Source organism: Centruroides sculpturatus, unplaced genomic scaffold (assembly GCF_000671375.1).
Source record: "Centruroides sculpturatus isolate CEXI.00-Female unplaced genomic scaffold, Cexi_2.0 scaffold532, whole genome shotgun sequence".
NCBI classification, from domain to species: domain Eukaryota; kingdom Metazoa; phylum Arthropoda; class Arachnida; order Scorpiones; family Buthidae; genus Centruroides; species Centruroides sculpturatus.
In genome coordinates this window covers 60,535-204,713 of record NW_019384733.1, presented here as the reverse complement: position 1 = coordinate 204,713, position 144,179 = coordinate 60,535, and the positions used below count along the sequence as shown (strand labels likewise).

General features: G+C 29.7%; 6 protein-coding genes across 8 annotated transcripts in view; 4 read left to right on the top strand and 2 right to left on the bottom strand.

The window, feature by feature from the left end:
- LOC111628235 (sodium- and chloride-dependent GABA transporter 1-like) overlaps window positions 1-29,492 on the top strand; it is a 110,009-nt gene extending 80,517 nt beyond the window's left edge. For 2 of the 3 annotated variants that reach the window (XM_023371982.1, XM_023371980.1), the window contains exon 14: window positions 28,872-28,983. Coding sequence is in view for 1 of the 3 variants with exons in the window: in XM_023371978.1 (XP_023227746.1) it covers window positions 28,872-29,009 (138 nt within the window). In the remaining 2 variants the exon portion in view is untranslated. Of the gene's footprint in view, window positions 1-28,871 lie in introns of all 3 variants that reach the window. The other variant, XM_023371978.1, reaches the window with a different exon arrangement.
- A 14,374-nt stretch (window positions 29,493-43,866) lies between these two features.
- Window positions 43,867-48,009, bottom strand: LOC111628240 (transmembrane protein 256-like). The gene is made up of 3 exons (XM_023371990.1): window positions 47,670-48,009; window positions 46,450-46,571; window positions 43,867-44,810 (listed from the first exon to the last, which is right to left on the bottom strand). The coding sequence occupies exons 1-3, from the start codon at window positions 47,827-47,829 to the stop codon at window positions 44,667-44,669; spliced, it is 426 nt and encodes a 141-aa protein (XP_023227758.1). The 5' UTR covers window positions 47,830-48,009; the 3' UTR covers window positions 43,867-44,666.
- A 1,649-nt stretch (window positions 48,010-49,658) lies between these two features.
- On the bottom strand, window positions 49,659-53,270 carry LOC111628239. Its single transcript, XM_023371989.1, has 4 exons — window positions 53,058-53,270; window positions 52,587-52,779; window positions 52,328-52,471; window positions 49,659-51,382 (listed from the first exon to the last, which is right to left on the bottom strand). The coding sequence occupies exons 1-4, from the start codon at window positions 53,105-53,107 to the stop codon at window positions 49,742-49,744; spliced, it is 2,028 nt and encodes a 675-aa protein (XP_023227757.1). The 5' UTR covers window positions 53,108-53,270; the 3' UTR covers window positions 49,659-49,741.
- A 2,703-nt stretch (window positions 53,271-55,973) lies between these two features.
- On the top strand, window positions 55,974-114,628 carry LOC111628234 (carnitine O-palmitoyltransferase 2, mitochondrial-like). The gene is made up of 12 exons (XM_023371977.1): window positions 55,974-56,139; window positions 63,265-63,302; window positions 67,648-67,856; window positions 71,442-71,501; window positions 76,226-76,329; window positions 79,462-79,595; window positions 80,613-80,815; window positions 84,950-85,220; window positions 93,972-94,168; window positions 95,563-95,732; window positions 112,700-112,928; window positions 113,889-114,628. Exons 1-12 carry the CDS (start codon window positions 56,089-56,091, stop codon window positions 114,224-114,226), a joined length of 2,004 nt encoding a protein of 667 aa, XP_023227745.1. The 5' UTR covers window positions 55,974-56,088; the 3' UTR covers window positions 114,227-114,628.
- A 14,297-nt stretch (window positions 114,629-128,925) lies between these two features.
- On the top strand, window positions 128,926-131,531 carry LOC111628232 (carnitine O-palmitoyltransferase 2, mitochondrial-like; the record flags this gene model as incomplete). Its single annotated transcript, XM_023371976.1, has 2 exons — window positions 128,926-129,160; window positions 130,121-131,531. Coding segments are annotated over 2 exons (573 nt in total), but the record flags the coding sequence as incomplete, so codon positions are not given.
- An 8,116-nt stretch (window positions 131,532-139,647) lies between these two features.
- Window positions 139,648-144,179, top strand: part of LOC111628241 (dentin sialophosphoprotein-like) — a 19,207-nt gene continuing 14,675 nt past the window's right edge. The window contains exons 1-2 of the mRNA XM_023371991.1: window positions 139,648-139,789; window positions 140,194-140,347. Coding sequence (XP_023227759.1) covers window positions 139,738-139,789; window positions 140,194-140,347 — 206 coding nt within the window. The 5' untranslated portion in view covers window positions 139,648-139,737. The remainder of the gene's footprint in view (window positions 139,790-140,193; window positions 140,348-144,179) is intronic.

Here is a 144,179-nt window from a genome sequence, read left to right as displayed (position 1 = left end):
AAAAAGGATAGAATGGTAGAAATATTGCTGGATAATAATTTTGTTCCCATATGAAATGATATCAAATTATTAAATTCAATCACATATCCAAAAATAATTCACAGATTCTTTATTTTAGAAACACTATTAATCTTAAAACATAAACCAGTTAATCAACCAATACTTAATGATTTCAGAACATTTGTTTTATTTACAAAGCACACTCAAAGATTAATTATACTAATTATCCAGCTTATTACCATATATTCATTCCATAAAAATTAAGTAACTCATTTTTGACACTGTTGCAACCTAATTCCATCCATTATCATAGAAATTGTTGTTGCTTAATTATTTTTATATTCTTTACTTTTAACTTTTGTTTTACTCTGTATTTGTAATTTTCAAACTGTAAAAAACAAATATTATTATAACTTTGAATGTATAGGTTTCTGAAAAAAAAACTGACAGAACAGAAACTTATACAGTATTTATTTTAGAAAAATAAGTATAGCCATATGGTTTACCCCAATTAGTGAGAAAATTCAAAAAGATTTCTTATTTTTAAGAAATCTCAAATCACCATGTATTACTTACTCTCAAAATATAGAGACGATATTCAATCTCTCTTCAGGTGTTATGTAACATGTCTTGAGTGACAGTTCTGAATGCATTTATTATGCAACCTTTTAATGTTACAATATCTGTAACCAGTGCCATTTTAACCATTAGGCAAATGAGGCATGTGCGTAAGGCATTCAAAGATATAAAAAAAAACAAAAAAATAAGATTATTATATTGTTAAATTAAAGGACATATAATAGGAAAAAAATAGGACGATTGTTTTACAAAAATTGATAAAATCTTTTTATAAATGGTAAGTAAAACGTGCCAATTTGGCATACTGTACATTTTAATTACATTTAGATTAATAATACATCAGCCTGTCAGCTGGCCCAGCAAGGAAACTACATTTAATATCTCCATGCTTTTACATTCCTGAAAATTATCCATGTGCTAACCCTTTTGTGTGATCAGAGTTTTGTATAATGATTTAAAAAATGATTTGGAAGAGTGATTTCAAAACAAACTTTTATAATTTGTGAAGTTTGTTTTGAGGAAAAGTAACTAATCCATTCAAATTGTACAAACAGATAAAAAGCCATGAATTAAAGGATAGAATCTACATTCCCAAACATTTTTTTCTTGCTTCTTATTTACCTTACACTCAACTCAAGTAACACTAGTAGAAAAAGGCTGTTTTCAGTTTTAGACTCACTCATATTAATTTGCAATGTTGTCTATTGAAAAAAAATTAACAGGATTGTTTCTTTTGATGAATCAATAAGAGATTTTACCCATAGAAAAATACAAGAACACATTTTCAGATCTGTTTAGGCTGTTGTTTTGTAGTTTAATTTGCAAATGTAAATAAAAATTAATAAGCTAAAACTGATAGTAAGTTGAAATTGCTTCACTTAAAATTATTAAGTATGTGGGAGAGGTCTGAATTTACCTTTGTGTCTTAGACACTGTTAAAACATCTCTATTTGTAACAGCTGCTTGATAAATAAGGTTCTTCATATAACCTCACAAAAGAACATCCAAAGAGGTTTTGTTCAGAGCAAAGTGGAAACTGAATTCATTCATCTTACTTCATCCATTGGTTAGGAAAAAACATCATTAAAAAGTTCTACCTGAAGCAATAGTAGTATTCTCTTGTTTTGTAATGTGAGGAGAAAGTTTTACTGATGATTATGATACTGAAAACAATATGTGTTGATTTGTTTTCCTAGAAATACATAACACTTTTCATAATCCATTTGTTCTTTTACACACATCTTGTATATGCCAATCTTCATTTTTGCACATGCTTTGTATTCTATTTAGAAAGTTGTCCTTATGTTTTAAGTATTAAATTTTTGAAAATTTGATATATAACCAATAGGATTATGTTAAATAAATTTATTTATCTCACATTTGAAATTTTGTAATGAAACTAAATAAAAAATAACTTAGTGTATTATAACATTGTATTTCGAAAAAATATGGATTTAATTTTTTTTCCAAGAGAATCCTTATTAAAATATATTTATTGATTAAAATTTATATTATCTGAATATTTTATATAATTCTTAAATGCTATATATATATATATATAAAGTATTGATTTCTTATCAATAATCAATTATAACATTGTTTAACAGGAAATATAAATAGTATATAAATTTTATTGTTTTTATATATAATGAATAGATTCTGCAAAAATTAAAAATTAATTTNTAATTAGTTATTCATTTTATCATTTTTCTAATTTTTTATTCCTTGTTAGTTTAAAGTAGTATTATTTTTATTAAGAATTTTTTGTAGACAGATACCTAAACATTCTAGCAAATTACTATTCAATTTAAATCAATTTTAAAAATTTTTGAATACAGTGGGTGATTGGTTAACAAACGTAATCCGTTCCAAACCATGTTCCCTATCCAAATTGTTTGTTAACCAATTATCGATTTACCGTAGATTTTGTGGGAACTTGATTAATTTGTTCTGGAGACCCACAAAAATAAAAAAAATTATATACTTTCTTACTTTGTTTATTTACATGTAATAACAAACTAAAAGCAATCTCTCCATTTTTTCATGGATGGCACATCTTTGTTTCTCAGATGCGATTTTTGTTACTCCTTTATCAGCTCAATTCTTTTTTATTATATCTTTCTTAGCTAAGATTGTGCTTACTGTAGATCTGTTTAAGTCATCTACATACAATATCAGACATCTTCTGCCAACTCTCTATCTTGGCTATTATCTTTTGCTTAGTTTCTATACTGAACACAGTTCTTGACACTTACTTTTTTTAGCCCTATAATAATATCAATGTTTTAAATAAAAAGTTCAGAAAAGCACTTACAAAAATTCAGAGAACAGAAATTAACTAGTGCAAAAAAGATTATGTATACAACTGTGAAAGTCTCATTCCATAAACCATTTATAAATGCCATTAAAATACAGTTTTACAAATCTTAAATGCAGTGTTGCTTCTTGTGTTTGTTCTGCCAGGTGTTTGTTATCTGAACAAGTGTTTGTTATCCAAACATAAAAATCTTTTGTGAAGTGTTCATTGTCTGATTTGTTTGCAGTCCGAACTGTTCGTTAACCGATCACCCACTGTATAGTGAAATGTTTGTTACAATGAAATTATTTTCTGGATGAGATATTTTATTATAGATCTTGATGTAAAAATTTGTTAATGAATATCAGAACCGAATTATCAATTATCCTAGAAAAAATAAAATTCATTATGATGATTATTATAAAATTAAAATTATTAATTCTGACAGACTCCATGAAAAATGTACTGCTCTTTCCTTTCAAGAATCATTTTCTTTTGATCATCTGCTATCATGCTATCATATCATCTCATCATTTTTATTTGATAAAAATAAGTTTTTTTAAATAGATAAATTTATTAAATGTTTCTTGATAATAAAATCTTATGAAGTTTAATTTTCATATGGGGAATATATCACTATTTTTTATTTTGAATGCTTATTGTTTTAAAATATAATAGAAACATATACAAACATATACACTGATCAGCCAAAACATTACAACCACCCTTTGTTAAGGCAAGAACAATTCCTCCAGACACAGTGACAAGTGTCAAGGTCATCATACAGGTATATAACAGCTTACAGAAGATTATGCAAGTAGTAGTAGTTACAGTGTGCAAGTGAGTAAAGCAACAGATTCATCTAACTTCAACAAATGCTAAATTGTAATGGCCAGATGCCTTGGTGTTATCATATCTGAAACAGCAAAGCTTATGGGCTGTTTGCATTTATCACAGGTAAGTATCTATCAAAGGTGGTCCAAAAATGGCAAAACAATGAACTTAGACAAGGTATAGGCTGGCCACACATGTTCATGAAAGAGGTCAGTGCATATTATCTCATGTTCTTTGAAGAAATAGGAACATCACTGTGACATAAATCTCTCTCAATTTCAACCATGCCATCAATCTTAATGATGGCATGAGTGTGAAAACGTGTGTTTGTTGTTAATGTTCATCACTGGGCACATCAGAATCAAAATTGAACTTTTGAGGAATGAAAGAAGTTTGCCTGGTCTGAAGAATGTTTTGATTCATAAATAAGTCCGTTGACACAAATCTAATTGAGCACTTACGTGAGTTGAAGAAACAGATTCATGATGCATCACTCAACCATTTAATTTTCTGGAACTGAAGGCTCTTCTGGTGACATTGTGGAATTCTACAAGATTTGGTAGGTTCTACCAATCAACCTATCAAATCTTATAGAATCCATGTCTGGCCAGGTGCAGGCTGTTTTGGCAGTGTTATGTTTGGTTAAAAATGTAAGAAGGCAAATTTTAAAATTGTCGATCTGTATATTCCCACTATCATCCATCTGACTGTTCTTCATTAATCTCAAGAATGGAGTTATATAAATGAAAATTGAGACCATATATGGAAAATTTAAAGGTCAGAGGTCTTCATTCACTATATATGAACTTCTGGTCTGGACTGGAAGTCACATGATTTCAATTCAAAATTTTATCAAGAACAAATAACTGGCATGAGTTGATTGTTATCAGAAGTATGATTTACAGGGGCAAGACACCACAAAAATCCAGACCATACATGGAAAGCTTAGGAGCCAGAGATCCCAATTAACTATACATAAACTAAACTGTGATCATGTAACTTCCAGTCTGGACTGGAAGTTACATGATTTTTTTTTAATTAAAAGATAATTAAAACTGCAGCCTGGCATTGTGACAATGTCACAATAAATAATTGCTCATTGTTTTTAGGTCAATTCAAACTCCATCTTCAATGAGGTTTATGCTCTGTCAGTCATTGAGGATTTTACATTAAATAATACACTGTATAACATCCTTCCCATTGAGTAAGTTAACAAATTTAAGATAAAATGTCACAATTTTGATTTTTTAGAACTATTTAACTGATACATATAAGAGAGAATTATTAGTTTAAGTTCACTATCTTTTAGCTTCTTACTATTTGGAGCAGTTTCTCAACTGGAGCCACAGATCATTTCAAAAGAGCCACAGATAAAAAATCAATTTTTGGGGAGCCATAACAAACACTGGAGGCCACAGTCAAAATAAAATATTAAAAGTATATGAAAACAATTAAACTTCAATAAGTAAGTTATTAAAACATTATGTTTAAATAAAATACAAAAGTAAATTTGATAAAATTTTGAACCTAAAATATTTTATCTATCTCAATATATTTACATACATTTACATCATTTAATATGCTATAAGGTGTTAATATTATGCAATTTCATAAGTAGTGTATAGTGTAGTTTTGAATTAAAAATATAATGTGGTTTAAAGATTGTATTAAGTGCTTATATGTTTCAAAAATAAACTATTACATATTAAATTAAAAATTATAAATAAACTTTTTGAGAGGAAAAGGGGTGAAGAATTATGTGCTTTGGGCTAGGGTGTAGAAATGTGTAAATCTGGCTCTGCGTATAGATGTATAAAGTGCATACACTGTGAAGCTCAAGTTAGATAAGAACAAAATAAAGAAAATTTTTGAATAAGTAGTAAAATAGCAAATACATTTTTACAGCTTTGGAAGAGGCCAATTTATATTTTATTGCATTTCCACATCTTCTTGAATCTGGATTTAGTCAGGTTATTCATTTGCTCTCTAAAGCTTGTCTTGTTGTGAATGGAGGTAATCTTCATTTGTTGCTGACAACATTGCAACCAGACATTAAAAAACTTGCTAGTTTGAATCAGCCATGAGGATCACACTGAATAAAGTAAATGTCAAATTATTACATGTTTTATTTTAAAAAATGAATGTGCTATGTAAGTAGGCCTACTTGTATACATAATTCATAAGAAATATGCTATAATTATTAAAAATCCATTTTGTAATATTTAAAAAAAATGCAGTGGATTCAATTTTTTATGTTTATTTTTAATTTTTCCTTGAGCTACTTAATGTGAATACCACAGAAAAATATTAAGCTGAAAAGAGGCCAAAGGTCAAAAAAAGGTGAAGAAATACTGATTTAGAGTACTTTCTGTTTTAGCTTGATGTGATGACCACTTCTTGTTATGTAGTTTCCTAGTCCATCCACAAATTGGTTTTCTGGAGTGCCTCTAGGGTTTAGTGATTCAGCATATTCTGGATCAACTAACTGTTGAGGATTTTCATCACTCTTTTCTGCATGTGGACTGCAAGGGAACTTCATAGGCTTCCAGTGGGCTACATATATCTTTTCTTATAGAGTTGCAGGCTTTAAGCCTGCTGAATTCAACATACTCAATAGCCACCAGTACACTTCATTCTAAAATAATATATGCTGATGATATATAAACTAGTAATAGACCGCTATAGTTTATTCTTATCTTTTCACTAGTCAAGTTTAGTTTGAATGTTCCTCATTGCAAATATCATTTTAATTAGGATTGCATAATGGCGCAAGGCAAAAAACAAGAAAATAAAATTTTACTGCCAAGGTTCCAAGGCCCATATATTAGCACCTCATGAGCTGCAGGTTGCTCACGACCACTCTACATCATCACATTTACATTTATGCAACCACAGATGTACTCTATTGCACCAGTAGCATTTACCTTTATCAATAATGTCATATCATCTTGATTTTGAGCAATTTCAGATGACTTTGCTAGAAGACCAGTCTTCAGACTTAGTTTCTTTTAAACCTAATAATATAATTCTTTTAATGAATATGGCTGCATATTTAAAAGGTTTTCTTGAGTGTGTTTAGCTTTTAAACCTAATTTATTATTCTGTTTTAGAGATGAATAATTGTTTATACATTTGGTATTGTGAAATCTTTTCTTTATCTTGTTTTTATTTCTGCAAAATTTAACTTGTTAGCATTGACATTGCATTGTAAGCTAATTTTGGTTTTAGCTGATTAAAATGAGTCGGTATTGATGTTATAAGTAATCTAGCTTTAATAGTTGTGCAGGCAAGCTTAAGTTATTTCTGGGGATGTTTTGTAATTTCAAGAGTGCATAATACAGATTGCTCTAGAGACTTGGGTTTTCTTTAGTATATTTTTTATTGTTTTGACTGCTGATTCACTCATATTGTTTGCTATGGATAATGTAGGCTGGAAGTTATGTGACTTATGCCCTGTTCAGAAAAGTGAAACACTTAAACTCATCAGATGTAGGTTATAAGATGGTTTATAACAGGGTTGTCCAACCTTTTTTCTTAATGGGCCAAATTAGAAATTTACATATATTCAGAGGGCCACAAAAATACCTTATATAAATATATTCTTTTATAAAGTTTCAAATGCGAATATCAAATTTTAATAACAAATACAGTGTTTTTTGTAATTATATATATTATTTATTGACAGTAATAAAAGAAATTACACTCACACAAAATAAAAATAAATTTAATGTGATTTTTGACATTGCCTTTCTTTTATAATATTGTCAATGTCTGCTTTTATGGTATTAGTCTTTATTCTAAGAATGTTAGTTAAATGGGAATCACTTGACATATTTCTTTTAGCAGTTTTGATGTTTTTCATGCATAAAAAGAATTGTTCACACAGTATTTACTACCCCACATGCATAACAGTTTTCTAGATAAAACAATTTTCTAGCACCAATTATATCATTACATCAAAGTATATCTAGTGAAACAAAAATAATTTTTACAACGTACTTTACCAAAATAAATGAAAATGTACCTAAAAAATTTAGGATGCAGTGGGCCTCATAAAAATATTAAGTGGGCCATGGCTTTATAAAGCAACTCCTTCCCTGCCCCACCTAATGGCATTACAGGGTTAAAGAGACTATGCCTTAATCATAAGCTGGTCAGATACCTGACAAGGTAGACAGGGACAACATAGCTGGGCCATATGATACATCTTCTGGGCTCCCATCTGTACCCCGGTCCAGCTCATTAACTTGGCATAACTTTTATAATGTGCAGCCTGTACTGCACTATGTCCACAAAACTTGGCTCATATATATACATAACGTTAAATAGAATGGGCAAACGGGCCCCTTAGGGAGAGGGACCCTAGAGATCCAAAAGATCTATAACTTTTCCCATCAAATCCTTTAGTTTCTTTAAGTTTCTTTTACTAGCTACATACACTTAATATTCTGTTGTAAAAATTCCATGTCTAACGTCGCCACAACAGCTCAGCAAAAAAAGTCACCAACCCGCTTCCTTTACTAGCTGCTAGCGTTCTAAGTACTTGTTCAGGGGGCTTACTCCAATCAACTTGGTCGGCCCCTAAGCGGAAGTCCTCAGTTAGAGGACAGTCAAGTACATAGTGTCTCGCGTCGCTGCGAGGACACCCACAGGAGCAACTACTATCTCCTTGTCCGAATTTGGACTTTAAGTGGGGAAACCTCCTGTGAGTGGTAAATATTTGCATCAATCTGTAATTACAACTTACTGGAGTTCGGCCAACTTCAAGCACAAAGGCATAGGTTGACCTACCTACCATACTATGAGTCCAGCGCTCTTGTCAGTGTGTCATTGATTGTTGCAGTAGAGTATCTTTTATGTATGTAGTCAAGGGTTCTACCATCCTCGTAGTGGGCCATTGGTTGGACCTCTCTGGTTTATAAGCATTGTCTGTGAAAAGCTTAATAAAAATACTATACCTAGAGAAAAATGACTAACTTGTTTATGACAGTAGTCTTGCTAGGTTGATGTAAGTTCAATAAAATTTGAGAAATTATTCACTGCTATAACTTAGTATCTCTTTTGTAGCTCAAAAAACATCACTAGTAATTTCTTGTCATGGAAGTTTGGGAACGTCCTGTAGGATAAGAGGGAAAGGGTCTTGATTGGATTGGAGACTACAACAAACTGTACATGAGCTTTCAAATGTTTCAACATCCTTTGACATGAGGGACCAAAACAGAATTGATCTAATTCTTGACTTGCATCTACTACTAACATGATATCCTGCAAGTACTTTTTTAAGCATCATTACTCACTAATACTACCAGTGCAATTGTTTTTAAAAATTATACCATTAACATGATCAGACTTTATATCAAAGAAAATTTGAATGTCCTTGTTTACATTTTTTATATTTGGACCATTCTTCAGTTATATAATGCTTTAAACTCACCATTATGGGATCTTTCATTGTTCTCAAATAATAAGTTTTGTTTGGTAATTGGGAGATTATCAATTAGTAGAATCATTTGTGACTTTATTTCTTTGTCAAAGGAGTCAGAGTCTTTAGATTGCAGATTATGTTCTGTTGACAATGCTTCAGCAGTGAATAAACATTTTCTTGGTTTGTAGGTAACTATTAAGTGATATGACTGTAGATTAAGTAGCATATTTTGTAATCTTGTTGAGGTAGAGCATTAGCAAAGCTTTTTTTCTATGAGGCTTACAGAATTGTGTTTGTTCTCAAAATCTATTTGATTGATTTTGATTAAACTTTGCCGTTATTCATTAATTGCAATGAGGAATCCATTGCAATTAATCAGAAATGGGGGTCTATGACTTTGTTTTTGAAATATAAGGTTGTTTCACTAGTGTGTGAGACAAAGTGATATTGCATAAATAGTGCAACAAAGTCACATGATATCCCAAGGTTCTAGCACATCTATATGACATGTAGAATTGAGTTTGTTCTCAAAATCTGATGGCCAATTTTGATAAAACTTTGCAATTTTCTATTGATTGTGATGAACAATCCAGAAATATGATAAACGTAATGTAGAAAATAGGAATCCATGATTTCGTTTTTGATGTAAAGTGGGGTCAAAATGACAATGTCTGTGTTCCTTTAGCATGCCTAACAGAATTTGGGTGTGAAATAAATAAAAGCAGCATTGCATGCGCCTAATAGAAAATAGACACAAAAACAGAGCACAACAACAAAGCAATTGGCATTGATTGCTTTTAGTTTTGATTTCATTTGTATACAGTAATGGGACACATAGGTGATCTGCCAAACATGAATACTTCTCAGGAGGTCTTTTATGGAAAATTGGACCCTATTTTGATGTTTCTAATGTGAAGAAAATCTGGAAAACTCCATGTAGCTAGCCCATTGGCCAAACATGAACTCACAACCAACTACCAGTATTCAGTGGTATTATTCACTTAGCCACTGGTGGACATTGGCATTAGCTGCTTTGTTCTTGGATCACATCTCTGTGTTAGTAACTGTAAGGATCGTCTCTGTGTGGCCTGCCAATGCAAGGATTGCCTCTCCCATGGTCAACAGGAGCAAAGACAGCCTCCTTTATGGTAGCAAGTGCAAAGTTTGCCTATCTGCAACTTTCAGGTATAAGGATTGCCTTTTCTGTGTCTAACAAATGCAAGGATTGCTTGTTTCTTTCTGGCTCTGCCTAAATCCTATCATGATACAACAAAGTCACGTAATGTCCTAGTAGTAATTTTATGTGTTATTAACAGTCTGTAATCTGTCTTAACAATTATTCTCAGATAACTATATATGAATTGTCTAAATCAGTGTTCTTCAATCTTGGGTCCGCAGGCTGGTACTGGTCCAAGGAAATTTCCTTCCTGTCTATAAAAAATCTCGTAAAATGGCAGGACATTTTGTATTTAAAAAATAATATTTTAAACTTATAATTAATATAAACAGTTTTCATTTACTTTTTATTATTGAAATTGTTTAAACAATGTTCGTTATAAATCAGAAATTTTATTAAAATTATTAGATAATATTATAATTATTATATAATAATTAAAAGAATTTATAAAATAACTGTCATGCATAAATATAATTATCAAATGAGCATCAATCTTGTGATAATTCCTCCATCTCTTACACCACTGTTGTTACACTTAGTAAGCATTACATTATCAGCTTGCATCAGCTTGCTTATTGGTGACATGTAGCAAAAATTTTTATTTTATTGCAATTGTGCATATTATCTTTCATTTATTGCTTATTATTTTGTATTGTTGTGGTATTTCTTTTTTTTCTTTAAATTTTAAATCCCACAAAATGGAGACAAAAACGTCAAACAAGAAAACCTTTTAATCTTCTTAAAAAGAGTCAATACTCAGGTGAAAAGTAGTGATGATACTGAAAGTATGTCAAGTACTAAGTACTAGTGCTTCAAGTTTAGAAGAAATGAAGAAAAAGAATTATGTTGATACTTTGGAATGTGCAATACAAGCCACATGTGAAGGAAAAGCAATGCCATTGCAATACACAGTAACCAGTGTCTTGTTATGGCCGGTTATGACAGTTGCACACGTCACCCACATCTAAGCAGTTTAAGTTTAAGAAAATTTATCTTTACTCTTTTTCTGGCCCATGAAATATTATTCTTATTTTTTCCAGTCTGCAAGTGTGAAAAGGTTGAAGAATGCTGGTCTAAACCATTTACAACCAAATACAATACTGAGAATTTCTTTTTCAATTTGGAATATCTGGTTTGAACATCATTCTGTGCTCTGGATGCATATGACAAGGGTTTGTCTTCTTGTTACAGGACTGCTCCTAATCCAGTGGAAGCAGCTTCCACAAAGAGAACTATTGGCTTTTTGGGGTTATAGTAATATAACACTGGTGATTTTGTTGTTATTGATTTTAACCTATCAAAAGTCTTCTGATTTTTATCCTTCAACATCAAGTGAAGAGACCTTGTTAGGTCAGAATAATTTGAAATGAATTTTGTTAAACAATTGAATATTTTGAAGACTCTCTCTTTAGGGATTTCTTATCTTTGAGAGGTTGGATTTATGTGATAGCTTTGATCTTGTTTCTCTCAATGCTTTTGTCTTCCTTACTGAAACAATGTCCAAGAAATGTTTTTAGTTTTATTAAATTCATACTTTTGTCTGCTGAATTTGATGCCATTCTTTCTTGTTTTCTTATACCAAGTCAACTCTCTGTAGTTCTTGAACTGAATTTGCAAATATCAGAATATCATCTATTTAGATTATTGTACCAGGTAAGCTTTGAAAAATCTGCAGCATAACCTTATAAAATATCTAAGTTTAAGGTTTAAATGAGAGCAGTTTAAACCAAATGATAGTCTTTTGCAAACATATCTGCCAAAAGGTGTGTGAAAAGTACATAATTTGAACTTGCCTCATCTAGAAGAAGCATCCAGAATCCTGAGCTGGCATCAAGCTTTGCAAAGTATTTTGCATTTGACAATTTGGCTATAATTTCAACATGAGTAAGAAATTTAAATGTGATCATTTAATTGCACTATTCAGATATATAGGATCATTCTCCTATTGATATATTCTCAAATTTCCATTCTTCTCTTTTGTATAACTGTTTGATTGACCCAATCAGTGAATTATTCTATTGGCTCAATATAGTGTTGCCACCTTTTCAAAATCACTGACCTGGACAGCAGGTGAGGTTTGTTCGAACAGAAGTTCCTGATGCATGCACAGTGTCATTTTGCAATGCGAAGAGTAATGTACAGTACATGCCAGTTGTAAATCAGTTACAGTTACTAGGGGTTAGGGAGACTTGGATAGGAGTAACGTAAGTAACCTAAATTAAGAAAATCAACTACAGATGATTTAGCTCTATTGGATATTGGAGACATGTACAAATATGAATCGTACAAGCAAGGAAAAAAAAATAAATAAATAAGGTCGACAGGTTGGGCACGATATTCCCGGACAAAATTAATAGTTCACCCGGACATTGAGTCGATTCCCAGACTGTCCGGGTGAAAACTAAACAGGTGGTAACACTAGCTCAATAACATCTAATTTAGTCATACTATCTGGCTCCAATATTTTTAGTATGAAGGGCTATTGTATCTTCCTAGAGGGATAGAATGCAGAATGAATTCTCTTTCTATTCTAAGTGAATCTTAATTGGTATCTCACCTACACATGCTGTGAATAGATCATGAAATCTGTCAATCATATGGTTTGTTTTTTCATAAATTTCATGGATGCATTTGATCAGAGTCATTTCACAACATTAATTCTAAGATGTTTATACAATTGAAATTCACAGTATGAAATATAACTGAATATATTTTATTTTTGAACTGACACTCCAGCAGCTCACAACATCCTATAATTAGGACATTATCTATAGTAAATGAAGCAATTCAAGCATTAGTTGATTTGATGTTTCTGTTTAGTTTCAATTTGTTGAAAGTTATTATTGATAAAATGTTTGCTTGAGCCCAATGTAAACTTTGAGATTTAATTTCTGTCCAGTTATAATAACTATTTCAATACATAAGTCATAATAGTTACTTGTTTTAACAATTATTACTAAAAAATTATTACTTGTTATTACATGTTCCAACTACACTAAATGATCTTTACACATTCTGGCAAAGTGATTATATTTGCCACAGTTATTACATACTTAAAAAACAATCAAAAGAATTGGATGAACAAGTAAGAAGTCACCATAATAAAGTTGATGGTTGTAAAGCTAATCAAAAATATTAGTTTTATTTTTGCTGAATTTTTGGTTATTGTGGTGATTTCTTATTACATACTTTTTCCTATATTCTTTTGAAGAATGTACAGGTACATATTCACATTCATTACATTCTGCTGGTTGTTCACTGTATCAGTTCAGTGAACAAGCAGTAGTTTAGACTGAGAACAAAATTTTTTGAATGTAAGTCAATTTTTGCAGTTACTTATACCAATGGCTATAACAGGACAGGCAATAACTTTTCTGCCACTGGTAGTCACTGCTGTTTTCTGATGTGGTTTAAATAAGTACCCATTCCTTATCTCTGGTGACAGCATAATCTAGTCATGGTAAACATATGAAATCATAATGAGTCATATAGAAGTGCACTTATTGTGTTTATATATCCAAGCATCTAACTTACAATTTAGTGTGATTTTCTGTAGTATTATGAACACATTCAACTTTATTTATCAGAGCAGTGCATTAGATCTTTTTTGATTAGTTCTTTTAATATTCTAAATCCAATTTCACTGTCTGCTGAATTTGGATTGATGTAGGATTGATGCTACAATGAAAAGCCTCTGTTACAAAATCATTCAAATCATCATTATGCTTATCTTAGATATCAGACATTATTCTGTTTATCATATATATTTCATGTACTTAATACGGTTTCAGCAGAATTAATTGATATTTATAAATCAAGCAATGCTTTATGTGATCTTTGTCATTTTTCATAAAATATAATTATAAGGCAACAATTTTAATCAAATCCATTCAACAAACAAAGCGATAATTACAGATACATCATACTTACCTTGTATAGCTTTGCAGTTACTACTTAAAAACGTAACTGTAAAGCTATAAAAGGTTAGTACGACGTATCTGTAACAATTTTATATTGTTTGAGAGACAGACATATACAGTCAAGTCCACATAAGTTGACAACCCAAGGGGAAGTGGAAATGTGTCGAGTTATCTGATATGACAAATAAATGAAATTGTTTTTTCAATTTCATTTATATGTCATATCACAAAACCACACCAAAACCAAAAAACCACAAAACTATAATTAGGTAAATGCAGTAGTGCTTTATACAGTGCAACGCAATGTATCTCTCTGACTATCTATCATTGGCACTAAAGTTGGTTTCTACTCCAAGTACCTCAGTGATTTCCAATGCTTTTTGTTTCAGTTTTGGCCCCAAAACAGGAAGATTAATGAACAAATTTGCTTTAGCCAAATACCGAGCATCTTCGACATCTTTGTACGATCAGTGACTTTCTCTGGCATTTTCGAGACAGCTGCTACGAAGACCCAAGAAAAAGTTTCTTAATTTCCTCTTTTTTCTTCAGAATTCCCACTAATGTTGTTCTTGGAAGATTTTTTTTGTTTTGAAAATTTGGCTTGTGAAGTTTTATCACATTCAAATTCAGATACAAGTTCATATTTTTCCTTCAGTGTAAGCATTGTTAGATTTCAAATACTCGTTTCTAACAGAAATGTGAAACACTTGCTGCAAGAATGAAAGGTGAGAAAATGCAAAATCGGATTCTGCTGTGATGTTAAGCTGTGTGGTGTGAACTTGTTTTTTTCAGGAGGGGAGTTGACTTATTGGACATCTAAATGAGTATGGGCCCAGGAAAAGTATGTTGATTTATCCAGTGGTGTCGAGTAAACCAGAGTTTTTTAACATTAATGCCTATGTAAGTCGGCCAAGACCAGAGAAAACTGACTACTTAACCAACTGTCTAGTTATATCTATGATGACTTATATATATATATTTATATATGTCAATTGCCAATAGAGAGCATTTCTAGTGTTGGTACTCTTGTATAAACTATTTGTAAACAACTTTAAAATACATTTACAGAACTTTATTGCATTCTGATTATTACTTATTTTTTTCTTCTTTTGAACATTTTTGACTGCTCATTTTGCTGTTTGAGGTAGTTGCCTCATAGCCTTAACCATTGAACAGGTCTTGCTTACACCTTGAAGCCAGTGTTGAATCCAGCAACCTTGATTATATTAAATGTATTAAGTTAATTTTATTATCTTTATTTATAACTGTAACATTATTAGCTTTGTACTATGGAGTACATATGGCGTATCATAGTATTCCATGCAGTGTCTGTTCGAAAAAATGTGTACAATATATATATTGTACACATTATATATATATAGAACAGTCATATCAGTCCTGGATCTATTTAGACTTTCAAAAAGACAAAAAATTACCTTATTTTTTTAGCAAATTTGATAAAATATTTTTCAAGATTTTCTTCAAGTTTTTATGATATTAATATTCTTCTCAATAAAAAAAAACCAGCCAAGCTTACTGTGTTGTTGTGTTCTCAAGTCCCACATTTATTTGAGTATTGACATAATCAAAGATCTTTGAAGTTGCTTTTTTTCCAGTTTTAAATCTTCTAACATAGTAGAATGTCCTTTTTTTTTTTTTTTTTCAAAATTCATTTAACTCAGTGTGATTTGAATGGATTGATGGTAGGGTCTTTTCCACTTCTACCTTTCATATCTCTGGCTCTGCAGAAACAGAATTATCCTGAGGATAGCTTCCTCTTATCAAGCTCATGGGTGTTGAAAATTTTTAAATTTTGTAAAAGTACAAGTTTGATTTCACACAAACTACAAAGTTGATTTATAAGTATGTAATCATCATTTGTGACATCTAAATTGCACACATTTTTTCCAACAGACACTGCATGGAATACTATAGTACAGTAATACCCCAAACTTACGCGATAGGTGGGACCGAGCGATAACAGCATAAGTCGAATTCGCGTATGTCGAGTTATAATTTCACAATTTGTGTAAATCCAAGTCAGATGTATGTAAGCTAATAATAATAATAAATCTTATTTCATCTTTTGATTCGTTCACGGTTACAAGAAATCACCACATAGTCTCTCAAGTCTCCGTAGATATAACAAACACAGAAAAAAATAACACAAAATAAATTGTAGCTGTGTGTCGATTCCACACGACACATCCAAACATTAAGCTGAACAATGGTGTGGGGGGAGTGAGTAATCGAGAGTTGCGTGGTGCTCAAACAAAAGACGAATCGACGAGATTTGAAAATCGCGTAACTCCGGGTTCGCGTAAGTCGAGGTATTACTGTATTTCATATGTACTCCATGTAACAAAGCTAATAATGTTACAGTTATAAATAAAGATGATTATATTAAATGTATTAAGTTAATTTTATTAAGTTCAAGGTGTAAACAAGACCTGCTCAATGGTTAACACCAGGAGACAAATGCCTCAAATAGCAAAATGAGCAGTCAAAAATGTTCAAAATAAATAAATAAATAACAATTAGAATGTAATAAAGTTCTGTAAATGTATTTTAAAGTTGTTTATAAATAGTTTATACAAGAGTGCCAACACTAGAAATGCTCTATTGGCAAATGCTTTGGAAGCAGGGGCAGCAAAAATCAAATTTGTCTCAGGTGGAAGTTACCATAAACTGGCACTGGGTATAAAAAAATATCCAATATTGAGCCTTGTGTATACAAGGCTCAATATTGGATATTTTTAGGCTTTATACTTAATTATAATTAAGTACAAAAATTATCAAATCACACAAAACAGTTTATAAACAAACTTGCTACAATGAGACTAACAGCAAATGATATAAACTATATACAGTAAAAGCTGTGAAAACAGAAATACAAACCATACGAAATTTTCCTTTGTTATGGCAGGTTTTCATTTTGAATAGGCTTTAGTACTTTTTTTATCTTTAAATTATACTGGATACATGTCACACAGTTACATATATTTTAAACTAAAATCACTTTTATGACATACATAAGAAACATTTTATTATTAGATTTAAATCTAATTGTAATAAGTACATCAAACAAACTTTTACCATACAGTAAATAATTTTAATATAAATTTGACAAATGTTTTTGATCTTATGCAAGATCTGTTTCAGGTCAACAACATTTAGAATTTTAATTTATTCTAAAATTATTTACTGGATTGTAAAGGTTTTGTTTGATGTACTGTACTTAGTCATCAATCCAGTTATCAGGAAGAAGATAATTTCATTTATCTAACTGTAAATTAATTCAACTATCTGAAGTGATTATTTTATTTGGATTTGGATTATAAACATATTCTATCATTTTTTTTTTCTTCTAATCAATAAAATGATTTTGATACAAATCGTCTCTTCCAAATGTCAATTGTCTAGAACTGGAGCAAACCAACCAACAACACTAGTATCAACACAGTTTTTATTTATTATTTTTTCTCTAAAATCTATGCATTTTGAATCGCACTGTCTCTTCAATATAACATAATTACTTGTGAAATTAATGTATTCTCAAGTGATGTTCAAATAAGTTTACATTTAAGTATTAGTGGGATATGCCTGATGACTACAGTAGGAATTTCAGTGTAAAAAACTTGCTAGTAAAACTTTTGGAAATTCAATTTATAAGAACGATAGGACATATACTATACTGTTCAACTTTTTACTAACACTGGAAGTTTACTACACTTACAATCAAAAATCGAACCTGTTACTGGCATGTAGCCTATAAAAGATTGTTCCACACCAAAAAGAAGAGCTCAACCTATCACCAGCCTGGCAACTCCTCTTAGACACATATCGATAATAATTGACACCCGTACACAATGGCGCATGTCTGTCAGAGCGGAATTCGGTGAATTTTGTTTATATGGAATACTCGAGAAAAATAGAATCTCCTGTTCTATTTTTCTCAAGTATTCCATTTCCACCTGAAGAAGAACTTCATAAAGTTTGAAAATGTTACAGGTTCGATTTTTGATTGTAAGTGGATATATACTAACTTACACATAGTATTGTAATCATCACCGGTGGTTAAATGTCAATACTGTCAGAAAATTTTCTGGATATGTTAGATATGTTTTATTACATATATTATATAAGCACTAAAGTCATCAGAAATATTTCACCAGTAGTTAATCTTCAAAGCCTTTGAATATCACTTGATAGATGCTTTAGTTACGTTTATAACTACATAAATACTGTAATCATCAGAAGTATCCCACCAATAGTTAAAATGTAATCTTTGAATATTATTTGACAGATACACTGATTACAAGTATAAACATACTGCAGTCAGGCATATCCCACTAATAGTTAAATGTAAACTCATTTGAACATCATTTGAGAATACAGTCGACTCCCCTATAATGTGGTAGATACATTTGTGTGGTAGTGTGGTAGTCACTTTATAAGAATTTCATGTTGTAGGAATCCTTAAATACATGAGCCAATCACAGCCCAGCACATGTGCAGTTTACGGACTATGGCTGTTTGAAAGGTTTTCTTCCATAAAATTAATCAATTCTAGACTAATTTGACTCAACATTTCCAAAACATGTATAATTTTTTGGGAATAATCCGTATAAACTATGCTATAAACAAAAAATTGTAGGATTACTTACCGAGTGTGCACCGTTCGACGACACCATTACTTAAGCTTGTTTTCGTCGCGGAGCAGCGCACCAAACGGCAGGCACATTTTCTGATAAGTTATTTTTCTGTGAAAAATTTGTTGAACTTTGGAGATATCATTAATAGAAATAATTTTTATGGCCGTTGAATAAGAAATGTTTTTTTCACAAGAAATGTATAAAATTACAGTACTGTATTAGACTTACAGTACCTAATTTATATACTGTACAGATGATAGTAAACTCAACTTACCGCCTAAACTTTCCATAGCATGTAATTAGTTCGGCTGCTCGTCCACTATTGGTCCAGATTTGACCAATCCTGTCGCGACATGAGTCAGCGATGACGTTTTACCGCATTTTACGAGTCTCTTTTAGCATCTTTATATGAATATGGTCGCAATTTTTTGCCGCGATATACAAATCTGCATTATATGAACCTGTGTTACAGGGGGGTTGACTGTACATTGGTTTCATGAGTAATTATGTAATATTGAATAAAAATCAAACTTATTCTTAAACTACAGTAACTACAGTTTGTCATGCTCTATTGTGACTATATATACCTGGAGGCAATTTTACTTATTTGACCATAACAAGTGAAATCTTAATATCTGTATTATTCAGATTAAATTGCATTCTTTATACCCAAAAAATCAGGTTATTTTTAAAATTGTTAAACCATGAAATAAAGTCTGTGACAATGATGGTGGGCTTTCCTGTGCTATATGTATGCTATGCAGGGCAGCAAAGAAACTTCAGAAATTTTTATATTGATTATATTGACTCTCTCTACCACCCATTTCATTTTGTAACCCTAATGCTTTAATACCCTGTATATGATTGGTATTTGTCATCAGTTAATCAAATGTTTGTCTTAGTATATAGTATATAAACTGAAATGCCAAAAATTAGACACACCTACATAATAATATGTAGCTCTTTCCTGAGCCTGTATAACATTGGCTACATGACAGCATATATTCTACAAAGAATCTGAGTTGTCTGTTGCACAGATATTTCAATCCAGACATATTCAATGGTTATCCATAATTCAGTTGCATTAGTTGGATAGTTCTTCAAGGCATTGAGTAATGTTTATGCAGTGTCCCATAAATGTTCTATGGATTCAAGTCTGGCAACTGAGGTGGCCAAGGGAGTAGCTGAAAATCTGTCAAGTGTTCTCAAACTATTGTTGTGCCACCCATGCTCTATGGGGAGTAGCATTATCCTACTAGTACAAACCATTACCATCAGAAACAATAGCATGCATAAAGGAGTGCAAAAAGTCTGTCAAAAGATTAGTATTCATAATAATAATATTTTATTTACAAAGACCTCGGCCCTACAGAGCACTACAGAGTACACAAGATTAGTATATGTCACATCTGTCAAGGTCGACTGCAGTCTCATCATTAGTCCCTGTTCATGCCAATAGAACACACTTCAAACCAGGACAGAGCTGCCACCAGCTTGCACAACTCTTTTCTGACACAATGTAATCATGGCTTTATATCATACCACACATGAACATGACAATCATCTCAAAAGAGCTGAAAACAAGATTTATTTGATCACATAACATTGCACTAGTCATCCAGTGACCAATTGTGATGTTCTTTGTCCCAGGTGAGGTGCATTGCTTGATACCAGATGTTGGTAGTGACACTAAAGTGAGTTGTGACTACCAAACCCAAGCAATACAGTGTACATTACACAGTGTGTTGACTGATGGGTTCAGCAGTGCCCCTGTTGGAGTCTGTTGTGATTTGGTGCTGAGTTGCCCTTTGTTGCATAGTTATTAATCTGGTTAGCCCAATGGCAGTCATGTTATTGTATCAGCCATGGTTGTCCACACTGTGTGCGTACTTCTGATGTCTATTTGGAATTTAAGTATTCCTGGTAAACCCTTGAAACTGTTCATTGCACAAGAAAATCCAAAAGCATTGGCCAACTTATTGATGGTGACTCATTCTTCTTGCTCTAACAATCTGTCCACAATCAAACCAAAAAATAAATCCTTTACATGGCTCATTGCTACTCTAACCAAGGTCACACATAACTGATAAGTATCATGCCTATGGTGTCAAATGCAAATATTCCAGCTCAAAGTATTTCCCCTATGGGTAGAAGGTAACAACATTGCATGTGCTGTTGTCTCTAATTTTTTTGCACTTCAGTTTATTTTAACTTTCTATGCATATAAAACACTTATAAACTACTTCCAAATACACTAAAACATCTTAAACACAATATTAGAATTGTTAGAGTTAATGTATTATTATCTGTGTTTAAAGTTAGATAAAAGAAATTACGGTTAATCATATTCATTCAAAAAACTTGTCTAATCTTTTTCTTGCTATTCATGGCAGCAAATTATGAACAGTGGCAGACCTACATTTTTGGTACCTTGAAGCTTGAATTATTGGTGCCTTCATAACCAGTAACAATAGGCCAACATCCAACAAGGTCCAGAGATTTCCTATTCTTGCAAGGACTTTGAGACCCAAATGGTGGAGATATGGGATGACAGAACTGAAGCACTAGTTGCTGGCTAATGAAATCAGCAGAAATATAAACACAAAATATCATCCACAATAACTATGAACCAAGTTTAGAAGGACATCTTGATCTATACGTCTTTAACACTAAACACTAGCAAAGATATAATCAAAAACTTACTAAAAATGAAAAGAAAGAAAATTTGGAGGAGCAAAATTCACAGCAGTCAACCTCAATGCACAGAAAAAGTTTTGGTTTATTCTCTACTAGAGAGATAGAAAGTTATTAGAAGGAGAACATTAGAATAAAGAAGTGGAAAAAAATCTGATTTTTGGTGTAAAAATAAATACAGAAGTGAGACAAGTGCAGCTTGAATTGAGAATCCAGATATATTTTAATGGTTCTGATTGACTATAGCCTTAGGGCTGAGATATATATCTCTTAAGCTGTGCACCAACGAAAGACTCAAGGATCAAGCTGCCAAAATGTAGGTTCTGAAAATACTCTGGTGAGCTCAGTAATCCCATAAAGCTGGAGGTTTGGGCATTCTAAGATTGATGCTAATTAATTCAACCCATTGGCTTATGATTCTATCACCAAAGGAGCCTTAATTTATAACAAACAGTTAAAAAAACCTTCATCAATTTTAAAAAATTCACTCATTAAAAAAAAGTTTTTTAAACTTTATTACTTTCATTGTATATCTGCCACTTGTGAGAAAATACTTTTGTAATAAAAAGAATCAATTCTATAAGTTTTAAGAAGCATAATTCCAAAGTTGTATTGAATTTTGGTTGTTTATTGGCATAATTGATTTTTAATATGAATAGAGATACTTTAATTATAATCTCTCTGTATTTATTATTGATAAATACTTATTATTTTATTATATATCATTAATATTTTTGCAATTGAATTTGATATAGATAAAATAAATAATATTTTTTAAATACTTGATACAAATAATTTTCCTTTAAAAAAATATATAATATTTCTTTATTTTACTATTTTTAAGTAGTTTCAGATAAATTAAATAGAACACATGTTATGAATTACATTAACATTATGATATATGTTCTATTTAATTTATCTGAAACTATTTAAAAATTTTATTGATATTTGTACATTGAGTGAGAGAATTATTTCTAAAACTCTTCAACAAGTAGGAACAGAAAGTAAAAAGCAGAGTATATACTCCTTGATCGAAAATATTCCTTTTTCTATTTAGTTGTCAAATTTAAATTTTTAAGAATTATATCTGAATCATTATATGTCTAGTTCGTCCATATTTTTGTAATACAGTGGTACCTCATACTTTAAATGACTCTAACTTCAAATGCTTTAGAGTTTGAATACGAAATTTGCCTTGTAGTTCAAATTGTGCACACAGTGAAAAAATGCCCTCAAAGCGTAATCTGTTATGTTTCCAAATTGACTATTGCTCTTGCATTATGCTTGTATGTTTTCAGTGCTTTTTTCTCACTTTATTTTCGGTGTGTTTAGTTATATATACTATATTGTGTGTTATTCGTTGATTTTTAACAATTTCTTCCTGTACTTTTTCTATGTAGACAGCTTTTGGGTACCCTGTATGTTTTGTATCCTTTAGTTCAAAATTTTTCAATGGAACTTTTTAAACCACATTTGACACATGTATGGAGAAGACACAAGTTTAGCAGTGTCTTTTCCATACATATTACAAATTTTTTTTTTTACTGTTTGCATGACATTATATCCTTTTTGAAAATCAGAGCGTAATATGCATATGCCCAATATGCTTTTTATCCAAAGACATTACTACTTGATTTTATTCAAACAAGATATGAAGTAAATAGCTTAAAATAAGATGCTAAACAAAAAATAAAATCTCACAATATCTATAATATGTTAAATTTCACAACTGTTATAATTAAATCACACATCTATGAAGATGCCAAAGTCCAAGATCTGTTACCAACAAATGCAATTTTCATTTTATTATACAGTATTTATGTAGTTTATTTATTGCTTTCGCATTTTAATATATTATTGGGGCATTTAATTCTGTTATTGTTACCTTAACTTGTGTTTGCTGTTTTAAGTTTATCGAAGTATATATTGTTTGGGGTTTGAGAATGGATTGATTCACTTTCTATTATTTCTAATGTGAAAAACTGATTTGGACATCAAATGACCTGCTGGAATGAATTAAATTTGAAGTACGGTATATAGTTAATTGAGGTTTCCAGCCTCTAAGCTTTCCATATCTGGTCTGAATTTTCATCTATTTAACTCCATTCTCGAGATTAGCAAACGATAAACAGACAGATGACAGTGGAAAAGTATAGGTCTGCAATTTGAAAATTGCAGCCCAATAAATATTTACGATAAATTAAGCAATTGAATAATACAGAAAGAATATAAGGAAAAAAGTCTCTAATTTGTGTTTCATTTAATTATTAGCTGTATTCTGTTGTTAATAATGAAGCTGCTATTTCTTATAATTCAGTTATTTTTGTCCATTTTAATGACTAAAAATAAACAAATAAAATGATTATTAAAAAATAAAAATTTGATCTTAGTACTAAAATTATATGAAGAAAAAATAAGAAGAAACCAAAAACTGAAATATGTTGTTTTAGGTATTTATAAATTTCAGTGATCAAGGCTGCTTGCTTTAATTCGTAATCCATTGCCATGAATATTGGATAATTCAATGTTTTTAATGAATTATACTGTTTATGCTTGTAGAAGTTATTTGTTTCTGCTTCAGGAAATCTGTAACTATCTCCTGTACCTATGAATCAAAGGAATAGGTACAAAAGGTCCATACTGTAGGATGAAACCCCTACAGCAATCAAGAATAAGTGTAGAGGTTTCTTGTCAGATTGGATGATCCTCTTGCATGAGAATGCAAGACTATACATTGTAATGAGACTTATGACAAGCTTGAGAACTTCAAATGAGAAATTCTGCAGCATCTACTCTACAGTCTGGACTATTGCTATACTGATAACTGATATATCAAACCAAAATATATTTGCAACCTAATATATGATAATAAAATTGATATTCTAGATATCAGCATATCAATATCTGTAAACATGTATTAATTTTGGCATGATATATCAGTTATCAACACAACACTAATCGTGAAAACTGCAACATCCCCTCCAGAATTTTAACACTCTAGTGCAATTTTTTGACAGTTGGGTTTATGTTATAATAATCATCAACTCTACTTTTTTTAAGTAACAATTACTAACTTACCAATATTTTATTGGTTTTGATTCAATATATTGGTTATTGGCATAGCACTATCAACTTCAGTACTTACCAAAATTTTTTGATTATCAATATACCAAAAGAATCTTGATATCAAGCCTGATATCAATATCAAAATTTTGGTTGCACAGCCTTAGTTTGCACCTTTTGCTGTGTGACTAATGTGTTTGCAACTGAAGCAAACCTGCAACCCTTCAGGTGCTTCACTTCCTCTGGCAAATTGTTCATAGACTTCCTGAAGCAGAAACCATAGGACTTCTGCAAGCAAGAAATCACCAACTTCATTTATACAATAGGAAAAATGCCTCAATGCTGGTGGTCATTGCAAATTTATTATCTATAAATTAAAAATAAATAAATTACATTGGCTGATTTTCATTTGACTTATTCTAATATATAATTATTAAAGTGATAATAAGCTGCAAAATTATTACACATTATTAGAAATATTTAGATTGTAATAATGATTTAAAAAAAAAAAAATTAAGTTGCAGATGCTAATGATAGCATTTGTAAAATTATATTGGTTTCACAATTGATCTATTTGGTATTAATATGATTGATGCAGAATCTGCAGGTTTCACATGTAGAAAACCGTTTAGATTTATGCCTTAGTTTCTTATTCTAGATATTAACATTGGTTTACCTTTTTGATTTTAGATCATATTAAGTTTAAAAGAATTGGATTCTCAATCATACAAAAATATGGTTGAGAATCGAATATTGAAAATAGTAAATAAGCATGATTCAGCATCAATTACCTAGCTGATAAAAATTTGAAAAATGAAAAATTACAGTATTTAATTTTGTGTATTTAAATTCATTTATACAGTTAAGAATAATTTTGTTCAAATTTTTAGTTGTTTATTAATTAATATAATTTGATGTAATATTATTAATTAATCCTGATTGAGTAATTTAAGATGTAAGTGCAGTCAAGAAATTTTGTTTTCAACAGTTTTTCTATTGGTATCTTTGTTTATATTTACTGTTTTCCTTCATTACAAGAACAAATCAGTCCTTATCTGCCATTATTCATATTTATGTTCTTGTGTGTAAACATGAAATATTTACCTACATATAGTACTTATTTTGTTTATGTAGGTCTAATTTAATGATTAGTTTCTATATGACCATTATCGATGTCTCTGTAGAACTCAAAGCATTCAGCTGTTTTGCAGAACATGCATTCAAGCATTTCAAGTTTTATCTTTTGAATAGCTACAGTAACATGATTTCAATGAATCTTCAGGCAAAAAATTCCAAAGGTGTTAAATTAGGTGAACATGTTATCTATGATTATGCTTCCAAGTCCAAGCTAGCAACCAGGAAAGCAGATGTTGAGCTAATTCTGAAAAATTATTGCATAATGGTATGGTGTTCCATATTGTCAAGAATACCATCCTGAAGAAGTTGAAGTTTGAAGAATTGTTTCACCATATCAATGTTCCTGAATTGTAGTTTCCAAAAAACAGAAGGGTCCATAAACTTTTGACTAAGTCAAAACCATTATGCTGGTATAAAAATTTTTAAAAATATCTTTAATTTCAACATAATAGATAATTTTTACTATATACAAGGTGTTTCAAAAGTGCCTATCTAAGCATATGTAGCATAGTGAAAACTATGTTACACATGTTTTTCTTCAGAAATATTTGATTTTTTTAAGATTATATTTAGTAGTTCCATTAAGAACATTCATTGATTTATTAGAACCATAAACATTAAAATTAAGTATTTTGTCTGTTAAAATTGTTTCAGTTATATATAAATAGATAAAAATTAAAAAAACAATGAAAGAATTTTTTTATATACAAATTTTTTAGCGTACCCTGTATGTTTTGTATCCTTTAGTCCAAAATTTCCAAATGGAACTTTNTTTTTATATACAAATTTTTTAGCTATATATTTTGTTTTTATATTATGTAATATTAATAAATTTATATATATTTTATATATAATTTAAATATTTACATATAAATATAACACAGTAAATGAGAAGTTTGGATAATGGGTGATAATGTTTAATAAGTTATTATGAATGCATAATGCATAATTGTATATAATGTATATATATTGTAAAATTTTACAAAACTTTCATATGAACAGTTCCTTTCATGAATCTTGAACAGGCTGTAAAATTGTACATTAGTAGGAACCAGTCTATTTACTTTGCATGCATTAGATTAGAAGAGATTAGATTGTTAATAAAACTTTTGAGAGCCTCTTTTTCATAATGCACAGTGACCTTGTCAAACTTTTTAAAACTTTCAGAGTCCCAACCAAGTACCACATATTGCCTGGTCAAGATATATGAAATAATCTGCACCTTTTATTAATATAAACATAACATAAAACTATCCATCTACCAAAAACATTTAAACACCAGTAACATAAATTTAATGAAAACTTTGAACATTTTCGACCTTATCTGAGGCCTGCCTCAGGTTTTAATGAAACAAATTTCAAAATGGAATGCTTGGAACAAAAATATTTGAAAAATTATTTTAAAAAAATTTTTGAACAAAACTTAATGTACACAAAAATTTTATATGGTAGATAAAATAAAAATCAAAAATGCATAACCATCTCATATGTAAGCATTTTTTTAAGATGTAACCAGTGTCTGAGATGAATTAATACATGTTAACTTTGCCTGATCATTCGTAAATGTACTTCCATGCATACGATACTGTGTTACAGTCTATAAAGTTAATACACTTGCTGGTCAGGCCAGCCTTATATATTTCTAAGGCCTCCAGGTTATGAATATGCTCCATTCGAAAGGCCTGCCTAATTAACTTGGTATTTTGGAGGTTAGCATGCACATCAGGGTCAGTAGCATAAATGGACAGGGCAGTGATAGGCCTGTTGTTCGTAATGTTGTACTGATGCTCCTGTACTCTCAAGTATCATATGCATGGAGGTACATTTACGAATGATCGGGCAAAGTTAACATATATTAATTCATCTCAGACACTGGGTACATCTTAATAAATGTTTATATATATGATAGTTATGCATTTTTGATTTTTATTTTATCTACTGTATAAAATTTTTGTGTACGTTGTGCTCAAAAATTTTTCAAATATTTTTGTTCCAAACATTCCATTTTGAAATTTGTTTCATTAAAACCTGAGGCAGGTCTTGGATAAGGCCAAAAGCATTTGAAGTTTCATTAAATTTATGTTACTGGTATTTAAAGGTTGTTGATTTGTTTGATTGCTCCAGTAATTCGAGAAGATAGTTTTAGCACATAACATAAAGTTAATAATAAATTTGATATTAAAGTGCCCATTAATTATTAATTAAATTTGATATGTAAGATATTGTAGATTGAATTTAGTTAAATTAGTTGTCAGTAAATTCAACAGATACATATAAATATCTGTTGTGTGTAAGAAATGCTTTAACTTCAAAAGAAACTCTTGAACTACTCTAAAAAGATGTTTTGCTTTGAACATTTGATGGCATATCTTTTTATATGGAGATTATATTGTTTTTTTATAATGTGCTAATTTTTTTTTATCTAATTGTACTTAAAACAAAAGGTGATAATGAAAAACGTCAATGTTGAATGTTGTTTTTTTAGCCAATATAATAATTGCTNGATAGAAGTAATTTTGATTATTTTATTTTGTAAATTATTGTGATTTGAATTCTGACGAAAGGAGATGCAAAAATGTGTATATTTTTTAAAGTATGTAAAAAAATTGTTAGAGTAATGGATAATGATATTTTAACTATATAGCCTATCTTCAAAGTTAAATATTTTTAAATTTTTGTGTAATATAGATTGTATGAATATAACTAAATTGACTAAATTTAATTAAATATTTTAAGCTCATGTCTCATATATCAATGACATTGAAGATAGGAGTATTTGATTGTGATATCTTTTAATAAAATATATTGAGGACAGTTAAACAGATTGTCCTAGAAATAGACTATATTTTAAGAACAGTTGAAAAAATATTTTAAGTAACTGAAGATATGTATATGAATTTTTAAAAATAAATCACACTACAATTTTTTTTTTTATTAATAAAAAATTTTCCTAATCAAAAATTCAACTTCTAAATGTGCATAAGTTTTTATCATATTAAATCATTAACGTTTATTAAAAGTATTATGATTTCTAATTTATTCTAAACTTCATACACTTGTTAAAAACAAAATTTTGTTATTATTTCTGTAGCGTTTTATAATAGGAATAACACCAGCAGTACAACCATATAAAGTTGATAGAAGTCCAAGTACTGAAGAAGGAACACCTCTTGATCTTGCTGCTCTTCCAATGCCTATAGTCAATATATCTATGAATGATAAATTTTAAATGTACATGATGTAAGTACGCACTTGAGACTAAATTGGAAGGGAAAACATTTATAAACAGAAGTTATTTGGAATTAAGAAAATATTCCAATAGGCACAACATTGCTAGTGTGTCCAGTGTTAATTTTACACTGATATGTTAAATTATCATTCCTTCATATCCGGAAAAAAATAAAAAGCATAAATAGAGATCCATAAACCTAATTTATATATACATGTATAAGATTTTGCATATGTAACAGTAGTAAGATAAAAATTAGAAAGTAAAATATAAAATTAGATAATCATTAAAGTCATATTACATATGATTTGTCTGTCTGCAAAATTGTCTTAAAAGTCAGTCAATTGAAAATGTCAACTTTGAGTCTGAAATGGTAAAAATTTAAACCGAATATTAAGATACTAATCAAATTATTAAATGAATGCAATTATAATTAAAATAATTAAAGACAACAATCATTTTAATTACATTTATCATTGATATCACCAAATATTAACATAAATTGTGAATGTTTTCATGAGAAATATTTAATTAATAAAAGTTTAAAAATTATAAAATTAAAATATATTTTATTTTCTATTTAAGGAATCGCAAAAATGTAAAAGATGAATAGTAAATTCTTAATTTGCTAAATTTTCTTTTATTCCTTAATCCTTTTTTTTTTTTTCTAAAGAATTCAACTATTTATTAATAAAATCATTTTCTTCAGTATAGTTGGTGTTCTCATTTGTTGTTTCTGTATGTTTATCATCTAAATTAGCTTATCTTATTATCTATTTTTTCTTTTGTATGTAAAATAAATTATCTTAAAAAATCTTTTGTTTAATATTTTTATTCTGAAATATATTATAGAACACTGATGATAAATTTATAAATTTATCACTTTTGCAATTAAATTCATAAATAATTGTTTTTTAAACTTCATATTCTATTTTAATTAATGTTAAATATTAATATGCAGTATTTAATTCTTTATTATGGAAAATTATATCATTTTTTAAATGATTTTAATGATGATTTAAGTGAAATAAAATTCAAAATTGACATTTTCTTTTAACTGATATACAGTGTTTATCATCTTGATCTTCACTATAAGACAATAATGAATAGTTTTTCTAGTTATAATAATTTATTGAATTTTAATTCATATTATTGAACTGTTATAGAGTTATCTGTGCCTATTAATGTGTTTTGCCAAGTTAAGTATGTTTTCTGAATTTGATATTTTAGTATTTACAGATATTCATAAATTTATACCTAATTAAATCAGTGTTATATAAATTTTTATAGCAAAAATATTAATGTTAGAACTTTTAAATATTGTGTTTTGTCTTTTATTTTAATAATATATCAGAGCTTAGCAGAAAAATGACCAAAACTCAAATAACTGGAGTAAAATATTCATATATGTAAGTAATTTATTATCATTCCTATTGTTTGCTTAAAATAAGGAAATAATTAAGCAGTGAGGTATATTGTCTCTCAAAAAAATTAAATAAATAATAATAATACAAGGACAGGCTGAAAAGTAATGCATACATGCTTGTAGAGCACAAATGAAATGATTTTAAGAAGCGTGCCAGGTGGCATATGGAAGTAACATTCCCCCTCTATGTGCATGTGCAGTTTGAGGTTGTTGTGTTCATTCAGTATATTTTGAGAAGTGGAAATATGGAGACATGTTCTGGTGCTATGACAACACGAGTTAAACAGCGTGCTGTTATTGAACTTTTAACTGCTGAAAAAATTATGTTTAAAGGCTGTTTATGCTGACGATGCTGTTGATAGGTCTATTGTAAATTGATGGATAATAAAATTTCATGGTTGTGAGCCTGGAAAAGCCATAATTGTTGATGAAACACGCAGCAGAAGTCCGATCACTGCCACAGACAATTACCATTGCACCTTGTTGCAATGTTTAATTCTTCTCAGTACATACAGACTCTAAAACACCTCTGACGTTGAGTTTGACATGTTAGAGGCAGCCTGGCACCAATAATCTTGCAACATGACAACACTCATCCACACACCTCGCACGCAACTGGAGAGGCTCTGCGAAACCTGAAGTTTGAACCAATTCCACACCCTCCTTATTCCCCCAATCTTGCGCCTTGTGATTTTTATTTCCTCCCTCTACTTAAGAGAGACCTCAAGAGTAATCATTACACCTCAGATGATGGGGTGAAGGCAGCTGTCAAGTCCTGGATTCAAGAAAAGTTGGAAGAATTTTTCAGTGACGGAATGAAAAAACTTGTTACACGTTGGGAGAAATTTGTTAGCCTTAACGGTGACTATGTTGAAAAATAAATATATGATTTTGAAGCTTAAGAATTGTACTTTAATGCACTTTTTGCCCGATCTTGCTATTTGTTTTTGTTCGTGTTCTACAAGCATGTGTGCATTACTTTTCAGCCTGCCCTCGTAATATAGCATATTTGCATTTTCTTTGATCACCAAAATAAATTGTAAATAATTGTTTTTGCTGTACTAAATTTAAATTCAGATAGAAGTAATTTTGATTATTTTATTTTGTAAATTATTGTGATTTGAATTCTGACGAAAGGAGATGCAAAAATGTGTATATTTTTTAAAGTATGTAAAAAAATTGTTAGAGTAATGGATAATGATATTTTAACTATATAGCCTATCTTCAAAGTTAAATATTTTTAAATTTTTGTGTAATATAGATTGTATGAATATAACTAAATTGACTAAATTTAATTAAATATTTTAAGCTCATGTCTCATATATCAATGACATTGAAGATAGGAGTATTTGATTGTGATATCTTTTAATAAAATATATTGAGGACAGTTAAACAGATTGTCCTAGAAATAGACTATATTTTAAGAACAGTTGAAAAAATATTTTAAGTAACTGAAGATATGTATATGAATTTTTAAAAATCANAAATCACGAAAGTTATCTTTATTGTTAAAATGTTTTTGAGAATCCTTTTCCTCCCTCAGTATTTTGTGTAACTAAATTCAAAACATTTCAATGAAAACTGTGATTTAGAATCTAAAGACAATTTAAGAATTTGAATTGAAACATTTTGAATATGTATGTTTTGTACTCTATTTAAAAATGGATAGGTGCTCTGTAAATATTTTAATAATACAAGTGATTAAAAAAAAAGACATTATTTTTATAAATAATTTTCTGACTTCACTAATTACAATTATTCAATAATTTTAAGTATAGTCTACATTCAAAATGTATTGAATTACCCAAGATGATGATAAATTCTGAAAAAATGTACTAACATTTAACTTCAGTTGAATGATAATACTGTTAGACTGATGGTAAAGGTTAGTACAGTACATTTTTACTGTTTACAACTTCAGTTTGGAAGAGAGCTAAAATAAAATCTTAAACATTAAATTTTAAATTTATTCTACATTCTAAATAGTTATCAATTATTTTATGAAAATAACATAATTTTAAAATAGCATTATATTTATTTTGAAGGAAGAAACTTACAGGATGATTTTTATTTAATTTTTATATATTTCCTGTAGTTAATCAACACTTTTTTAAGTGTGAGTTTTGGTGTGAATTTGCTTTTTATGAAATATTATTTCATCACGTTATTCATCATTTGATGTAATTTTCATCTTTGGGAAATACTTAATACTTAAACTGCACATTCTCAATTTCAACTTGTGTTGTAGTCAGAGTTGACATAGAATGTAAATAAAGATCATAAAGAATACATTTTATTTTATTGAAAATATATTGAATTCACATATATTTGTTTGTACAGTACGTACAGAATATATAGATCTTTGTTGAGTTCTTAATGCCTGAATTTTTAATAACTTGTTGATGTAAGGTAAAAGTGATGTTTTCAAAACAATTTAAACAAACTTGCAAGAAAATCAGCATTTCCTTTAACCACTGTTATTAATTATTTATATTATAAGTTCTACTAAATGTCTAACTTTCATTAGTCCATTTGTTGCTCATTTGGAAAATGAGCCTTCAATAAATGCCAATGAAGCTAATATACTTAAAATGTATAAAATTTTATTTTGCTTTTGCTTTATATTATTAGTTTAGTGGTAATAAATTCAAACAATTGTATAGATTGCATATTTACATTTTCAATGATTTTAGGTACTAATTTCCAAAATAGGACATGTGATGATCATTGTTGTAATGTTCAAGATGTGAGGTTTAAGAAATAAATCTTTTTAAAAAAAATTTTATATTTATTTTTTATTGTTTACTTAAAGATAAAAGATTTTCTCTTCAGAATAGTAGTTAATTTATTAATAGTGTTTATTTATTTATTAATGTGAAAATTGAAACAAAGATTTTTCCAATAATTATTTTTACAGAATAAATGAATAGATTAATTAGAGAAAAATAGATATTTGTTATTAATTCTATTGCACTCTAATGTTCAGAGAATAGTTGCAGCATTTAGTTTGGTTAAGTAAAAATCTCACATTATGCATTTAATAAATTAATAAATTCAAATTTAAATAATTGCTTTAATCATACAAACAGTTTTAATAAAAATAAATATGTTGATGTTTGCTTAAATCCATTGTGTAGTCATAATTATTCTTTTACATTTAGAAAAAATAATGGTAAAGTAAAATAATTATTCTTGCAAAAATTATTTTAATGATAATACATATGCAATTTTCATTTTAAAAGATAGATATCTAATTTTAAATTAAACAGTGATAGATTTTCTATAAATTCATTAAAAGTTATGAGTAAAAATGTGTTATTTTCATTTTCAACCATTACTGACTTTTTTGTCTGCATTTTTAGACTTGTTTTATAATACAAAATTATATCCTTGGATTCAATGATAGTCTTTTTATATTTATAAACAACATTTTTCAAAAATAAAACATGTTGCATAAAATACTTAAGATTTGATATACTGTACACATAATTTTCAGATTTTAATGTTTCTAATTTACTATCAAATTGAAATTATTTTTTATTCTTTTAAAACAAGGTATCAGATTGTACTGTATCTTTTGCTTTTATATTAATAGTTTATATGAAATTTTATTGTTGATTTGAAGTGCAATAAGTACATTTGTATGAAGCAGAGAATAAAAATATGACTCCAGCAATTATGCATTAAATATTTCATAATTAAATCTGTTTTCAGAAAATAGTAGATATTATATGTCATTCCATTGTTTTTACAAAATTGTTAATTTTTATGAGAGACCTCAAGAGTAATCATTACACCTCAGATATTTTAAAAGTTAGTGTAAGTCAAGTTAAGCATTAAAATTCGTATAATTTTTTGACTTAAACTTTATATTTCTTACTAATGGAATGCAAATGTTGTTTATTATTTTGATTTTAAAATAATTTTACAAATTAAATTTAAATTTTATGAAAAATAAAAATCTTTTCACTAATTATGAATAAATTTATGCATGGAAGATTGCATGAAAATATATTTAGAAAATAATTAAATAAAATGAAAGATAACTTTCGTGTATTTAATTCAACCCGGGTTGAATTAAAATCACGAAAGTTATCTTTATTGTTAAAATGTTTTTGAGAATCCTTTTCCTCCCTCAGTATTTTGTGTAACTAAATTCAAAACATTTCAATGAAAACTGTGATTTAGAATCTAAAGACAATTTAAGAATTTGAATTGAAACATTTTGAATATGTATGTTTTGTACTCTATTTAAAAATGGATAGGTGCTCTGTAAATATTTTAATAATACAAGTGATTAAAAAAAAAGACATTATTTTTATAAATAATTTTCTGACTTCACTAATTACAATTATTCAATAATTTTAAGTATAGTCTACATTCAAAATGTATTGAATTACCCAAGATGATGATAAATTCTGAAAAAATGTACTAACATTTAACTTCAGTTGAATGATAATACTGTTAGACTGATGGTAAAGGTTAGTACAGTACATTTTTACTGTTTACAACTTCAGTTTGGAAGAGAGCTAAAATAAAATCTTAAACATTAAATTTTAAATTTATTCTACATTCTAAATAGTTATCAATTATTTTATGAAAATAACATAATTTTAAAATAGCATTATATTTATTTTGAAGGAAGAAACTTACAGGATGATTTTTATTTAATTTTTATATATTTCCTGTAGTTAATCAACACTTTTTTAAGTGTGAGTTTTGGTGTGAATTTGCTTTTTATGAAATATTATTTCATCACGTTATTCATCATTTGATGTAATTTTCATCTTTGGGAAATACTTATTATTGTATATAAAATATTTTTAGCCTAAATAGTTTCATTTTATGATTTATGTTATATTTGCATGTTGGAAAATTTTTGTATAAGTTTTGATGAGTGCCTTTGGGTACAGTTATAATGTACAATTAATCAAAAATCAAAGTTCACGAGAAATTGAAAATAATTTTGATGGCTACGTATATCCATATGTATGAAAAATACATATGGATGCAAACCATTTCATCACATTTTATAAATAACTCATTGTCAAACTCTTCATTGTATACAAATGTATCATAATGTGTATATTATAAATAAATAACTCAATACCAATTCTTTTCTTTTGTGTATTTATTCTTGCATAAAAAATTGTGTGATTTTATTTAAGTTTTTCTAATTTTCTTCACTTTACGGACATCATATTTAAATTTTAATTTCAAAATAGAAGAACTAGAAGTGAATCTTCAACTAATTTAATCATAATAAAATCTTATATTGTTTACACTTTTTTTTTTATTATAAAATTCAGATGCAAATAATATTTCAGTTCTTTTTCATTATCATATATTAAGTTGATAAAATTTTTATTTTAATCTATTAAATTTTTATAAAAGTGGTAAAGTTAAGATAATTTGGTTTATTTTTTAACCAAATTTTGTACTATTAGTTTAATAAAAGTTATATTAAAGACATTTATAGAAGACTACCTTCAGAATAAGCACCTTCTGCAAATATATATTTATATTCTTGTTCAACAAGTTTAAATCATTTTCTTATAATTGAAGTTTATCATACAAGACAGTTTTACAATGCGTATTAATTATGTAAAATTAAATCAGAACAAATCTTTTTTTTTCATAGATATGATATGATATAAACCAATATTTCCAACATTTCATAAATATTCTAATTAGAGTATGAAATAAAGTGTCAGTTAATTGATATGAAAACAATGAAGTAAAATTGCTACATCAAAGCAGAGGTTTCATTAGTTTATAGTTTTAAGACAAGGAAGATATGTTGAGATAAGATTTCTGTTTCTTTATTAATATTAGCAATCAGTATAAAAGAGTTTTAAAAATTTATAATAGTAGATTTTCTGCTATAACTAAAAGCACGAAATGAAAAACCTTATGTTTAGAGTATAAAATATTGTTTCATATGAAGAAATTTGCTACCAAATTTCTAATGTCTCTTTTTTTACTTTCCTGGCTGTTATATATTTTGTATAACAGAGAAAAAACATGGCAATCAGGCAAAAATTGACTGCCCAAGATTTTTACATTTTTGGACTTAGGACACACTGAACGTCCAGAAATGAAACAGAAATTACCTATCAAATTTTTTATGTATGGATGTGTGTGGGGGGCACGATTTTGTTCACCCTGTTTGAAGCTTAATAACTCATTGTAAAAAATTTCTGAAATTTTGCAGGAAGGTTTGTTTATTAGAATTGATGCTATTAAATTTTGGTGGTTAATGGTCAAGAGAGTAGGGTTGGACTTAATAACGATTTTACTCATTANAGCAGAGGTTTCATTAGTTTATAGTTTTAAGACAAGGAAGATATGTTGAGATAAGATTTCTGTTTCTTTATTAATATTAGCAATCAGTATAAAAGAGTTTTAAAAATTTATAATAGTAGATTTTCTGCTATAACTAAAAGCACGAAATGAAAAACCTTATGTTTAGAGTATAAAATATTGTTTCATATGAAGAAATTTGCTACCAAATTTCTAATGTCTCTTTTTTTACTTTCCTGGCTGTTATATATTTTGTATAACAGAGAAAAAACATGGCAATCAGGCAAAAATTGACTGCCCAAGATTTTTACATTTTTGGACTTAGGACACACTGAACGTCCAGAAATGAAACAGAAATTACCTATCAAATTTTTTATGTATGGATGTGTGTGGGGGGCACGATTTTGTTCACCCTGTTTGAAGCTTAATAACTCATTGTAAAAAATTTCTGAAATTTTGCAGGAAGGTTTGTTTATTAGAATTGATGCTATTAAATTTTGGTGGTTAATGGTCAAGAGAGTAGGGTTGGACTTAATAACGATTTTACTCATTATTAGCATTACAATTTTTTATAAAACTTATTGCTATCCTCAAAATTAAGTTTTTTGCCATTTTATAATAATTAAAAATATAAAGTATGATAATAGATGGCACCACCAAAATTTTAAATGTTGCTGGAAAATTGAGCAACTTATTACTGGTTTGTTTTCTTAGTTTTCAAATAAAATATATTATCATCACAAAATGAATGTAATCATTTGTTATACAAGTAAAACTTACATTCAAAGTTTTCATTTCAGTTGAACTATCAAACCAGTTTTTTTTTATAAATCTTTAATCTGATAACAATCCATTATAACCCAGCTTCTATTTTCAATTAAATACAAACAACACCTTAACACTGGGGTAGTTAAATCATTTTACTGAACATTTTTCGGCTCTATTGCTGGGCCCTCATCATTAAGTATAGTCTACATTCAAAATGTATTGAATTACCCAAGATGATGATAAATTCTGAAAAAGTGTACTAACATTTAACTTCAGTTGAATGATAATACTGTTAGACTGATGGTAAAGGTTAGTACAGTACATTTTTACTGTTTACAACTTCAGTTTGGNTTTTTTTTTATAAATCTTTAATCTGATAACAATCCATTATAACCCAGCTTCTATTTTCAATTAAATACAAACAACACCTTAACACTGGGGTAGTTAAATCATTTTACTGAACATTTTTCGGCTCTATTGCTGGGCCCTCATCAGGTAAATAGTGTTTGAATTTGGAACAACTTAATGTCAAACATTTCTTCAAAAATTTTTAAAATGGAATTAACAAGAAAAATAAAAAGAACATAGTTAACAATTTTTTACAATAAATTAAAAATTCCAATTATGACAATAATAAACTATCCCAAAAAGATACAACAACAAATACTGTATATAATATTTAAGACTGCCAACTGCCCAGTATTACTGTGAATACTACCCAGTGTTGAGGTGTTTGTATTTATCTCACTTATGATGCCAAATATAAGGAATAGATGGGACAATTTCTTCCTTATAACCAGTTTTTTTTTTTTTTTTACTGGAGACATGGTTAAGGTGACCATACATACTGATTTACCCAGGATAGTCAGAATTTCTTCTATTTTTATCCTCAAAAATAGAATAAAATTTTAAATAGAATCATTTTACAGTTCATTAATAAATTATTTATAATCTATTTTTCACCTAAAATATAGACATGATTTTCAAATTTATTTAATAAAGATATATGTTAGTTTTTAGATTCTTTGTGAAATCATTTCAAGCAAAAGAAATCAGGTTATGTAAAGAAATTGGTTTAGTTTGATGGTATAAACAAAGAGCAAAATGAGTACAATGCCTTCCAGGATGGCTTTCTATGAGAAACTAGTCATTTAAGTTTTACACACAAAACACCTGGAAACTCCATAAAGCAACCCATTGATTGAGTGTAAACCAACAAACTACCAGTAATAGGTGATTTTAGTCACTCAGTTACTAGTGGGCCAAAAAGAAATTGAAGAAACAAAAATATTTAATATGTAATGTAATGGAATGTAATGTAATAATATAATTGAGAAACAAAACAGACTTTGTAATTGAATTATAATAAAAAGTTTTTGTATTGATTTAGAAATTTTAAACCAGGACATTGCACAACTTTGTTGTATATTATCATGATTTGAGGCAGAACTGGAAAGAAAGAAGCATCCTTGCACTTAATATATACAGAAGAGGGCAATCCTTGTACGTGATGGTCACAGACAAGCAAACTGCATTTGCTGCCACAAAAGAGGCTATGCTTATACCTGCTAAGCCACAGGAGAGGCTACCCTCATACCTGCCAACACAAAGAAAGCAATCCAAGAACAAAGTAATCTCCATTGATTGCTTAGTTCTTGTGTTTCATTCATTTTTTTGCACCTGTTTTTCATTAGGCGTTCACAATGTTGTTTTACTTTACCCCTAGGCTTAAATTCTGCTTGGCACACTCAGTTGCATCAGAGAGCTTGGACATTGTCAGTTTAACCTTCTGTGTATCAAAAACAAAGTCATGGACCCATTTTTTACATTTAAATGGACTCTCATTACATTTTTGGATTCCTCATCTCAATTAATAGTAGATGGCAAAGTTTTATAAAATTAGCCCATTAAATTTTGAGAATGAACTCAATTCTTTAGAAGTCCATAGAAGACATGCTAGTTACTATGGAACATTGCTAAACAAAGTTGTGCAATTCATGCAATATCACTTTGTCATGTGTGCTCATGCTACAACCTTATATCTTGAAAAGGAAGTCATGGATTCCTCATTTTTTATTACACTTTTAGATTCCTTGTTGCAACCAATGGTAAAATGGTAAAGTTTAATCAAAATTGATTAAATAGATTTTGAGAATGAATACAATTCTGTAAGCCACATAGAAGAGGCTTCACTAACAATCTGCCTCAAAGAAAATACTTGTGTCAATTCTGTATAGATTATTTCAAATTGATAAAATAGTTAAATTTAATGCTTTAAAAATGTTTTGCTGTAGGTTTCAAATATACTAATAATTAAAAATATGTATTTCCAAAAACCTAAATAATTCAATTGTACATTTTTCTTATTAATTACAATATAATACAATAAGAAATTTTATTGCACAAAAGCAAGTACAATATGGCTGAACTATTGGTAAAAACTATTTTTTAAATTCTCCAAAACAAAAATTATAATTAAAAAGTTTATAACAAATAATTTATAAAAACAAAATACACATATACAAAAGAAAAAAAGAGAAAAGAATGAGCAATTGTAATTTTTTTACGTTTGCTCTCCACTTAGTGCCATTGTCTGATAATTCATAGAGTGTCAATTGCATTGCTGTATGTGTCTAATACTTCACAAAATGGAAGGCAATTTGCAATAAATTATGGAAATTTTTAAAATGGCAGCAAAGCTTTCAACTTTAAACTGAAAAATATAAAACTTCATTTTATTTTGTATTTAATTTTTTAACATTTAATACTAATGTCTTACTTAACCTGCCATTATTAAAAGCCATTTGTTTCCATACTTCTGTTTTTATATTCTCAATTTTATAATTTGAGTCTTTTTCTCATAAAGAATAGGATGTTATATGATACTCTCCAACAGTTTTTCAACAGCAATATCAGATCATTCAATATACATATACAAACATCCCAAAACCTGATATATTTGTAATAAGCCAAACAAGTACTACTTCCAGAATATTCTAAATTGTTTAATTTATTTTATTTTATTATAATTATTAAATTTAATAAGAGAGGGCACCTAACACCTCCTACTAGTGACAAATTATTTGGAGATTAATTAAAATAATTGGAAAAGTAGCCCAATGTAATCTGGCAGTTGTTTAGACCATCTAATATTTGCTATTTATTATGGGTGCTGCATACTAATTGGTTATAACAAAATCACCTCATGAAAATATACATTGTCCTAGTACTCTGTCACCAAAATACTTGAAGGCAATTTTACCAAGCATGAACAATAACAAAGATGATAGTCACCTCAAAATTGCATTAAGTGGAGAGCCAGCATTAATGTTGCAATATAATTTTATCTACCATATATTATAAATATACTTTAAATAGATATCAAAAAACATTTATTTATATTAATATTATGGTACTAAGAAATAATAAACATATTTACCAGGAATATTTACTGACTAGCATTCCTGCTATTAGATATTGCATTTTAAGGAATTCACTTAATCCAGTATATTGATAAGTTAAAATTTTTGGCATTTTATGTCAAAATTGAGTTTGGTAAGTACAGGAGCTCCTCTAGTTAAGAATGTTCAACTTATGAATTTTCAGACTTGTGAACAATTTGACTGTATTTTTAGCATACTGTATTCTTGCTGGTCATGGGGTGGTGTTAATCTCAGTCTTAACCAGTAATAAATAATTAATGTGGATTTATTTCTATCACATAAAACCAATTTTTGTTTATGATGTCAAAGTTGATAATGTGGAGTAGCAGTGTTTTTTGCAATTTTTATAAACTTTTATGATTAATGCTTCAGAAATGCATTCAAAACGTAATAATAAAGCTAGTAGTGGAGATAAATGTGTCACTCTATTACCATGGAAACTAAACCAATCCTTATAAAAGTAAGCACGTTAGGTAAAAAAAAAATCCATGAGAGTAAGCAATCACTCACCACACCAAGATATAGTTACTGATATATACTGAACCAATTACAGTGTGAAGATGACAAAAACAAACAAAAACAAATGTTTTTGAACTCCTTCTGAGTCCTTTATCAGGTTTATTTTTGTTTGTTTTTGTTATCTACACACTAATTGGTTCAGTATACATCAGTAAAAAAATCCGTGTTTGAATAACCCTACTAAGCAGTAACAAGCAGATAAACAAGCTTAATATGTTCTACTAAGTACATTGAAGGATCAAACACTAATAATACATGGTTATTCTGTGTACAAATGTACTTTCTAGGTTAGTTTTTGATTTATGACCACACCTTGGTAACCTAACCTGATCATAAGTAGAGGAGCACCGGTAGTTTGAGTTTGGGTTCTCAATCAAAACAGATTTGCCAAATAAGTTTGTTAACCAAACAGTTATTCAAACTTTTTATTAATTTTTAAACTTTTAAATTATGTAATACAATTCCAAGCCTGGAGCCAAACCTTCAAAATCCAGAGAAGTGGTGACCCTACTTAGATATGCTACTAAACTAATTATATTATAACAATATAGAAACACATTTCTGTGTAACATTTTTATAGTAATAATATGGAAATACTAATACATTTGTGAGGACCCAAACGGGGTCCGAAAGCAGGCCATTAACGACTTTTTAAATGAGTCAAGTTTCGTAGTGCGAAAGAGCGAACTTAAAGATCGGATTTAAACAATGAACCTTTTGTCTTGTTAAAAGATTTTAAACAATAGATAGAGTAAAGTCGAGGAAAACGAGGTTGGAGAGGAGTCGTGTTCCGACGCGACGTTGACCTCTCCCGCGCCCTTCCTGGGGTTTCGAATTGTCACCATGTGATGAGGAGAGACCAATGGAGAGACGACCGTGGGGGAAAAATCGATAAAACCGCATTTTTGGGAACTTTACGGGGTCTTGGGTTTTGGTGTGTAGTGCTCACCTGTCGGGATTTGGTGCTCCCGACCGAGACGCAACGAAGGCTCTTCCGATGACCTAGGAACTGGTTTTGCCAACCCGTCCACTCTAGGATCGCCGAGGCCCGACTTGTCAACCGAGGACCTCACTACAAAGGCTGGTGCGTGCCCAGGGGCCATCGTTCTCTGCGTCCACAGTGCCGAAAGCTCCCTAGGGACCAATCGAACATTCGAACTGTCCGATTTTTAGGAACTGTGACAGAAACCCATCGTGGGATAGGCTCTTGCCCGCATTAGGTTGTTGTAAGAACGATTTATGTATATTATTAAATGGTTTTATATGGTAAACCTGTCTCGTTGAGTCATTCCGCGCCCACACGACAGAATTGACCGCTCGGCTGTCGAAAACACCTCACCCCTAATCGGCTGGCCTCACACATTGATGGTAAATCAAATATACTACAATAGTACTTCCAATGTAAATAAATTATACTTTTAAGTCTATTCCACTATTCTAGTCTATTCCTATTCAATGAGAAATAATTTCAAAAATATGTTTAGCAAAGGAGTGCAGAATGTTTCTCAAAAACTTTTCAGATGTAAAACAAGCTATTATTTATTGTGACATTGTTACAATGCTCTCAATTTTAGCAGTATTGCCCCTGTACAGCATACTTTTCCTGTTAAAAATAGTCATGCCAGTCATTTATATAACTCCATTCAAGAGAACATATTTGAATTGAAATAATGTGATTTCCAGTCCAAACCAGAAGTTTGTATATAGTTAATCAGGACCTTCTGCCCCTAAGCTTTCCATATCTGGTCTTAACTATCTATCTAACTCCATTCTTGAGATTAAGGAAGAAAGGGGACATGCAGATAGATGCCAGTGGGAATTTACAGATCTGCAATTTTTGAAAATTGCAACACAATATCTTTTAAATTTCAAACTTCATTTACTATTTTCACTTCTTCAAATAGATTATAAAGACTTGGAGAGGCTAATTTTTAGGGTAGAAACAGATAGCATTTTCCATTGATTCAACCATGGACTTGACTGTCATTTTGATTATAATCCTACGTAATCTAATGGGACAAAATGCCACGTCATTGCTATTCATTTACAGTTGACACAAGTTTAAAATACAAGTTTTTCTAATGTAAGGGGTACAATTCAGGAAAATGGGCTGCCAAGATATATGCAAGTCAAAGAGGTTGTGAACTGCGGGTATAAATTATTAAAACAATTGCTACAATACCTTATTTAATATCTTGGAAGATATTTATAACATTTGAATTTTTAAGAACAGATTAATTTCTAAAATATGTTGTAAAATTAATTACAAACCAAACCATAATTTAACTTCTACAAAAAAATATATTTTATTTATTTCATTTATTTATTTATTTTACATTTAATACATTTTAATAATATAAATTTCAAATATATATAGTATATATGGAATGATGTGGATTCCATAAACAATTTCATTTTAAACATAATAATAATAAATTGTTGAATTATAATTATTAATTACATATTGATAATATATTTGAAGTATACAAAATGAAACTAAAGTATTACAACTTTCATTAGCTGTAAAACCTGCTCCCATATATATTAATACTTTGATTTGGATTATGCCATTATAAAGCAAAAATGAAGTTTCTTACTATTCTCATTGTATCTACTGTATATTATGATTACAAAACACAATCAAAAATTATGTTTGATTTACAGGCAATGAGTTATACTTTGAATAAATAAACAGACATTTTAACAAAATAATTTATTATTTTCTTAATATCACACAGATACTTGAGATTGTTTTAACAACTATTTCTCAGGTTGAGTTTATCACAACTACATTGCTGCTTTATTCTTCAGATTAAACTCATTGCACATTGTTACATTTTGTAAAAGAAAAAGTGTCTAATCCACTTTGCCATTGAATAACACAGTAAGATCAGGATTAGGAATGTCATTGTAAAAAACACTATATTCCAATATACAGCATTTAGAAAGAAATTCAGTTTGAATGAAATATGTATTATGCATGGTAGGAATATATATATACAACTTAACTCTTAATAAAACTTCACAAATCTAGCACCATTATAATAAAATGTAGTTTTCAATAATTCAATAAATTTCTAGTGCTTTTAAAAGTTGTAAGGTAACTTTAAGTTCATTTTGTATTATTCTAATAATTTTATTGTTATAAACTTTATAAATGTAATATCAAAGTCTACAAATATATTAACAAATTACATTTTACAGTAGCATGCATAGCCAACCCAGTATAAATGCAATGCCTCCATATGGTGTAATTTTTGCTATTCCTTCATTTCCAGTAATACCAGTAATATAGCATGATCCACAAAATATTGAAATTCCAGTGAGAAAAAACAGTCCTACCTAAAAAAGTTATTGATACTTAACAACAAAAGAAAATCAAACATTTTATTCAACTATAAACTATTACTGTTATTGTTTCGTGTAAAATTAGAAATTCTGCAGAATATAGAAAATTTCTTTAACTACATGCTTAATCTGTAAGTGGTTTCAGTCTTGCTCATCTTCAGTCAAAACAAAACTTTTGATGAAATTCCACTGAATGCTACTTCTATTTCAAACATCTTGTCTACCTTAAATTCAAATCAGAACCTCTAGTTCTTGAGGTTTGAATGTGGATTAAATGTCAGGAAGCCATTAGAGAATTAAGAATTTGAAAGTTCTCATTTGAATTTAAAAAGATAGACAAAGCATTGAAAATCAGTGTTTTATCTAGGACACCTTGGGGAGTAGTTTTACCCTCTGAACATTAGAAATCCCACCAATGCAGTATAAGCAAGTATTCAAAATATATGCCCCATAAAATTAAACAAATTCATGTTCACAAGTACAGAAAAGTACACTTTTAGTAAGACACATAAGCAGTAAAAAGTTTATTGAAAACACACATATAGTTGCTTGCCAAACAATTCATATTTAAAGACATCTCGTAACAGGTCACATAGATAGGACTGAATGAATTTCAAGGTGGGTGAATAAGTGGAAAAGGAGATTTTAGGGCAAGCACTAGCCCACTTTTGCACAGTCCATGTTGTGGAATCTAGATAAAACAGTGGTTTGAAATAGCAGCAGCATTTGATGGAATTTGGAACATTGACAGTTTTGTTTTGATTCTGAATATGGATAAGATGCTCTTACAGTAGGTTATAAAATGTACAAAATTATGACTTCAGAAAAAGCAGATAGTTATTGTAATATATTATATTATTTTAAGAACTATAAAAAAAATTATCATTATAAAAATATGCTTAACCTGACATATTTTTATAATGATAATTTTATTTAATAGTTGTTAAAACAATCTCAAGTATCTGTGTGATATTAAGAAAACATATATTTATAATGATATTTTTATTTGCAATCCTGCTTATTCCAGACATTTAATTACAATGTCTTTGCCAATAACCATTCTTGGTTACTTTTAGCAAATTACTAATATATCAGGTTTTGGGATGTTTTTTATGAAGAGACCTTATGAAATACTTTTTATTAAATGATATAGTATAAAAAAAGTTTATAAAATGTTATTAAATATTATGTTATAATGTAATGTGTACAGGACTTATAAGTACTGTAGTTTAAAATTCTTATGACAAAATTTAAGTAAAACTAAAGATGCAGAAGTTTCTAGATATAAGAAATGAGTTTTAAAAATTGTTTACAAAACAAAAATTATAAATGAGAAAATGGAAAAATAGTTTAGCATATAAAATGCATTTTTCAATACAACTGCTCCATTTCAAAAATAGTTTGTTTAAGTAGCTCAAGACATTACAATAGAAATAAAAATTTGCTTCCTTAGTTAATAGTTTGTTTTTGTGTGATTAATATACAAAATTAAAATAATTTTTAAAATATAATAAAAGTATAACAAGCAATTTATCAAAAATTTTCATTCTCATAAATATTTTTTTATCCAGATAAGTAATTTTATTCAATTTAAATAAAATGTTCAATAATAACCTCTATATTTATTACTTACTACAGTAGGTTTATTTGTTAAAGGTATTCCTAATAATGCCAAAGCATGAACAAAATGATAAAAATTTCCAATTGCAAATACTTTTTTTCTTTCGTCTGAGATTTCTTTATTTGGATCAAGAACTGAAAAAGATAATTAATTTTACTAAAACTATGAAAAAGACAATTTAATTTAAGTTAAAATTTTAACAATAAATTTTTTGATTTATTTCTATATTTTAATAAAAAAAATAATACAGATTGATAAATAACAGTTTTAAAAACAATTACTTTTATTAATAAATGAAAATTGTCTCTAAGTAATCAAAATTTATTTCAATATTAATTTCTATTGGCTATAACTTGTACTGTTCTCAGAGGTACCTAAGGATGGGACACCGTCAACTGGGCAATGCCCAAGTGGGCTACCATTAACTGGGCACCAGACATCTTGGGCAACAAAATAAGAGATGAATAATAAATAAATTACAAAATTTTTTGTCTTTTTTATAAAAATCATCATTCTTTCTGTTGATCTACTATCTGGTAAATTTAAATAATATTTTTTAAGAAACGAGTTAAAAGAACATTTTGTAATTAACAAACATATTATTTATAGGCCTACATATTACATACTTTTATTTATTTATTTCCACATAAATAGAAAAGTCTTGAAGGATAGTACTTGATATTTACCTCCAAAATTAACAAATATAGGTAAAAACAAAGACAACAATTATGTACATTACATTAAACATTAAATACAATAAACAAAAATATAAAAATTGTCTATTGGCATTACTGGTAAATATGTTTAATTAAAGAGTACCAGCACTTTCAAAGGTATACAACCGTCTTTTTCAGGTAATATGACAGATGGAACATTATAAATCTAGGGCTATATAGCTAACACTACATCTGGAGCAAAATAGTGATATGCAGGTACATTTTTTGGATCTCACCATAAAACGTAATGAAAATAATAACATAAGAACATAATTTAAATCTATATACTAAATATTCATCAAAAGGATAGTAATACAGCAACTATAAATAAAATTTCACTCTAAACTTGATTTTGTTTAAATATTGAAACAAACTACATTCAATGAGATTTAGAAATCTAACAATACTCAGAAATCAGATTTCAAATATAGCCTACACTATATTACAATGTTTGATATATAACTATTAACTTTCTTTAAAATCCAATGTGCACGGACAAATTAAACATTTAGTTACCGTGATTTCCAAACGCGCCAAATACCACAGCCAAAGCACCTATTATTCCAGCTATCCGAACAAAATCATTTGAACGAATACGAAACTTATTTGATTGCTCATTATCATCTACAGAATAAGCTTTCATTTCGTCTTCTGTCAATCTTTTAAAGGAAACCATCTTTATTTTTAATCAGATTAAATTCTCAGCTTATACTGTACGTTACGTAAGTCTGTTTGCTGTTGAAATAGTGTACTTGTTTACACGCTGTTTCAAAAGCCAACGAACTGTTATCGTAACATAGGAAGCAGAAACCTATGACACGTGTGTTGCATTATGTTGTCAATAATATTTTTTACGACGTACGCGATCTTTCCATCACCGAACGGACAAAGTTTACATTTCACACCACACGACCACGTTGCCAACCTTACGGGATAAAATTATCGTAAATCCATCTCCACCCCTTACACTTAGGCCTACGCCCTTTATCCGTAGAAATATTAACTAGGTTCCCCTTATATTAGAATTTCTTAAACTTTTTATCTGCCATCCCTTCTTAAAACAAAAATTTTTAGACCCCATTTTACAATGTTTTTATATAGTGTAAAAAACCTCTGAATGGGTATAATATAACATCTACGTTTCTTCATACAGTTTCAACATATCAAGCATTAACAAATATGTAACACATTTTCGTATACCGTACTTATTTCATGTACATAAGCAGACGCGAATTTAGAGCGAGCGATATAGTTCTCGCAAAGGAAAACCATGCACAAGCGAGAAGCGAGAAATCTCGCTGGCGTGAGCGATTTTCTGGTTCTCGCACATATCTGACAGGGTTTGATATTTATCGCATCTCTCCTCTTCTCGCCACATATTCTCGCTCGCTCGCTCGCGTCTGCGTAGTCGCACCCTTACTTTTTCCAAATTTTTGTGACCCTCTAAAATTTTTAGTCTACTCTTCGAATGCTCTTGATCCCTAGTTTAGGAAAGTGTATCATAGAGTAAGTACATAGGGTAGTTTAGGAAATTTTTCCCTGAAAGATGTTATATAGATAATTGGCATGACTCTTTTCCTAACAGGAAAAGCATGATGTACAGGGGCAAGCCACTAATATTTTGAGGTGGAGAGCATATATTTTTAAAATTAAATAAATTAAAAATATGATCAAAAATTGCATCCCGGCATTGTGACCATGTCACAATAAATAATTGCTCGTTTTGATTTTTTTGAGAATTTATACAACGTATAAATTTGCAAAAAACAATCAAACCATTTTATTTATTACTGCATTAATTTATACGCTGTATAAATTGCAAAATACAGTATAAAAAATTATGTATAGATTTATCACGAATAATAGCAACATGTCATATTAATATACGTGGTAAATCTATTAAACATACATGTATATAGTATGTGTGCTATATATTGTCTCTCTCTGTTCTAAACTTTTTTGATCGCTCTGCACCAAATTTTTTATTTATGTTCTGGGACCTGAGGAAAAAAGACTTCCAAGAAATCTGGACACCGCTGTTCTCCCCTAACTTCATCCCTCTTATTAATTCCTAAACCTTTGCTCGATCTGCACCAAATTTTTTGTACTTATTCTCTGAAATCCCGAGGAAAATAGACGTCCACAAAATCTGGACATCCCACTCTTTTCCTCATTTATTTATTTTTTATTATTAACGTCATTAGCAAAACTAAAAAGCTATAATCAATAAAAAATCAACGAGTCCTTAAAGAGTCGACAGTCAAAAAGGTTTTGAGACTCTGTACCAACCCATTGGTTACGCGGAACTCGAGATTAACTTATGGTATTTAATGGTTTTACCCATTGATGAGCAATTTGCACAGATAAAAAATAAATTTTAACTTTTTGTTATGATAATTCACCATTACAAAGAAACTAAAAGATCTGTTTAATAGAGTCCAAAGCGGTTAAATAGTTAATTTATAACAATAATCATTTTGAAACCGTTCGAAAACTATGAAATGCAAATTTATTGTTTTATAGTATAAATTTTGTATAATCATATATAATTTTAAATACAGAAATGTGTGCAAATCGATGTCTTTCAATCATTTTGAAGAATCTTTTTCGTTTTCATTTTCTTCATCGTTTTCGATCGTTTCGGAAGATGATTTACACAAAGTATCTTGAACATTTTTAAAAATTTCATTAATCTCAGTCGAAACGGAAGTATTAGATACAGCAAAATCTTCAAATTCTGAAGAAGGAGATAAAATTCCAGGCATATATTCGCATTTGTTCAATATTGAGTGTCGCGAAGATTTATCATAATGTTCAAATACTTCTTGTACTGGTTTTTTATTGAAGGTCTGAAAGTGCCATTGGAGTCGTCTGTCAGCTCGAAGTTTCCAGTATTCTTCAATCTCATTCAGGTAATTCATCATTTCGAAAGCAAAACTTCTCGCTAAATCATTTCGTTTTAATTTCTCCATCAGTAAATTACTTTCTGTAATCTCTAGATCAGACCACTTTTCGATATTCTGGTCGATTCTTTTTGTATCTGTGCCATCTCCGAACCCGCCTTTAGGTTTTACAGATGGAGGTCGAGAGATCATGCATTTATGGTACCCAATAGGAAGCGACTTTGTGAGTTTCTGTTTGCAAAATTCTTTCTTCACGTTAATATCGAACCATTCCGACATTTCTGAAACGAATTCCTTCGAAATGTATTCGTCCAGTTTTTCAATTTTCTCACTATTTGTCTGATTATGAGAACCTTCCAAATCTGTCATATTATTATAGGGAAAGAGGGGTCTAGATGTGGTCACACTTGGTTTAAATTCTGTTTTTCTTTCCAAAATGGCATTCTGTTCTTTCTTCAAATCGACAGAAACTTTACGTGAAGACTTAAAATTGTAGAAACTACATAAACTGAAAAATTCAGAACTGTTAGCACTTTCAACCATTTCTGTCCATCGATCCGTTTTTACTTTTTCATCTTTCATTTTATCTGAAAATGCTGATTTGTTAATCAAGTACGAAAAGACATTTTTATTGTCCATTTTATTTAAAGCATTGATCGAAAATTTGGATTTATGATAATTATATTTTTTACGTTTGTTATGTTTTTTGAGTTTTTCTTTCAGTACTTGACTCTTAATCCCCATTCCTTGAATTCTTTTTTGCTCATCAGTCGTATGTATTAACTTTTTCTTTAGCGACAATAAGAAAATGTCTAACCATAAAGAATTGGATTTCCTTTTCTTCAAATTGGGATTAACATTTTCTTGATTATGATCCTTTGCTAAATTTTCTGAATTGTATTTTGATGTTCTAATAATAATTTGGACATCATCCTCAGTATCAGAGTCAGATTGATCCGATCGAATATCTTCACTTTCGAACCAGCTCATTCCGGAATTTCTCCTAATTTCGTGTCGATCGTCGCATTCTTTGAGAAGTTTGAAGATTTCTAATTGTTCTCGAAAAAATGGCAATTCGATATTATCCTCAACCTTGACATCATCTTTACTTCCGTTACTTTCCGTATATGCGCTTTCTGATTCTTTATCACTTTCATTTATCTTTTCATTAGTCACATCAGCAAAAGCGCTGATGGAAACTTCATCATCGCCAACATTTTTTTCATTCCGAGATCTACCCCTGTTTGTTCTCCGATTAAAATATCCGTTCTCTTCCAGTTCTTCTTGTTCTGAATATTCTCTCTTGACTACTTGTTCCTCAGAAGTCTGTAATGAAATTAGTATTTTAAACTTTACTTTTATATAAAAAAAAAGGATTAAATTAGTTGAAGTACAGTATTTACGAAAAAACTTGGAAAAGATCAAATATCTACTTCTATTTGTAGTGAAATAAGAGACACGGTTTCTTGTGAGCTGTTTATCAATTTAAACAATACCTATGTTAAATCGATGTTACTAACTTAAGAAAAAGGATTAGATTAATGATCCAAATTTCCTTGTTTCTCTTCCCGATTGGGTCTCTCTCCTGTCCAAGTGAAAACTGAGATCAGTTCGGGTCGCGAGAAAGGTTTGCTTTGGATGGTCTACTCGACATCATCCCTTTGACTCTGACCGGGAGATGTTGATAAAACCAAGAAACCTGCACTCGTATTTTAGCCCGCTGTTTCCTTTCTTCTCACACTTTAGAATTTTAACGATTTCGCGTGATGTCTCCTTGGCTGTCAAACGTTCCCCTTTTCCGATTCGATATTCTAACTTCGATTTAGCACATGTGCGAGTCACCTCAGGACTCCTCGTCGCGTTTGTTTGGATAACTACAGATTTTTTTCTCTCCTTACATAACTTTCGTTTCGTTTTTGCTTTAACAATTTCTGTATAATTAACGCAATTAACACGATTTCAAACTACGCATGAAACTTCATATATAGTTGCTTGAAATCCGATGATTCATTTGTAATAAACCTGTATATTGATTTTTTTTTACTTCTAACCATAAAGACAAGGACCACAAGAACAGAAATCTTGCTAAAATATGCTTTGGCTCATCAATATAATCAACTGGATTGTTGATTATATTGATGATGACAGTTAATTCTTATATTTTGTCACAAATAGATTGACATTATAAAAATATTTGCTTAGCATACATTTAATTAAGTAGCTTATGATTCTTTTACTAATAAAGTGTCGGATCCTACGGACAGAATTTACCTGAGTTTTATCTATACTCTTTTGACGCCAGAAAATTCTGGTTCGGTTACATCTGGGAGTCTTTTGTCTTCTATAATTCATTCTTTGCATATTTCTGAACCTAGGAGGACGGTTTATCCAAGATGAACAAGTGGGACCATTCATCTATTAAAAAAAGTATATTTACATCCATATAAAATTAAATAGGTATATAAAGTTTAATATTTTCAACAGTTGATGGTAAAGATGAAGAAATAAAATTGTGTTGATTCTTGCTTACCAAGTCTCGTGTTGAAACGGCAAATTCTGCATGTTGAAAAGTATAAGAACTAGGAGGAAAGAAGGGTGGTACAAAGTAAGCCATATAATTATCCATAAATGAAATATAGTTATAAGTTGGATCTGTGGCAACGAATCCAGATATATAGTCATCCGCGGATTGAAAATTAACAGGATTAGGCCTACGTTGTCTCCTGGTATCATTGAAAGAAAGTATTTATTTTGTATGTAAGATTATAAAATGATGAAATTTGAAAACTTATTGTAATTTAAAAGACTAAACTGTTAAATTCAGAAACCAAAATTTTACTTTACTTATGGACCAAAGAAAAAAAATTGAATAATGAATTATTTTGGTTTTTTGGAATTAAGCACAAATTTGCTACGGAGAATAATTTTGGTTTATTATACGTAGCTATATGTCTTTCTTAAAAAACTATAAGATCATAATTTAACATATTTCTATTGTTACCTGTATACTGAACCACGTTTATAAAATTGCCGATTACGACGCAATTCCATGATTTCTTTTTATAATAAAACGGTAAAATATATGTAAATTTTTACGTGAATTATCAGAAAATGTGTAAAATAACAATACGATGAAATCTAATAATTCGTAAGAAATCGTTTTGTTTCGAACTCTTTGCTAATTTTAAATTTAAAAAATAATCTTGTGCATTTTGGTTCTATTCGCGAGATTCGAGAAGCGATTTACTTAATTATTTTTCGATTATAAAATTTTAGTTTTAATAAATTTATTTTTTTAAATTTTAATAGTTTTAGACATAAAAGTTATTACAAATGATTCCGTCCACCAGTAGCGCAGTGGATAAAATCTTTCCTATCAATCCAAAACCATTAATTTAAAATATTTTCATTTTTTGTAAAGAAATTAGCGCACCAACCACCGCGTGATTTAGTTGTCACTCTTAAAAAGTTATATGCCAATCATTCAACATTTTTTTCTTCAAACCTAAATAACCCTTTGAAATAACTGATTTGAGAAAAAGAACGAAGTTTTTAATACTTAACCTTCCTTAGGTTAACTACTTCAACCATAGTTAAACATTAACAGAAAATAAACCTACATAAAAAGCAACAACAAACCACACTTCTGTTGAGTTTACATCTAATTAGATGCATGTATTTTGAAAGATTTACTTATAATTCAAAGAAATTCTTACTTTTATTCATATGGAAGACTTATTACTAAAGCAAAACCTTCTTTCAAAGGCATTTGCTTCATACAAGTACTGTACAGTCAAATATATCTATAACGGAATATGTAATATAACGAGAAAACCTGTTATTAACGGAAAATTTCTTCGGTCTCTTGAATTCTTTTGCAAAATTAATGTAAATAAAAATAAAAATATTTATTAATCGAAACTTTGTTCTAGCGGGTGGTGATTGTTCGGTCGAGTACCGAGGTACCGCTATATTTGATTAATTAACGCCATTATAATATACGAGATACACACATCGAGAAATTTATTAATCGCATTAATCAAGTATACCTGTAGCAGGTAACGTGTATATAGCGGAAACTTGTCTACTACGGAAGAGAGTTGTTCGGTCCCTTGGAGTTCCGTTATAGACATGTTTGACTATATAAGGTATTTCGCTTCTGTTTTTATTCATACGCCTAAATTTTCTTTAAATTTTGCAAGAACAAGGCAAATGCTTGTTTTTATTCGTATGGCTCAATATCTCTATCCGACTGGTTGGGCAGTTTAATATGCTTAAGGAACTAGCACGCAAACTTCACTTGTCTTACAATTAACACATTTCCCATTTTTCTTATTGCTTTCTTTATTCGGTTTATTAAATTTTACTCAAGTCAATCTCCCGCAACCAAATTAAAAAAAATTATCACATTTAGATCATTTAATTGACTCTTGAGAATGAGACATTTTCAAAGAGCCGAACTCACAAACGGGTGACGCCATCATAGATCAGCCCTTGTAATCCGAAATATTTTCATTCTCGCTACTTCGCGTTTTTTTCCCCTCTTTCATTCTGTCTATGAGTACTAATAGACTTATTTCGAACCCACTGAGCGCTAGGACAGAATGTATATAACAGAATGGTTGGGGACAGGTATCCCATACATCCGGAAAGGACCGCCAATGAAAAATTCCTTGTGTGCATATACATTTGGACAACTGATCCAAATCCTGTATACAAACGAACTATAGCAATCTGATCAATCTCTTTCCGCTTATACAAACGCTATCTAGGATCAACTGAATCGCGATCAAACTAATCCGAGCGGATGGTAGGATCGTTTGAATCGGATAAAACAGACTAAAGATGGCGACCTCCGTGGTTAAAGTTAAGCTGAAAGTTGGCAGCAAAGAAATATGTTTAACTGTCGACAATGAAAAGTATTTAAAACTTAAAATAAATGGTAGTAAAAACATTGTTAAAATATCCGATAAACTGAGATTAAAAAAAAGAGTAGTAAGAGACAGTTTTGCGAAATTGTACGTTAAGTATGAATGGCTGCATTCTCCCATCTTGCCATTATGTAAGCAGTTTTATTCCCGGAGTAAATGCGATTCGATTCTACTTGTATACTTTTCGCCAACTAACACACGATAGAAGCGACCTATTTCACGCGACAAAGATTGATCCGATCTGTAAGATCGATCCGTCTGAAACTAAAAGTGCATCCCTGGAGTTGTTTCTTCCCGGATTTGATCCTGGTCCCCAAAGCGGTAAGCTGAACAGTAACCAGATCAGCCATCTAGCTGTCTCATCATCATCATCAAGAGAAATAAATAATATTCCCAAGTTTTGTCATACTTTTATTTTCATTTGGTGTATTTTCATACGGTGTTTGGAATTTGTTACTCCGAAAGTTGGCAACCTATTGGGGACCTGGAATCGAATCCCAGCGGTCGACAAACCCGAAGAATTTTTCATGAGCGATTTGTTTTAGATACGGCATCAATATCCGTTATAACCCCCTTGACAAAGTTTGATCCTTATTACAGTCCACCCGAGAGCATAAACCTTCCGATAAGTCTTCCCATTAGCATAAAATCCTCCATTTAGCCGAAGTTACGCGCAACACTTGCATTTCAAAACTTTTTAAAAGTTCAATATTTTAAGTGCTTATATTATTTTATATTTATTATCGTTTATAATTCTGTCAATTTAATTATAAATAACAAGTTAATCGAGTAACTTTTAAAACAAATATAGTGTAATTCATTCAACATAAATAAGTAATAACAAGAGAAAATATTTGCAATTTCGACGATTCAATAAAATATTTCGTAAAATATTTTATGATAATGTATTTCGTAGGAAATATTTCCTAAAAATTATTAAAAATTAAATTTAATACCATGTAGAGGCAGAGGATAAGAATTAAAAATCAGGACCACGCCTCTAGATGGCAGATAAATAACATCGAATCACACTGTGCTTATCATGTAGTATTGTGTGATGCTTTGTACTGACCCTTTAATACTTTAATTTTTTTTACAGAAATGAATCGACTACTCAATTATAATAGATGGAATGTGAAAAATCTTATAGAAGTACGCTTATATTTGCTAATTATTTTGTAGTACTAATTATGTGTATTAATTTTATTTTGTGGTATAGATTTTATCTCTGCCATAGGCCATTATATACAGTAAACATTTTTAAATCATCCTAATATGAGCAAAAACCAAAGGAATCAAAAGGGTGATGATGATTCTATGCCAATGCTATTGGGTTTGTCCCTTCTAGTTAGACTAGGGGTCCCCAAACTTTTTATCTCGTCGACCCCTTTATAGAATATTTGCCTTCTTATCGACCCCCAGATTAAGTATTTGACAAAAACTTTAAATCATTTTTGCATTTCTAATGTTAAGCGATAAGGAGACCTGCATAACAACCCTACAAAAGAATTTATAGTTCCCATATTTTATAAAATCTACCCAATAACATTAACAGAAAAAGATATTTTTCACTGATTTATAATCTTAAAAAATAATAGCAAAATTATGGATAGATGGAAATTTGCCTATAGTTCTTAAACCGTACATGTCATAATATGTAAAATACACACTTATTTTTGAAAACATAACATTAGTTATATTGGATGAAAAAACCTCTTACTGTCATTTTTTGTGACTAGTACTGATTGCCTTAAAAATATGTAGACATACCTTTTTATTAAAATAGTTGATATTAGTGGGATGGATGTCTCTGAAGAGAAGCAGCAAGATTATTGATATTCGGTTGAAAATTGGTAAGTTTTAGTCGCAAATCGCCACGGTTTTCCAAGTTCAATCTGTTCCTCTGTCTTGTCAAAATTGTGTTAGCTTGGCTAAAACCAACTTCAACCACGTATGAAGTTGGGAATGCAAGTAAGAAAGGTTCGGCTTCTGCTCTGAGCTTGGGATATTTAGTGGCAATATTGTTATTGCTCCAAAATTCACTGGTGTTTTTATTTTTAAACAACGCTTTAGCTTCGAGATCTACACCTATTTCACTCAATTCCTCTTCTAAGCCAGTTTCACTACCTTCATTATCTATTTTTACATCAAATGGATTAGCAAACCATTCGGGAACATGCATATTCTCCAAGTCTTCGAAACGTGCTTTAAAGTCATCTCTTAATTTAACAAGATGTTTAATATATAATCTCCAAATCACGGTTGGAAATCTTTTCATTTTCTTTTAGTACTCGCAAGTTTGAAAAATATTTAAAATCGGATCGTGCCAGTGAAGATTTAAATAGCTCCATTTTTACTTGAAAGGCCATTTTTTCTTGCAAATGCTTCTGCACTATATTAATGATTTTTGATATATTACGATATTTTCTCTGTAAAGGACAAAATATCTACATTTAGATATAAAATACTTAGAGTGACAACCCTACTAGAGTGTAACAGTGCAACGTATGTCTGTGTATAATGAACTACCAGCGTTCATAACATGTTTGCAACACTAGTACAGTTGCCAGATGCGCTAAAACAGTAACATATGCTTAAAGCGCGTAGGCTAAGGCAAAACTCAAGTTATAACTAGGGTAGTCAGTAATGTTGTTTATCATATTTGTGTTTTGAATTTTTATTGGAATATTCTATTTTTTTCCTAGACAATTTAATTGATCTTCTTTGGTATTAATCAACTCCCTTTCGACCCTCGTGTAATCAACCCCTGGAGAACTCTTATTGACCACTTTGGGGATCCCTAAGTTAGACAGACCAACCCAATAGTAATTTTGAGAATGTTTAGAGAAATTTTATTATTCTGTGTGTTATAAATAATCTAGCTTTGTTAGTGTATATGTACTATATTTTGGTAATACACTTTATATTGTGTAAGTATTTAGGTCTGTGTTTACTCTACATTCTTGGGTATTAAGAGCAGTGGCACACTCTGGATTTAATCTTGGGGGAACGGAGTTAAACGGATAAAAAAAACTTTTTGATGTGAATTTGATTAAATTCCTACCTTACGTGATCATTTATGCATAAGTAGTATAAAAGTAGATGATGCGACTCAATATAAATAAATAAATAAAAAATATATTAATTAGAAAAAGAATTTTGCAAAAATTTTTAGTGCTTCTTTCCGTTTTTCTTTGGAGGGTGCCTTGGCCCCTCGAAAGAAATTTGCGTGTGGATGACAAATCCCCCTGTTAAGAACCAAGTGTGCATCTGAGAATGTGAGGACCCTAAATGACTAGAAATGAGCCGTGTTCCTGGCAACTAATTTGCATAAAATTTCCAGGAACCAACACCCTTAGAATCTGCGCATGTCTGTGGGTGTCCAAACTCTACTAAAATCTGCCTAAGTTACCTCAAAGGTCAAAGGTTGATCGTAGAATACTAGGGAGGAAAAGCCATGTTTTCCAACACCTAATTTGCATAATTTTACAGGGGACAAACTCCTTTATGATGCACATGTGTCCCTAACTGTCTAAATTCTATCGAAACACCCAAAATCATATTGGGTCAAAGGTCAATTGCCTATATTATATCGAGAATGAGTTATCTTCTAATTTGCATAATATCACGCTATACCACATGTGGACCCTCTGGGTGTGCCACTGATTTAAGGCCTTTTAATCAAGCTGATCATGGGTTTGGCAGGCCTACAATGGAAAAGCTGAATGTGAAGGATGGGTCTAATACATTTGGGACATACTATCCTCTTGAAAAATTTTTGGGATTTTTCAATCTCTAATTCAATTGTGTCTTCACAGTGGTAAGCTGATACCTTTAACCATGTTGACCTTCCAATCATATATAGTATTCTAGCTTGTAAAGAGGAAAAGATAAAATTTTAAATGTCTTCTGATAGTCTTTAAATTTTTTTTCTTTGAATTTCTGATTTTACAATCATTTAGTATTGCAAGAGGTAAGTTTTGGAAGGTAATCATATTATATGAAGGATTGCTCTGATTTGTGATTTCTTTTGGTTTTTCTACCTGTATAAAAATGATATGTAATCTTTCCAATGCACTGATATTCTCTGGTAGTGCAAAATCTTATCACATATATATAAAATTTTTTTGACAAAATTATAATTGTTAGTATTACATAAAATAGTGTATATTGAACAATGTATGAGTGAAAGTTTTAACTTTATCTTTGTGTTGTATGATTTATATTAATGTAACCTAGTTAATCATGTTAATAAATACCTTAAACTAGGATTGATTGAATTTCTGTTAAGCTTCTAATAAATTATGAAATATTTTTTCTAATTGATGGTATAGAAATATTGTGCATTCACTATGATTTGTTTGTTGTTTATAGTAAATTCTACAATTTTTTCTACTTATTCCTGTTAGTAATCAGTATATAAAAGGAAGGACAAATGGAAAAAAATTATAAAAAGTGTCAACTAAAATGTGATCATATGCATAGTGTCTTGTCATTTAACTGAAAGGAAAATGGCATGACTTGATAATTTTGAATTGTAATTTAATATATCACTATTTAATATGAATTTTTAATTCATAACAAAACTAAATTTTGTTATATAAAATCTAGCGAGTCTTCAATTTTTTTTTAACCCAGTGTTACTTTTAAATGAAAAGTTAAAAATTTTGCAGATAGAATTGTTTCAGATGTGATGCTATTTTTCATAATTTTTCAAATTATCTGTTCTAAAGTTTCTTATTCTCCTTCCGTATATTTCAAATAAGTATGATATAATTCCTTATGGTATTTTTTATACTTTAATTTTTATATTGATTTTTTAATTATTAATAAATTTTATTTCTTGAACCGCACAAATAGAAGCAAATTGCACTGATATATATATATTTTTTTTAAATTTAAAATTAGCAAAGAGTTTGATACAAAATGACCTTTTATGAATTATTAGACTTCATATTATTGTTGTTACTCTTTAGTTTCAAGTCAAATATTTATAATTCATAAGTGAAAGGAATAAATCAATATAAAGTAAATATGTAGAATTTTAAATTCTTGTTAGATGCCAGAGGAAAATTGCTTAAAAAATGAAAGAAAAAAAATGTTGGAAGTGAGCTTACTGAACCTTCAATTGATGATCAGAAGTTTAAAAACTACATGAACCTAGACATAAAATTTGAAAATCAAATTAAATCATTAATATAGAAAAATATACAAAAACAATTATGTAAAATTATTATTTCAGAATTTTAGGTGAAAATTCTAGAACTATTGGACCAAATTTTGATATGAAAAATATAATCTTAAACTGTCTAAAAAAATTAAAAAATAAGAAATAAAAAATAGCTTGAAATTTGTATAAAACTTATTGTGTTTTATTTATTTACAAATATTTAGAAATATATATTTGATGAAAGATGCACATGCATAAACTGTTGAAATATACATGATGTGGCCAGAAAATAATGAGACTGTGATTGCCTGTACTCAATGTCTGCACATGGGCCTAAGTGAGTGGGTAACAACCTTGAACAAATTAGAACAAGCACCGCGACTCTCAACTTGTTACTGCTATTAGATTGCTGCGAGTGACTGTGTTGTTAGCAAGTGTTGGAAAAATGGCCAGCTTGAAAGAGGAGCAGCGTATCAACCTGAAATTTTTGGTGAAATTGAAAAAACTGCCACTGAATCTTTGCACCTGCTATGTGAAGCATACAGAGATGCATGTTTTTGTCTTGCATGAGTTCAAATGGCACAGAAGATTTTGAGGGCCAAGAGGATGTGAAAGACGATGAATGTTGTGGACAGCCTAGCATATCAAAAACTGAGGAAAACGTACGAAAAGCATAACAAATTGTGAACCAATACTATTACAAAGAAGTTCTGGAATCTTTGTGGGAATGGATCAGAAGAAAGTGACAACACTTGTGGCAAAATGGTTTTATCCTTTATCATCCAGCCCATTCTGCTCTGTTAGTGAAGCAGTTTTTGGCCAAGAAGGGAGTCACACTACTTGAACACTCACCATACTTGCTTGACCATCCATGTGACTTTTACTTTTTCCCTAAAGTCAAGTCTGCTCTGAAGGGACACCATTTTGATTTGGTTTCTGCTGTCAAGGAAAAACATCAGAGCTTCTGCATAGCCTTACAAATGATAACCTGCAGCATTGTTATGATTAGTGGAAGTTGCAAATGCTGTGCTGTGTGGAAGCAGAAGCATCATATATTGAAGGGGAACACAACTAAAGTGAGTATAATACTCAAGATTTAAAGTTTCAGCTTCAGTCTTGTCATTTTCTAGCCACACCTCATACATTTAGTTGAAAATATAACTTTGCTAAAAATTTTTGCTTGTTTTAGCACGTTTTAAAAGTAAGAATTATACAAATTTTTAAGTGCTGACAAAGTAATAAAGCATGATAATTTTTCAAACTTTATTTCTTTACTAGCTTACCCGTCGCGCATTGCTGCGATCTCAGAAGAAAGGAAATTCAAGCAAACTCGTTATGATAAAATTCAATTTACATTTTATCATTTTTATTGAAACTTATTATTATTATTCATTTTCATCGGGAAAACATTTCAAAGTGTCGTTTCAATTCTATTTATTTATTGGAGTGTTTGTGGATACACGATATTTTTTGTTTTTCCGTCTGGTGCGTACACGAATAAATCGGAAGGTTTTCCGACGCGTGAGCCGGCCACATACAGTTGTCCATGCGAGAAGCACGGATTCTCCAAATTTAGCCCATACACTCGCAGCGATTGTCAGAAGTGCGATATTCCCCATTTTTATATATATATTTTTTAATCCTTTATAATTTTAATTATTTAATTGCTCCTTCCTCTCTTCCTTGGCATGTTGTGAAATTTCTGATAGTTGGATAATAAACCGTTTTATTGTAATTTGTCTTTTTAAATTATTTTGAGTCGATATTAAAATTTGGAAAAGGGGGGATACCTAGATCGGTAAAATACGCGAATTTCTTCCTACAACTTCGGTTGTTGTTCGGGGTACAGTTAAGGTTTTAACGAAGTTCGAGCGAATACATAATTAGCAAAAAAAAGTTGAAATAAAGTGATTAAACAAAAATTATTATAAATATCGTAAATAACAGTTCACAAATGCATATATAGAGATATTTTTAGAAGGGGGAAATGGTCTTCGCAATTTGAAATTGATCGAACACACTGTGCGCGAATGCTCGTGTAAATGCGCGCCATCTATCGTAGGATAAATGTACTTCGCGGGAGTGTATTAAAAAATTAAAAAAACTTTCCAAAGCTTTATGGCAATCGTACTATGCCACAAACCTTCCCTGGAGTATATTAAACAACTTCCCAAAGTTTCACGGCAATCGGATAAACGGTGTGGTAATGCATGAAGGACGTAGGACAGACACACAGACATACATTCATTTTTATATATATAGAAAACATTTTAAATGTGTCAAAATATGTTATTCAACTTTAAACTTTGTATATATCAAATTCACGTGGCTGATTGACTTCATTCAAATTTCTCGAACAGGATTTCCACGCATGTGCCACTGTCTCGCAGTCTTTAAAGTTAATACAGTTGCCTTTCAAGTTAGCTTTATAAATTTCCAAGGCTTCCAGGTGACGAATATGGTCTGTTTGAAAGGCCTGCCTAATTAATCTGGTGTTCTGGAGGTCCGCATGTACTTCTGGGTTGGTGGCGTATGTGGACAAGGCAGTGGTACGCCTGTTGTTCGCAAGTTCTAATTAGATGTTCACATATCCTTTTGCAAATTAAACGTATAGTTGAGCTGATATAAACTAGGTCCCTTTGGAATCTTTCATCCCTAAGAGGAATAGAGCATACTCATGGGGCTCTGCTTTGATCTAATTTATCTTTTGCATTGCATAGCAGCTTGTATATAAATATTTTAATAGTAATATTAAGCAATATTACATTGCTTAATATTAATGTAAGAATAATGCCATTGTTATCTTAGAGATTTTTAACTTCTGTTTTTACAACAGAACATGGGTGCTCTTGAAGATGAATATTAGATATCAAAAATATTGGAGCATCCAAATTTTTGTTCAATTTTATTATTATTTTTTGTTTTTTTGATATTCTGTTAGTGTAAACATTTCTGTTGAAATCAGACAGTAACAAAATAGACAAATACTTAGTACTGTAATTCATTGTAACATTGTAATATTAAGAATTTTTACAAAGATTACTTAGATATCTATTTTTATATGAACTATATATCTAGCTGTACTTATTCTTTTTCTTGTTTTGCAGAGCTATACACCATGTATGTTTACCAATTACAAGAAATTGTAAGTCATGGTTTTATTATTTTGAAAAAATTATTTGGTATATTATGATAATTAAGTCAACAATATTAAAAAATAATGGTAGTTAATGAATTATAACTATGTATAATTATTAATTTTAATTAATAAATACATTAGTATAAAAAACATATATACTAGATGTAGATATAAATTGAAATACAAATTCAATTTATAACAATCAGTTCTTTGATAAAAATCTAGGTTGTTTAAATTATAGGTTTATAAATAGTTTATGAAAAGAATATGAAAAGAATTTTTAAATGAGATCTAATGAAAATCTACAACATTTAGCTTTATAACTTGTTTATCAAATTTTATAAACAGCTTAAGTTTAGTTGGAGGAAACTTGATTACCCTAATTTTTTAGACTAATCAAATTTTCCCAGCTATGTTAAGTTGTTTACAAAATTTGGTAATTAAGTTCTAGGATGATATGAATTGAAAAGAATCTACCTACATATTTAAATATAAAAAACTTAAGAATAAGAATGTCTTTGACAATTTAGCTGGCAAAAGAGACAGAAAATTGTCGATTCTTTCATATTTGAAGCAATTTGGAAATCAAAGTGGAATAGAATTTAACATTAGTAAATAATATAAAAATAAATATTGAAAATTATAACAAGATAGTTACGGCTAATAGATATATTTAAATTAATAGATGTTATATATTATATCAAAGCAAGAATCGGCATTTAGAGGGCATAGGGAATCTGTTGAATCTAATAACGGAGGTAATTATATTGAAATTTATTAATAACTATTTATTAATTACGTCAGATAAATAATCTATTAAAAATACATTTAAAGAATTAACTTATTGCCCCTGGAAGTAGGCTTCTTACAGAAACACAGCTTCCCTATAATCAAATGTCATGGCACGCCACTGCTGGAGCGGGATTCTGGAAGTGGGAGCCTGTTCTTCCAGACTGTTCCAAATTATTTAATAAATTATTAAATTATTATAATTATTAATTTAAATAAGAGATGATGCCTAACATCTACCTCTAATACCAAATTATGTAATTGTTAATAATAGTAAAATAATAACCAGATTAATTATGCTGATCATTTGGTTTAGTATCAATGCATCAGGCTTTGGGATGTTTATTATATTTAGAAGTCTTTATATATAACAATGCTTGAATCATGTAATGAGCCTACACTTTACTCTGAATTAAGAGTGCCACTTTTTAAAATGTTAAAATCATAATTTATATATTTAACAACTTTGTGTATTCTGCAGTTAAAAGCAATTGGCTGTAATTTTTATATGGTTACTATTAGCAACCATCTGAGCATAGTGTTTTATGTTGCTTTTTATGTATTTAAACATAATTTACTTGTTTATGTCATATTGTTCCCATTTGCATTTGATCTAAAAATTTTATAAATTTATTTGAAAATCATTAAGTTCAAATTTCATCCAAAAACTCCTGTTTAGAATATGTTGGCATATCCATTTAAATTTTGTTAATATTCTAAATATATTTTGTTCTGCCTGAAGATGACATTTATGCAATGTTGAAAGTACTTGTTTGCATATTTTTGTTTGAGTTAAATTAATGCCAAAATACTTTGTGTTTTTTATTACTTGTACAAATTTGGTGTTGAGTGTGAATATCATTTTAATTAACTTATAATTACCACATTAGAAAGATTTTATTGGGTTTTAAGACATCTATCTCTTAACATAAAATTATTTGAAAGAAAAGGATGAAATTAGATTTTTGGTGAATCTAAGTCATTTCAAGCAAAATCTTATTTAGATTATTTCTGTATTATGTCTTGTCAATTTCATAACATACTAGCTTACCCATCGCACATTGCTGCGATCTCAGAAGAAAGAAAATTCAAGCAAACTCGTTATGATAAAATTCAATTTACATTTTATCATTTTTATTGAAACTTTTTAATATTATTATTCATTTTCATCGGGAAAACATTGTCGTTTCAATTTTATTTATTTATTGGAGTGCTTGTGGATACACGATATTTTTTTGTTTTTCTGTCACGTACACGAATAAATCAGAAGGTTTTCCGACGTGTGAGCTGGCCACATATAGTTGTCCATGTGAAAAGCACAGATTCTCCAAATTTAGCCCACGCACTTGCAGTGATTGTCAGAAGTGTGATATTCCCCATTTTTATATATTTTTTTAATCCTTTATAATTTTAATTATTTAATTGCTCCTTCCTCTCTTCCTTGGCATGTTGTGAAATTTCTGATAGTTGGATAATAAACCGTTTTATTGTAATTTGTCTTTTTAAATTATTTTGAGTCGATATTAAAATTTGGAAAAGGGGAATCCCTAGATCAGTAAAATAGGCAAATTTCCTCCTACAACTTCAGTTGTTGTTCGGGATACAGTTAAGGTTTTAACAAAGTTCGAACAAATACATAATTAGCAGAAAAAAAGTTGAAATAAAGTGATTAAACAAAAATGTATACAAATATCGTAAATAACAGTTCACAAATGCATATATAGAGATATTTTTTGGAGGGGGGAAATTGTCTTCACAATTTAAAATCGATCAAACACACAGTGAAATGCTCGTATACACTTGCGCCATCTATTGTAGGATAAATGTACTATGCCAGAAACCTTTGCGGGAGTATATTAAACAACTTCCCAAAGTTTCATGGCAATTGGATAAATGATGTGGTAATGCATGAAGGACAGACACAAAGACATATATTCATTTTTATATATATAGATGCACATGCCCTAAGAGAGTACCTGTCAGACTTGACTTTTCAAAAGGAAGTGCCATATTTTTCCTATTTCATTTCTGCTATAAGTTTCTTTTTTTTTTTTTTTTTTTTTTTATCAGTTGAATCTTGATGATTAATCCTTATTGTTATATTGTCTGTAACTAGATATACTGTTACAATGTCAAATTGTCTGGTATCTGGGGAGCCTTACAACATGAACAATTGACATTTTTAGTATTTTGCTTTTGAATTCTTTAAGTTGTCAGTCTATTGGAGCTTATATTTAGTTTTGTTTTCAGGTAAGATAATTAATTAATTCATGGATTCTGGTTACTCATAACTATTTTTATCAGTTTATAAACTTTAACATCAGTTTCAAAAAATAAAACAAATCTTTGAAGTATAACTGATATATGAAGAAAATTATAGGAAAAAATTAATATAATATGGAAAATTGATCTGAAATTTTTTGCAATAGAATTATATCTCTAACTTAAGTTTCTCTTATGCTATACTTTTTTTCTCTGTTGTTTGCAAATTATTTCAGTATTTTATCTTTGTTATTACAAGAATAAAGTACTGAAATAATAATAATTGCACATCACAAACTTAAATTCATCAATTAAGAAATTTTTATTATATTTTTTAACCTAGAAGTGGTAAAAACTTCTTGTTTTTTTTATTTAAATAAATTTTAAATATGAACTTAACTAAAGTACAGTGGAACCTCACTTAAAGAGCATAATTTATTTCAGAATATTACTCGTAATGCGAAACACTTGTTAAGTGAAACAGTTTTTCCCATATAAATTAATGTAAAATATGATAATGCGTTCCATGCCCAAAAAAATACTCAAATATTTTATGTATAACGTTTATTCAAAGAAAATTACACAATATACATTGTTAAGAAGCATGAATCATCATCATCATCATCTTTTCTTCTAGCACAGAATGAACCAACCTGAAATGCGAATTCGATTTGCAGAAAACAAAAATCACAGATAATATGTCTGATAAACATGCCAAACAATATGCCAAATTCTTGGGCTATGTAAAGGCTATAATTAAATATTAGAAATTAACTAATTTGACTAGAGGTAGGCAGTTATGCTGCCTTCTCGTATTAAATTTAATGACCAATTCCAAATTAAATTTTAAAAATGCCTAAATTAAAAATTAATTATTTATAATTATTAAATTTAATACGAGATAGCAGCATAACTGCCTACCTCTAGTCAAATTAATCAGTTTCTAATATTTAATTATAGCCTTTACATAGCCCAAGAATTTGGCATATCGTTTGGTGTGTTTATTATATAACGGTCTATGATTGTTGATGTTTATACATAATGTGTGAACACAAGTTTGCAAAAATGTGTGATCACGAGTGACACTAAGATGTTAGTGGTACAAGTGCTAAACACAGACTGATGGAGCATATGCACAATCCAGGATTTCCCCTCTCCTTGTCATCTGTTATGTGAAACATCGCTTGTTAAGCGAGGCATTTTTTTTACAATTTGTTTTGCTCATTATGCAAGGTGCTCATTAAGCAAGGTTCCACTGTGTATAACTTTATTTTATTAACATGTTTTTATTTATTTTTAGTTCATCACATAATGAGCAGAACTATCAATTTTTACAACAAAGCATTGTTCCTACAATGCATTTTCAAGCTAGTCTTCCACGTTTACCAATTCCAGAATTAGAAAAAACATGTGAAAGATACTTAAATGCTGTTAAACCTATTACAAGTGAAGAAGAATTTAAAAGAACACAAGGGATTGTTGAATCATTTAAAAATAATATTGGAAAAGGTTAGTATTAAGCTTAATTATAATATATGGCAATGGTTCTCAATCCATGGTGTGCGGAACACAGGTGCTCCGTGAAGCCATTTCAAGTGTTCTGCAAAAAAATGAATTATACCATAAATTGTTGCGAAAGAAAAATCAATATAATGTAAAATAATTTTTGTATGGGATTGTAGTCAGCAAACTCCAATGACATCATATACTAGATCGAGTGGTATAGAAAATGTACGACCAGTAAAGAGACTGTGTTTGTACATTCGCGTATTGGTCTGTCTGGGAAGTTCACATTTGAGCAGTCAATGTGGTTTATTTTGCTGATTTCCAGTAACTGTAATGATTTGATGTTTTTAATCAAATAAATTTATGTAAGTTTTGCATCATATTATCAATTAATTTTATATTTTTCATAAATATTTTTTATTAAACGTAATGGATAATTTCATTGTAAAGAAATCTTGTCTTGATATCAATGATGACAGTACCACTTCTAGCACTAGTAGAATTAAATATGATGCAGAAGAAATAAAAATTGTGAAATCAATTCAAAATGTCAAGTGCTTATATAACGAAGAATACTTAAAATCTCCTCTCTGTGTTGTATATGGAAAGAAACTTACAAATAGCACGATGGTGCCTGCTAAATTAAAGTGTTATTTTTCAACTGAACATAAAGATCTTTCATCAAAAAAATAAAGAATTTAATAAGTGTATAAATACAAAACGACATATTTACAAAGGTAAAAAACCTTGCTTCTGTCTATCCTTCCACCATTTCTACATCATCAGCAATCCTTAAGAACAATTTACAAAAGTTTTTGAGACGACCTTCCTTTTTAGGCTACTGTTTTGGCAAAAAAATGTAAATATAGGTAAAGCATCCTCTGGTGTTTATTAGCCATTTTTCACAATATCACATTTTAAGTAAAAATAGTAAAAATAAACTTGTGAATTGTTTTTTAAGGATTTAAGGATTTTAAGGATTGGTGTAGAGATGGCGGAAGGATAGACAGAAGCAAGGTTTTTTTACTTTTGTGAATATGTTGTTTTGTATTTATACACTTATTAAATGTAATTAACACGACCATAGTTTATTTTTACTATTTTTACTTAAAATAAAGAATATTTCAAGAGGCTTTTGGAATTGCAAGGTAAAGAAAGAAGACAATTTGAAAAAAAATGAAAGTAAGTGATAAAGCTCAACTCTGTCATATAAAATTGCTGAGTTAGTAGCATTAAAATTAAAGCCCTACACAATAGCAAAATCTCTCATTTTACCTGCCTTCTATGAAATAATGATAAATAATGATAATATTTTGGGAAGAAGCAAAGAAGGAAATTTTGAAGATTCTGGTATCTGATGACACGATTTGCAGAAGAATTAATGACATGTCCTGCGACATTGAAAGAACAGTTGCAGGTGAACTTGTTAACATGCCCTTTGCATTATAAATAGACGAATCAATTGACATAAGTGGCAAGACACGGCTCTTAGGCTTTATACGATTTATTTATGGAAGAAGATAATAAGTCAATTTGTATGCTGCAAAGAACTTTTGGGGCATACAACTGGCCAGGTCTTTTGATGCAATAACCTCATATTTGAATACATTAAAATTATCATGGGATCAATGTGTCAGTATTTGTACCGATGGAGCAGCATCTATGATGGGGATCAGTCAAAGAATCAATCCAAATGTAATATTTCATCATTGTTTCTTGCACCAAGAAGTACTTGTCATAAAGACAATGATAAGAAACTAAACAAAATATTGGATCACGTAGTTTCCATAGTTAATTATATTAAAATGAGACCAATGAAAAGCCGAATTTTCAAACAAGTTTGTTCATCTATGGACGTAGACTACGAATATTTACTTCTTCATACAGAAGTGAAATGGTTGTCACATGGAAAGGTTTTAAATCAAATGTTGCAATTAAGAAATGAATTACTAGTTTTTCAAAACAGAAAAACATGAAATGTTTGGAGAATATCTGAAAAATGATAATTGGTGCAATAATTTGGCATATTTGGCTGATATTTTTGCTTACTTTAATACTGTCAATATAAGTAAGCAAGGAAATAATGAAAACATTCTTACATCGACTGACAAATTATGTGCAATGAAAAAAAAAACTTTTACTATGGAAGAGACATGTAAGTGAAAGAAACATAGAAATGTTTCCTTCTGTGCAGGATATAAACGAGGCAATCATTTCTTTAATATTCGAACATTTAAGAACAACAGGAAAAATTTTGAAAAATATTTTCCATTGTTAAACACTGAACAATTCGATTGGATAAGAAATCCATTTTGTTTCTTCTGGTTTCTCCAGTTTTACTCTGAAGAAGAACTGACGTTGCTCCCTTCAGATTGTGGATTAAAAATGAAATTCATTGAAAATACTCCTGAAAATTTTTGGATCTCTGTTAAAAATGAATACCTGGGCATAGCAAAAAAAGCACTCAACACATTATAGTTATTTTCCACATTGTATCTTTGTGAAGCAGGATTTTCAGCGATGGTTAATAGTAAAATAAAGAAACACGAGAACCTAGAAAATTTAGAAGAGGAGTTGTGAATGGCTTTATCATTTATTTTTCCCAATATTACTGAAATCTACAAAGATAACCAAGCTCATGTGTCACATTAAATTTGATTTTTTTAAGTATTGTAATTTTGAGTGATTTTTAAATAAAAATGTTTGCATTAATCAATATTGGTACTTTATTCTTTTATAGAAGTAAAACTTTAAACAAAAGTGGCCAAATGCATGCCTGTGGGTGTTTTTTCTTTACTAATGGAGTTATTTTTGCCAGCAATATTCCTGTTTTCACAGTACACTTAATTTGAAAAAGGTTCATCCCCCTGCTATAAAGCTGATGTATTTTAAGTGTTCTGCAGAAAAAATGTCAAAGTTTAGTGTTCCCTGACTTCAAAAAGATTGAGAACCACTGTATTATAGTGTTGTAATGAATGTATCTTATTTTTATACATATAAATTATTAGATTCATACAATTAAGGATTTATGTAGAATTACACATTCTATTAAACACAATTTGTTATTTTTAAAATCTGCAGAGAAATAAAGTATAATTTTTTTATTTCAGTTTTCACATACTATAGTTTTATCATTGTATAGTATTCAGTATGTTTCAGATTTGATACATTTTTGTTGTTGTTAAGAATTAAACTAACAAACAAATTAAATTTTGATGAAAAATGATTAAATTTTGAACAAATTTAACAACAAAAAAGAGTTTTACATATAGATTTTAAATGAAGTCCTTTTTATAAATTATGCTTTTAATTAAATTAATATATGCATAATGTATATGTTTAATTTGTAATTTGAGATTAAGAAAATATTAAAAATTATTTTTATATTAAGAAACATGCATGCAAGCATATATATATATATATATATATATGCATGCTTGTGTACATATAATAAGTTTATATTGCTTTATAAAGATTTTCTATAAATAATTATAAATATATAGTTACTTTGATTTTGTCAATTAATATTATAACCAATTTAAGTATTGTATTACTGAAGTAACTGATATATATTTTTTTCTTTTCTAGTACTTCATGAAGAATTAATTGAGTTAGATAAGAAAAATAAATTTACAAGTTATATATCAGGTATAAATTCAATATTTTAGACATTTAACAAAATTATTCATGCTTCAGAAAATTAATAAAATGACTAATAAATACAGTAGAGCATTGATTATCTGAATACTGATCAACCAAAACATCGACCTTTACTTTAAATATTAATTTTTTTGTGTAAATTAGCTTAATAAACTGAAATTGTTATTGTTTAATTTGTGTTTGGTTCACTTCCTCAATCCATGCCATCTCTTGTGTCGGATCTAAGCGCCTACAAATGCTATCGCTCGCATGAACAAGACGGAAATTGTGGTCATTTAGGTTTCTGTGTCTACCTTAAAGACACAGTGGTGTCAGTCCTGACAAACTTGTCATCACAATGCGATGTCAACCCTTTGGTCCTGTTTGGTGCCAAAGCATAAGGGGCGCTTCGTGCATTGTCACAAATGCTTCCAATGATTCTATCAAGGACCGGTTCTGGGCTGTTAGCTGCCTACGTGCTAGATATTTGCCCCATTATGCGAATCACGAGTCGATTTATAACTAACCCAACCAATAGGAGTTTTCTAGTATGTTTTTATAATAGTTCTGTATAGTTGACAGGAGTTTAAAAAATCCATTAAAATATTTGATATATTTATTCTGCTCTTCCATCTTGTATTACTTACAGATTTCAATGTTAAACTAGAGATATTACGATTTAGTATGTCCTATATATAAGGGGGTACAGAGAAAAATGTGTACAATTCTTGTACAATGCTAAAAAAAATGAACTGTTACTTTGGTAGTATCATTTGCAACTAAATTTAATGAATGAGATGCATGAAGTACAAAAAAAGCTCTAGAATTTATTTTCCTTAAATTTACGATTTATGTATCCATTGTCATAAAAATTTATCTTTCCACTTCTTTCCCAAGACTACAAATATTCAAGTACAAAGTAACTGGTTTCAACTTATTTCTATTTAAGAAATAGTTAAATAATTAAGAGATTAGAGAATTAGGGACATAAATAAAACCCTGCTGAAAGAGCCGGAATTTTACTTAAACAACTTAACTGAACCAATCTCTAGCCGAGTACAGTGGGGACTGATTTCTTCATAATATTAGATGTAATGAAGACAGAAATTTTTCCAGTTCAATGAGAGTGACTGAAAAGTTGTAAATTTTGGAAATTTCCATGGACACCTGATCCTAAAATGAATTAGTTAGAAAACAAATGACGGACAATCTACTTAGTATTAAGTTTAACATATGTAGATTTTTACAGCTATGGTGAGAAATGTTTAAAATTTACAACAACTCTGTTGCATCCTTTGAGGTATACTAGTGATGCGACAAAAGAGACACCAGTATCGGCGCTCTCGGGATTTGGCAGCCCTCATGCATGCATGCATGCACTGCACACCTATCAGGACTGTCTGATTCCATCCATTAGCCACTTGTATTTGACTAAGTGGATTGTTTTAAGATTTAAAAAGTAAAGAATATTTTGTTATTTTTATGTATGTTTCTTTACAAAGCTACATTTAATTATAATTTTTTTAAAAGTATATTCATACAATTGAAGAATATTTTGTACCAGGTATGTATATCCACCACATATTTTATTTCACCAAGTAAATTTTTATAATTTTTTATTTTTAATTTTAACCCTTATGTCATGGCTAGTGATTCAGAATGTAATTATGTATTAAAAATACATTTAGAGAAGTCTACGATTTTTTCTGGCATATTGTACAAATGAATACGAATGGACCTTAGACGATCACTGACGTGCAATTAACTGATTGCCCCTGGAAGTCGGCTTCTTACAGAAACACAGCTTTCCTATCATCAAATGTCATGGCACACCACTGCATTATACCCATTATATCTGCAAAACATCCTACTGTATGTCAATGAGAAACTTAAGATAATATTTAAGCATAGCAATTATGGTGATCAATTCTGAGTTTGGGCTATTGTTGATTGCAATAGCTCAAACTCATGTTATGTACTGTAAATATGCAATGTTATATACTGTATAACCTTGCATATAGCCTATTTATTTATTTATTTTTATTTTTGACTTATGATGTGTTTTTTGGAATATAACTCCATTGTAAGTCAAGGAGAGATAGAGTATAATAATTCTGGCCTCATCTCAAAATTCAACAAAACTTTGCAAAAATATTTGTTTGAACCAAATGGCATCTATGTAAATTTTGAACCTTATTGTGCTGCCACCTGTTGAGAAAATTTAAACCAACATTTTTTACTTTAAATCAGGGGTGTCCAACCTTTTTGTTTCTCTGGGCCACATTGGAAGAAGTCATGGAGTTTTGGGCCACAAGTATATTTTGACCCAATCCTTAAATATACTTGTATATTTAAGTATTAACATGTCTAGATTATAGTAATAAGTATTAAAAGTTTACCACAAAAAAGAATATTTTTAAAAATTACTTTTACAGACACTCAATTTTTACTTAGAAATAGATAAATTCATTTATTATAAAAGAAACAAACGAAAATTTATTTGAAAAACACAAATATTTGTTTTATTTGGGTCTCTAATTAATAAAAAACGACGAAACACCATTTTAAAGTGCAGTTTTATTCGACTATATATTTATAAATAATATGTAGCCCAAAAAGTAGCCAATATGCCAACTGATATTTTTTACATCAAACTAATAAAAGGGTAGCGAAATTTGGTGCAAAGTAGCCGAATCTTGCAACGCTGGAAGGAATACTAAATAAAACTGGAGTTGAGACTCAAAGGATTATAGACTCAAATGTGGGGAAAGAAGAAAGTGAACAAAAGATAAAGAAGTGAGGAAGGTTGGAAAATTAAGGGTCCATATTGCATAACAGGAGGTCTATTTAACCTTTCTCATTACTTTTTATCTTTAGGTCTTTTTCTTCTTTCCCCGAATTTGAGTCTATACTCCTTGAGAGCCAACTCCAGCTTTATTTAGTATACCTTCCTCATTCACACATTTCTAAGTATTTGAAAATATTTCTTTTCCACTCAAAAATAAAATATGTATAAAGGTTTGCGGCTTTGTGAAACTTCTTTTTTGAGTTTATGCCATATAAATAAATAAATAAATAATTTAAAAAATTGTTGGTTTTGTGTACACGTTACAGGTTGGACACCCCTGCTTTAAATATTTTGAATAGGGCTAATAGGAAATTTTTTTCTAATTTTTTTGCATATATCTCTGAAAAGCTGGAATTTCTTACATAAAATTATAAAAACACATCTTTTCCTATTTTTTTTTTAACAATAACTTTAATCACAGAACGAACATTTTTGACCGATTGCCGAGACAACATTTAGACACCAGTGACATCTTAGAGATATTGTAGACATGGTTCAGAAAAATTTCATTGCAGAGGCAATGTTTCTTGTTTGCCATAGTTTAGACAGCAATTAGAAACTGGTTATTTGACCTACTTTCTAGACTCTTGAAAGCAGGTTTAGCTACAGTTTTTGTCAGAAATTAGTCTTTTTTACCAAACATGTTATGTAAACAACCTACAATACAAAAAAAGATTTTTATTTCTGTTAATGTTTGATTTCTTACTTTGCAGTTAAGAGTTTTCCATCTTTGTTTGAGAATCTTTTGCATTTATTGTAGAAAGTTGGCTTTTGTCTTTTTTTTTTTTTAAATAATGCTGGGATTTCTACACAAAATCCATTTTTTTTAAAGAACTCAATGCATTGCAAAATCAACTACAAATAAAGAGCCATTACAGAGTAATGGCTCTTTATTTGTAGTTGATTTTGTTAATAAATAGTTAATTTTGTAGTTGATTTTTTTAATAAAGAGCCATTACAGAGTAATGGCTCTTTATTAAAAATTTAAATCATTACAGAGTAATGATTTAAATTTTTCTTTCAATTGAAACAATGTTCTTTTCATCATTGACACTTGCAAGATATGGCACACAAAATAAATTATATAGCTATCAATGGTACATATTGTGTACAGTTTGCACAAATTATGTATGCTTTTGGCCACTATGATTTTCTTTAATATAAATTGTTTGTACTGTTTGATGGAATGCATAATTTCACATATATTCACATCAACTTTCTACAATAAATGCAAATAAGTCTAACGTTGTAACCAAGATTCATTGGGTAGTCAAAGCAGTGGTCAAGATTCTCAAACAAAGATGGAAAATTCTTAACTGCAAAGTAAGAAATCAAACATAAATGGAAATAAAAATCTTTTTTTGTATTGTAGGTTGTTTACATAACATGTTTGGTAAAAGACTGATTTATAACAAAAATCATAATTTATTGTATGATTTTAGCTATATCTTAGTCAAAGTAAAAAAATTGCAACTGCTGCTACTGTTTTGTTACTACCTCATTTCATAATGCCAAGTCTTTAAAAAAGTAAGGGGGAAAAATTATAACTGTGCATAACTGTGAAAAGGTTAATGAACTAAAAATCAAGCAGATTAATGATAGTCAAGTATGCTATCAATAACCAAAAAATTAAAAATATTAATTAGCCCCAATCAAAAATATTTTAAAGTAAAAAATTTTTGATGTTTTTTGAATTTTCTGAATAGATTGCTGCACAGTAGGGTTTACACAGATGCCATTTGGGCTCAAACAAATATTTTTGCAAAGGTTTTGTTGAATTGTTTGATGAGACCAGAATTTATATAGTTACCCTGTAGTACTCTTTCTAAAACATATATAATTTGCTTTTTTTTTTTATTATAATTAATTTTCATATAATTTTCAGGTCCATGGTTTGACATGTATCTAAAATCTAGGACACCCGTAGTTCTAAATTTTAATCCTTTTTTGAGTTTCAAAAATGATTCTAAGCCAGCTTATAATGATCAGGTATGTTTATATTTGTGTAACCTTATTGTAAACTCTTTTAATTTGAAAGTATCAAGTAAATATTATTATATAACATTAATTTATATAATATTTACTACTACTACTACTACTAATAATAATAATATATTATTAATCTATGACTTGATACTTTATAATTAAGTTTTGTAATAAGAAATTATCATATATTCAAAAACTCGCTGTATACAGGGGGGGTGCAAAACTAGGTCTAAAATTGTTATTATGGGGAAAAAAACATAAAGGGAGAAAATAGGAAAAAAACATTTATTTTTATGTAAAAATTAAAATCACAAATAAGAAATACAAACTAATAAAATATAATAATAATAATAATGAACACCAAACATTTGTATTTGTCAGATTCTCAACTGTATACCTACTTTTGCACCCTTCATATATAGTGATTTGAATAAGAATAATTGATTGGGTCAGATTTCAAGAGGTAATTTAGTTCCCCCTCCTATTTTAAGCTGGGTATCAGTGATTTCATTGTGCCAAGCCAGCACATAATCACATTACTTCTGTGCAGTTTACACAGTTGATATACACACTTCATCTGTATAGTGCAATACACACTTCATCTGTATAGTATCTGCTGGGAAGAAAAGAGAGTAAATAAAAGGTGATGATGACATTTAGCAACATACTTACTCTTTGTAGAAAAAAAGAAAAGCAAAATAAAACATTGATTTATTATTATTTTTATCAGTTTTTATCTTTATACTTTTCATATCTTTTATCAAAAATTTCTGGAAAATTGCAAACTTTTATTAATTTTTTAATTGATGTATTCACCACTGAACTATTTTTCAGAAAGTGATGTCAAACCATCTTTTTTGTTGCTAATTGATTGCATCTGATTTGTGTGATGAAAAAGTACATCCATCATGAGAGTCTAATTTGCATTTAACCAGATTTAGATGCCATTTTTTACAAATTATGCTTGAGCAGTGTTGAAAGCATTTAAAATACATGGCAAATTGCTTGTGTGAATCCCAGCTTTAAACTTTTTTTTAACTCTTTAAGTAACATGAAAACATTTTATCACCACCATGTGGTTTCATAGACTGCTTGGTTTAATTTGTGTTTAGGATTGTAATGTTTGTAATTAAAAGGACTTTTATTTTTCAAATTGAATATTTTTAGGAATATATATTATTTATACAAATTAAATTATTTTTGTCTTAAATATGTCTGTACAGACTTTGCACAATTTTTGGCACAAGTACGTAGGCTGATTGGCATTTGGCACAACTAAGGTTGAAAAGTTTAATAATATTACATACATGCAGTGGTCTCTGAGACTGTTCAAGAAAACAAACTGAAAAAATAAAATGTAAATTACTAAAGATTATCACATAAATTGCATTTAAACTGGTAGATAGTAAGTTTGTTTAAAGCTATTGTAGTGCTCTGCCACTATTGTTTTTGTATTTTATTCATTTTTCTTGTTTTCCGTAATCTTGTATCAAGATTTATCTCAATTGTTGCGTTACCTGGATCGTACTTATTTTCGTTTGTCATGCACCAGTTTTTCCTGTAATTGTTTTCGTTGATGTACATGTCACGTAGAGCCATTGTGAGTTGATTTGTGAGTGGACTATTATTAGCTTACATATAACTCATGTGATTTGGATGGCACGGAGTATAAATTGTAGGAGCACCATGCACCAAGGACCTTTTTCCTGTTAGTCACCAGTCTGCACCTGGACAGACTTTGGGCTCTACCCAGGGAGAAGGAAAAAGCAAGGTAAGGACAAAGAAATTTCTGCACTTGTGCCAAGGTTTTGAATGGACATAACGAAAGGGAAAATCTTTTTCCATCGCTATGAGGACATTGCTTGAACCTACTGCCAAACTGTTATTGAATAATCTTACAAGTGATTAACACCTCAATACGAATATTTCTTTGTTAGGTGTGAATTTTTCGCTAAAAAAAAAATTCAACTGCTACGTGACTAAGGATAACCCACTACACTCTTAAGGAGAATCACTTATCGACTAATCAGCCTATGTTCTGTCAATGTAAAATTATTTAAAATATTTTTGTGTAATTATCTTTAATGTTATTAGGATTAATAGGTTAAGTAACCTCACTCTGTGCATGTTTTGACTGGTTGCAATTAGTTATCTTGTGCTGTTGAGAATTGTATGTTTGATCTCAGTATTATAAAACAGTTAAATACCAAATTCCTTGTATTAATTCTTGTTTGTAAGGCCCTTCATTCTTATCCCTCCACATTCTGTGTGTTTTGGCCACTACAAATCTACACTATAGAAAAGGACAATTTTCTCTGCTAATAGGAAAGAAAGTTATAGAAAAATTAAATCTTTAAATCTCTTGTGCCACTCCATGTTTGTTGAGAGTTAAAAGAGGTTTACATGCTCCATTATTAAAACCTAAGTTTTTCCAAATGAAAAAGTATTTAAAATTTTTAAGTTTAAATTAATTAAAAAGCTAATTTGAGTTTTATTCATTAAATATTTAAATGTTCAAAAATAAAATTATTAAAAAGACATATATGTAATTAAAAATTATAATGGCTATATTTTTTTGTTTTATAATCCTAAAGATAACAATCTTATAAGTTGAGAGTTGATATTTTCAATTAAAAAGAAAACTATTAACTGTTAAAACTGAAAAGTGAGATATTTTAATATCTAATAACAAGTAGTTTAACAGTGAGTCAATCACACAAAATAAAATCAGAACAATAAATGAAAATGATTAACTATAGCAGCATTTGTTGGCAATAATGGTATTAAATTGCAAAGTAGAGCACACGAGCAGAAGTAAGGTAGGGATGAATTCTAATTACTCATTTGTAGACATATAAATCTTGCCACTTATGAAGTGTGCAGAATTTAAATTTCAGTATTATAAAAGAAGTTCTACAGATAAGTTTTTTAGTCTAGTGTTTTGAAAAACGTTTAGGGTTTAAAGAAATTGATTTATTCTTTGAAACCTTGTTACCCAGTGTTAAATTTTTATTATATTTTTAAAAATGAGTAGTTTTAAATCTAAGTTTTTATTAATAGAAGTTAGATAAATATAATTTCAATTGTTGTTAGTTTGGAATTTATTTTATTTAAATTTGAATAATTATTTTTCAGTTGATTCGAGCAACAAATATGTTGATTTCTTCTCTCAGATTTTTTAAATCTTTAAGAGCTGAAATATTGGAACCAGAAGTTTTTCATTTGAATCCTGAGAAAAGTGACACACCTTTTTTTCGAAAAATTGTTAGGTATGATTTGTGAAAATCAAATATATGTAGCATATTTTTAACTTGGATTTAAGAATAAAAACTATAAATAATATACATTAAATATAAATTAAAAGCAGCAATAATCTAAATTTTTGTAGTATTAAGATTTTTATAATATTACAAGAAAAATTGTTATAAAAAATACTTCTTTTGATATTTATTTGTACAATTTCAATATTATGGTATATTGTATTTTTTCAGTATGGAGGAAAGGCTATATTCATAAGTATAATTGCACAAGTTAAATATATTTTAATATGAAAAAGGTATTCAGAAATCTATGATTCTGATGTGAAATTTTATGGATAGGTGCAACATGTTTCTATACACAGTAGATGAAATGAAATATCAATAATGATTTGGTTAGAATGAGGCAAAGTTTTTGGTGATCTGAAACAAGAATAGACTTATCTAAAACATTTATCATATTAAAAGTTTTTCTGGTTCATAACAATCATCTGTAGCATAAAGTCACTTTTCATCATAATTACTCTCTGAATACCAGTATATTAATGCAACATAAGATAATGGAAGTTTAAATGGGCAATTTTTTTATATTTTATTTACATTATTGTACTTTTGATTACTATTCTAAAATTTATATAAGAAGTTATTCAAAATTCTTTGAGAAAAAAAGTGAAAATATTAATACAATAAAAAAAAATCTTGAATTTTTTTTCCTAAAACATAAAATTTTTCAAAGACAGTATTGTAAAACTACATTATAGACAGGAAAATGAGGTAAATATTGATATAAGTTATTTTGCATAATGAAACGAATTTATATAAATCTTTCAGAAAGTTCCTTAAGTTCAAAAGCATTGATAAACATTGAAATTCATTAAATTATTTAAAAATTTGTGTTAATATGATTCTAATTTTAAACTTAAATATTAAAAAAATAACAGTAAAAATGATTTTTAAATTCAATTAAAGATTGTATTATGAAAGTCTTTCAATTATTATGATTATAACTTTGATTTTCAAATTTTTAAGGTTTTTCCCAAAATCGATTTCATGGTATGGTGCTTATTTATTTAAAGCTTTTCCCCTTGATATGAGTCAGTTTCATAATTTGTTCAATTCAACAAGAATACCTCATCAGAATAAAGATGAAATTAGAAGAAATTCAGCTGGCCGTCATATTTTAGTATTAAGAAAAGGTCATTTCTATGTTTTTGATGTATTAGATAATGAAGGTAATTTATTATTTATTGTTGTTACAGTTAGTTGTATATTTTTAATACTTACTATATTTTATGTATTTATATATTTGCATTTTTAATGTTTTTTTTTACTTTTTAATTTGGATTATTGTTTGTCTGTTGCATGGAGATGTCTTTCTTGCAACTAGCTGTCATACCTGCAAATTTTTTTGAATGAAGATTATTATTAATACATTTTTTTTTTTACCATTATCACTTTTATTCTTTTTAATATTAGTACTCCTTTAATGATTAAAATGAATAATAGTTAATTAAGAGTAATATATTGACAAAATTTACTTTTTACAATTATAGCATTATTATATATTATTGATAATTTAATCATATTTGTTTATCTAAATCAATGGTACTCAAACTTTTTGTTATGGTTGACCAAATTGCACATAAGTTATAAGAAGGCAACCACAAATATTATTTATATACTATATGTATACAAAAATTAGACTTCTTTCTATCATTTTTAAGTGATGCCAACCATAGTTTGGGCACCAATGATCTACAAATCTTGTTATTTTGAGAATATAATATATTATTGTAATTTTTTATAATTATAATATTAGCCTGACATTTGTTGATTTGGTTCCTTATGATAAGACTGCCAACAGTTACTGCTACTAGGCAATTTTGCAAGAGAATTTACAGCCTTTCATAGCCCATTCTTGGCTGCAGGGAGAGGCAATCTTCTAGCACGATCTCACCTAGCTACATACTGTATGTTTCACTAGTGCTTGGCTTTGTGAAAATCAAGTCTAAGTCCATGACTGGATTCCAAATTTGCCTGATCTGAACCCAGTTAAGTACAGTAGAGCATCGATTATCCGACTCAATTGGGGACTGGGGTTGGTCGGATAATTGAAAAGTCGGATAATCGAAAAGTATGAAAAAATCCATTATTAGTGTAGTATATTATTATATCCCATGTAATTAGTATATTAGTATATCGCTATTAACCTACTTCGCGTTGAATTTTCCTCCATGTTAAGCCTATCAAATTTAAAAAAATAATAATAATCGTTGCTATTGTATCATTAAAAATTAGAAAATTAAGCCTTATTTAAATACTGGCTCCCTTTCATGGTCAATCCAGTGTTGCCAACTAAAACACGTAAAAATAATATTAAAGTAGCCAAGACATAGCCAAATATTGTAGCGCCACATCACTAGTGGACATTTGAATTTGCCGACTAGAACGCGGTCAGTTAACCGAGGTGATGGTTAATCGGGGGTCAGATAATCGATGCTCTACTGTATCTTTGGCATGTCCTTAAGAACGAGATGCAAAAAAAACAAGCCCCGATCGAATGCTAACCTGAAGATGACGTATAGACCAACATTTCACAAGATCTTTGCCATGCTCATGTCACATCAATGCCTAGGTGAATTGCTAATGTGTATGCTGTAAAGAGAAGACCCACGTAGTGGTAATTGTACTTGAATGCTGGGTGCATGTAAATATTTTGCCTCTGATTTTTCAGAAGAGTAATGCTTTCAGGCATATACGGAGATGCCTGTTACAGTGATTGAGCCAATTTTTTTATAAAAAATAGCTGAAGTAGAGTACTTTGTTTATGAAATGAGTTTCATTTCAAATGCAAATGAGTCCAGTTTTCTTACTGTTTATAACAATCACAAATGGAGTGGGTATATATTCATTGCCACAGGGAAGGAAATTATTAAAATTCAACTATATCATATAATGTTATGCAGCTGAATATTATATAATACAATCAGTTAAGCAATTACACAACTATTTTGTATTTTTTAAATAGAATGAAATATTAATACAAACATATAACTTAATATATAACTTGAAAATAATAAAGTTTGAAAAGGAGCTAATATAACAAAAACAAGTGCAAATAGCAAAATGAATTTATTACCAAAAGTTAGGTACAGATATGGTTACTTTTTGACATAGTCACCGTGAAGATTGAGGAATTTGTCATATCTGTAGATGAGCTTTTCTTTTCCATCCCCTTGTCATAGAATGTTGCCTCCAATGACTTGAGATGGGCCATAATGTTGTTTTTGAAGATCATCATTAGTAAACACCAATGATATGCCGAAAATCTATCGGGCTAGTATTAGGCTAATTACTAAATAATTACTCTAGTGCCAAATTGATTACGTAATTCATTTAGTAATTAGCCTAATACTAGCCCGATAGATTTTCGGCATATTGTTGGTGTTTAGTTATGTTATATATTGGGTTTAGCGATGTTTGATCATCATTAGTCTTGAACTTCTGCCCTCCTAGCCACTTTTTTGTTCAGGAAATTGGCGGAAGTCACTCGGCACTAAATCAGGGCTATATGCTGGGTGTTTAAAGATGGTGAAGACTTCCACCTTTCAGACTTCCACCCAATGGAACTTTTTAATGTGTGAAGACTTCCACTTCTTTCCTGAACTGAAAATGTAGCTAGCAGGGCAAGGGTTTGAAACTAATGATGATCTTCAAAACATTGTTAAGGCCATCTCAATTCACTGGCGGCTACATTCTTTGAGAAGGGAACGGAAAAGCTCATCCACAGATATAACAAATTTCTCAATCTTCACAGTGATTATGTTGAAAAGTAACTATTAATGTTGCAATGAATAGTATATTCGGCCAAACTATTTGGCTTGATTAACGCATGTACGAAAATTGGTGCGCAAACTGCATTATGGCAAGGACCCTGCTCTTCATTGGCTCGCTGTCACTACACTTCGCCAATCGCGTTAATTCTTGACAATTGTAACGGACAGACAAGAGCATCATGGCAGTATGTGATAAATGATGATATCAAGTGTGAATAACAATGAAATGACCTACATGTGAAAATAATGGAAAAAGAACAGAGAAAGACCACGAAGTGAAAATGTGAAAATAAATATGAAATTGAGTTGATAACATAATCGAACAAGTCAATTATGTTATCAACTCAATAAGCTGCCTCAAACAAGTCGAGGCAGCTTATTGGCACGAAATTCATGGCCGTGAATGCCAAACAATTGTTGTCATAGACTTTGAAAAGCTAAATGCTTGTAATGAAAGTCACTTAATGTGCATGGGTGAAAGCCTGGGGTCGTTCGGGCTACCAAGCTGTTTCGAATCTGTAAAATCATAACTATGACTTATACCAACATCTTATCTGTCTCTTTTCTCTGTTATCACCAGGCTATGAGTCATGTAATTGTAAAATGGGACATCTACGACGGGAAAGTGACGAATCGAAAGTATGGTGAGTGCATATTATGATGTATGCATAGGCATATGTGGACAACAGTGATAGAGGAAAGAGAAGAGCAATAACGAGCTCTTAAAAAGGATAGGCAGGGTCTGACCCTCAGATGTGCGACGATTCTCGAACGAATAGGTGTGTACGTGTGCTGATCTTTGTAATTATAAATTGTGAATACAAGTGATTAATATTATGTTCTTTTTTATTTTGTGAATGTTATAAGTTATAAATAAATATAAACAAACAACACTAACCCGATAACATTAAATCTAAATACCAAAATGATTAATTTACTGTGTTTTTGTTATTTCTTACTCCAGTTTTTAGGTATTCGTTATTCGGCCGAATAGCGAAAAATAGGACGAATACTGAATAGTAACCAAATATTCGTTACATCACTAGTAACTATGTTTGTACATAACTTTTGGTAATAAATTCATTTTGTTATTTACACTTGTGTTTGTTATATGGACCATCAGAAGTTGAAAAAAGCCCTTGTATATATTAAATAACAAGTATATTATTATTTATATTAAATTGTTGTTATATTTATTATTTTTTGTTCTAAAATTTTTTGAAATATTGTTAAAGAAGGAATTTTAAAATCTATATTTTTAACATTTTTGTATTATATAAATATAAAAAATCAATTCTCTGTTAAATGTTTTAAATATTAGCAAAAGGATGATAATTTGAAAATATAACACAAAAAATTTTAAAATATTCTGATGATGAAAGCCATGTTTGTTCATTAAATAAAATAATCAACAGATCTTTAAAATTAAACTAGTAATTAATTGCTTTCGTAAGGAGAATCATTTGCACTTGAGTATTAGGTTTAAAAAGTATAATTATTAAAAACAAATTTTTTTACTCTACATTTTAGGCAATATTTTTCCACCTTCCTATATTCATGCTTGTTTGAATTATATTATGAAAGATAAGCATCCCACTGTTTTGGATTCAATTGGTGTATTAACTACAGAAAACAGAGATACTTGGGCATCAGTAAGAAAACATCTAGAAAATTTAGGAAATGGAGAGCAATTGAAGCTTATTGATAGTGCTCTGTATGCTTTGATTTTAGATGATGAGGATTGGGGTGATGATAAAGTAAAATTAGCACATGAGATGCTCCATGGCCCTGCAGAAAATAGGTACTAACTATTTGATGGTTCTATAATAATTTGCTTATAATAAAATAAATTATGTTAGTGTTATTTTTATATAAATGATTAATTTTAGTAAGAAAATATATTATTATTTACCTGTTAATTGCTCATTAGCAGTTAATTGTAAATACAGTAAGACCCTGCTTAACACGGGGGATGCATTCCTAAACAACAAAGCGCTAAGTGAAACAGTGTTAAACAAGGTTATTTTAACATAGAGTAAATAGGGATAGGGGAACACACAATCAAAGATAAACAAATTTTACTTTAATTTTAAGTTATTTTTATATTAATTTGTATAAAAATATATGTTAAATAACACACAAACATGCACACAGAAATGTAAAGTTCATTTTTTTGTGATGAAGGTTTTGACTTTTCTGAAATTCTTGTTGTTTTGCAATAAAGTCGTGAAATTTCATTTGATGCTTTTTTCTTTCCTTAAGCATATGTCAGTAGCAGAAGATTGCATCCAAAATGCCTCGTTTTGCTTTTGCACTCCTTTCAAAATCAGGATCATTCGCTACAATTTGATCAATGATTTTGATTATCTTACCAAACTTTTACTAAGAAAATCTGTAGAGGAATTTTTTGGGTTCTTCATTTTTCAGAATCTATTTTCCAGTTCTACATGAATTCCATGTTCTGCCAGTTCTTGAAGGTCATCGTTGGTAAAGCTCTCACCAGAAATCTGCTGTAACTCCTCAATATCATGCTCATCTATATCTCCTAGTCCTGCTATATCTATTAGGTTGAGTTTGGTCAACCTAATGATACAGTGATAGGTTCTTCTTGTTGAGAATTCTTGGATACACTTCAGCCATAACTTCATTTACACTTTGTTCATGCATTCCTCAGTTAATTCTTGCCAAGCGAATCCGATATTGCCTATGGCATCCATGATGTTATATCTTTTCCAAAATTGCACCAAACAAACATAGATTTAAAGAAAGTACACCTTTTTTTCCACCTTTTGCTGATTGGTTTGTGTTCGCAAATAATCGTATTATATACAAATCAATGAAATGCCGCGATAATTTAAGTCAGCATAAAATTTGAGCTTTTTTTAGGCTTTGAGCAGACCGCATTATATTGAATCAGCGTTAAGCAGGGTCTTACTGTATACATATATAAAATAAGTGAAATGGAAAAAGAATATATTTGAGATGGTACTCTAAATTGCATAACTGATTAAAATATTTATTGACACTAATTGCTAATTTGAAAGCATACTCAATCCAACATAGTCAATTTTTACATCTGTAGATATGATAACTCAAATTCTCTTCAGCAGAAATTATCTAGAAAGAATACATATCTACAGTGAGATGCTCAAATGAAATTAAGAAATTTATTTTTAAACAAAATATATGTTTTATTAAAACAAAAAACAATTTAAATGTGGTAAAATGTTTTAGTTTACAAAGAAAATAGCAGAAAGCAATGTTGTTATTTGTAAACAAGATTAAAATNAATATTCAAAAAATTTATAGACAAAAATCATAGTCTTTATTACACAACTAGATTTCATTATATCCAATGTCTCTTACATCTATAAATCTTTCTTTTCAGCTTCAAATTAATTAAAACAGGTATAAGAGGGGGGAATTGTTCAATTATCATTAAAATGCCAAGCTAGAATTTTTATTCATATTTTAATTTCCAGTCCAGACTGAAAGTTCATATTTAGTTAATCTGGACCTCCAGACTTATGCTTTCCTTATCTGGTCTTGATTTTCATCTATCTAATTCCACATATGCCTAAAAAATTTTAAATACTTTTGCTAATTTTTATAAAACATGCATTAAAAGAAACACCACTTACAATGCTTATAATAAAACTTTTATTTTTTTTATATGATTTACAGTGTCTTACATATGGACATTAGGCATATGGTTATTTAAACTAGGCAAGCCATATGCCTAATTTAAATAACAGACTGGGTATACTTAAATTATGTTGGATGGAATTTTACAAAATACTTAACACTCAGCTTCTGGTTTGGTTTATATAAACCCTGACTAAGATTCCAGAATAATCTGCAGTGAACCTGTATCTGAAATTATTGCATGAGATGCCCCTGTATGGGGTACCAATTAAGCAAGAAATCAGCACAGTCATTTCAGCACTTTTTGGAACTGACAAATCCACTGTTGCCAATGTTATTTGAAAGTGGAAAGCAACTGGTGCCTGTACAGTTCAGTAATGTTCAGAGAGGCCTTGTAAACTAACCAAATGCAGGCAAAAGACATCTTATATTAACTGTCATCATACACCAATATCACTCACTCAGGTAATATTTGAAAAATACTATATTCAGAAAAATCTAATATTTATTTGGCAGTAATTTGTTTTGAAGCTGAAAACCCAAAATCTGATTTCAACTAAAAGGAACGTAATGCTGAATAGTAAAACACAAAATATATTTTTAAAAATTTGCATTAACCACTAATTTCTAACATTTTCAGCCGATTTTAACCAACTTCTTCAGCAAAAACAAAACAAATGATAGTTGCATCTGAATAGAATGAAAAAATGAAAACATTCCAGAATATAACAAATATTAGTATGGGACCTTATAAGTTATGAAAAATTTAAATTGCTTATTCTAGAATGTTTTAAATTTTTTCATTCTATTCCAACACAACAGTCATTCATTTTGTCTCTGCTGAAGAAGGTTAAATATGGCTAAAAACATTAGAGATTTAAGGTGGTTAACAAAATTTTATGGCTTTTTATTAGAGTGCGAAACTGATTTCAGGCGATTCTTATATATATATATTAAATTAATAGTATAATATTGTGTTAAACAAGTGTTTGCACTTATCAATAGATGTCACTACAGAAAACAGATCTAAAATTTTTCAATTGAATTGTTTTAGCATATTCACTGACTTAGTATCTTCTTGTTTTCATTTATTCAACATGAAATTTTTTAAAATCAAATTAACTAATTAGTTTGAGCATGGAATAAAAAATAAGAAAAAATATACTCAAATAGTCAAGATTAACATACTCTACTCTAGAGGGAAAAAAATAAACTGAATCTTAGAGACATCCAAGGAACGATAAACAATATGAATTTCACTTAAGATTTAATCTTAATTGATTTAAATTCTGTAATTCATTAATAAGTCTAATTTAACTTATTTTTTAAACAAGAAGATAATCAGCTATGAAAGAATGAACTCATGGACAAGGAAAAATTGCTGTTTATTCAGTTAATTTTTTACCATTTAACTGATTTTGTAATAAGATATTTTGAAGGGAGACAATATATTATATAATCATTTTCGAGTGAAAAAAAGTTTATGAAAACTGTATCAAACTTGTGGAACATTGGATGAAGATAATTGTAAGTAATAAGAATCTCATTGTTGACTAAATAAATATATTTTATTTTATTTTTTTTAAATTGTCTTAATTTTTCCTAACACATTCAAAAACTTTGTTAAACCCAATAATATAAGACTAAGAAAAATAATAACCAAAACTTAAATTGTAAGATCCGAATAGCCCCTGGGTCTAATTAATAATTTAAAATTTAAGTTAAAATTTTGTAGAAAAATATTCTTTCGTTTTGGTGAGAAATTAATGGTTTTCTAACGTGGGAAAACTGATAAAAGAGCCACTTCCTTTGACGGAAGTAGAAGCATCCTTTGTTTTTCCCTTATCTGTTACAAATCTCACCACCCTGGGAATTGTTGACCCCTCATTTATTCCCCTTTTCATCCGTTCACATGAAAGAATCCAAGTATGATGATTGGTCGTAAATCAAGAGATATAGTTAGTTTGGCAGAATTCGGGGAGTATGTCCGTAGATCTGAGAGTGGAAAGAAGTCCACATATTTGCTCCCTAAGGCCAATGCCCTTAGTTAGGTGTTCGTCAGAAGATCTCATATAGGAGAGACGTCTCCCATATTTGCTCCACAACGCCTTTAGACTAAAGGGATATCGTATCCAGAAGGCCAACGTCGTAGACATAAATCCTTTCCATGTTAAATTAAGTTAGATAGAAATATGGAAGAAATATTTTATTTTGTGCCTATCAAGACCTCTCCATGAACTGAAGTCGGAGAACTTTATAAATGAAATACATTCGTCTAATACAGAAGAAGATAAAGTCTTGGTTGTATGAATATAATTATTTTGTGAGCTCTCTCTCTCGGCGCGTTTAAATTGATTTATTCATTGTTTCAATTGATTGTCTTCGAATATTTAATTATTTCCATTTTTGTATGATTTTATTTATTTTTGTTTATTAAATTTTCATTATTATTGTTAAAGAAATGTCTCTGGTTAACTCTCTGAATCAAATCTATATCACTAGTAGCCCGGGACGCCCCCTAGTGGGCGTTGTTTACAAATTTCCATGAAGCACGGTTCCTTTGACTTTTTTGTTCCTATCAATATGCTGTACAGCTCTGTTAAAGTCCCAATGGTAAGATTAGGTGAAGAGGTGGCGACCCCCCAAACTGTAGCCCTTTGTGCGAACAATAAAGGCAAAGGAACCATATCCCTACTCGCGACCCTTCGCGAGATATAAGCCCCTGAAATAATAAATTCATATTACAAATATACTGAATTATTTATATTGGTATATTGACCAAATAATAATTTATTGCCAAATGAATAATAATAATTCATATTGTTAATTTAAATAAGAATTAAAATTGGTAATTTGAATGTTTGAAATATGACACACGATAGGGGCGCCTCTAGTGTCGGTTGTCAAACGGTTACGGGACAGACGGACGGAAGGAAGGAAGGACGGACACTTGTTGAATGGGTTATATATATAGATATCCACACGCGTGTTTATCTGCGTAATAATAAATTGATAAACTGGTGTCAGCATCCTGATTTGGATCCGAATCTCACAATTTGGATCGGTTACCAAAGTCCTCCCGGTCAAAATCTTGATATAAGATTGGATCTCACAATCCGAAACTTGAGCACTATTCTCACAGAATAGCTCCGATTAAGTGGTACCCTTGGCAGATACCCCTGGCTAAGCTCACAATAAATATATATATATATATATTTAATGTATTGTCTTCTGTGAATTTGTAAAAGAACTTGTAACCTGAAAAGCATGTGCTTTAAACTGAAGAGGAACAGAAGTGACCAAAATGCATATTTAATAAAACAGAAAAACCTAAAAAAGGTCTCTTAGTGTTCAAGTGAAAACATTTGAAAAGGTGTGATAAGTCCTCAGACTAGAAGCTGATATAAAAACTTAATAACCATTAAATTTTAAAACAGACAAGCAATTATTTATTGTGACATTGTCACATTGCTGGAGTGCAATTTTTTAATCATATTTTTAATTTATTTAATTTAAAATATATGCTCTCCACCTTAAATTAGTGGTGGCTTGCCCCTGTACATCATAATTTTCCTGTAGCAATAGTCATGTTGGTCATGTCTCTAACATCTTTCAAGGAAAATTTTTGAGTTGAAATAACATGACTTGATTTGCATTAGAAGTGTGTATATAGGTAATTGGAGTCTCCTGTCTCTAAACACTCCATATCTAATCTTGTCTTTCATCTATCTAACTCTGTTCTCAAGATTAAAGAAAGATGCAAACAGACAGACGAGAATGGGAATTTATAGGTTACAATTTTTTCAAATTGTAGCCCAAATATCTTTGATATTTGTTCTTGAAAGCTCCACAATGTAACTATATTGTTTAAGCAAGTGCAGAGACAATAATAAAAAGTTTATTGATATGGCTTCAAAGTGCCAAGCTTATTTTTACCAAAGAAAAACCCTCAAGAAAAAATTTGACTTTCATTGTGGGTGCCATAATTTTACTCCGCACAATATTTTTCCTCTATGATGTTTTTCTTTGACTCAATTTTTTTAACAAATTAACTTTTTCACTGTCTTCCTTTTATAACTATTTATTATTGCTTCTATAACATACAAGGGTGATTCAAAAATTAAGGTAACAAGAGCTCTCATGGGTGTCATATTTCTCCTCTTGTTCGAATTTCCCATTTAGGGCTGCTAGCAGAAGACCACAGTGTTATTGCACAGGCATTAGATGGTTAAAACATTGTGTCAGACTCGCACAATTTTTTTTGTGAGTGCAATCATTTTGAAAATGGTTGCACTCATGGAAACATGGTCAAATGTGGAAGTGTTTAGTGTGGTTCGGTTTCTGCGTCTGAAAGGCAACTCACCAGTAGGAATTCATCGTCAACTTGTTGAGGTGTATGGTGGTAATGTCGTGTCATGAAAACAGGTGTGGGTTTGGTGCACTGAGTTCGATAAAGGCAGGACAGATGTGCAAACTGAATTGTTATGTTGTTTCAAGTAGGAGGTACTGGAACATCCTCCCTATAGCCCCAACCTGGCTCCCTGTGATTTTCATCTCTTCAGATCATTGAAGAAGCATCTGGGTGGTAGGCGATTCCAAACCAATATGGAAGTTTAGCAAGCTGTCATAGTGTGGCTGAAGGGACTTGATGCATATTTCTTCTCTGCTAGCATCAATACCTTGGTATATCGTTGGAATAAATGTTTGGACAAGCATGGTGACAATGTTGAAAAATAATATGTACCAGTGCTATAATAATCTGTATTACTATATTTGCCTGTGAAATAAAATTTGTACGGGAGAGCTCTTGTTATCCTACTTTTTGAATCACCCTTGTAATTTGGTCTTAAAACACAATAGAAATACAACAAAAAATAAAACCGAGATTAGAAACTAATTGCAACAAACTAAAGGAGGAAGCGAAAACTGAAAAATGTAATTAATAGGATTGTTTCAGCTTATGATTTATTGGTTTAATTTCTTGGGGCAGAATTGAACACATCAGTTCAAGTTGACTGGTATATTTTTTTCAAAATTCATATTTTAAAATTCTACAATATACTTGAGTTTAGTCGACTGTCTGTTGGGAATTAACTATTCTCATAGTATCTGGAGTGAGAGAGACTATTTTGCAAACCAATTTATTATGTCATTCGTTAATCAAATTGTTGTTTTTTTTCATTTATTATATTTAAATCTTTTCTTTAAAATGATTGACTTTAAATCAATTTTCTCATAATTAACTAATAGAAGTGGAATTTGTTTGGCTGATTAAGATGTATGTTTATTAATGTACTCTAAAGTTTTTCCAAGGTAAATTCATTATATCCATTTTTTGATTCCTCCATCAATTTTAGTACAACTTTTTGTATAGAAATTTTAGATAAAAATATTTGCATACCTAGGTGGTATCTTTCTTATAAAAGGAATCATAGTGTGGTAAGTTGGAGTTGCACATTCCAAATTTGCCCGAGTTGGACTATTTCTTTACCAACTCCACCACACTACTTCTAGCATTATAGTTATTGAGGCATGTCTTAATTGACAAGGACTAACCAATCATTAAAAGTGATTTTAGAAAGTTCCTCTTTTATAAATATGTTGTTATTATTATTGTGATATGTAATAATACTAAAGTACCTGTAGTAATATACAGGTACCACTAGAAATAAATTGAAACCAATTACTTTGTACTCGAATATTTGTAGTCTTGGGAAAGAAGTGGAAAGACAAATTTTTATGACAACGGATACATAAATCGTAAATTTAAGGAAAATAAATTCTAGAGCTTTTTCTGTACGTCATGCATCTCTCTCATTCATTAAATTTGTAAATGATGCTACCAAAGTAACAGTTAATTTTTAACATTGTACAAGAATTTTTTCTACATCACCTTATAATAAGGTGATGTAGATGTAGAAAAAATTCTTGTACACATTAATCACCTTATTATAAGGTGATGTTATTAAATTTATATTAGTACAAATTTAATACAAAATCATAATATCACTGGTTTAACATTGAAATCCGTAAGTAATGTAAGATGGGAGAACAGAATAAAAATATCAAATATTTTAATGGATTTTTTTATAAACTCCTGTCAACTATACAGAACTGTCATAAAAATTTGCCAGTAAATTCTTATTGGTTGGGTTAAGTTATAAATTTACTCGTGATTCACATAATCAGGTGAGGGCAGCCAAATATCTAGCAGGCAGGAGGCTAACAGCCCAGAACTGGTCTTGGATAGAATCATTGGAAGCGCTATATGTGTGTAGCTTCCACCAGCTAAACCACTTGAGGTTAGTGCTCTATAAAGTGCATGCGCGAATGCATATAATCTGGCTGTTTGGAAGCTGACCCAGTATTGACAATACAGTGCTTCCAATCTTATCTTTTTTTCACATGTATTATAGAAATTTGTAATAAGATACATAATGTGATTATGATAAAATATTAATTTTAATTAATCCAAAATACGTTAAACACATTGTGCAATTATTTTCATATTTTATTTTTTTAGAAAATACAAGGGAAGCAGCACACTGCTTCTTCCCTTGTATTTTCTAAAAAAATAAAATATGGAAATAATTGCGCAATGTGTTTAACGTATTTTGGATTAATTACTTACACTGCTTCCAATGATGGCATGCCACCACACATCATAAATCAAAATTTGAATTATATTCTGTGTATAAGTCAAATTTAAGTTAGCTGAATATTTTGGGCTATAATTTTGTTTAAAAGCAAAATTATAATTTAAAAAATCCAGATAAATTAGTAATCAACATGTTTATAATTATAATAAAAATAATTAAAATAATTTTAACTTTTATCTGTGAACTTTTTAGTAAAACATTAGATTGAGAATAGATTAGTTTGATTTAAAATAATAGTTTATTTACAGATGGTTTGATAAATCTTTTCAACTAATAATAAATAAAGGTGGAGTTGCTTGTATCAACTTTGAACATTCCTGGGGTGATGGTGTTGCTGTATTAAGATTTTTTAATGAGATATTTAATGATTCTACAACAAATCATCATATTCACCCTCATTCAATTCCTGCAAACTTAGATGTAACACAGAAAGTTAAAGTGTTAGGTAAGTCATTTTTATACAATATTTGTATGAAACAAAATAAATTACAGAATTAGTATTTATGCTGAATTTTGATCTTTATCTTTTATAATAATAATAAAATTTAAGAAAAAAGTAAAACATTATTATACTTGCAATATATTATTTATTGATTATTTACTGATGTTAGATTACATAAAAAAGTATAATCACTTTTAAAACTTGAGCATTTCAAGATTTTTCTTTATAAAAACATTATTAAAAAATTAAATGTAGAATTATTCAAAAATCTTTAACGTTATAGAATTTTATATATTATTTTCTTGAAGTTATAATTAAAAAATGAAAACTTCTAAATTGATGACTTTTAGAGAGTTTTATATGGAATGAAATATGAAACAATTTGTTAGTTTTCAAAGTAATTTTTGAAATTTTGTTGGGGATAGTGACAAAAGAAGCATGCACATATACCTAATTACTAACAAAAACGTCTTTAATGAACAAAACAGTCACTATGAAACCCTGAGATAGGGTAATCCAGCCAACCCAGTAAGGTAACAATTAGAATTTGTGTACTTTGTGACTGCCGTAGCATATTATAACTAATTTGTTCACAAACTCCTGAAGATCAAATCAAACTAAATTAAAATAATGGGAATAATAATAATTGAATTACAATTATATCCATAATCCCAAAACCAAAGGTACAAAATATGTTGCCAGTAGATGGCAGAACACTCCAAATATCAGCGTTGCAGGTTCCTTGGACTTTTTCTGAAACTCCTTAAGTCCTTTGTTCAAAAAAGAATTCTCTCTCTCTCTCTCTCAAGCTCAGATTTGGGTTGTGCATGTTGTTTGTTTGAGCCCCTGTTTGGATATTACCTTCATGATGTCCAAACCCGTTTCCTCCAGGAGGAGTCCAACTTCAACATTGTACCACCAAGCTGGTCTGGACACGAACACAAACAATGACATAATGCCAGACAAAGGGTAGAAAAAGCACATGAAATTGGGTGGATAGAGAAGACGTAAAAAGAAACAAAAAGGAAGATGACCACAAATGTTAAATTGTTACATTAATATTTTATAAATATTTATTAATGTTATAAAATTTAGAAAGATATTTAAATTAATACCAGTTCAACTATAGGCTTTTCTTCAACTTTTAAAGTCATTGCAATATAGTAATTAATAAGGTATGCTCAATTATAAAATGCTCTAGTTGGATGTTTTAAAATAAATTTTAATTTTGCTAAATGTAAATGTGAGCATATTGCTTAAAGATTAATTATGAAATGTTCACTCTTTCTAATGTGATGTTAACTTACTATATATTAGTTCTGTTAATTATATTTTTCGTAATTTCAAAACTATATAAAAAAAATTTTATATTGAATTTTACTGGATTATATTTTCAGAATTTAAAGTTGATGAAACAGTCAAGCAAGCCATACATATTGCTCAGGAAAATTATCATAAATTGACAAGCAATTTAAACATTGATATCATGCAATATTTTAAGATGAATAGAGATTACTTAAAAAATCAAAAAATCAGTCCTGATTCCATTATGCAATTAGCTATCCAGGTAAGTTTATAATAAACTAATCACCATAATTGGGCTATTTTTTGCTGCTATTAATAATTAGATTTTAAGTAATCTGGTGTTAGAGGTAATTTAGGTGCCATCCATTATCGAAATTAATAATTATAAATAATTTAGGGTAGTCTGGAAGAAAATCGGCCCAGAGGCAGGATTCAAACCTGCTTACCATGCAGTTGCATTGCCAGATATGTCACCCAGACCTCTGACAAATTCTTTACTTCCAGACACATTTAATTCTTGATATAACCATTCACAGTTACTCGTGGTGCCGACTGGGGATGACTCCTATGCCCTCAGCCTTTATAATCAAAGCACGTGTATGGTAAACAGTGAAACTTTCTTGTTAATTTGATCACTTGGTGATATCAGCACCCCCTGGTAACAGTTATGTAGACACTTGTTCATTACCAGGTTATACTGACCATTATTAGCATGATTGTTTGCTTCAATTGATAGCATTCTAATGAGGATATGTTTGTTTAATGTTTGCAGGCTATATAATAATGTCTTTAGCATTAGAAAAATGATTATATTGCTTTCCTAAACAAAAAGAAAAGCATATCTGGATAGAAAAATTAAAATTTTTATTTCATGTAATATTTAAATTTTGTACATTTGTTAATACGATTATACCACAATTTCACAATACAATTAATAAAATTACAATTAAAAAAAATTCTGGAATGCATGATTATTAACAATTAGGATTTTTTTGATGCTATTACCCAAAGTTCACATCTAAAAAACATGCAACAAAAATATCTACAAGAATAAAATTCTTTCAATAAATATGTTTTTATGTATATTTTATATATTTCTAACAAATTAATTAAAATAATACTTTTATATACAGATAAAAAAACTATCGTATTTAAGAATAATGAAATAATATATTTTTAATTATTTTATACACAGTTCTCATTATTTTTATATATAATCTGTGATGATTATTGCTATTGCATTTTCTATTTAATTCTTGAATAATTGAAGAAGTATTATAAACGTTTAATTTTTTATACTGCTTTAGCTTTTGATATTTACAATTAAATTTATTTAGAATATGTTGTGTGTCTATAATAGTTTAAGTAAATAATTTACTTAAACAACAAAATTAACTGTAGAAATATGTTTGGTCTAATTATGTGTACGAAAATGTTCATGAATACTTTCTTATATCTTTATAATCTAAATTTTAACAATACGATAAATTTAATTTAACTAAATATATCCTATATACAACAATTAATAGTAATTGCTAAAGGATCAAAATCATATACTTTTCATCTTCTATGGGAAATCAATTTAATCAGTTTCCAGGAGTTGAAGACATCATAAAGCTTGCAAACATGTAATAAATAAAGATATAACATTTGGTAAAAAAACGAATTTTTTATGTAAAAGGTTTGTTTCAATGTAGCTAATAATATGTGTCTAGCTGTAGGAACACATTTGATGGCTGAAACTAAATATGTGAATTTAAAATAAATATATTCATAATAAAAAGTAATAGGCTTACATTTAATTGAAAATTACTTACCATTTTCAGAGCTAAATTGATATTTCTCTAAAGTCAAATTGTAATTCATGTTCAGAAATAAGATGAGCTTTTAATAAGTCATGAAAAAGAAATGTATTGTTAGAGTTGTTTACAGGATGTCAGTCTTAATTTTCTACTTATAACACTACTCTATTTTTCTAAAATCTCTTATATGCTATTATTTCTATATTCATTTATTTCTGTATGCTGTGTTTTTGTCTTCTCAAACTATACAAAAACAAAAATCTTTTATTGCATATATCACAAACTTCACTATAATTATTTATTTGTTTATTTTTTAAAAAACTGGGTGGTTTTATCCAATCATTTGATGAACTTTTCTTAAATGAACATACAGTTTTTTGTTTTTATAATCTGGAGATTGCACTTCAAATATGTAATGATTTTTATCATCTCATTTCTTTCAAATTATATTAAAATGGATTAAATAAAAAGTGTGAATATAGTAAAAAAACATATTGTCCATTCATATATAATTGAGGTATAATTTTTTTTTAAGTGTAAATATGGATTATTATAGCATAAATTTTGATTTGAATAAAACAAAACATAGCTTCTTTCCTAATTGTTTATTAACACATATTAGTTTGTCTTACTTAATGTATTTTGCTAGAGGCACTATGGTTGGTCTCAGCCAGCCATTGTGTTCCGCAGCTAGATGTTTGTCTAATAATGGTTGGTATAACACATGGTATAACCATGCAATGAGCAAGTCTACACAACCATTACTAGACGGCACTGATATCCAGTGATGAAATTAACAATGGAGTTTCACAGCTTACCATAAACATGCTTTATTTATAATCATCCATTATGGCACTAGTAACCATGAATGTTCATATTGAAAATTAAATGTGTCTGAAAATGAAGAATTGCTCAGAGGTAATCCACATTTAAATTAACTGGCAATGAGACCACATGGTATGAAGGAGTTACGGGTTTAAATTCAACTCCAGGGCATTTTTTTTTCTAAACTAATCTGAATTATTTCATAAATACTAAATTATTATGATTATTAATTTTGATAAAGAGAGAGCACTTAACATCTACCTCTAATATCAGATACCTTAAAATCTAATTATTAGTAATAGTGAAAAATAGCCTGATTAATTATTATATAGTCTAATAAAATAAAATTGAAGGCAAAACTGTCCAAAAAAGGATCACCGTTTATTACTTGTGTTCCAAGACTAAAACATTTTCGGCGACTGACCTTCCTTTTTAGGCTACTTGTTGCCGTAAAGTTTACAAAAAGTCCTTTTAAAAAACACAAACACATCCAATTAAAATTTTTTAAAATTTCTGAAAAAGGAACTGGTGACATACAGTTGTCTTCCTTACTTCCATCATACCTTCTTTTGGGGTTTCTTCTTCTTTTTATCTACTAAAGATTAGTGCTGGAAAATGTAGATTTTTAGAGAATTTGCCCCCTGGTGATGATATATGTAGAAATTTCTTCTGTAAACGTTCGTCCGACGGAGAATTATTTCTAATAAAATAAAATTGAAGACAAAACTGTCCAAAAAGGATCACCATTTATTACTTGTGTTCAGCGACTGACCTTCCTTTTTAGGCTACTTGTCGCCGTAAGGTTTATATAGTCATTTGGTTTATTATTAATACATTGGGCTTAGTGATATATTATTAATAAACCAAATTATTGCTGTAATTAATCTGCCTATTTTTCATATAATTTTAAACATTGTTTTTTATAGTTGAATTTTTCAAAATTTTTAAATACAGTCAAACCTCAGTTTATGAACTTAATTTGTTTCTGAAAGTTATTTGCAAATCAATTTGTTCTCAAACTGAAACAAATTTTCCCATAAGAAATAATGTAATGTAAAGTGTATTAATCCATTCCCAACCCCAAAACAAAGCTTTTCTTTTTTTTTTCCTTCTTCTTAAGCAGCTTTTCATGCATAAAAATGCCTACAAATGCAATATAATATAATATCTACATTTGTAATATAATATATATTTATATTAAAAGCAAAATGTTTCATCATTGCCAACCGAAACCAAAACTAACACTTTTTGTAAAGTGCTCTAAATAGAGACTTGACTCTGCCTGGATATAACCAAATGAATCAAAACAGACAAGTACTACTTTATCCACATTTTCTGAAATATTTTGATTTAAATTTAAATTACTTTTATGCTAGTGGAGTCTTGGTCTTACAGTCAAAGAGAGTAAAGAAAATTATTTACATTCTGATGTAAATTAGTCTTGTCTTTACAATTTTTGAAAATTGAATTGTTAGATAGTTAATTTAATAATAATAGTCTGTCAACTGTAATTAATTAATTAAAATTAATAATTGATTTCTGGTAGATTAATAATAATAAAAATAAATTTTTCTTATATTTTTAATTACTTTTTGCTTTTGTTATCAACTATATTTGAGTGATGTAGAAATTTACACATTCTTACAATTGTTATCATGTAAACAGACCAAATTTGTAGATAATAAAATCAGTTGCATAAGCTATCAAAGAATTGGATTAGTTTCATAAAAATTTAATGATTCAAATTGACTCTCAGAAGTTTGCTTTTCCTGTCTTTGACAATTTGAGAATGCATTTAATTCAAGGATAATTATTATTATTAAGTATCAATTTTAGTAATTAATTAATTAATGAACTGTAATGTTCTATTAATTTCACATTCAAACCTTTAAATGCAGTATACTTTTAATTATACTCCAACATTTTCAGTCATTTTTAATGACCACCTTCAAAGAAAACAATACATACTAAATATAGAATAATGCTGTAAGTGTAGAACTTGTTAACTCAGTTTGAAAATTAACATATTAGAATGTAATTTTACAAATTGAAATTCACATGCCAAATGTTTGTTATTTGTTTAAAAATACAATAACCACTAAAAATTTTACAGTAAAAAAAAAAACAATATAGTATAGACTTAATATAAATAAATATATGTATAAAACTAAAATAAATCTTGATAAATATGGATAAATAAATAAAGCTCTGTGTCATATCAGTAGTGCTTTCCATGCTCTCAATGTTGCATTGCAGTCTCTGCGATTGATTGCTTGCCCCTTTTGTATTTGTATTGCTTTATAAATTTTCCAAGCTCTGGAGTGTTTTATCTACTACTTTTTCTATATTCTTTTGTATTATTTTAGCTGGTTTCAAACCACTGAGACAGAGGTAGGATCAGCAAGCACATATGTTGTGAGTGCTATATTAGGGATGGCTTTATTGATGATGTCTTTATGCTCTTTAATTCTTGCTGCTAGTGATCAATTAGTTGCTTGATATAACATAATTCTTGCTTTACTCTGCTGTCTTCTAGGGTTATTTGGTAAACCCTCAGTACATGGGTTGGATCAGTGGGCTGTTTGTTGTTCTGGAGTAGCCTATAAACAGTTGGATTTCTTTCAAACATTATTTTTTTCTTCCTGCTGATTGACCTATTTCCTTACGTTTTACCAAGGGGGGCCCTGTACTCCATCACTGTATATTCTGCTTGTGCCTCTTGTGTTTTTTTTATCATGCATTTCTTGATCAATGCTTTGATATTTTTCAGTTTAAATCCAAATTGGTGCCCTAAAGAACTAATATATTCCAGCTTTTATTCTTTATCTTGTACATTTACATAGTATGTGTGTGCTTTTTTGTCAGCATTCTAAAAGATGCCATCTTATAGTTGTTTGGATCATGAGATGCCCGTGATATAAATATTGGATTTTATGTGGGTTTTCTATATTTTCTATATTATATTCTGTGTGGTAATTTCACCTCCTTTCAGCATGACTGTGACATCTAAGAAATGTGTAAAAATATCACTTTCTTCTTCTAACTGAATTTTTAACCTGATGGGTTCACATTGACATCACTTATGAATTTCTTGATGTTAGGTTGTTTCTTCCAAATTATTAAGACATCATCTATGTATCTGGCATACAGTGCTATGTTTTCATAGTACTTAGGCAAGATTGCATTTTCCAGTGACCATTTTGCAGTGTGTTTCTGAAAAGGCACTTTCCACGGGGATCCCTTTATTCAGATTGTATGTAATTCCATTAAACAAGGAGGAGGATGAATATGTTGCTGTGTGTGCTAATGCCAGTACAGTGGGTGATTGGTTAATGAACATAATCCATTCCAAGACCATGTTTACTATCTGAATTGTTCATTAACTGATTATTGATTTACCATAGATTTTTATGGAAATTTGATTAATTTGTTCTGGAGACCAAAAAAAAAAATTATATACTTTCTTATTATATTTATTTGTATGTAATAATAAAAATACATATATACAAAGTCTTGAATTTTATCAGTCATGTTTTTTTCTGTTTGTGGGGTGTTAAAGAATCTATCCAATGTTGACTGCTTTTCTATCTTCTTCAGGATTTTTAGGAAATAATTAATAGTATTGTCATTGCAGAGATCCCTAAGCCTATTAACATCAGCCTGGTTTGGATGCCATTCTAAGACTGTTGTTCTGACATCCTTCCACTTGTTCAAAAGATCTTTAATCAACAATGGTCCTCTTTTTCAGAAAAAAACATATCTTGCCGAGTTTCTTGATGTTCTTCATTCAAGAGTTCTTGGAGTTCTTCTGTCATCAGATCAGTTTTAGGTTCCATTATGAGCTCTTCAATGTTCTTTGTTTCTCAGATGTGATTTTCGTTACTCCTTTAGCTGCTTGAATCTTCTTGATTATATCTTTCTTAGATAAGATTGTGCCTACTGTAGACCTGTTCAAGCCTTACTGCAAAGCAACATCAGACATCTGCCCCCTCTACCATGGCTGTTAAACTCGCCTTTCAAAAATAAAAACTGACACAAACTTAACAAGTCTCAGCCTGCTCAATAGTCTCATGAAGACTATAAAAAAATTCTTTGTCAGAAAGGTAAACAAAAAAACTGGAATTACAAGGGAGTTTCAAAGAAGGGAATACTATTCAATCAGTATATACCAGGTTGAGTGTCAATGTCAACATCTCCCACACTCTGAAAATTTTGAATTGTTACCTGGAGACATGCTGCTTCTTGTGTTTGTTCTGTGAGGTGTTCGTTGTCCAAATGTAAAAATCTTTTGTGAAAGTGCTCATCGTTTGATTTGTTTGCAGTCTGAACTGCAAACAAATCAAACAATATTCGTTAACTGATCACCCACTGTATTTGTTGCAGTACAGTATTTTTTTAGCATTGTTAAGAGACTTTTTACTGGAGAAAGTTATGTGGCAAAAACATGGCTCTAGCTTTATGGAAGAGTATAAATCTTTAAAGTCTAGCATTGTAACCTACTCCTCCTCATATAATTTCAGTTGATGGCATTTCTGGGTTATCTCATAATGGTTGTGTAATGCTTAATTCATGCAGTGGCAGGTGCTTACTGATGTAGATATTGAGTGCTTGTTATAAGGCAATAGTAAACAACATTTATCCATTGTCCTTATGCATTTCCCTGCTTTGTGGATTTTTGTGAACCCATTCCAGTCAGCCTTGGGGAAGATAGACACATTTGTCATTTTTAGTTTTAGTGGTTGTGAACCTTTTTACCCTTTTTTGCAGACAATCAATTAAGTTTGGAAGGGCTGTTGTGCAGGCATTGCTTCAGTGTATTCTATAAGGAACTGGCTATATGTAGATGTTTTAAGTATTACTATATCTTTTTTAATTTGTCTATTTTAAGACTACATCATTGTCAGAAAGCTATCTTTTGATTTCTTTTCTCATCCTCCATATTGGGCTGTTCATAGAGCATGTGCATTCTTTAATTTTGAAGGTCACTTTCCATCTAAATAATTCCTTCTACATTTCATTCAACCCTTCTACAGCTTGTTCAATCTCTGGTATAATCTTTTTGATCTGCATCTTAGGTGGTGGTATGTATTTTGGGGCTGTATTTCACTGCAAAGTATACTGAATTTAAAGCTATAAGTGTGAAATTAGTAGTATTATCAAAGTGCAGTTTGTCAAAGCACTGTAATCTAAATATTTTTTAAATATTTGAAAAGTTTTGGTCATATTTGCTTTTTGAAACTTTTCACTAATAAACTCTTAATTAATTAGATTAATGTAATAGTCTCATGAATTTTACAGAAATGTTTTCTGTTTATTATTTTTACATTTAAAATAAATACGGTGCAGGTAACATATCTTTCATTTAAAACTTTTATATTTTACTATTATAGCTTATATAAAAATATTTATTATANATATATTATTTTCTTGAAGTTATAATTAAAAAATGAAAACTTCTAAATTGATGACTTTTAGAGAGTTTTATATGGAATGAAATATGAAACAATTTGTTAGTTTTCAAAGTAATTTTTGAAATTTTGTTGGGGATAGTGACAAAAGAAGCATGCACATATACCTAATTACTAACAAAAACGTCTTTAATGAACAAAACAGTCACTATGAAACCCTGAGATAGGGTAATCCAGCCAACCCAGTAAGGTAACAATTAGAATTTGTGTACTTTGTGACTGCCGTAGCATATTATAACTAATTTGTTCACAAACTCCTGAAGATCAAATCAAACTAAATTAAAATAATGGGAATAATAATAATTGAATTACAATTATATCCATAATCCCAAAACCAAAGGTACAAAATATGTTGCCAGTAGATGGCAGAACACTCCAAATATCAGCGTTGCAGGTTCCTTGGACTTTTTCTGAAACTCCTTAAGTCCTTTGTTCAAAAAAGAATTCTCTCTCTCTCTCTCAAGCTCAGATTTGGGTTGTGCATGTTGTTTGTTTGAGCCCCTGTTTGGATATTACCTTCATGATGTCCAAACCTGTTTCCTCCAGGAGGAGTCCAACTTCAACATTGTACCACCAAGCTGGTCTGGACACGAACACAAACAATGACATAATGCCAGACAAAGGGTAGAAAAAGCACATGAAATTGGGTGGATAGAGAAGACGTAAAAAGAAACAAAAAGGAAGATGACCACAAATGTTAAATTGTTACATTAATATTTTATAAATATTTATTAATGTTATAAAATTTAGAAAGATATTTAAATTAATACCAGTTCAACTATAGGCTTTTCTTCAACTTTTAAAGTCATTGCAATATAGTAATTAATAAGGTATGCTCAATTATAAAATGCTCTAGTTGGATGTTTTAAAATAAATTTTAATTTTGCTAAATGTAAATGTGAGCATATTGCTTAAAGATTAATTATGAAATGTTCACTCTTTCTAATGTGATGTTAACTTACTATATATTAGTTCTGTTAATTATATTTTTCGTAATTTCAAAACTATATAAAAAAAATTTTATATTGAATTTTACTGGATTATATTTTCAGAATTTAAAGTTGATGAAACAGTCAAGCAAGCCATACATATTGCTCAGGAAAATTATCATAAATTGACAAGCAATTTAAACATTGATATCATGCAATATTTTAAGATGAATAGAGATTACTTAAAAAATCAAAAAATCAGTCCTGATTCCATTATGCAATTAGCTATCCAGGTAAGTTTATAATAAACTAATCACCATAATTGGGCTATTTTTTGCTGCTATTAATAATTAGATTTTAAGTAATCTGGTGTTAGAGGTAATTTAGGTGCCATCCATTATCGAAATTAATAATTATAAATAATTTAGGGTAGTCTGGAAGAAAATCGGCCCAGAGGCAGGATTCAAACCTGCTTACCATGCAGTTGCATTGCCAGATATGTCACCCAGACCTCTGACAAATTCTTTACTTCCAGACACATTTAATTCTTGATATAACCATTCACAGTTACTCGTGGTGCCGACTGGGGATGACTCCTATGCCCTCAGCCTTTATAATCAAAGCACGTGTATGGTAAACAGTGAAACTTTCTTGTTAATTTGATCACTTGGTGATATCAGCACCCCCTGGTAACAGTTATGTAGACACTTGTTCATTACCAGGTTATACTGACCATTATTAGCATGATTGTTTGCTTCAATTGATAGCATTCTAATGAGGATATGTTTGTTTAATGTTTGCAGGCTATATAATAATGTCTTTAGCATTAGAAAAATGATTATATTGCTTTCCTAAACAAAAAGAAAAGCATATCTGGATAGAAAAATTAAAATTTTTATTTCATGTAATATTTAAATTTTGTACATTTGTTAATACGATTATACCACAATTTCACAATACAATTAATAAAATTACAATTAAAAAAAATTCTGGAATGCATGATTATTAACAATTAGGATTTTTTTGATGCTATTACCCAAAGTTCACATCTAAAAAACATGCAACAAAAATATCTACAAGAATAAAATTCTTTCAATAAATATGTTTTTATGTATATTTTATATATTTCTAACAAATTAATTAAAATAATACTTTTATATACAGATAAAAAAACTATCGTATTTAAGAATAATGAAATAATATATTTTTAATTATTTTATACACAGTTCTCATTATTTTTATATATAATCTGTGATGATTATTGCTATTGCATTTTCTATTTAATTCTTGAATAATTGAAGAAGTATTATAAACGTTTAATTTTTTATACTGCTTTAGCTTTTGATATTTACAATTAAATTTATTTAGAATATGTTGTGTGTCTATAATAGTTTAAGTAAATAATTTACTTAAACAACAAAATTAACTGTAGAAATATGTTTGGTCTAATTATGTGTACGAAAATGTTCATGAATACTTTCTTATATCTTTATAATCTAAATTTTAACAATACGATAAATTTAATTTAACTAAATATATCCTATATACAACAATTAATAGTAATTGCTAAAGGATCAAAATCATATACTTTTCATCTTCTATGGGAAATCAATTTAATCAGTTTCCAGGAGTTGAAGACATCATAAAGCTTGCAAACATGTAATAAATAAAGATATAACATTTGGTAAAAAAACGAATTTTTTATGTAAAAGGTTTGTTTCAATGTAGCTAATAATATGTGTCTAGCTGTAGGAACACATTTGATGGCTGAAACTAAATATGTGAATTTAAAATAAATATATTCATAATAAAAAGTAATAGGCTTACATTTAATTGAAAATTACTTACCATTTTCAGAGCTAAATTGATATTTCTCTAAAGTCAAATTGTAATTCATGTTCAGAAATAAGATGAGCTTTTAATAAGTCATGAAAAAGAAATGTATTGTTAGAGTTGTTTACAGGATGTCAGTCTTAATTTTCTACTTATAACACTACTCTATTTTTCTAAAATCTCTTATATGCTATTATTTCTATATTCATTTATTTCTGTATGCTGTGTTTTTGTCTTCTCAAACTATACAAAAACAAAAATCTTTTATTGCATATATCACAAACTTCACTATAATTATTTATTTGTTTATTTTTTAAAAAACTGGGTGGTTTTATCCAATCATTTGATGAACTTTTCTTAAATGAACATACAGTTTTTTGTTTTTATAATCTGGAGATTGCACTTCAAATATGTAATGATTTTTATCATCTCATTTCTTTCAAATTATATTAAAATGGATTAAATAAAAAGTGTGAATATAGTAAAAAAACATATTGTCCATTCATATATAATTGAGGTATAATTTTTTTTTAAGTGTAAATATGGATTATTATAGCATAAATTTTGATTTGAATAAAACAAAACATAGCTTCTTTCCTAATTGTTTATTAACACATATTAGTTTGTCTTACTTAATGTATTTTGCTAGAGGCACTATGGTTGGTCTCAGCCAGCCATTGTGTTCCGCAGCTAGATGTTTGTCTAATAATGGTTGGTATAACACATGGTATAACCATGCAATGAGCAAGTCTACACAACCATTACTAGACGGCACTGATATCCAGTGATGAAATTAACAATGGAGTTTCACAGCTTACCATAAACATGCTTTATTTATAATCATCCATTATGGCACTAGTAACCATGAATGTTCATATTGAAAATTAAATGTGTCTGAAAATGAAGAATTGCTCAGAGGTAATCCACATTTAAATTAACTGGCAATGAGACCACATGGTATGAAGGAGTTACGGGTTTAAATTCAACTCCAGGGCATTTTTTTTTCTAAACTAATCTGAATTATTTCATAAATACTAAATTATTATGATTATTAATTTTGATAAAGAGAGAGCACTTAACATCTACCTCTAATATCAGATACCTTAAAATCTAATTATTAGTAATAGTGAAAAATAGCCTGATTAATTATTATATAGTCTAATAAAATAAAATTGAAGGCAAAACTGTCCAAAAAAGGATCACCGTTTATTACTTGTGTTCCAAGACTAAAACATTTTCGGCGACTGACCTTCCTTTTTAGGCTACTTGTTGCCGTAAAGTTTACAAAAAGTCCTTTTAAAAAACACAAACACATCCAATTAAAATTTTTTAAAATTTCTGAAAAAGGAACTGGTGACATACAGTTGTCTTCCTTACTTCCATCATACCTTCTTTTGGGGTTTCTTCTTCTTTTTATCTACTAAAGATTAGTGCTGGAAAATGTAGATTTTTAGAGAATTTGCCCCCTGGTGATGATATATGTAGAAATTTCTTCTGTAAACGTTCGTCCGACGGAGAATTATTTCTAATAAAATAAAATTGAAGACAAAACTGTCCAAAAAGGATCACCATTTATTACTTGTGTTCAGCGACTGACCTTCCTTTTTAGGCTACTTGTCGCCGTAAGGTTTATATAGTCATTTGGTTTATTATTAATACATTGGGCTTAGTGATATATTATTAATAAACCAAATTATTGCTGTAATTAATCTGCCTATTTTTCATATAATTTTAAACATTGTTTTTTATAGTTGAATTTTTCAAAATTTTTAAATACAGTCAAACCTCAGTTTATGAACTTAATTTGTTTCTGAAAGTTATTTGCAAATCAATTTGTTCTCAAACTGAAACAAATTTTCCCATAAGAAATAATGTAATGTAAAGTGTATTAATCCATTCCCAACCCCAAAACAAAGCTTTTCTTTTTTTTTTCCTTCTTCTTAAGCAGCTTTTCATGCATAAAAATGCCTACAAATGCAATATAATATAATATCTACATTTGTAATATAATATATATTTATATTAAAAGCAAAATGTTTCATCATTGCCAACCGAAACCAAAACTAACACTTTTTGTAAAGTGCTCTAAATAGAGACTTGACTCTGCCTGGATATAACCAAATGAATCAAAACAGACAAGTACTACTTTATCCACATTTTCTGAAATATTTTGATTTAAATTTAAATTACTTTTATGCTAGTGGAGTCTTGGTCTTACAGTCAAAGAGAGTAAAGAAAATTATTTACATTCTGATGTAAATTAGTCTTGTCTTTACAATTTTTGAAAATTGAATTGTTAGATAGTTAATTTAATAATAATAGTCTGTCAACTGTAATTAATTAATTAAAATTAATAATTGATTTCTGGTAGATTAATAATAATAAAAATAAATTTTTCTTATATTTTTAATTACTTTTTGCTTTTGTTATCAACTATATTTGAGTGATGTAGAAATTTACACATTCTTACAATTGTTATCATGTAAACAGACCAAATTTGTAGATAATAAAATCAGTTGCATAAGCTATCAAAGAATTGGATTAGTTTCATAAAAATTTAATGATTCAAATTGACTCTCAGAAGTTTGCTTTTCCTGTCTTTGACAATTTGAGAATGCATTTAATTCAAGGATAATTATTATTATTAAGTATCAATTTTAGTAATTAATTAATTAATGAACTGTAATGTTCTATTAATTTCACATTCAAACCTTTAAATGCAGTATACTTTTAATTATACTCCAACATTTTCAGTCATTTTTAATGACCACCTTCAAAGAAAACAATACATACTAAATATAGAATAATGCTGTAAGTGTAGAACTTGTTAACTCAGTTTGAAAATTAACATATTAGAATGTAATTTTACAAATTGAAATTCACATGCCAAATGTTTGTTATTTGTTTAAAAATACAATAACCACTAAAAATTTTACAGTAAAAAAAAAAACAATATAGTATAGACTTAATATAAATAAATATATGTATAAAACTAAAATAAATCTTGATAAATATGGATAAATAAATAAAGCTCTGTGTCATATCAGTAGTGCTTTCCATGCTCTCAATGTTGCATTGCAGTCTCTGCGATTGATTGCTTGCCCCTTTTGTATTTGTATTGCTTTATAAATTTTCCAAGCTCTGGAGTGTTTTATCTACTACTTTTTCTATATTCTTTTGTATTATTTTAGCTGGTTTCAAACCACTGAGACAGAGGTAGGATCAGCAAGCACATATGTTGTGAGTGCTATATTAGGGATGGCTTTATTGATGATGTCTTTATGCTCTTTAATTCTTGCTGCTAGTGATCAATTAGTTGCTTGATATAACATAATTCTTGCTTTACTCTGCTGTCTTCTAGGGTTATTTGGTAAACCCTCAGTACATGGGTTGGATCAGTGGGCTGTTTGTTGTTCTGGAGTAGCCTATAAACAGTTGGATTTCTTTCAAACATTATTTTTTTCTTCCTGCTGATTGACCTATTTCCTTACGTTTTACCAAGGGGGGCCCTGTACTCCATCACTGTATATTCTGCTTGTGCCTCTTGTGTTTTTTTTATCATGCATTTCTTGATCAATGCTTTGATATTTTTCAGTTTAAATCCAAATTGGTGCCCTAAAGAACTAATATATTCCAGCTTTTATTCTTTATCTTGTACATTTACATAGTATGTGTGTGCTTTTTTGTCAGCATTCTAAAAGATGCCATCTTATAGTTGTTTGGATCATGAGATGCCCGTGATATAAATATTGGATTTTATGTGGGTTTTCTATATTTTCTATATTATATTCTGTGTGGTAATTTCACCTCCTTTCAGCATGACTGTGACATCTAAGAAATGTGTAAAAATATCACTTTCTTCTTCTAACTGAATTTTTAACCTGATGGGTTCACATTGACATCACTTATGAATTTCTTGATGTTAGGTTGTTTCTTCCAAATTATTAAGACATCATCTATGTATCTGGCATACAGTGCTATGTTTTCATAGTACTTAGGCAAGATTGCATTTTCCAGTGACCATTTTGCAGTGTGTTTCTGAAAAGGCACTTTCCACGGGGATCCCTTTATTCAGATTGTATGTAATTCCATTAAACAAGGAGGAGGATGAATATGTTGCTGTGTGTGCTAATGCCAGTACAGTGGGTGATTGGTTAATGAACATAATCCATTCCAAGACCATGTTTACTATCTGAATTGTTCATTAACTGATTATTGATTTACCATAGATTTTTATGGAAATTTGATTAATTTGTTCTGGAGACCAAAAAAAAAAATTATATACTTTCTTATTATATTTATTTGTATGTAATAATAAAAATACATATATACAAAGTCTTGAATTTTATCAGTCATGTTTTTTTCTGTTTGTGGGGTGTTAAAGAATCTATCCAATGTTGACTGCTTTTCTATCTTCTTCAGGATTTTTAGGAAATAATTAATAGTATTGTCATTGCAGAGATCCCTAAGCCTATTAACATCAGCCTGGTTTGGATGCCATTCTAAGACTGTTGTTCTGACATCCTTCCACTTGTTCAAAAGATCTTTAATCAACAATGGTCCTCTTTTTCAGAAAAAAACATATCTTGCCGAGTTTCTTGATGTTCTTCATTCAAGAGTTCTTGGAGTTCTTCTGTCATCAGATCAGTTTTAGGTTCCATTATGAGCTCTTCAATGTTCTTTGTTTCTCAGATGTGATTTTCGTTACTCCTTTAGCTGCTTGAATCTTCTTGATTATATCTTTCTTAGATAAGATTGTGCCTAATGTAGACCTGTTCAAGCCTTACTGCAAAGCAACATCAGACATCTGCCCCCTCTACCATGGCTGTTAAACTCGCCTTTCAAAAATAAAAACTGACACAAACTTAACAAGTCTCAGCCTGCTCAATAGTCTCATGAAGACTATAAAAAAATTCTTTGTCAGAAAGGTAAACAAAAAAACTGGAATTACAAGGGAGTTTCAAAGAAGGGAATACTATTCAATCAGTATATACCAGGTTGAGTGTCAATGTCAACATCTCCCACACTCTGAAAATTTTGAATTGTTACCTGGAGACATGCTGCTTCTTGTGTTTGTTCTGTGAGGTGTTCGTTGTCCAAATGTAAAAATCTTTTGTGAAAGTGCTCATCGTTTGATTTGTTTGCAGTCTGAACTGCAAACAAATCAAACAATATTCGTTAACTGATCACCCACTGTATTTGTTGCAGTACAGTATTTTTTTAGCATTGTTAAGAGACTTTTTACTGGAGAAAGTTATGTGGCAAAAACATGGCTCTAGCTTTATGGAAGAGTATAAATCTTTAAAGTCTAGCATTGTAACCTACTCCTCCTCATATAATTTCAGTTGATGGCATTTCTGGGTTATCTCATAATGGTTGTGTAATGCTTAATTCATGCAGTGGCAGGTGCTTACTGATGTAGATATTGAGTGCTTGTTATAAGGCAATAGTAAACAACATTTATCCATTGTCCTTATGCATTTCCCTGCTTTGTGGATTTTTGTGAACCCATTCCAGTCAGCCTTGGGGAAGATAGACACATTTGTCATTTTTAGTTTTAGTGGTTGTGAACCTTTTTACCCTTTTTTGCAGACAATCAATTAAGTTTGGAAGGGCTGTTGTGCAGGCATTGCTTCAGTGTATTCTATAAGGAACTGGCTATATGTAGATGTTTTAAGTATTACTATATCTTTTTTAATTTGTCTATTTTAAGACTACATCATTGTCAGAAAGCTATCTTTTGATTTCTTTTCTCATCCTCCATATTGGGCTGTTCATAGAGCATGTGCATTCTTTAATTTTGAAGGTCACTTTCCATCTAAATAATTCCTTCTACATTTCATTCAACCCTTCTACAGCTTGTTCAATCTCTGGTATAATCTTTTTGATCTGCATCTTAGGTGGTGGTATGTATTTTGGGGCTGTATTTCACTGCAAAGTATACTGAATTTAAAGCTATAAGTGTGAAATTAGTAGTATTATCAAAGTGCAGTTTGTCAAAGCACTGTAATCTAAATATTTTTTAAATATTTGAAAAGTTTTGGTCATATTTGCTTTTTGAAACTTTTCACTAATAAACTCTTAATTAATTAGATTAATGTAATAGTCTCATGAATTTTACAGAAATGTTTTCTGTTTATTATTTTTACATTTAAAAAAAATGCTAACTTATTTTTCTTGAATTTTAGTACAGTATTTACTTCTTTAGAATTTTTACTATTCTGCTTATTCTTGAAATATCATTAAATTTATTTAACTTTTGTTAATTCAGTATAATCATGAACATTCAAGCAATGCTAAAATTTTATTAAAATGTTGTTCTAATTGAGAAACCATAAATTTTTTAAAATTTAATTATTTTTTTTATTTCAGATGGCTTTTTACAAGCAAAACAATAAAATACCAGCAACTTATGAATCATGTAGTACTTCAGCATTTAAACATGGTCGGACAGAGACAGTGCGTTCAGCAACGACAGCAACAAAGACATGTGTTGAAGCATTTACCAAGAAAAAAAACAAACCATCACCCAGTGAATTAAGAACAATGTTAAATGATTGTTCCAAAATTCATAACCAGTTAACAAAAGAAGCAGCAATGGGTAAATAAATTTTTCATTTTATAAAATATTATTGTGAAATCTACGAGTGAGACAAAGACACAAAATTGAAAATAAATAAAAGAAAATACAATAATTTTATTAACTCGCTCGTTATGATACAGGTTTCTAAGGATAAAAACGATGCTACACCCACCGAATAATTCACACAATTAATTATTCAACCACTGTACAATATAGTCTCCCAACAAAGAATGCGCATGTGTAGTCCTTTGTCTGACACAATGATCCAATTACTTAAAATTATATTAATTAAAACTAGATTCTTATTATTACTTACAACTATTGAATAAAGAAGGCTTATTAGAAAATTTAGAGAATGAAAGTAAGGAATGAAAAGAGGGTACCCAAAACTTGATGAGGTATGCTACTTGTATGGGATTGTGGATGAGATGTCTTGTTGGGTTGGTGACTAACTTCTCTTTTGTCAATCTCCAAGATAATAGTTTGAAGGGCTGATGCATCTTGTTCCTCACAATTAATTTCTCTTTATTTCTCAGTTCCAAGGTTCTCGTCTCTACGATACGATGCTAAACGTACTGGGGAGACTCCATTTCGCTCTCTCTCCTTCAGGTTTCTGCCTCAGAATGACCCATGTGTTTGCCCCCTTCCCCTCAGGGCTGCATTCCACTTCTTTGTTTCTGGGGTTAGTCATCCACATACCAAAGCAAAGGTGAAAACGAGAACATTCCAGGAAGGGTAGACAAATAGGACAGAAAGAGGGGAAGCAGAGAATATACAATATAAAATAATACAATTATATACAAAATATACAATTTAAATATGGCATGTAGCCACATTATAAAGTAATTAATATTTATAAAACTTTAAAAATAAAATGTTTGTTTTCATTTAATTACAATAAAAAAATAGACAGACAAAATATTTCAATAATTTATGTTTAGTATTAGTGTTTCAATAATAATTTATATATTTATGTAGGTCAAGGTTTTGATCGACATTTATTTGCAATGAAGTATTACATTGAAAAGAAAGGGGAAAAGCTGCCAGAAATATATCAAGATTCTACCTATATCAAAGCCAATCATTTCCATCTATCAACATCCACATTATATGGAACAGCATTTAGTGGTGGTGGTTTTGGTCCAGTAGTGGAAGATGGATATGGTGTTGCCTATGGTTTTCATGATGAATTACCAGGATGTGCTGTGAGTTCTTACTCTACATATAGGAATGGTAGAGAGTTTGCAGAATGTATTGAATCCTGTTTAAATGATATATATCAGGTATTGAATGCTACACGTAAAATTGACGGATAAATTTCTGTTAAATGCTTATTTATAAAATATATAAGAAATAAAATCAACAAATTTATATATACAATATATTTTTTTAAATTGAATGAAATTTTATAAATTTTATATAAATAATTGTATGTACAGTGCACTCTTGCTAAATCTTATTAATTATGATACAAGATTGTTTGGATAAGCAATATTATGTATAAAGAAAAGGAAGTCAAAAAGACTACAGAGTAATGTATATAGTATGTTTCTTTTGTTTACAGTATATAAAATATATACAGACAGTATTTTTATTTTGTAATCATAAAAAATGTTATCAGTTATAATGTTACTAAAATTAGCAATTCCCAAAACAAGTCAAAATACATTGTAAAAACTTTGTTTATTGTACTCACAATTTTATTATAATCTTCAGATAAATAGGCCTTTTTAAGCTCTCTTCATGCTATCAGCCTTAACATATAACTGATAACATGCAATTGTTATCAATTATTGTTTTGTCTTAATTAATTCTTTAAATGATAATCATTGTTATCATTTGTTTGTAGTACAATAGTTTAACAGCATCTATAGCATAATGCCATTTAGTTGGTGGTAGATAAACAATACTGAATGAATTATATAGAAATTAATTATAATAATTATAATTAATAAATCTTAATGTTATCAAATCATGGTTATTATCAGTTTAGGTGAGTTCCAAACTGATCAAATAAGTATTTTTGAAAATTTCTTATCAGTACTATATCTGGCATGAACACATTATGTTAAAATGTGTAGTAGATATAAATTTTATAAATTCATTGTTTTAAAAAAATTGTGATTTCTTTTGGTTCTTCTAGCGTCTAACAGAAAAATAAACAAAATTCATTCAGATTGCCAAGAGTGCATTGTATTTATAATGAAATCAAGTTTATCTATTTTTTTCTATTGAATGTTAATTTTTGAATAAATGTTACTGATTATTGAGACAATCAGTTAATTTGTTCTTAATTATTCAATTTAACTTAATAAGCCCATTATTAGCTTATTCAAGTTATTTATTTTTTTCTTAAATCAAAAGTATTATTCATCAGTTATAATTTTGAATAAAAATTTTAAATAAAAACTTCTAAAATTTGTTGTTAAAATTTTTATTTAATCACAAAAAGACTTAAAATAATAATTCAGAAGTTTGAAATGTTAAAAGATCTAAAATAAATGTATACATATATTTTTCACTTTGTTTTTTCTAAAATGTACTGTATTAAGATAATTTACAAGTAAATAGAATATATGATACAGTAGTTTTTCTTGATGTGATGTGGCTATTAGATTGCATTTATTGCTTTCTGCATTCACATTTAGTATACTGTGTTTTTAACTATAAAATGTATTCAGTTTAAAGATCCAGCAACAAGTTACTTAACTGTCAACATTTAAAACTGCGTGTGTGGCGCCATTTATATTTTATTAAAAACTTTGTATTTTTCATTATTATAAAATGGAAAAATTTAACTTTGAGGGTAGGAATGGGATATATAAATTATAAATGCTAATAACGAGTAAAATTGTCATTTAAGTTTGACCCTATATGTGACCCGCTTTATCTATCCACCTGTCGACCTTTAACCAAAATTTTATAGCATCAATCCACTAATAAACATCTTGATGCAAAATTTCAGAAATGTTGACGCAAAGTACAGGAGTTAAGCTTCAAAGAGAGTGAAAAAATCATGCCCCACACTAACATCTATAAGCTACATATAAAAACATCCCTATTTTTTCCATTTCTAGATGTTTCAAGATCTCGGTCCCAAAAATATAAAAAACTTGGGGTCATTTTTTGACCGATTGCCATAGTTTCCCTCTGTTATATATAACAGCGAGAAACGTAAAATTGATCGGACTTTAATTTTTTCAATATGCCGTGCCAATTCTGAATCATTCAAACTCTGAGGCATATTAATTTAATGGTACTTAATGTCCTTAATTTATTCAAATATTATTTCATTCACCAGTACAGTGCATATTTCTATTAATAGGACTTATTAAACTGACATTTAAGATTACTGAAACTTAGTCACATAGATTAAAATTGTTTTATTTACATTACACTGTACTGGTGAATGAAATAATGTTCGAAATACCATGCTTGTTTATTTAATTATGGCAACGCAACACTTGCGCGATCTGCCTAGGGGAGGCCTGCCGGGAGGTCTTTTTAAGGGTAACTGGCCCTATTCAAGCGTTATAGACGTGGAGAAAACCCGGAAAACACTACTTGGCCAGCCCGTCCTGGCGATGCGCGAACCCACGACCGAGCTCCCAGTGTTTAGGGAACAACCGTTTGGACACTGGTGGACCTCGAAGTACCACGCACCACTGTACAGTATGTTATCTTTGTTTCCGTGAATTTTGATTTTTGAAATAAATTTTGTTATAAAATTTATGGATCCTATAGTGTTTAAGTACTAAATTACAAAGTTAAGTTTCCTATGGCATGTCTACATGAGCAACTGATCGTTTAAAAGCCAAAATTATATGATGGCCAGATGACAGCCTACCGCTCTGGGGATCCGGGATCGAATCCGGACGAGTCGTAAAATCCCCAGGAATTTTTTGGGGGATGATCCGACCAGATATGTCTGTCCCCGTCCCTCACCACCTGGCCGAACCCATAATGGGCTTACTGTAAGAGGCTATTTAAGTGCCCACAGGGCAGACAGTTATAAAAAAAGCCAAAATTATATTGGAGTTTGTATCGATTTCACAGCAACAATTTTATAAACTATTGAATTATAAGAAATCTTGGGGATTAAAGAGAGTTCTATTCAATAATAAAACTTGCTTCTAAAAATTAAAGAAACACCTTTTACATTTCTAAGAAAAATTTTAATAATGTTGTGTGTAGAAAGACAAACGTTTCTTATGCATTTGACAGGTTTTTAAGACGCTGTAGCAGTTTTTGTTCAACGAACTTCGGGCGATAGATTTATATGTATCTGACGTCACAAGTTTTACATTCTTTTCGTAAAAAAATATGGTTGAATAAATAATGAATTCACTCGAAGAAAAATAATAAATTTACTTTTAAACATAATGACTTTTTAACTTGCACATTTTAGAGGAGGCTAAGAGTTCGCCTACAGAATCGTCAAGAGATTTTTGAAGCCGAGAGGCAATGAAGAAATTGTGATCTGGCTTCGTTGTAAAACCGAACCACTACATATCATGCATACCAATGCTATATCTTAACATGGTGTCAAGAAAACAACTTGTAAGTGATTTGCCATTTAAGAGAATAACATTGAGATCCACAAAATTTACTCATCAATTGAAGATAAACAGAATATATCGACGATTAACAGAACATATCGACGATTAAATGCAATTGAATTAAAATTTTAATATATACGAGGAGTGTTCAAAAAGTATCGGACCTTTATTTTTCCCGCGTAAACCAATGATGCACGGGAGGTCTCTTTCGGTGGAGTTGTGGAGGGGACAGTCATGCACAGTCCTGAATTTTTTCCCGCCTGCAGGAAGCGTCAGTCGCTGGCAGTCGGCCTATGAGTGAGGACGTGTAGTGAGCGCTCGTCGGATTCCACTAAGTTGGAAAATGACAACAACGTGAGCAGCGATATTGCATCAAATTTTTTGCAAGATTCAGCAGGTTTTCGGGGACGATCCTCGAGGCCAAAAAAAGCGCGGCAGGTCCGCAGCAATATCAAAGGTCATGTTGACAGTTTTTTCGACTCTCGTGGGGTGGTGTGTCGTGAGTACGCACCACAAGGCCAAACCATCGCAAAGGAGTACTACCAGGAGGTCCTTCGTCGTCTTTCCGATACAGTGCGACGCAAACGACCGGATCTGTGGTCGATCAAAACTTGGCAGCTCCATCGTGATAACGCATCCGCCCATTCTGCGCATCTGATTCGGGCTTTCGTCGCCAAACACAATACTCCTGTGGTTCGTCACGCTCCGTACTCTCTCCACATGGCTCCGTGTGACCTTTGGCTATTTCTCAAGCTGAAAATGCCGCTAAAAGGAACCCAAATTTAGTCGAGAGAAGACATCATGCGAAATGCGACGGACCGGCTGATAACCATTCCAAAAGATGCGTTCCAGCAGTGTTTCCAGCAATGGCAGGAGCGCTGGGAGAAGTGTATACATTATCAAGGAGACTACTTTGAAGGGGATTAGGTTTTGTACCTCAAAATCAATAAATGTATTTTTGCCGACCAAAGGTCTGATACTTTTTGAACACCCCTCGTATATTAAATTATTGGAACTTTTCACTATAAATTGAATGAATTATTTTAATTTTGAGTTTTAGGATTTTATTTTAATTTTTTAAAAGTATTTGCTTTATTGTCGTTCTCTTTTCGACAAATTACCTATTTTTTCAATTTAGCATTTAATAAATTGAAATATATTCAGTAATTGTCTGTATGTAATCAATCGTTTAACATTATGAAAGTTACATAAATTTGCTACGCGAAAAAATATTCCAGTATTATATACAGCATTTAAACATCTATAATTTTCTATCTAAATTAACTTTAAGTAAGTACTGATGGTTTGTCTGGTGCTTCCAAAACCTGCCTGCCTTGGCATACCTTGTATATCCGCTTCCTCAACATCAGAATGGCCCAGATGGCGGGCAATTCGGCGAAACGGTCATCCCGATTCTCTCAGTCCTATGATGTGGCCTTTCTCAAATTCCATCAGCACTGCGTAATATCTTTTGAATGCATCGTGCAAGCACACCTGGAACTCAAGAGTGAAAATTCTAACCACATCGTATAGGTTATTCAGTATTCTGTAAAAAAAACTCGCGGAGCCTTTTTATAGGAAACTGAATATACGATAGACTACTGAAGTAATTTTAAGATACCCTGAAGTCATTATCTGACGTGTAATTGGACCACAACTGTAATCATTTACGTACATGTCTGAGGCAAAGCTTTGCAGTAATCAGACAATTCTATCTGGTTGCTTTTTTGTCAAACGTTTTTACATTCATTGACGAAAAATGTTACAGACCCAGAAACTACTAACAGAAATTTTAGATTTTTTGACTTTGTATTACTTCGGATTCAGGATACCAAGTAATTCTTTGTCATGCATACATACATATCCTCACGCTTATAATCCGAAAAGGGTGAGAAGCAGACAAAAGGAGACTACAATCTTGCAAACTATCTATCGAGCAACTTTCTTCACAGATTCCTGTCCAGACACACTTCCTTTGCTTCAGACTCGATCATTTCTCTTCTAGCACACGTCCTCACATTGTCTTTCTGGCTCAACACCTTACGTTCTTTCAGATATTCATCCACTTGTTCCAACCAAGACTCTCGGCCTTCCCCTATTCCGCTTCCCATAGTTTGTCTACATTTAATTTACAAAATCATGTTTTAGTTGTTTCAAAAATGTATCAACATTTAATAAAAATGAAGCAGATTCCCGACCTTTCTTTTTCAGAATTTTTTTTATTCCGATTTTGATTCTTGAAAGTATAGTAACCCTTATAATAATGATAGATCGTTTTTACATTTAAAATAAATACGGTGCAGGTAACATATCTTTCATTTAAAACTTTTATATTTTACTATTATAGCTTATATAAAAATATTTATTATATCAACAAATTCCTGCAAATTTGATAAATGCAAAACGATCATATGTTTATTTGTTTATACTTGTTTACGCTTTATAATGTGTAAATATTGCCACGATAACATAGAAAACTGGATAATAACTGGATTAATGATAAATCAATAATATGTAAGTTTTAAATTCACGATTAACTTATAGTTTCGTCTAAGTTGTGTGGTGTTCGTTTATAGTAAAATAATTTGTGATGAGGATATTTGTATTTAGGCTACTATAGTTCAATTGGTCTTCAAATTATATAGGGTGTTTCAAAGATGTTTGGCCAAATTTTACAGGTTAATAGAGGGAAAAACCTGAATAAAACGGCCGGTTTTGACTTGAAGTTTAATTAGATTGTTAATTAATGTCAAAGTGACGTCATTTTCGTTTTTTTAAGTTTTACTGTACAATATATCAGTAATTAAATTCGTTTACTCTTCACACGAGTTTTTTAAATTAAATATATTTTAAATTAATACCTTTTATAATCTAATTAATTAATTCAGCCAAGGATACATTTGCAGCCTTTCATCAGAGTCTTCGACAAACTGGAATTTCAATAGTGACTATTGATAGATGAGCAAGAATTGCACGAACACCGTATGTGGAGTAACAAGTCATTGAAAGAATAGAGCGTGAACTTTTCGAAACTAATAGGCGGTGCTAGTATCCGGCTTATGGATAGGTAGCTTCCTGTATCGTCTATCGTGCTGTGTATACACTGTTTAAAAATTGACATTTTGTTATTTAGGTATTAGATATTTTTGAAATGCCGGTTAATTGTTGTTTGTCTCGGTTCAATTGATAAAAAAACATCCTGGTTAGAAATTTCATAAATTTCCGAATGATCCAATAAGAAAAAAAAAAGAACGGGAGGTAAAGATAAAAACTGGAAAGAAAGTCAATCGATAGGCTCGAATCTGTAGCAGGAAAAATTATAAGGACAATTAATTTTGAATAGTTCAATGTAATAATATCCTACAAATGTAAATATATTTTTAATGAAGAATTGAATGGAAGGTTATATAATACCCGGTATTATAACAGCCAATCATTTTCAACTTTTGAAATCTTAATAGTTTACGTTTTAAACACTAATAACACAATGCCAAGAAATAGTGAACTTTTATAAGCTGAAATTTGAAATATATATGAATTACGAGGTGCCTGAAAGTTTCAGAGAAATAGCTACAATAATTAATCATTCTGAAATTGCTGTGGCCAATGTATAGACAAAACAATAAAATTATGGAAAATGGAGAAAAGCGGATGCAAGAAAAAATTAACTGATAGGATAAACAAAAGGTTTTCTTCCTTAGCTGCTAATTGTTGTTTTGTATCTACTAGAAAGTAGCTGGTAATTATCAAAATTTATGTCCCATCAGACATATCGTATGATGGGACACAAATTTAGGTTCGCGATAACAACATAAAATACTGAAAAATGAAAGTAATACCTAACTCGATATCTGTTCACAAGCAACAAAGACTTCAATAGGCTAAATCTGTCATGAGCTGGACCAAGGAGTGAAAAAAAGTTTTTTCTGATAAAAAAATAAAATTTAGACGGACCAGATAGTTATGGATATTACTGGCATGATGTGAAAAGAAAAGCCAAAGTTAGAATGAGCAGTCAATTAGGAGGTGATAGTATAATGGTTTTTGATGCTTTTGGATTCGATGGGGAAAGTATATCAGGATATATTAAAAAATAATATAAGTGCATTTGGGTCTTTAAGTGGAAGTAATTGGGTATTTCAACGAGACAATGCTACAATCCATGCATCAAAATCAAATATGATTTGGTTTATTAATGAAAACATAAAAAAAGTACTGTATTAGAGTAGCCTTCTAGAAGTCAGGCCTTAGCCCAACAGAAAATTTATGAAGTATAATAACAAAAATAGTTTATAGTCAAAACAAGCATTATTATTAAGTAAACCAGTTAAAATTAGCAATTATGGATGCTTGAGAAAACATGAAGTGAAACAATTGCAAAACTCGATTCGAACTATGCCTGATAGTGTTTTTGATGTCNGATAAAAAAACTATCGTATTTAAGAATAATGAAATAATATATTTTTAATTATTTTATACACAGTTCTCATTATTTTTATATATAATCTGTGATGATTATTGCTATTGCATTTTCTATTTAATTCTTGAATAATTGAAGAAGTATTATAAACGTTTAATTTTTTATACTGCTTTAGCTTTTGATATTTACAATTAAATTTATTTAGAATATGTTGTGTGTCTATAATAGTTTAAGTAAATAATTTACTTAAACAACAAAATTAACTGTAGAAATATGTTTGGTCTAATTATGTGTACGAAAATGTTCATGAATACTTTCTTATATCTTTATAATCTAAATTTTAACAATACGATAAATTTAATTTAACTAAATATATCCTATATACAACAATTAATAGTAATTGCTAAAGGATCAAAATCATATACTTTTCATCTTCCATGGGAAATCAATTTAATCAGTTTCCAGGAGTTGAAGACATCATAAAGCTTGCAAACATGTAATAAATAAAGATATAACATTTGGTAAAAAAACGAATTTTTTATGTAAAAGGTTTGTTTCAATGTAGCTAATAATATGTGTCTAGCTGTAGGAACACATTTGATGGCTGAAACTAAATATGTGAATTTAAAATAAATATATTCATAATAAAAAGTAATAGGCTTACATTTAATTGAAAATTACTTACCATTTTCAGAGCTAAATTGATATTTCTCTAAAGTCAAATTGTAATTCATGTTCAGAAATAAGATGAGCTTTTAATAAGTCATGAAAAAGAAATGTATTGTTAGAGTTGTTTACAGGATGTCAGTCTTAATTTTCTACTTATAACACTACTCTATTTTTCTAAAATCTCTTATATGCTATTATTTCTATATTCATTTATTTCTGTATGCTGTGTTTTTGTCTTCTCAAACTATACAAAAACAAAAATCTTTTATTGCATATATCACAAACTTCACTATAATTATTTATTTGTTTATTTTTTAAAAAACTGGGTGGTTTTATCCAATCATTTGATGAACTTTTCTTAAATGAACATACAGTTTTTTGTTTTTATAATCTGGAGATTGCACTTCAAATATGTAATGATTTTTATCATCTCATTTCTTTCAAATTATATTAAAATGGATTAAATAAAAAGTGTGAATATAGTAAAAAAACATATTGTCCATTCATATATAATTGAGGTATAATTTTTTTTTAAGTGTAAATATGGATTATTATAGCATAAATTTTGATTTGAATAAAACAAAACATAGCTTCTTTCCTAATTGTTTATTAACACATATTAGTTTGTCTTACTTAATGTATTTTGCTAGAGGCACTATGGTTGGTCTCAGCCAGCCATTGTGTTCCGCAGCTAGATGTTTGTCTAATAATGGTTGGTATAACACATGGTATAACCATGCAATGAGCAAGTCTACACAACCATTACTAGACGGCACTGATATCCAGTGATGAAATTAACAATGGAGTTTCACAGCTTACCATAAACATGCTTTATTTATAATCATCCATTATGGCACTAGTAACCATGAATGTTCATATTGAAAATTAAATGTGTCTGAAAATGAAGAATTGCTCAGAGGTAATCCACATTTAAATTAACTGGCAATGAGACCACATGGTATGAAGGAGTTACGGGTTTAAATTCAACTCCAGGGCATTTTTTTTTCTAAACTAATCTGAATTATTTCATAAATACTAAATTATTATGATTATTAATTTTGATAAAGAGAGAGCACTTAACATCTACCTCTAATATCAGATACCTTAAAATCTAATTATTAGTAATAGTGAAAAATAGCCTGATTAATTATTATATAGTCTAATAAAATAAAATTGAAGGCAAAACTGTCCAAAAAAGGATCACCGTTTATTACTTGTGTTCCAAGACTAAAACATTTTCGGCGACTGACCTTCCTTTTTAGGCTACTTGTTGCCGTAAAGTTTACAAAAAGTCCTTTTAAAAAACACAAACACATCCAATTAAAATTTTTTAAAATTTCTGAAAAAGGAACTGGTGACATACAGTTGTCTTCCTTACTTCCATCATACCTTCTTTTGGGGTTTCTTCTTCTTTTTATCTACTAAAGATTAGTGCTGGAAAATGTAGATTTTTAGAGAATTTGCCCCCTGGTGATGATATATGTAGAAATTTCTTCTGTAAACGTTCGTCCGACGGAGAATTATTTCTAATAAAATAAAATTGAAGACAAAACTGTCCAAAAAGGATCACCATTTATTACTTGTGTTCAGCGACTGACCTTCCTTTTTAGGCTACTTGTCGCCGTAAGGTTTATATAGTCATTTGGTTTATTATTAATACATTGGGCTTAGTGATATATTATTAATAAACCAAATTATTGCTGTAATTAATCTGCCTATTTTTCATATAATTTTAAACATTGTTTTTTATAGTTGAATTTTTCAAAATTTTTAAATACAGTCAAACCTCAGTTTATGAACTTAATTTGTTTCTGAAAGTTATTTGCAAATCAATTTGTTCTCAAACTGAAACAAATTTTCCCATAAGAAATAATGTAATGTAAAGTGTATTAATCCATTCCCAACCCCAAAACAAAGCTTTTCTTTTTTTTTTCCTTCTTCTTAAGCAGCTTTTCATGCATAAAAATGCCTACAAATGCAATATAATATAATATCTACATTTGTAATATAATATATATTTATATTAAAAGCAAAATGTTTCATCATTGCCAACCGAAACCAAAACTAACACTTTTTGTAAAGTGCTCTAAATAGAGACTTGACTCTGCCTGGATATAACCAAATGAATCAAAACAGACAAGTACTACTTTATCCACATTTTCTGAAATATTTTGATTTAAATTTAAATTACTTTTATGCTAGTGGAGTCTTGGTCTTACAGTCAAAGAGAGTAAAGAAAATTATTTACATTCTGATGTAAATTAGTCTTGTCTTTACAATTTTTGAAAATTGAATTGTTAGATAGTTAATTTAATAATAATAGTCTGTCAACTGTAATTAATTAATTAAAATTAATAATTGATTTCTGGTAGATTAATAATAATAAAAATAAATTTTTCTTATATTTTTAATTACTTTTTGCTTTTGTTATCAACTATATTTGAGTGATGTAGAAATTTACACATTCTTACAATTGTTATCATGTAAACAGACCAAATTTGTAGATAATAAAATCAGTTGCATAAGCTATCAAAGAATTGGATTAGTTTCATAAAAATTTAATGATTCAAATTGACTCTCAGAAGTTTGCTTTTCCTGTCTTTGACAATTTGAGAATGCATTTAATTCAAGGATAATTATTATTATTAAGTATCAATTTTAGTAATTAATTAATTAATGAACTGTAATGTTCTATTAATTTCACATTCAAACCTTTAAATGCAGTATACTTTTAATTATACTCCAACATTTTCAGTCATTTTTAATGACCACCTTCAAAGAAAACAATACATACTAAATATAGAATAATGCTGTAAGTGTAGAACTTGTTAACTCAGTTTGAAAATTAACATATTAGAATGTAATTTTACAAATTGAAATTCACATGCCAAATGTTTGTTATTTGTTTAAAAATACAATAACCACTAAAAATTTTACAGTAAAAAAAAAAACAATATAGTATAGACTTAATATAAATAAATATATGTATAAAACTAAAATAAATCTTGATAAATATGGATAAATAAATAAAGCTCTGTGTCATATCAGTAGTGCTTTCCATGCTCTCAATGTTGCATTGCAGTCTCTGCGATTGATTGCTTGCCCCTTTTGTATTTGTATTGCTTTATAAATTTTCCAAGCTCTGGAGTGTTTTATCTACTACTTTTTCTATATTCTTTTGTATTATTTTAGCTGGTTTCAAACCACTGAGACAGAGGTAGGATCAGCAAGCACATATGTTGTGAGTGCTATATTAGGGATGGCTTTATTGATGATGTCTTTATGCTCTTTAATTCTTGCTGCTAGTGATCAATTAGTTGCTTGATATAACATAATTCTTGCTTTACTCTGCTGTCTTCTAGGGTTATTTGGTAAACCCTCAGTACATGGGTTGGATCAGTGGGCTGTTTGTTGTTCTGGAGTAGCCTATAAACAGTTGGATTTCTTTCAAACATTATTTTTTTCTTCCTGCTGATTGACCTATTTCCTTACGTTTTACCAAGGGGGGCCCTGTACTCCATCACTGTATATTCTGCTTGTGCCTCTTGTGTTTTTTTTATCATGCATTTCTTGATCAATGCTTTGATATTTTTCAGTTTAAATCCAAATTGGTGCCCTAAAGAACTAATATATTCCAGCTTTTATTCTTTATCTTGTACATTTACATAGTATGTGTGTGCTTTTTTGTCAGCATTCTAAAAGATGCCATCTTATAGTTGTTTGGATCATGAGATGCCCGTGATATAAATATTGGATTTTATGTGGGTTTTCTATATTTTCTATATTATATTCTGTGTGGTAATTTCACCTCCTTTCAGCATGACTGTGACATCTAAGAAATGTGTAAAAATATCACTTTCTTCTTCTAACTGAATTTTTAACCTGATGGGTTCACATTGACATCACTTATGAATTTCTTGATGTTAGGTTGTTTCTTCCAAATTATTAAGACATCATCTATGTATCTGGCATACAGTGCTATGTTTTCATAGTACTTAGGCAAGATTGCATTTTCCAGTGACCATTTTGCAGTGTGTTTCTGAAAAGGCACTTTCCACGGGGATCCCTTTATTCAGATTGTATGTAATTCCATTAAACAAGGAGGAGGATGAATATGTTGCTGTGTGTGCTAATGCCAGTACAGTGGGTGATTGGTTAATGAACATAATCCATTCCAAGACCATGTTTACTATCTGAATTGTTCATTAACTGATTATTGATTTACCATAGATTTTTATGGAAATTTGATTAATTTGTTCTGGAGACCAAAAAAAAAAATTATATACTTTCTTATTATATTTATTTGTATGTAATAATAAAAATACATATATACAAAGTCTTGAATTTTATCAGTCATGTTTTTTTCTGTTTGTGGGGTGTTAAAGAATCTATCCAATGTTGACTGCTTTTCTATCTTCTTCAGGATTTTTAGGAAATAATTAATAGTATTGTCATTGCAGAGATCCCTAAGCCTATTAACATCAGCCTGGTTTGGATGCCATTCTAAGACTGTTGTTCTGACATCCTTCCACTTGTTCAAAAGATCTTTAATCAACAATGGTCCTCTTTTTCAGAAAAAAACATATCTTGCCGAGTTTCTTGATGTTCTTCATTCAAGAGTTCTTGGAGTTCTTCTGTCATCAGATCAGTTTTAGGTTCCATTATGAGCTCTTCAATGTTCTTTGTTTCTCAGATGTGATTTTCGTTACTCCTTTAGCTGCTTGAATCTTCTTGATTATATCTTTCTTAGATAAGATTGTGCCTACTGTAGACCTGTTCAAGCCTTACTGCAAAGCAACATCAGACATCTGCCCCCTCTACCATGGCTGTTAAACTCGCCTTTCAAAAATAAAAACTGACACAAACTTAACAAGTCTCAGCCTGCTCAATAGTCTCATGAAGACTATAAAAAAATTCTTTGTCAGAAAGGTAAACAAAAAAACTGGAATTACAAGGGAGTTTCAAAGAAGGGAATACTATTCAATCAGTATATACCAGGTTGAGTGTCAATGTCAACATCTCCCACACTCTGAAAATTTTGAATTGTTACCTGGAGACATGCTGCTTCTTGTGTTTGTTCTGTGAGGTGTTCGTTGTCCAAATGTAAAAATCTTTTGTGAAAGTGCTCATCGTTTGATTTGTTTGCAGTCTGAACTGCAAACAAATCAAACAATATTCGTTAACTGATCACCCACTGTATTTGTTGCAGTACAGTATTTTTTTAGCATTGTTAAGAGACTTTTTACTGGAGAAAGTTATGTGGCAAAAACATGGCTCTAGCTTTATGGAAGAGTATAAATCTTTAAAGTCTAGCATTGTAACCTACTCCTCCTCATATAATTTCAGTTGATGGCATTTCTGGGTTATCTCATAATGGTTGTGTAATGCTTAATTCATGCAGTGGCAGGTGCTTACTGATGTAGATATTGAGTGCTTGTTATAAGGCAATAGTAAACAACATTTATCCATTGTCCTTATGCATTTCCCTGCTTTGTGGATTTTTGTGAACCCATTCCAGTCAGCCTTGGGGAAGATAGACACATTTGTCATTTTTAGTTTTAGTGGTTGTGAACCTTTTTACCCTTTTTTGCAGACAATCAATTAAGTTTGGAAGGGCTGTTGTGCAGGCATTGCTTCAGTGTATTCTATAAGGAACTGGCTATATGTAGATGTTTTAAGTATTACTATATCTTTTTTAATTTGTCTATTTTAAGACTACATCATTGTCAGAAAGCTATCTTTTGATTTCTTTTCTCATCCTCCATATTGGGCTGTTCATAGAGCATGTGCATTCTTTAATTTTGAAGGTCACTTTCCATCTAAATAATTCCTTCTACATTTCATTCAACCCTTCTACAGCTTGTTCAATCTCTGGTATAATCTTTTTGATCTGCATCTTAGGTGGTGGTATGTATTTTGGGGCTGTATTTCACTGCAAAGTATACTGAATTTAAAGCTATAAGTGTGAAATTAGTAGTATTATCAAAGTGCAGTTTGTCAAAGCACTGTAATCTAAATATTTTTTAAATATTTGAAAAGTTTTGGTCATATTTGCTTTTTGAAACTTTTCACTAATAAACTCTTAATTAATTAGATTAATGTAATAGTCTCATGAATTTTACAGAAATGTTTTCTGTTTATTATTTTTACATTTAAAAAAAATGCTAACTTATTTTTCTTGAATTTTAGTACAGTATTTACTTCTTTAGAATTTTTACTATTCTGCTTATTCTTGAAATATCATTAAATTTATTTAACTTTTGTTAATTCAGTATAATCATGAACATTCAAGCAATGCTAAAATTTTATTAAAATGTTGTTCTAATTGAGAAACCATAAATTTTTTAAAATTTAATTATTTTTTTTATTTCAGATGGCTTTTTACAAGCAAAACAATAAAATACCAGCAACTTATGAATCATGTAGTACTTCAGCATTTAAACATGGTCGGACAGAGACAGTGCGTTCAGCAACGACAGCAACAAAGACATGTGTTGAAGCATTTACCAAGAAAAAAAACAAACCATCACCCAGTGAATTAAGAACAATGTTAAATGATTGTTCCAAAATTCATAACCAGTTAACAAAAGAAGCAGCAATGGGTAAATAAATTTTTCATTTTATAAAATATTATTGTGAAATCTACGAGTGAGACAAAGACACAAAATTGAAAATAAATAAAAGAAAATACAATAATTTTATTAACTCGCTCGTTATGATACAGGTTTCTAAGGATAAAAACGATGCTACACCCACCGAATAATTCACACAATTAATTATTCAACCACTGTACAATATAGTCTCCCAACAAAGAATGCGCATGTGTAGTCCTTTGTCTGACACAATGATCCAATTACTTAAAATTATATTAATTAAAACTAGATTCTTATTATTACTTACAACTATTGAATAAAGAAGGCTTATTAGAAAATTTAGAGAATGAAAGTAAGGAATGAAAAGAGGGTACCCAAAACTTGATGAGGTATGCTACTTGTATGGGATTGTGGATGAGATGTCTTGTTGGGTTGGTGACTAACTTCTCTTTTGTCAATCTCCAAGATAATAGTTTGAAGGGCTGATGCATCTTGTTCCTCACAATTAATTTCTCTTTATTTCTCAGTTCCAAGGTTCTCGTCTCTACGATACGATGCTAAACGTACTGGGGAGACTCCATTTCGCTCTCTCTCCTTCAGGTTTCTGCCTCAGAATGACCCATGTGTTTGCCCCCTTCCCCTCAGGGCTGCATTCCACTTCTTTGTTTCTGGGGTTAGTCATCCACATACCAAAGCAAAGGTGAAAACGAGAACATTCCAGGAAGGGTAGACAAATAGGACAGAAAGAGGGGAAGCAGAGAATATACAATATAAAATAATACAATTATATACAAAATATACAATTTAAATATGGCATGTAGCCACATTATAAAGTAATTAATATTTATAAAACTTTAAAAATAAAATGTTTGTTTTCATTTAATTACAATAAAAAAATAGACAGACAAAATATTTCAATAATTTATGTTTAGTATTAGTGTTTCAATAATAATTTATATATTTATGTAGGTCAAGGTTTTGATCGACATTTATTTGCAATGAAGTATTACATTGAAAAGAAAGGGGAAAAGCTGCCAGAAATATATCAAGATTCTACCTATATCAAAGCCAATCATTTCCATCTATCAACATCCACATTATATGGAACAGCATTTAGTGGTGGTGGTTTTGGTCCAGTAGTGGAAGATGGATATGGTGTTGCCTATGGTTTTCATGATGAATTACCAGGATGTGCTGTGAGTTCTTACTCTACATATAGGAATGGTAGAGAGTTTGCAGAATGTATTGAATCCTGTTTAAATGATATATATCAGGTATTGAATGCTACACGTAAAATTGACGGATAAATTTCTGTTAAATGCTTATTTATAAAATATATAAGAAATAAAATCAACAAATTTATATATACAATATATTTTTTTAAATTGAATGAAATTTTATAAATTTTATATAAATAATTGTATGTACAGTGCACTCTTGCTAAATCTTATTAATTATGATACAAGATTGTTTGGATAAGCAATATTATGTATAAAGAAAAGGAAGTCAAAAAGACTACAGAGTAATGTATATAGTATGTTTCTTTTGTTTACAGTATATAAAATATATACAGACAGTATTTTTATTTTGTAATCATAAAAAATGTTATCAGTTATAATGTTACTAAAATTAGCAATTCCCAAAACAAGTCAAAATACATTGTAAAAACTTTGTTTATTGTACTCACAATTTTATTATAATCTTCAGATAAATAGGCCTTTTTAAGCTCTCTTCATGCTATCAGCCTTAACATATAACTGATAACATGCAATTGTTATCAATTATTGTTTTGTCTTAATTAATTCTTTAAATGATAATCATTGTTATCATTTGTTTGTAGTACAATAGTTTAACAGCATCTATAGCATAATGCCATTTAGTTGGTGGTAGATAAACAATACTGAATGAATTATATAGAAATTAATTATAATAATTATAATTAATAAATCTTAATGTTATCAAATCATGGTTATTATCAGTTTAGGTGAGTTCCAAACTGATCAAATAAGTATTTTTGAAAATTTCTTATCAGTACTATATCTGGCATGAACACATTATGTTAAAATGTGTAGTAGATATAAATTTTATAAATTCATTGTTTTAAAAAAATTGTGATTTCTTTTGGTTCTTCTAGCGTCTAACAGAAAAATAAACAAAATTCATTCAGATTGCCAAGAGTGCATTGTATTTATAATGAAATCAAGTTTATCTATTTTTTTCTATTGAATGTTAATTTTTGAATAAATGTTACTGATTATTGAGACAATCAGTTAATTTGTTCTTAATTATTCAATTTAACTTAATAAGCCCATTATTAGCTTATTCAAGTTATTTATTTTTTTCTTAAATCAAAAGTATTATTCATCAGTTATAATTTTGAATAAAAATTTTAAATAAAAACTTCTGAAATTTGTTGTTAAAATTTTTATTTAATCACAAAAAGACTTAAAATAATAATTCAGAAGTTTGAAATGTTAAAAGATGTAAAATAAATGTATACATATATTTTTCACTTTGTTTTTTCTAAAATGTACTGTATTAAGATAATTTACAAGTAAATAGAATATATGATACAGTAGTTTTTCTTGATGTGATGTGGCTATTAGATTGCATTTATTGCTTTCTGCATTCACATTTAGTATACTGTGTTTTTTAACTATAAAATGTATTCAGTTTAAAGATCCAGCAACAAGTTACTTAACTGTCAACATTTAAAACTGCGTGTGTGGCGCCATTTATATTTTATTAAAAACTTTGTATTTTTCATTATTATAAAATGGAAAAATTTAACTTTGAGGGTAGGAATGGGATATATAAATTATAAATGCTAATAACGAGTAAAATTGTCATTTAAGTTTGACCCTATATGTGACCCGCTTTATCTATCCACCTGTCGACCTTTAACCAAAATTTTATAGCATCAATCCACTAATAAACATCTTGATGCAAAATTTCAGAAATGTTGACGCAAAGTACAGGAGTTAAGCTTCAAAGAGAGTGAAAAAATCATGCCCCACACTAACATCTATAAGCTACATATAAAAACATCCCTATTTTTTCCATTTCTAGATGTTTCAAGATCTCGGTCCCAAAAATATAAAAAACTTGGGGTCATTTTTTGACCGATTGCCATAGTTTCCCTCTGTTATATATAACAGCGAGAAACGTAAAATTGATCGGACTTTAATTTTTTCAATATGCCGTGCCAATTCTGAATCATTCAAACTCTGAGGCATATTAATTTAATGGTACTTAATGTCCTTAATTTATTCAAATATTATTTCATTCACCAGTACAGTGCATATTTCTATTAATAGGACTTATTAAACTGACATTTAAGATTACTGAAACTTAGTCACATAGATTAAAATTGTTTTATTTACATTACACTGTACTGGTGAATGAAATAATGTTCGAAATACCATGCTTGTTTATTTAATTATGGCAACGCAACACTTGCGCGATCTGCCTAGGGGAGGCCTGCCGGGAGGTCTTTTTAAGGGTAACTGGCCCTATTCAAGCGTTACAGACGTGGAGAAAACCCGGAAAACACTACTTGGCCAGCCCGTCCTGGCGATGCGCGAACCCACGACCGAGCTCCCAGTGTTTAGGGAACAACCGTTTGGACACTGGTGGACCTCGAAGTACCACGCACCACTGTACAGTATGTTATCTTTGTTTCCGTGAATTTTGATTTTTGAAATAAATTTTGTTATAAAATTTATGGATCCTATAGTGTTTAAGTACTAAATTACAAAGTTAAGTTTCCTATGGCATGTCTACATGAGCAACTGATCGTTTAAAAGTCAAAATTATATGATGGCCAGATGACAGCCTACCGCTCTGGGGATCCGGGATCGAATCCGGACGAGTCGTAAAATCCCCAGGAATTTTTTGGGGGATGATCCGACCAGATATGTCTGTCCCCGTCCCTCACCACCTGGCCGAACCCATAATGGGCTTACTGTAAGAGGCCATTTAAGTGCCCACAGGGCAGACAGTTATAAAAAAAAGCCAAAATTATATTGGAGTTTGTATCGATTTCACAGCAACAATTTTATAAACTATTGAATTATAAGAAATCTTGGGGATTAAAGAGAGTTCTATTCAATAATAAAACTTGCTTCTAAAAATTAAAGAAACACCTTTTACATTTCTAAGAAAAATTTTAATAATGTTGTGTGTAGAAAGACAAACGTTTCTTATGCATTTGACAGGTTTTTAAGACGCTGTAGCAGTTTTTGTTCAACGAACTTCGGGCGATAGATTTATATGTATCTGACGTCACAAGTTTTACATTCTTTTCGTAAAAAAATATGGTTGAATAAATAATGAATTCACTCGAAGAAAAATAATAAATTTACTTTTAAACATAATGACTTTTTAACTTGCACATTTTAGAGGAGGCTAAGAGTTCGCCTACAGAATCGTCAAGAGATTTTTGAAGCCGAGAGGCAATGAAGAAATTGTGATCTGGCTTCGTTGTAAAACCGAACCACTACATATCATGCATACCAATGCTATATCTTAACATGGTGTCAAGAAAACAACTTGTAAGTGATTTGCCATTTAAGAGAATAACATTGAGATCCACAAAATTTACTCATCAATTGAAGATAAACAGAATATATCGACGATTAACAGAACATATCGACGATTAAATGCAATTGAATTAAAATTTTAATATATACGAGGAGTGTTCAAAAAGTATCGGACCTTTATTTTTCCCGCGTAAACCAATGATGCACGGGAGGTCTCTTTCGGTGGAGTTGTGGAGGGGACAGTCATGCACAGTCCTGAATTTTTTCCCGCCTGCAGGAAGCGTCAGTCGCTGGCAGTCGGCCTATGAGTGAGGACGTGTAGTGAGCGCTCGTCGGATTCCACTAAGTTGGAAAATGACAACAACGTGAGCAGCGATATTGCATGAAATTTTTTGCAAGATTCAGCAGGTTTTCGGGGACGATCCTCGAGGCCAAAAACAGCGCGGCAATGTCAAAGTCATGTTGAGTTTTTTCGACTCCCGTGGGGTGGTGTATCGTGAGTGCGCACCACAAGGCCAAACCATCGCAAAGGAGAACTACCAGGAGCTCCTTCGTCATCTTTGTGATGCTGTGCGACGCAAACGACCGGATCTGTGGTCATCCAAAACTTGGCAGCTCCATTATGATATGTGCCCGCCCATTCTGCGCATTTGATTCGGACTTTTGTCGCCAAACATAACATTCCTGTCGTTCGTCACGCTCCGTACTCTCCCGACATGAGTCCGTGTGACTTTTGGCTATTTTCCAAGCTGAAGATGCCGCTAAAAGGAACCCGATTTTAGTCAAGAGAAGACATCATGCGGAATGCGAAGGACCGGCTGATGGCCATTCCAAAAGATGCGTTCCAGCAGTGTTTCCAGCAATGGCAGGAGCGCTGGGAGAAGTGTATACATTATCAAGGAGACTACTTTGAAGGGGATTAGGTTTTGTACCTCAAAATCAATAAATGTATTTTTGCCGACCAAAGGTCTGATACTTTTTGAACACCCCTCGTATATTAAATTATTGGAACTTTTCACTATAAATTGAATGAATTATTTTAATTTTGAGTTTTAGGATTTTATTTTAATTTTTTAAAAGTATTTGCTTTATTGTCGTTCTCTTTTCGACAAATTACCTATTTTTTCAATTTAGCATTTAATAAATTGAAATATATTCAGTAATTGTCTGTATGTAATCAATCGTTTAACATTATGAAAGTTACATAAATTTGCTACGCGAAAAAATATTCCAGTATTATATACAGCATTTAAACATCTATAATTTTCTATCTAAATTAACTTTAAGTAAGTACTGATGGTTTGTCTGGTGCTTCCAAAACCTGCCTGCCTTGGCATACCTTGTATATCCGCTTCCTCAACATCAGAATGGCCCAGATGGCGGGCAATTCGGCGAAACGGTCATCCCGATTCTCTCAGTCCTATGATGTGGCCTTTCTCAAATTCCATCAGCACTTTGTAATATCTTTTGAATGCATCGTGCAAGCACACCTGGAACTCAAGAGTGAAAATTCTAACCACATCGTATAGGTTATTCAGTATTCTGTAAAAAAAACTCGCGGAGCCTTTTTATAGGAAACTGAATATACGATAGACTACTGAAGTAATTTTAAGATACCCTGAAGTCATTATCTGACGTGTAATTGGACCACAACTGTAATCATTTACGTACATGTCTGAGGCAAAGCTTTGCAGTAATCAGACAATTCTATCTGGTTGCTTTTTTGTCAAACGTTTTTACATTCATTGACGAAAAATGTTACAGACCCAGAAACTACTAACAGAAATTTTAGATTTTTTGACTTTGTATTACTTCGGATTCAGGATACCAAGTAATTCTTTGTCATGCATACATACATATCCTCACGCTTATAATCCGAAAAGGGTGAGAAGCAGACAAAAGGAGACTACAATCTTGCAAACTATCTATCGAGCAACTTTCTTCACAGATTCCTGTCCAGACACACTTCCTTTGCTTCAGACTCGATCATTTCTCTTCTAGCACACGTCCTCACATTGTCTTTCTGGCTCAACACCTTACGTTCTTTCAGATATTCATCCACTTGTTCCAACCAAGACTCTCGGCCTTCCCCTATTCCGCTTCCCATAGTTTGTCTACATTTAATTTACAAAATCATGTTTTAGTTGTTTCAAAAATGTATCAACATTTAATAAAAATGAAGCAGATTCCCGACCTTTCTTTTTCAGAATTTTTTTTATTCCGATTTTGATTCTTGAAAATATAGTAACCCTTATAATAATGATAGATCGTTTTTACATTTAAAATAAATACGGTGCAGGTAACATATCTTTCATTTAAAACTTTTATATTTTACTATTATAGCTTATATAAAAATATTTATTATATCAACAAATTCCTGCAAATTTGATAAATGCAAAACGATCATATGTTTATTTGTTTATACTTGTTTACGCTTTATAATGTGTAAATATTGCCACGATAACATAGAAAACTGGATAATAACTGGATTAATGATAAATCAATAATATGTAAGTTTTAAATTCACGATTAACTTATAGTTTCGTCTAAGTTGTGTGGTGTTCGTTTATAGTAAAATAATTTGTGATGAGGATATTTGTATTTAGGCTACTATAGTTCAATTGGTCTTCAAATTATATAGGGTGTTTCAAAGATGTTTGGCCAAATTTTACAGGTTAATAGAGGGAAAAACCTGAATAAAACGGCCGGTTTTGACTTGAAGTTTAATTAGATTGTTAATTAATGTCAAAGTGACGTCATTTTCGTTTTTTTAAGTTTTACTGTACAATATATCAGTAATTAAATTCGTTTACTCTTCACACGAGTTTTTTAAATTAAATATATTTTAAATTAATACCTTTTATAATCTAATTAATTAATTCAGCCAAGGATACATTTGCAGCCTTTCATCAGAGTCTTCGACAAACTGGAATTTCAATAGTGACTATTGATAGATGAGCAAGAATTGCACGAACACCGTATGTGGAGTAACAAGTCATTCTATTCTATTCTATTCTAATAAAAGACAAGAGGGGCTATCTGCAATTTAGTGCAAACTTTACCCCTGTATGAATAGGAAGGAAGAGTAAAAGAAAGTAAGAGTTAGAGAGCAGAGGAAATAAAGGAAGATAGGAAAGTGTGAAATAAGCAACCATAAGGCCCCCACAGGACCCCATGGGCGCCCGCATCGCCTTTATTAAAACAATATTTACAGAGGAATACAAATAGTTAACAGTAACATTTTTACATACAGATGCAATTAACAGAAGGATGCATATCTTTTGCATCAAAGTATATACAAACATATTAATGGATAAATAAATAATAATTGAACACAATGGATAAATACAGTTTTGGTTACATTATTAAACAGTAAATTTTTGCTTACATAATAGGAATTCGAATGGTTGGTTGAATAATTTTATACATATTTACAGTTATAACAGTTTAGAATGGGATGCAATACTTATTACATTAATGAAATATTAANTTTTAAACACTAATAACACAATGCCAAGAAATAGTGAACTTTTATAAGCTGAAATTTGAAATATATATGAATTACGAGGTGCCTGAAAGTTTCAGAGAAATAGCTACAATAATTAATCATTCTGAAATTGCTGTGGCCAATGTATAGACAAAACAATAAAATTATGGAAAATGGAGAAAAGCGGATGCAAGAAAAAATTAACTGATAGGATAAACAAAAGGTTTTCTTCCTTAGCTGCTAATTGTTGTTTTGTATCTACTAGAAAGTAGCTGGTAATTATCAAAATTTATGTCCCATCAGACATATCGTATGATGGGACACAAATTTAGGTTCGCGATAACAACATAAAATACTGAAAAATGAAAGTAATACCTAACTCGATATCTGTTCACAAGCAACAAAGACTTCAATAGGCTAAATCTGTCATGAGCTGGACCAAGGAGTGAAAAAAAGTTTTTTCTGATAAAAAAATAAAATTTAGACGGACCAGATAGTTATGGATATTACTGGCATGATGTGAAAAGAAAAGCCAAAGTTAGAATGAGCAGTCAATTAGGAGGTGATAGTATAATGGTTTTTGATGCTTTTGGATTCGATGGGGAAAGTATATCAGGATATATTAAAAAATAATATAAGTGCATTTGGGTCTTTAAGTGGAAGTAATTGGGTATTTCAACGAGACAATGCTACAATCCATGCATCAAAATCAAATATGATTTGGTTTATTAATGAAAACATAAAAAAAGTACTGTATTAGAGTAGCCTTCTAGAAGTCAGGCCTTAGCCCAACAGAAAATTTATGAAGTATAATAACAAAAATAGTTTATAGTCAAAACAAGCATTATTATTAAGTAAACCAGTTAAAATTAGCAATTATGGATGCTTGAGAAAACATGAAGTGAAACAATTGCAAAACTCGATTCGAACTATGCCTGATAGTGTGTTTGATGTCATTCAAATGAAAGGAGGTCCAACTAAATATTAAATTATATGAATTTTGCCAAAAATATGGCCTCCTTATAATTACATTGTTACATTTAAAAATGCAGTTAATTTCAAAAACAGCTTATTTTAAATATCATCAAACATTAATGACAATGATTTTTAACATTGCTTTGTGTTTATTATTATATGTTAAATTTCAAAAGTATATTACAAATTGAAGTTGAGTAATTAAAACTAATGGGTTACCCCAGTGACGTAGCGTAGTGGGGGCTGCAGGGGTGGCAAAATTTCACAATAAATAATAATATCTTGTAAAAATTTGAACCATTTCATTTCATATTTTTGTCGCACCTACGATTCGGACCGATTGAAATGAGCACGGAATTTTTCATTACTTATTCTGTGACGAAACTGAATTTTAGTCTTTTAAATTGAGATACCTAAATAAGGGGGCGGCGAAATTTTCCTCCACCCCGGGAGGCTGACACCCACGCTACGCCACTGTGTTGCCCTCATAATTCTGTCACAAGATCGAAAACGAAAGCCAACAACTGTATCAGTTTATACTTGTTATTTTAAGCTTGTATACCTTTCTAAACGCTCTGTTTTTGTCCGTCCTATAATTCGTTTAATTTCTTTCGTAATTTAGCAACTGTTACATTCTTTAAGTCCATGTTTTTATAAGTTTGTTAAAACTTTCCGTTTAGTTTCCACTATTTACTCACTATCGGAAGTTAAGTATACATCAACCTGACACTAGTGCCACAAGTGACGAAAGTTAAACATTGCATGCCTCATTGGTGAAGAACTTAGTACAAGACAAATAGCTAGAACACTAGGCTCCAATCATTCAAGTGTATGGCGTGTTTTTTGTGAATTGTGTCGATACCATATACAGCGAGTACAAGTACTTGCGCCACGCGATTTTCCTTCACATATGATTTTGCAATGGTGTCTGAAGGGGAATATTAATTAATCGTCGTTTTTACAGATGAAGCGTTATTACTGATACATTACATAGTTAGAATTGAAAACGGAAATGATGTCAGTACACTTTAACGCTTAACAATTCTCTAATTTTCAGATTAAAAAAAAAAGCCTCCGACTTTTTATTCAAGTTTTCCGTCTATAAGACTGAAATTTGGCCAAATATTTCTGAAACATTCTGTTTATAATTTGAAAATACTAGAATAAAATAAGTTATTTTCTTGACATTATCGTAAAAGAATATCTGGTGAAATTTTGTTTATATTTTTCAAGAGTCAAACATTTTCGCTGTTTTATTTATCATTTAAAATTAAAATAGTAAATTGATTAAAGGATATAGGATACATGTTTATGACGTATAACAAAAAATATACGATTTGCAATAGGATGATCAATATTTAATTCAAAAATATTTATTTTTGAACCTAAATAACGCGATATTGCGCATGTGAATTAACATAAAACAATAATATATAAAAGTTTTGCCATTCCAGTCGAGTTATAACTCCTAATTTTTCATATATAATATAACTTGTTTTGATTAAAAAGATATTATTACGAGATATTCTGAAATGGATAAAATAGAATAAAACACATCCGTCAATCGTCACAATTGTAATAAAATGGATACAGCCTCCTCAACAATTATCTTGTCAATCTTGCTTTTATATTCAGGTACTATATTTATTTATTTTTAAATTAAAAGAATAAATTATTTTTCGTAAATTTATAACTTAATATAGCTTTTATACTTATAAAAAGTTAATAATGTTAATTGCTTGATAGCACATTTAAATAATTTAATATTTGATAAAAGAACAATATAATTAGTTTATAGTGAGTCTACAACTTTAATTAAATGCAATAAATTTATATAATTTTAAACAATTTCTTAAATATTTTCATACTTTAAGCGCAAACAGTTTAGAGGTAGAAGATAAGTAATTGTTAATTAATATTTGAAATGAAATATTTCAAATATTAAAATAATGCGAAGAAAATATTGGTTACTTGTTAGTGTAATATTTTTCAGTTAGAATTATGAAGGAGACGGATATTTTATTTTTATGTTTTAACAGTCACGTTGTTAGGAGCCTACGGCATTAGCAAAGGTTCGCGGATCAATCTTTGCGATGAGAAAATGATTGATTCATTTACAACTACGTTTGATTCTTGTCTTCGCAGAGACATTCAAAATATACAGGAAAACGAAAATTATGAACCATTATCTGGGTAAATTTCTTATTCTTTATTTTATTAAAATAATTTCTTTTTCTTATATTTTCTTTAATAAAAATAAACTAAACTAATAAAAAAGCTTATATTATATCGCAAATTGAAGATATATAATATAAATTATTTTTAATGTAATTAATTAGCAAAACTTGAGAGTTTTAGTAATTTTATATAAAACTTATGACTTATAAGTCAAAAATTTATATAAGAATTCATTATCTTTTTATTTTTTTCAATAAATAAGGAAAATTTTTAAGTAGGGATCTGGATCCCGGGTCCCTACTTATTATTCCGGAGATCCTGGATCGAATCCGCGGGTGCGACCTCAGGAAATTTTCATGGGCAGTCTGTTTCAGATACGTAGGACCCTGTTCCTTGTTACTCGGTTGTCGGGCTGAACCCACGATGGGCCTGGGGAAAAGATCCACTTAGTGCCCACGGGGCTAAAAGAGCTAAAAATAATTCTTATATTATTGAGATTGCATGAAATAATCAAATAAAATATAGATTTGAATTGCTTACATTTTAATTAAATTACATAAATCTAATTTCAAACTTGATATATTTAGTTTTAGTACACAGTATTTGTACGTGGAGTTGTAATGAAATTATTAACATTTTAATACGACGTCAAATGTTTACTGTATTTATAATCGCAAAATTCAATAGTCAATTATCACATTAGATTCAAGCATTTCAAATACAGTACTATCTTTTCTACCAGCTAAATACTTTTATTGCCAAGGTTAAGTAAACATTGTTAAAAATAATTATATTGTTTATGTAATTCAATTCGAGTAAATAAAAACATGGAAAAGTTTGACATTCTAATAATAGAAAGATTTTTTTAAAATAAATAATACAAATATTTTCTCACGTAATTACAGTAAAAAATATGAAATTCTGTGTATTGAATGATTATTTTCACACTTAATCCTAACTTAATCCGACTTGATTTTTGTTAAAATAAGAGATTTATATGCGAGTGTAATATCTAATACTAGGATTAATTCTTCATGCTACAACAAAACTTTAAAAATTTCTCTGAATTTTCAAAATGAGGCAATTCATTATAACCATTACTTTTTTCTTAGACAAGAGTTTAAAATTTTTCGATTAAATATTTAATATATTTAATCTAAAACTTTCAAAGAAATTTTTGAGCTTTTAAGTTAAGATATTAGTAGCTTTAGAATGATTGCTGTTTTTTGTTTAAAATAAACATTGTAATAAAATTCGAATAAAATTTATGTTCTAATTTACATATGCTTATTATAAATTCAAATACGAACGTATTTTTTTACCTAAAAGAAAGAATACAATCCTCTTTTTTAAAGAGTTTAACCCTTAATTAAACTTTTATTCTATTTATTTGATGACGAAACAAATTATTTTCTGTATATAACTGTATTAAATAAATGCTTCAGGATATTTATTGATATTTTAGACCATGAATAATGTATTGGAATTTGAAAATATTTATTATAAATAATTTAACGTTATCATCATCATAACAGTTACTTATCAAATAACTATTTTCTGGTGAATGTTTATAACTTGATCTGTAACATTATACATAATGTGAAAAAATATTTGATCGTATGTGACGCTGGTATTGATTGTGGATGGTATTTTAGTAGTAATCTAGAGTTACCGTGTATACTTTGTTACGTACAGTAACTCCAAATAAGCATAATTCATAGTCACATATAATTACTGGTCCGTGATGAGAAAAAGGTTGATAAACACTGGCTTAGACACTTAGCCCATCTGTCCACAAAGCGTATCGTCATAGACGCGTTCGAGATTCAACTTGCAGCGACACTTATTGGAATGCGTGCACCTACGCCCATTCCTTCGTGGTGTTGCATCACTTCATCCGTTAGTCTCTCCTTTTTCAAGAAGGACAAACAAAGAAAGTCTAAATTTTGAGATTATATACACATCTCTGTAACTGAATTCTCTGTATCTCCTAATTAAAAATTTTATACTGTTTTTCTTTTCATGCTGACATTTCTGCGATTGTACATCTTTAGATAAAGCAACGTATAAAATTGATTAGAACTCTGTGTTGTCTTGTGAGAATCTCGAAGACAACAATTACTTAGACGACTACAAAGCTTCAAATTCGAGAATAATAATTTAACAATTCGTGGAATAAGGCTTAACTTACGAAAAGGAAAGTTGGTCTTCTATCGTTCTACAANTTGTCAAACGTTTTTACATTCATTGACGAAAAATGTTACAGACCCAGAAACTACTAACAGAAATTTTAGATTTTTTGACTTTGTATTACTTCGGATTCAGGATACCAAGTAATTCTTTGTCATGCATACATACATATCCTCACGCTTATAATCCGAAAAGGGTGAGAAGCAGACAAAAGGAGACTACAATCTTGCAAACTATCTATCGAGCAACTTTCTTCACAGATTCCTGTCCAGACACACTTCCTTTGCTTCAGACTCGATCATTTCTCTTCTAGCACACGTCCTCACATTGTCTTTCTGGCTCAACACCTTACGTTCTTTCAGATATTCATCCACTTGTTCCAACCAAGACTCTCGGCCTTCCCCTATTCCGCTTCCCATAGTTTGTCTACATTTAATTTACAAAATCATGTTTTAGTTGTTTCAAAAATGTATCAACATTTAATAAAAATGAAGCAGATTCCCGACCTTTCTTTTTCAGAATTTTTTTTATTCCGATTTTGATTCTTGAAAGTATAGTAACCCTTATAATAATGATAGATCGTTTTTACATTTAAAATAAATACGGTGCAGGTAACATATCTTTCATTTAAAACTTTTATATTTTACTATTATAGCTTATATAAAAATATTTATTATATCAACAAATTCCTGCAAATTTGATAAATGCAAAACGATCATATGTTTATTTGTTTATACTTGTTTACGCTTTATAATGTGTAAATATTGCCACGATAACATAGAAAACTGGATAATAACTGGATTAATGATAAATCAATAATATGTAAGTTTTAAATTCACGATTAACTTATAGTTTCGTCTAAGTTGTGTGGTGTTCGTTTATAGTAAAATAATTTGTGATGAGGATATTTGTATTTAGGCTACTATAGTTCAATTGGTCTTCAAATTATATAGGGTGTTTCAAAGATGTTTGGCCAAATTTTACAGGTTAATAGAGGGAAAAACCTGAATAAAACGGCCGGTTTTGACTTGAAGTTTAATTAGATTGTTAATTAATGTCAAAGTGACGTCATTTTCGTTTTTTTAAGTTTTACTGTACAATATATCAGTAATTAAATTCGTTTACTCTTCACACGAGTTTTTTAAATTAAATATATTTTAAATTAATACCTTTTATAATCTAATTAATTAATTCAGCCAAGGATACATTTGCAGCCTTTCATCAGAGTCTTCGACAAACTGGAATTTCAATAGTGACTATTGATAGATGAGCAAGAATTGCACGAACACCGTATGTGGAGTAACAAGTCATTCTATTCTATTCTATTCTAATAAAAGACAAGAGGGGCTATCTGCAATTTAGTGCAAACTTTACCCCTGTATGAATAGGAAGGAAGAGTAAAAGAAAGTAAGAGTTAGAGAGCAGAGGAAATAAAGGAAGATAGGAAAGTGTGAAATAAGCAACCATAAGGCCCCCACAGGACCCCATGGGCGCCCGCATCGCCTTTATTAAAACAATATTTACAGAGGAATACAAATAGTTAACAGTAACATTTTTACATACAGATGCAATTAACAGAAGGATGCATATCTTTTGCATCAAAGTATATACAAACATATTAATGGATAAATAAATAATAATTGAACACAATGGATAA

What these genes read in the sequence shown, in the direction of transcription:
- LOC111628240 (XM_023371990.1), bottom strand. Translation starts at nt 47,829, where the DNA reads ATGGTTTCCTTTAAAAGATTGACAGAAGACGAAATGAAAGCTTATTCT. An exon ending in TGGCGCGTTTGGAAATCACG is followed by an intron (nt 46,572 to 47,669) that starts GTAACTAAATGT and finishes TATCTTTTTCAG; the next exon opens with TTCTTGATCCAAATAAAGAA. An exon ending in TAACAAATAAACCTACTGTA is followed by an intron (nt 44,811 to 46,449) that starts GTAAGTAATAAA and finishes TAACTTTTTTAG; the next exon opens with GTAGGACTGTTTTTTCTCAC.
- LOC111628239 (XM_023371989.1), bottom strand. Translation starts at nt 53,107, where the DNA reads ATGGAATTGCGTCGTAATCGGCAATTTTATAAACGTGGTTCAGTATAC. An exon ending in AAACGTGGTTCAGTATACAG is followed by an intron (nt 52,780 to 53,057) that starts GTAACAATAGAA and finishes CAATGATACCAG; the next exon opens with GAGACAACGTAGGCCTAATC. An exon ending in CCGTTTCAACACGAGACTTG is followed by an intron (nt 52,472 to 52,586) that starts GTAAGCAAGAAT and finishes TTTTTTTAATAG; the next exon opens with ATGAATGGTCCCACTTGTTC.
- LOC111628234 (XM_023371977.1), top strand. Translation starts at nt 56,089, where the DNA reads ATGAATCGACTACTCAATTATAATAGATGGAATGTGAAAAATCTTATA. An exon ending in TTTACCAATTACAAGAAATT is followed by an intron (nt 63,303 to 67,647) that starts GTAAGTCATGGT and finishes ATTTATTTTTAG; the next exon opens with TTCATCACATAATGAGCAGA. An exon ending in TTATGCAATTAGCTATCCAG is followed by an intron (nt 95,733 to 112,699) that starts GTAAGTTTATAA and finishes TTTTTATTTCAG; the next exon opens with ATGGCTTTTTACAAGCAAAA.